This window comes from Patagioenas fasciata, chromosome 25 (genome assembly GCF_037038585.1).
Source record: "Patagioenas fasciata isolate bPatFas1 chromosome 25, bPatFas1.hap1, whole genome shotgun sequence".
Lineage (NCBI taxonomy): Eukaryota > Metazoa > Chordata > Aves > Columbiformes > Columbidae > Patagioenas > Patagioenas fasciata.
The window spans coordinates 602,051-744,292 of record NC_092544.1 but is presented as its reverse complement, the minus strand read 5'-3'; the positions used below and the strand labels follow the sequence as shown (position 1 = coordinate 744,292).

Genomic DNA, 142,242 nt, shown 5'->3' with positions numbered 1-142,242 from the left:
GAAACAACTGCAGCGTGAAGTTGTGCGCAAACAGGGTGCTGGTGGGAGGCAAAGGCTGCCCAGGTTGGGGTGTCACCCCCGTGCGAGCCCTTGGTGCTGCGGTCACAGCCACGAACACCCGCATCCCAAAGAGCTTTACAAACACCAGCGGCTCCATTATCCCCTCAGCTACCACTGGTGTTCATGGAGGTGCAGGCACACAACTGACAAAAACTATCATGTCTTGCTTAATTGCGCTTCTCACTGTCCTTGTGGAGGAGGTAGGAGATAATTGCTGCTCTCGACTGAAGGAGGGGTTTGAGCCAAAGTGGGCAAACCTGATGTTGAATGTTCTGCATTTAAATTCCTAATTTTGCATCATTAAAGGTGGAGAGGAGAATAAATCTGTACGGACTCCCTCCATCCCAGCGGGAGATCTTTGTGCCCCGCTCCCCACAGAGACCAGGCCAAACGCTTCGTGGTCTGCAGTTGTGTCCTCCAAAGCTGAACCCTTAGCTTGGAGAACTTGAGATTTTCACAAGCAGGTCAGCAGCAGAGAAAGACGAGGTGATGGATGAACGGATGGGACCCCTTGGGTGACCAGTTCCCCCAGTCCTGGGTTGCAGGTTACAGGTGTTTTGTCCAAAATAGCTCATGGGAGCCTTGTTTTCCAGCCCCGCTCTGGAGCTGAGCACCAGGCAGGGCAGAGCCAGGGCCGGCATCCGTTGAGGGAGGACAGGATTAGCTCGTTCCCCGGTGCTTCACTGATCCCCGAGCTGTCGGAGGTGCTGAGATCTTCACCCAGGAAAAGTGTTTTTCAATTAGTGTCTTGCAGAACTTACACCAGCAGCCCTGGAAGGCTGCTGCTTCCCACCGGCATTCACATGCAGAGCAGCACTCCCGTTATTGCCATCCGCAGCACCAGGCTGTCACCCCTGTCTTTAATTGCTAATTATGTTTTCATTATATTTACAGCATTAAATTTTTTTAGTGATTACTGGCCAGAGCTGATTTGCACGGGCATTTGGATGAATTATTTTATCAGAAATCAACACGCGCTGCCAGAGCGCTTGCTCATGCCTGTATTTTCCTCAAAGAAAGGAGTAGAAGCGACTAATTGTTCTCAATCCATCAGCCTTGGAAACTGTTGCTTTGTGCAGACGAAGGCAGCAGCGCTTGGCCGATAGACGCGTACCGAGCCGCTCTGGCTGCGGTTCGCTGTGGAGCCTAAAGCGTCGCAGGGACGTGCAGAGGGACACGTGTAGGTAGGGTTAGAGTGATTATCTGATGATATTGATGTTGCACAGCCCCGGGTGACCACAAAAACCATAAAAAAGGATCAACCCTGCTTTTGGACCAACAGACTCGTTCCAGCATCAGCTACTGAGCACCGTGATGCAGTGGTCCTGTTCCTTTCGCCCTACAAGCACCTGGGGTTTTTGGAATATCCGTAGTGGCTCGGTCAATTCATCACCGACACCTTTTTTGTACCAGAGGAAAAGTGCGTTTCCATCAGGACTAAAAAGGAGACGATTTCCAGCAAAGCAGAGCAGTTAAGCTGGCCGTGTCTGTCTCCACGTGTTCTGTCACCTGCTGGCAGCCTGCTGCTGCACAGCGGGAGGGTAACAGCATTTCCCCAAGGGCTTTTCATTATTTGTGCAAATACAAGTGTATGAGCAGCTACATCAGAGGTGGAGGGTGGAGACGGAGAGGGGTTTAACTGACGATAATTTCACCTGTTGTTTCACATTCGGCCTTCAGAACTGTCACGCTGGGAGGAGAAAAGCAAACCACTGTGAGCCAGGAGCGGGCTGCAAACCCGGGGAAACGCGTGTGGCTGGAGGCAGAGCTGGGCTTTGGGGACAGGGGACAAACTGTCCCCCATCTCCAGGCTTGGGAGTGTCTTCCTGCAGAAGGTGCTTTGGAGTGAGCTGAATGTGAAACAAAGAGATTTTTAACCGTCAAAGTAAAAAGCCATAAAGTTGGCCCTGGGAGCCCCTCCTGTCCCATGCCAGGGGGTTTTTCTGCCCCTTTCCTACAAAACCCTCCCTTTGAGGGCTCTGCTGGTGGGACCACGACCTTCGTGCAGGTCCCATCTGGTGGGGCCAACAGTGGGACCATTGCCCGTCCAGGCAGCATCTCGTGCCAGCTTCAGGAAAGAGCAGATCTGCGCTGGGGAGAGGTGGGGCATGCTCAGCATTGCCGCCTGCACCCCCGGGAAAGCTCTGTTCTCTTGGGAAGCCCAGGGGAGCTGCGAGGTTTGCAAAACCCCAGTTTGCAGGGAACGCCCCACTGTGGTCGCGATGCAGCAGCTTGGGAGAGCGGCCACGCTCCTTCGAGTCCCTTGGCAAACCCGCTGGACAAGTCAATTAGGTTTTCTCCTTTTCTCTCAATTTGGCTCCTGAGCTGTGTTTGCCAGCTGATTAGTGTCACTTTCTCTCAGTGCCTGGCAGCTCCAGTGAAGCAGCTTCTAGCTGGAAGTGCACTCTCCAGGTTTTGCAGGATGCGATGCTCATCTGCATAGACACCAGTTAACGTATAACGCAGGATAAGGCGATGCCTCCCCTGTGGGAGGATGCTCCACTGGCACGGAGTTAGTTCCAGCCTAGAATAGCGTTTCCCATTAGAAATGGGATTAGTTGTGTTAAAAACATTCCCTGCTTCTCTGTCCTGGTCATGTTCTCTGTTCTGGCCCTGCACACTTGAACACCAGTAAATGCATCTTCCCTGACAGAGGGATTTTCTTTCTGGTGTTTATTTACACAACAGATTGGACTCGCTGTAGTGCTGAACCCAGCACAGGCCTCTGTGCCCCATCCCGTATGTAGCTGCTGTAGCTCTGACACCAAAACCTGATCTGGATGTTGGGGCAGAGAGCCCGGAGCAGTTGCTCTCCATGCCAGGTGGCAGCTCCCACTGCAGGTCCCTCTCCCTGTCACCCTCACAGCCCTGGGGACGGTCAAGCTCATTGTCAAAGGCAAGTTTTTGACCATCTGAATGGCTCACCCATGGGTTTATGCTCCCTGCTTTACCTTCCTGCCATCCCACCCCACACCAGCACCAGCAGGTCCCTTTCCCCCAGGGGCTGCATGCACAGCTGGTTCAGTGTTTGCAGGGGCGTCCCGCAGCGCTCTGCTCCTGTCTCCTCTGCAGAGCTCAGGGTTCGGTCTGTCCTCTCCAACCCTCGCGCTGCTCTTCGCTCTCACATCAGCTCATCTGCTTCTTTCTGGCTTGCAGATTTGGGCAGCTGGAGCTCTGCCGATGTTGTGCAGAGACCCCGCTCTGCTCACGAGCCGAGCTGTGTGCTGGGTGCACCCGCAGCCCTGCTCCTGATCGGGGACCAGAGCCCCGGGTTGGGTTGGCAGCCTGGGTCCCCAAGCGGGGGACACCGTGGTCCTGAGCCCCGGGCAGACCCTCGCGCCCCGGGGGCTCTGCCAGCGCCAGGTCCCCTCCTTCCCATCAGTGGAAGAATTACCCTGCCACAGAGTCAGCTGGGTATTTTTTTTGGCGTTGCTTTTTGGCTCCCAGGATTGGACTGCAGGTTTCCTTTGTTCCTGTGTTGTTTTTTTCACCTTCCACCTTCTTGGATAGCTAAAAATAACACATTTCCTTCTCGTTAGCAGCCAGCAGCTCTACCTCCATTGTTCTTAGAGGTCTGCCTGCGTATCTCTGCTGGTTTCATAAACCTCGGTGTCGGAGTTGAGCACTGTTTTTTCTCTCCTTAATTGTAAGGCAACAAGAAGCCACAGCTCTGCCAAAAGGTTTTATTAAAGAATAAAAACAGCCAGCAAGCAATCTACACGAGCCAATAAAATGGCAGCCCATATCCCCAAGCTAGCAAGCACATGGAATGGCTCTTAAACTGATATTTTACTTGGAAAAGAAATCAACCTTGACCCACTGCAGTCTATAAAATTAATCAGGCACGGTATGCCCCATGCAGATTTGCAGTCCTTACAGTGCAGGAGTCGAAGGAAAGTCATCACAGGAGGCACTTCAGCCCCCCATAGCACATCAGTGGGACGCATCCCGCAGAACAGCAAAGGCACTAGCGACAGGCTGCTCGTTACCATCCCCACGTGTGGCACGGCTGCGGGTGCTCGACATCTTCAATCTTCTGTGTGTCCCATGGGCTGGGGTGCATTCTGCAAAAGGGTTTGTGTCCAAGTGGCTCCTCCTGTGATGCTCGAGTACAAGTACGAAGTTTGTGGGCATCTCCAGTATGCACATCAGCCTGAACGGCCCTTTGAGTGGTGCCACGGTGAGCTGTGATTGTTCAGGTAAATTCCTCTGCAGCAATCTCTCATCTAAATATTTTAACCAAGCTGGCTGGCAAATGTGATTCTGCTCCCCGACGGATAACAGAGCACACGCAGACAGCGTTCGCAGCTCCAAGTGCTGCCGTTGATGATGGGGCCGCTGTTTGTGTGAACGCTGCGCACATGATTTAATTGCTTTAATACAGGCAGTTTATAGGGCTTGCTTGAGTGGAACAAGATGAGAGTTGCCAACGTAAGAAATGACTTGGGATATCAGTCCGGGCATATCTGTGGACAAAAACAAAGGATGGCAATAACTGTCAGCGTTACATCACTTGGCTGTTTCCCTGTCACAAAATTACTCTTCACAATACATTTCCTAACATGCTGCTGAATCTTGTTTTGACATTAACACCCCTCCAAGGCTTTCATTTATTGTTTTCCACAAGTGGATTTCCCAGGTCTTTATCAGTCTTACTATACTGCAGATGGGGAAACCGAGTCATGGGGACACATTCTAATTCAATTCAAGGCACGCAGTGACACAGACAGGAGCAGAGCCCCCTCCCAGACACACGGCCTGCCGTCTGTCCTGCCTGCGGGGTCTCCCCACGCTCCTGGGCAGGACCAGTGTGTCCACACGGGGGTCGCTGCCTCCATGCAGCAGCACGGGTGGGATGAGAAGGGCTGAGCGGCCTCTGGGAAGGACGTGAGGGGGCTGTGGGAAGGGGACATGCTGGGGGGCATCGGGGCTGGTACGTGTCCTTGCACTGGGAAAGGAGGGACAGTAATGAAAATAATTGAGCAGGAAGTTTAAGTTAATGACCAGTTAATTCCTTCTGCATAATTAGAATCTCTATAGCCTCATTTGCATTGTTTTGCATATCTGCAGATAATAATCTGCCATCAGGAAAGGGAAGGTATGGCAGAGCTGCATGGGCTGTTCGCTTGAGAGTGGATGGTGCCATGGGCGGCTTTGGAAGAACCGTGGGGAACGTGCCCTTTCCCTCTCCCCCAGGCTCTGGGTCCCGTTTCCTGCTCTTGGCTTCTTACTCCAGCATTGCTGCCTTTGCTTTTCAATTAAGAAACTCTCCCGAATCCTCGTGGTTAATTTAGGTTGTTGGCTTGCCCTCTCATGCTAATGAGGAGGTGGGCTGCATGCAGGCATATGTGCCGTACATAGGTCTGAGCATCAGACGCACGCTGCTCACCTTTGCAAGAAGCTTTTCTGCACAGAGGTTGGGTCTCATATCCAAAACCATGACCTCTCTACCCGCTGTGGACACCATTTGATGGACACAGTCTGACCTGCGACTCCACTCAACCCTCACGCTCTGGCCAAGCTCTGTCAGCCCCAGCATTGCCTGAAGACCCCCAGATGCCTTCATCCACCACTGACCGAAAAAGCATAAGGGTGACCCAGCTCCATGGCCCAGTGTGACTGCAAGTTTCTGTTGACACCATGGGCAAAACAGAGCTTTCCTTTCTCTGCCATGTTGGGCAGTCTGGTGAGTACAGAGATTCCTTGTGATCTTAAACCCAACATATCTGCTTCTGCATAGCCTTGTGCTGACGTTGTGCTCGGTTTTAGCACAGGGATGGGTAAACGGCCTGCATTGCAACCTTGGTTAGACCTTCTTTGCCATTCCCAGCCCATCATCTGTCTTGTTTACTCAGACTGTGGGTTCTCAGAGGCAGGGACCATTACTTATGTGTGTACTGTACTTAGCGCAAGGGGTTTCAGGCTTGGCTGGGTTCTCTAATAGCAATGAATATTCAATTTAAAAACCCCCAAACTACTTGATTAAAAGAAATCTATTTAGACTGCAAAGGCAAAGTACGGCCAATTTAATAGTTATCCCTCCAACCTTCAATCTGCCTCTAAAACTTTTCCAAATGAATAAAATTAGAAGATGTGCCATGTTTTCACCTCATCTAACTCCTACTACAAGTTAAAAAGACAAGGGGCATGACTCTTGCGGCAGGAGCTCCTCCGCTGGGATGCGAAGTGTCCTGGAAGGATGGAGAGGTTGACGTTTCTCCAAAGGCTGCAGGAAACATTGACAATGGTGTCGGGCAGAGCAGTGCAAAGGTTCCTCATGGGTTTCCTTCCAAAAAATAAAGTGCTTATTTCTCACCTCTGCAGAAATGAGTAAAATTTGGAGACATTTCTGGTATTTCCACCCCTTCCTGCTGAGGTTAAACAGGTTTTAGACTGTCCCTAAATCTCCTGCCAGCTCCCCAGGAACCAGTGGCGGAGAGCCGGGATGTGTCGCTGTCCCAGCCGCCTCCACAGCCATCTTTATTTGACCTTTCTTTCTTGCCTTTTATGCTGCTTTTATCAGACATCTGCAGCACGATTGCTCTTTTCCTGGATTTAGCAGCACTCCAGGCCTCCCACTCCTGGTTTTATGGAGCGTTCAGTGATCAGCAGGCCCGGATTTGTACAACTTTGTGAACAACACAGAGTAAAGGCAAACCCAGCACTGATGTGTTTTACTCAGCCGCACTGCTAAGCCATCTCCTTCCAGCCCAGCCTCCCGAGTGTGACGGTGCTTTAGAAGGGCTCACTCAGAGCTTAGTGTGTGTGTGCAGCTGATTTAAAGTCCCTGCTGATAGCAGAGGTTCTGTGTCCAGATCTGAGCCTGGATCAGGGTTTGATGCTGCTGGGGAGGGCACAGGTCTTCTGCTTTTTGAAAAAAACCCAAAAAACCAAACCCAACCCTCCTTGTGATACCTCCAGGTTCCTTTGAAGTTCTGATCCAGCTCAGATCCCAGCCCACAGAGCAGCTCCAGACTGGATGCTTTGCTGGTGTAAATCAGCTGAACTCTGCCAAACCCAGGGGAGCAGAGACAGTTTCCACCTCTTTGGTTGTGCTACTTGTCTGTTCTTCCTTCCCATTAGACCTCAGGCACCTCAACGTGTTCATCTCCACAGTACCCGGACACCTGGTAGCGGTGATGTGACAGCACAGGGAGGGGAGGCAGGAGCCTCACAAGTTGCTATATGTTTGCAGTTGTAGGTAAACGAGGATTATCGTGGCCTTATTGCAGCCTTTCTGTGCTTAAAAGGGACCTGTAAGAAAGATGGGGACAGACTTTTGAGCAGGGCCTGTTGTGACAGGAAAAGGGGTGATGGTTTAAGCTAAAGGAGGGAGATTCAGGCCGGACATGAGGAAGGAATTGTGGCCCTGAGGGTGGTGAGAGCCTGGCCCAGGTTCCCAGAGAGGTGGTGGATGAACCATCCCTGAGACATCCCAGGCCAGGCTGGACGGGGCTCTGAGCACCCTGAGCTGGTGAAGATGTCCCTGTCATGGCAGGGGGGGCACTGGGGGGCTGGCAAGGTCCCTCCAACTGCCAAGGATCCACAGGAGCGAGATCCCTATCAGCATTGGGGACCTTCAGAAATGACACAAGGTCTTTCGTAAGTTGCCAAGTGCTTCCTTGAAACCTCTGGGCTGGTGCTGAAGGGGCAACGGTGGTGAGTGACACCCACTGCATGCTCATAGCCCCCAGCCCAACTACGGGCACATCTAATGCACATTCCACCCAGCTCGTGGACTTCCCTGGAGCTCCTGGAGGTCCTGAGCACAGATCCCAGCCCCCTCACATGCCTGTGGAAAACCCCTGCCCCTGAAGTTCCTAGGAACCTACTTTCTGTCTGAGCCTATATTTACTTTTCCATATGAAACCCGGAGCATTAAATAAGTTTTATAGAGTGTCCTGATAGCAGAACAGACTGGTATCTCCCTTTTTTGACTCAACATAAGCTGTCTTTAGTCATTAAACACAACCAACAGCATGAACATTTCATGAGCAGATAGTTAAATTTTAATTTCCCCATTGAATTCATTAAGGTGTGATCATGCATCTGAATCGAATTTAGCAACCTGGCAAGGAACCAAATTAAACATGACATAGTGACAAGGTTTCCTTTTCATTGTACTTGATCACCCTCCTCTACCCTTGCCCTATTAAAATAAGTGTTGTTTCTTTCCCTCTTGAACATTTCTTAATCAAAGTCTTTGCTAAAATGAAGGAAGACCGTCCTGCCTTAAGCACCAGTCGGAGACATACGCAGTGCACTAAAGAGAGGTCTGACAGGATTTATGTTTATGTTGGTAGATGGAGTAATTGCAACAGAGGCAAAAACCCCAGGTGTTTCGCAGAGGAACGTGGTGGTCTCTGTTATAATGCTCAGTTTATGATATCAAATAGATTGCATGCCGGCAGAGTTTGCAGCAGATGTGCTTTCTGTCCTGCAGGCCTCCCTCCAGCCCTTCCATCTCCCCGTTCGTGGTTCCTGGTGGGGAGGAAGGGTTTTCTGAATGCAGGAGGCTGCTGCTGCAGAGGAGCAGAAATCCAAGGCTCAGCAGGGTGGATCCTCTCCCTTCTTTGCTGTCTGCTTTCGTTCTTTGGGAACAGGAGTGACCAAAACCAGCTGACTCTGGGGGACACACAGGGCTTTACTCAGAAGAAACTCTAATAAGACAACACACCAAGGAGGAACCAGGAGAACCTGTGTGCAGTTCCCTCAACACATCACCCCATCCCAGGTCTCTTCTCCTCTCCCATCTCTTTCTTGGAGAGCTTGGCCCTTTCCTAATATCTTGCTGGGTTTGGAGGGCTGAAGTTCCGCCCCACTTCTCCCATGTCTCTCAGTCCCAGGTCTTCAGGTCCTCCTTGCCCAGGGGACAGGCCAAGGGCTCCTGGTGCTTGGTGGTGTGGTAGGAGAAGGAGCAGTGTGGCCCTTCCACTCAGCTCCGGGAGATTCCCTGCACCCTGTGTTTGCCTGCAAAGAGATCGCTCATCAGGGACGAGGACAGGTCCCATATCCTCATGGGAGACCCTGGCAGAATATTCCAGATGAGACTTCCACTGTGTGCCCAGACACTGTGTTATAATTGTGGGCAAGAATTGGGAAAAATCACTCATTACCAGGCTGCCATCTGCATTTCTGAGCGTGGTGTGTGGTCTATGCAAGACGCTGGTAACGAGCCAGAATGTGCTTTTGAGACGTCTGTGTACCTGATGTCTCATATAATATTTAGTGTGGGCAACTTAGCAACCCATGATAAAACAACCATCCAGCTGGGTGGGTGGCAGTCACACCAGCAAGCCAGCTAGAAACAAAGTGGGAACTGCTCTTAAAACACTCACTGCTCGGTCCAAGAGTCACCACGAGCACTGGAGCTGCTGATGAGACAGGGTATGAGTACGAGCATCTTCTAAGGGCCCAGGAGAGCTGGGTCCACACAGGGCAGACAAGGACAGTTATATCCGCGTATGAAACAAACCTCCAAGGAGATGCAGCTGGGGTTTGGTGGAGGAGGGAAGCCTTTGGAGATGAGGATAATAGCAAGAAGATGGATTGTTGCTGTGAGAGCTTATTGCCAGCTCTGAGATGGGAGTCGTGTCAGGGGAGGTAAATGCTTGTTAAACCTCAGCTCCGTTTCTGGTTTGTATTTGTTTTACTTCTCACCTTTGCTTCCAATCTTGTACCTACAAATCTGACCTTAAATCTTAGAAGACTGCTCTCTCCTCGGTGTTCCTGTGAAATGTGGCGGGTATTTAGGGCACAGTGAAATACGGTGGAAGGGATGAACTGAGAATGCCTGGAAGCGGCAGATCTTAACCGTGTCTGGGCCGCTCGGGGGAGTCCTGCTGTCCTGCCAAACGCACAGGGGGAAGATTTGTTGCCACACATGAGTTTTTGGGCAGGAATTCCTGTAATCCCCACTCTGAGCCCACCCCCAGCAAAGGGAGCGGCGGGGTGCTCCGCGGCGCGAGCGGAGCCCTTGGTCTCAGCTCTGCTGGAAGATGGACAAACTGATTTCCAGGGCTGAAGCAGCTGGGAATGGTATTTCACATAACCAGCCGGTGCGCTGAGTGCTGACACAATGTTCTCCGAAAATGACCACAATTTGTCTCGGTGGCTGATCAGCCCCGCTGTTACACAAGTGTGCCGCCTCTCTCATTTACATGTGTCTGGCTCTAACTTTCAGACATTAGGTCTTCGTTCTGTTGTTCCCTGCAAGATTAAAGAGCCCTTTAGTCCTCGGTATTTTTCCCTGCAATGGTTCTTACGCACTGTAATCAAGTTACCTCTTGATCTTCCTCAGATGAGCTGGGAACACCGAGCGTGCTGTCTCTGGGAGACAGTTCTGCCATTTCCAACAGTATTTGGGAGGACTTGACTGCCTGTGCCCCTTCCCCTCTAATTTTTAATAACCTTTCTGAAATGTCAGCGCAGAAGCTGAGGACAATCTTCCAGCCCTGAGCACACGGAAAGTCAGCTCCGAACTCCCACTCATTAATTCCCCTTCTACTATTTCCCAGCGCCACGCAAACCCATTTCCAGCGCTGCCACCACGGGGCTCCCGCCCGCTGCCCCCCAGGGGTGTTCCCTCCCACGGCCCTGCTGGAAGCGGGGCTTCCACAAATAGTTTCTGGTTTGGAGGCCTGACCTTCATTTGCTTTTTCTTCAATAACTGACCTTGAATTTGTTGTTATTCAAATTACGCATTGTTTGAATGGATCTGATTTATTAAGGAAGTCGGGCGACTCGGACTGCACTGTCTTCGCTGTTGTTAATTGCTCTGCCAATCTTTGTGACATCTGTAATTATCAATGGTGATTTCCTTCCAGATCATTGCTAAAAATATTGAATAACTTGGCCTGGAAGTGCTCTTGGCAGAACGCACTTTAACGTCCCTGTTCAGCAGCGTCTCCCGCCGCTAACCGCCTTTTGAAAGCTGTCAGCTAACCCACCCTCAGCCATTTAACATGCACTCTGCTAATTTGGCACAGAGTTCATTATAAATCTATCACAATGTTGTGCAAGGGGAGACCCAAAGCTTAGCAGAAATCAATTTTTCTTTTTACAAGGCTGATTTCTGGGCAAAACAAAGGAAAAGAAGAAAACAGCAAAACTGATCAGCTGATGTTAATCACATCCTCATCGTTTGCTCTCCATCGAGTCCTGGACCAGTCTCTCATTTAGTTTGCAGGGACCAGCATAAAGTTAAGGGAGCAGTAAACATCCGAATGGTTTAGACTATGTCTGAGCACACAGCGGTGGCATTCATCCCATTTCCTGCAGGTATCCCAGTAATCCAAGATCATGAAAAATTAGCACAACTGGGCCAGAGCTCACCTTCGCCGATTATTTTAGGACTCCTGGGTGAAGCTCATCATGGTCTGCTGCTTTAAAACTTTCCACACTCAAAATAGTGACTGTAAGTAGCTGGAAATTACTGAAACTACTAAATGCCAGAAAAAAGTAGAACTTGAAATGGTTACGAGTGGTCTGGAAAGTTGTGCTGGAGCCCTATATACGGAGAGAACAAAGAGCTCTTTCAGCCAGTTTTCAGAGCTGGTCTCTTTGTTTCGCTGCGCTGGAGAGGCTGGAGAAGATTTACAGCAGGATGCCCTGGCGATTAAAGGCAAGGGTGCCCGCCCGGAGCAGGGAGACGTGCTGGATTCGTCCTGAAAGGAAGAGTTGTGGTCACAGGAAAACAAAAGATGACTGAATATGACCTGCAAAAATGCAGAAAGCGTTTTATGAGGCATGACTTGCAAAATATCACAATGCTAGTTTATAGCTCAAAGCCAACTGCATTCCTAAGAGGAAAAAAGTGAACATGGGTCGGGAAAATACCACCTGGAGGATCATCCCTCTGCAAGGTGGTGTGAGATGGGCAGGTGGGTGTTTTCTGCCAGAAGCAGTTCCTAAATCGGCAGTAAGAGGTTCACTGTGCTCCCAAAGACAGGGTGCGACCAGATCATGCCCACGCTCCTGGGGATGGTAAATCATTCATCCAGAGTGGAAATCGGCAAGAGAGACTGAGCATCTGCACAGCCCAGCACTGGGACCCTCTACCCCTCACGTGGCTCCTCCAGCACCTGGGCAAGGAGGTAGAAGGAGAACCCCATATCCATCAGTTCTTCAACACCCCCTTCCCCTTCACACCATAATTATTCTCCTTCCAAAACCATTTCCTGAGGTCCAGTTTACTTAAAAATCCCCTTCTGCCAAGAGCGGTCTCAGTTGAAACTGCCTCCTTTTGCACAGTTTGAGGTTCATTTATCCCGTGATGTAACCGATGTTGTTTCATGGAAGGCGATGAAGACACCTGAGGCCACGTGCAGCATTGCCGCAGTCTCAGAGCTCGGACCAATGTGTTATCCCCAATTAATAGGCAGAGATTTGGGCCCAGGGCGAGCGGCCCCGTGTCTGACACAGCAGCTTCCCAAGCATGGAGCCCAAACCCCTGGGGGCGGTGGCCATCACACTCTTTAATAGGTGAGCAAACCACAACAGGATGCTGTGAACGAGAGGGCATCCGCACAAAACCTGACATGAACAGCAGCAGAAGAAAAGGCCTGAATCGTTCTCCTGTGAAATGTTAAGCTTAAGTGCTATTCCCCTGTCACTGGCTTCTCATTCTCCTGATTTTTAATGCATCTTTTTTCATTTCCTTCCTCTTTATTTTTCTTGCTCCTCTGGATGGCCTGGCCTGCTTGTTTGCGATAGATTTATGACTGTTTGTATTTTGTGTGATTAATAAATTCTGCTGTGATTTATGTTCCAGGAGGCTTTAGCGATTCTGCTTCATTTTCCACCGCACGGTCTCTCCCCGAGGTGGGCGTTTTCACGCTATTGGAAGTGATGGGGTGTCTGAGCGTCACTCTGGGAGTTCATCAGCCTTAATTCTTTACTTAGGCAGATTTTGCTTTTGCATGACTTATTGCTTTCTAAAAGCGAACCGATGGCAGTGATGGGCTTTGTGTGTGCGTGTGTGTGGAGGGAAGGTAAGGGGAAGGGGAAGGGGAAGGGGAAGGGGAAGGGGAAGGGGAAGGGGAAGGGGAAGGGGAAGGGGAAGGGGAAGGGGAAGGGGAAGGGGAAGGGGAGGTGAGGGGGAAGGGGAAGGGGAGGGGAGGGGGAAGGGGAAGGGGAAGGGGAGGGGGAAGGGGAAGGGGAAGGGGAGGGAAGGGGAAGGGGAGGGAAGGGGAGGGGAGGGGAGGGGAGGGAAGGGAAGGGAAGGGAAGGGAAGGGAAGGGAAGGGAAGGGAAGGGAAGGGAAGGGAAGGGAAGGGAAGGGAAGGGAAGGGAAGGGAAGGGAAGGGAAGGGAAGGGAAGGGTATTCTTAATGGGACTGAGCTAACAGCTGTGTTCAGCCACTGCTGCCTCAGGAAATTCGCTTAATACATTAAAGGAAGGTTGAAAGTCAGTAATTTGCAGAACATAAAGTTTTATACCAAAATACGTTTTTTGTCGTTTATAAAGCGATTGAAGGCCTGGAAGCAAAGGTGCATCAGCGGGATCGGAGGCTCCGTGTGCCGACCTGCAGCTTTCCGCTCGCCTCGCAACCATTTCCCACCTATGTGGAACAAACCTGCTCAACACACTGCGTTCTGTTATTTCCTTTATTTCGGTGTAAATTCCATCCCCTTGAGAGCAGCGCGTTCCAGTTATTGTTTTTCACAGCTCACCAGCGTTATTCAACCTTGATTTCTTCCCTGAAAACAAAGCCCAATTCAGCTGGGCACGCAGATCTGGTACGGATATTTGATTTCCCTGGGCTCTGAGGGTGCTTTGAGCAGCCTCAGCTGAGATCCAGGACTAGACTATACAAAACTTGGCACTAAACCTCTACGAAGGGACTCTTGATCATAATTCCTGCTTCAAGCTTGTTTTTCCCTGCAGAACAGAGGCACAAATAGGGTGTGAGGCTGTTTGATCGTTATGGCCCTCCCTGAAAACACTTGGCATCATTTAGGAGGCAGCAGGGACCAGGGGCTGCTCCAGGTGGGTGGGATGGACGAGGGCGCTTTGGGGAGTGTGGGAAAGGGGTTTTACCTGCACACTTCAGTTACAGAGATCAATATAAATGAGGCCAGGTTGTGTCCTGGCTACCAAGTTATGGTGTTGATGATGCCTGGCCAGATATCTTCCGGAAGAGCTGATTTCTGTCCCATAAACAGGGAATTCCAGGAGCTTCTGACATGGAGCTGCTGAAGCTGGTGGGTACCTGGTGCCCAGCCTGGGTGGGTAGACACACCAGGCTGTGCTTTAAGCACTTCTCTGAAGCTCTGTAAATGCTCACTTTCAGCTCAAACGCCTGAAAGTTGGTGAAGTTATGAGCAATTGAAAACGGTGGGTAGCAATACAGAGGAGAGGTGTGTCACAGCTGAGGGTGTCATCAGCAATTGTAGGACATCTTTCAAATTTCCCCTCAGTAAGGATGTATAAAGATGTTGATACTTATGCTGCTGGCAATGTTCCTCCCCCCGGAGCTGTGATTGAGCTGGGCGAGGGAGCTGCAGCTGATCTGGGGAGGGTTTCCACCGCAGCAGGAATTTGTACGTTCTGTAAATCATGCAAATGTCATCTCCCCGCTCAGCAATCATCTCTGTAACGTGGCCAAGCAGAGAGCAGCGGTCTCCGCTACCCCACTCCGAGAGCCTCAGGTTATGTGATATTCATGGGAAAACCTGCTTAAAACACTAACAAGCCAGTTAGTGATCAGCTGCAGCATTAGATACGACGAAAGGGGGTGGGGGTGTGGAGAGGGCTCATCAGGGGATATGTGAAGGCTTTATTTTTCATCTCTTGTATTTTAAATAAAGCTATTGCCTTTGGAGCATGCATAACACACATTCCTTACAGAAATATTTGATTTGTGGGGATGAATTTAGCTCAAACCAGGGAGAACAACAACTGGGCTTCTCCCTGTGGCAGATGCAGTTTATACCCTGCACAAGCACCTCCAAAACAGTTTGGAGAGCTGGTTTGGGACTCGAGAAACCCCGATGCCCCCAGGGTTGTTCGCTCGGCTGAGCAGGGACGTGGCCGTGGCTCAGCAGGACCCTGGGTTTGGCGATGACCTGTAGACTGTGCTGAGATGGAAATAATAACCACATCATTACAGGCAACGGTGCTTGGAAGACCGAGGGCTTCAGGCAGCTCCTGCTGTGTGTATTTGCCCTCAGAGGCAGGGCAAAGTTAACAAGGGTATAAAAAAGGGGGGGGAGCTGTGACTAATCCAGTTATTTGCACACACACAAAACAGCAATTAATTTGCCTTGCGGGTTGGTGAGCCCTTGGGGCTTGACCAAGCAAAGGGAGGACACCTATAGCACAGGGCTCTGTGGCCGAGTGAGGGCTGTGGGAAGCCCCTCTCTTGTCAGTCAAATCCGCTAATTTATATAATTTCTAGGCAGCACCTTGGGGCAGTGTCAAGCGCAGTGTAATTACTGCTGCAATTGGTGGTGCTGACTTTGGTGGTTAAATGTTAATGCAACATATTAAGCTATGTTTGCCTACAGGCGAAGTCCTGCCCACCTGGTATCTCCTTGACTTTGCTCTCTGGGATTGTTTTTCAAAGTGTTTAGTGACTGGGAGCTCTGGAGGACTTGGAGGCGGTATTGGGTGCGCTGGGGACAAGAATGAGGGTGGTAAAGCTGTCACCTCCACCAAATCCCAGGCGAAGAAGGGTGGATGCCATGCAGCAGGGTGAACCCAGGGAAAGGGACAAACACAGGGACTGGGCACTTCGGCAGGAATTGGCCACTCCTGCAGGGTCGGTGCACTTCGCACTTCGCCTCCATCCTTTGTGTCACTGGGTTCCTGCTGCAGTGCCCTCTGGGCTGAAAGCAAATGCTCCTTTTAATTAACTTCCTCGCTCCCTTTCTTTAGAATTCAAAACCCTTTTTTGTGCGGTAGATTGAGAACCAGTCAAGAGCCATTTGATTCTTCCAGCCTGTGTTCAAGTGGGTAAAACACCAGCCAGAGAGGCCAAGAAACTCCTGCATGAGCACACTGTGTCTCTATTGCTCGCATTGCCAGACCTCCAGGGGACCAGTTCGTGCCTGCACCGTTGCACATAGAGATGCTCGGATCTCACGGGGGGACCCTGAGTGCAGTTTTAACAGTTCTGAAATTCAGATTTTCCACCTGAAATAAAGGTTTTCAGAGCTGCTGTGCCCTCTCCGGAGCTGGTTCAATGGGCTCAGTGAGGGCGCCTGGTCCAGCACCCATATCCCCTCCGGGTTTTGGGGTCACCGCTGCGATCTGTGAGCAGACAAGGGATGTCCTGGGCAATCCCCTCTGGAAATACGCTCGGAAGCCCGGCTGGGGTGGCGCTGGCCGCCTCGCTGTGCCCAGGGGGTACAAGCAGCCCATCATTTCCAGGACAGGAGGGGTTTTGCTGCTTCCCCTGTTCCGCAGATCAATGCGCAGCGGTGTGACCTGCGGTTTTCCTGGCACTACATTCATTTAATTTTTAACCTTTTCTGAATGTGTATCACATACCTGGAGCTGAGAAAGTTGTTTTGCTGGAGAAACCTGGTGCTTGACTGTGCAAAGCAAACACCATGGGAGCGATTTTCCCTTCGAGTGTCTGAATATATTGAAAGCAGAAAGGAAAAAGGGTGTGAATTTAAATGAAGGGAAGGAAAATTAACCCACCAGTCACTACAGAATCTGCCGGCTTCTCAGCTGCTCATCCATCTCATCCATCCCGAGCTGTCGGACCAACAGGTGCCCCATTTTAAAAATTGCCCAGTGTTTCTCCAGCAGACACAACACAGCTAAATAAATACAGCAGTGGGATGGCGATAGCTCTTCTGCAGCCTAGCAGTACTCTAATGCAATTGTAGAGGCTGGCAGGTATGGCTTGAACATAGTTTTGATGGGAGGAGGAGAAAAATCCATTATACAGTGCCTTATATATATTCCTCAGGCTGGAAAGACCTTGATTGCGCAGACAGCAAAGCTCCGCTCCTGCAGACAATGACATGCAGGACAATTTGTGCCTTCGCTGGCAGCTCTGAATGCTGTCTGCATGGGCCGGGTGATCTATCTAGATAAACTATCCATTTTCTTCTATAGCTTCAGCATTGCAGCGTATGAACAGCCATTAACAATGACAATAATAATTTCATTTTAAATTCCAGCAGGCCTGTAGTTATGTCAGAGACTGGTGTTTCCAGCACTGTACAAAGATGGCTAGATAGGCAGATGGGGTGATGGATATTCAATTATGGTCAAATAAAGCTGGTATGTAATATTTATTTCTCACAGAGCAATTCTATAAAGAGTTGATTGAAACAGGAGGGAGAGTCTTGCCACCTAGAAAAGCCATCCTCTCTCCTCGAAATGCAGAAATTACTTCTCTTTCTTCCCCCTAAAAAACCCAATTTTGAAAGTTCAGTACAGCTGGGTGTGAGAACGGCTCTTGGTGAGGCTGTTCCCTAACGACACCGGTTCTTCAGGGAAACAGCGCAATAGTGCATTCAGGGAAGACAGGGATCTTCTCCAGTTTTAGCCATGGAAACACCTACTCAAACCACAGCCGCGGGCCAGATGCCTCCCCTTCTGCATCCCGGACACCTCCGATCCACCTCCTCCCGCTGCCACCTGCGCAGCACGGAAACTGCTGACATCGCACGGAGACGTGGTTTGGGTGAGGGTGGGAGGACCTGACCGCTCTTCACCACCACATTTCGGATCTCTCCTTTAGGTGACTCCTTCCTTTCTCTGCTGCTCCTTCCCCCTCTGCTGGTGACTGCGCTGCAGACAAAACTCGCTGCACAGGCAGGGACTCTGCCTGAAAGGTGGGGAAGTGCACCCACCCGAGCCCAAACCTGACCGAGGGACCCTGCCCAAGCGGAACCTCTGCAGTGGAACCCACAGCTCCCAGGGGAGCAGCTTTCGGTCAAAGCAAGACCAGTGGAAACCCTGGTGCTTGCAGGAGCCAGGCAGCAGGTGGAAACTGAGGGAACTAGTATTTCAAGTGCCTGGTTGGTAATTTTGTCAGTTAATTAACCATTGCCTTTAATAGGCTTGTTGTGTCACCGCTTGACTTACACAAATTGTCTCAGTGACATTACCGGGTCTGGCTGCACGGTGTGCTGGTCCTTGTGTGGATTCGGCCTTATCAAGTGTGGCTCCAGGCTGTAATTCTTCTTCTTCCTTACAAATACAGGTCCCTGCAGTATTGCCAAGGCTCATTAGGGCATGTGGATAATGGGATATTTTTATCCACGATAATTAAGTAATTATCACATGCAATATAGAGAGGGGTCAGTTGTACCCAGCCTGCTTCCATTTACATTGTCATAAGGAAAAAGGAACTACTTCTGTGTATTTTCTTTTCTTGAGAGGCAGGTCCATTCCAATCTCATTTATTATTTGTTGCTTTCTTTGTCACTTTGGTGCAAAATTAACATTATTAATGTCAAGATCTCAGGAAAGAAAATGCATGGTAAGTGTGATTTTATTCCGAGGTCCCGTCATCAGGAGGGAAGGATCGGCTTTAATCCTGATGCTGCGTGTGCGCTGGGACCGGGGTGACCCGGAGCGGGGGCGCTGGGGCGCTGGGGTCAGCCGGGGGTCCCCGCTCCCATCCAAACCTCAGGAGCCTCCGGGGTGCGTTCGGCAGCTTCGATCTCCCCCTTGTGGCCGAAGAGCAGGGACACGGGTGCGCAGCCCGGACCTGCACCTCAGCGCCTCGGGGGACGTGGGCGGGGAGCTGCGAGGGCTCCCCCTCATCGGCCAAATCTCCCGAGAAAGGGGCTTTTAAGCTTAATTCCAAGGTAAGAACACACAACTTATCAATTCCTTCACCCCACTGAGAACTTGTGGGAAAGTCTTTCACTGGGATTTGTGGATTCGAAGCCCCTCTTCAGAGCAGGCTGTTTGTATTTATGCAGGAAAGGTTTCTGGCGTGCTATGAGAAGTAAATAACTTCCCTGGCACCGTGTCCTTTTCCGTGGACACAAAGAGAAACAATATGTGTTTGCACAACATCTATTTACAGCCTGGGGGACCTTTTATTTCGGTTTTAGGAAGCACACACAAGTGACGTTTCCACGGAGGGGGGCAGAGGACACGCGCGGGGGCACTTGGCTGTAACGCTCGGATTTTAAATGCCTAAATTAGAGACATTTCAGTAGCTAAATCATCCGAGCTGGCTCCCTGAGCTCCTCGAGCGGGGAGCAGAGCACAGGCGGCCCCAGGGAGTGATTCGTCACATCCCGAGACAGATGTCAAACACGGGGCAGATGGATCGTGTTCTCGCAGCACTTTCCTCAGCAAGACAACACGTAGAATTCCCAGATTAGGGAAAATGAATCCTATGGGTACCAAAGTGAGGAGCTTTTAGTGCAAATAAACCAGCCCCAGGCACGTTTGGGGATGCAGGATAAAGAAGTGAGGGTGGCAAACTCCATTTTCCATTCAACACCCTCACTGCTCTTATATTTGCTGAATATTAAATGACTGAGATATTTATTTCTTTTCCCTTTTCCCAACAGTTGTCCAGCAGAGCAGGCGTCTATGATAATGAACTTAGCCTTCTGCTAATGGGCTTTTTATCCCCTCATAGCAGAGCACTCTGTCATTTTTATTGGTAGAGCAAAGCGCCAAACCCACCACCAAGCACAAGAAAATATACAGGCTTCTGTGTAGTTCTTTTCCCATAAATGAGACAAAAAACATTGCAAATAGGTGGTAGCACTAGCAAGTGAGCTGTTTCCATCCCTGGCATTGCTTGGATCCTCCTGACTACGGGGAAACTGCAGGTTAAAGCACACAAGGGTTTGCTGCAGATGTGTGTAAGAGCTGGGTTGTCTTTCAGCTGCAAAGAGACCTCTGGGACATGAGGAAGGACTCGTTGGCCCTGAGGGTGGTGAGAGCCTGGCCCAGGTACCCAGAGAGGTGGTGGATGAACCATCCCTGGGACATCCCAGGCCAGGCTGGACAGGCTCTGAGCAACCTGAGCTGGTGACGATGTCCCTGCTCATGGCAGGGGGGCACTGAGATGGTCCCTCCAACCCGAACCATTCCATGATACTGTGATTGCAGCACTTGATTTCTGCTTGGTATGTTCTGAGCAGCTGGAGCTGCCTTGCAATTACTGATTAGTAATACTCTCCACCTGACACCAAAGGGACCCCTCCCAGTGTGCCGGCTGCAGGGGCATTAACAGCCACAAAATGCCTCAGCATATAAACAAGTGCTAGGCTATAAAAGCAAGTGCCAGATATCTAAGATAAGCATAAGCTGAGTCTTGCAGAGGCTGAATGTAGCTGGCCTGGAAGCACATAAGGAGCTCCCAAGGATTCTGGCTGTAACCCCTGGCTTACCTGCAACAGGACCACGTTCAGTGGTGGTGTGAAGGTCTCACTGTGGCAATTCAAGAGCTGAATTTGTCCCCAAGGCAGCAATTTCCTGCAATGAGTGAGTCTCCGTGCTTTCGTTTCCCTGGTGGCCCTGCTGACCTCTCACTCTCTCCAGGATTTCGTTCTGCAGAGACACAGGTATAATCATAACTCTGTCATCTCTCTCAATAACAGCCTTGAACGGGTCTAGCGCTGGCTCGTCCCTGCCTGGCTGGTGACATTTCCATGAGTCTTGAGTGTACCTAAGCTGGAAATACGACCTCCCTCCCACACGTTCATAAGCTCTCGCTGAGTTTTGCTATCTAGCTATGGTGTGTAGACCAGAAATTATCCAGTCCATTATAAAACCTTTAAAATGTTATACTAGAGGTACAGCAGCTGAAAGGTCTCGCTGTGTTCCTGGACTGCGTGCTCCGGCTTATCCGGAGTCGCTCCCTGCTCTGACCATCAGGCTAAGCGAGGAGGACAGAGATTAGGAGAGGAAACAAGAAGCCAAGCGATCTGTCTTTGGGGAGGAATTTCAGAGGAAAGGTGGGAGGACAGCCCCGCACAGGCAGGTGGGACAAGCGACCACAGTTTATTTGAATCACTAAGGCAAGAAGGTGAGGGACAGGTCAGAAAAAGACAAAGTCTTCAAGGTGGCCTCTCATGAGTGAACTCCAGCAGATGAGGAGGGATAAAGCTAATTGGGTGGCTGTTTAAGAAGCTTCTCTTGCCCCTCTTGCTTGCAAAGAAATTGCATTAATTTGTTAAAGCATCTTTGCCATGCAGGCTGCTATTAAGCTGCATTTTGCTCTGCAACCTGATCTGCTGCAGAGGCACGAAGGGCAATGGGCCCTGCAGCTGCGGCCTGGGGACGCGGAGGTGCCAGAGTCACAGGCTGTGCAAGCTGAGCAGGGAGGGCTCCGAAACGAACCCCGCGGGACAGTCAGGCGCTGTGTGAGCCTTGGGTGCTGTCAGGGCTTGCACTTCCCCTCCTGCACAGCAGCACTCCTGTGCCAAACTGGATCTTATCCCTCTGGGTCCTGTGATGCGGTGATCATGGGTTTCTTCTTTCTAAATCATTATTTTAAGCATCGTGATCCCAAAGCTACCTGTTTCCTTGTAAGGGATGTGTGGTTCTTACAGATACATGACATCCAGGCAGTCTGGACTCAAATAATTGGATCTTTTGATGGGCTTGATGAGAAATGCTACCTCCTGTTCAATGATGGAGATGAAGGTGGTGGTGCTGCAGTCAGCCCTGTTTTCAGGGTGGTGCCCGGTTGGCCGTGTCCTGGCCCAGGCTCTGTCTGTACTGTGACAATATTGGGTCTTTGCTGTGTTTTAGCTACAAGGAGTATCTCCAGCTTCCTCCTTTTCTGATTTCCAGGCAGGGGCACGTGCTACCCCATTTTAATTTCTCCGTTTAATTTGCACCTCAAGGGTTTCCGTTGTAGTTGTTTCCAGTTGATGCCTTTATTATTTCAGTCACGTGCAGGTTATTAGTTTTGAACGGGTCAGAAATCTGACAGAAATGAAAATGTCTTTATTTGTGAGCGTGGTACAAGCCATACGACACAAACCCTTCCTTTGATTGCTTTCCATGGCTGTTGTGGGGCTGCTCGGCAGCTCGGAGGATTAGAAGATGGCATCAGAACTCATTCAGATATAAATGACTTTAATATGCTTTGACACGCACCTCGGTAAATAAGCCTGGTGTGTTGCCAAGGTGATGCTCCTTTGTTGCTATGACTATATCAAATAGCCATGGTTACTTCGTACCGGTTCCACTTGGAGAGACCTATTTTTGAAATGTCCTTTTAATAACTTGTGACACTAATAGAGTGATAGGAATTCTGGACGTGAATAGGATTTGTGTGGTACACGCCATGAGCTGTTGCCATTAACATATGCTGAAGGCTTTTCTGTAGGACAAACTACTCGGGCCCCGGGATCGCTCTGCTCGTCACCTCTGCCGATGGCTCTTGAGTCCCACCATGATGGATTTGGCCCTTGTCACCTACTGCTTCCTTTCAGCCATATCCAGACTAGATATACCTTGGCTATTCTTTTACCTAATTTTGATCTAGTTGTGCAATGAAAGGCATGCTTGCTTTTTTTTAGTGTATTTTTGATTTCCAAGGGTTGTGCACATTCAGAGACATAAGTCAGAGCAGCTATTTTGCATGTAAAGTCACTTCCTTTCTTACATTAGCAGACAAAGGTAGTAATTGGCATAATATCCCCAGTAGGTGGAAGTTAATAAAGCCTGGCTGACTTCAAAATGTGGTTTTATCTGAGGTCGTTTTGCCTGAACTCTGCAGTTCTGGTGAAATGTGTGGTCAGAAAGCAGTTGACATGGTTTTTTTCTTTGCAGTTGTGACTCACACAACATTGCAACTGAATTATCTTCTTCAATTGAGTCCAGACTTTTATATTCTAATACTTATGGAGTATTTATATGGTACATCAGAACACAACTTGGACATCCATAGGATCACACCAGCCTTTCTCGTGGCCATTTCCAGGATCTCGGAGCCAACCCCTGATTGCTGAGCACACTCTGGGATTTTCCTCCTTGCTCAGCTCTGGCTTAGGGTAGAAATTCCAGTTCTCTGCCTCCTTTATGCTGTTAAATTGCATTCCATTTCTATTACTGCATCTTTCAAAGCCACCTGATGTATTTCTAATCCCAAGAAGCAGCCGTAGGCCTCATTTTCTTGCTGTCCGTGGGTCTGAATTAGGCCGTTGGAGGGAACCAGTTCTGAAACACAGCTGGGTAAGATCACTTGTATTTGGTGCTGTCACCGTGGTCTCTTTACAGTGTAAATGATGAAATGCATGTTGGAATGAGGGAGCGCGAGTTTGTCTGTGCTCCACAAAGTAACGGCGTATGGCTACAGTGACATCAGCCAGTTTGTGTCTGTAAAAGATTGATTTTAAATTGATTCATTCCTATCACAATACTTGTTTCTTTTTGAAATGTAGAAGAGCCTTTGTGTGTCTAACTGTCCCTGAACTGAAATAGCTTGAGGGATTGCGTTCAAATCACCCATTAAAAACAATCTCCTGGCAGAGACCAAGCATGAAAAATTCAGCCCAAAAGATGAAAGGTTCAGAAAATGTTAGGAGTGCATGGAAAGAAGGGATTTTTAAGGGTTTGCAACCTATACTGGAGTTGCCATAAGCAATATGTACCCTAACACATATAGGGCCAAAGCTCCCATCAGCTTTAAAGGAAACTGGATTAAAGTTTTCAGCCCAAAGCCTCGTGACTAATCGTCCATGCGAGTAACCCAGGAGGCCAAGGATCCTTCGAGTGGCTTTTCTTCAGAGAGAGCTGCTGCTGGAAGCGCGCTGGGTTAATGCTCAGCTCGGGGGGCAGAAACGGGAGCCCTGAATGGGAAAGAGCTGGTGTTCCATCCCACGGAAAATCCAGCTGGAGAAGAGCTGCCTTTCCCTGTCATGGGAGCGAGCGGCGCTGGGGAAGGTGCTGTACTGAGTTTAATCTGCACCCCTACCAGGGGTCCTGCTGGATGGTGGGCAGGGTGGAGAGCGGCTTCCAGAAACCCAGCTGTCAAGAAAGAGGTTACAACCATTAATAAATGTTATTTATAAAGCACTTCCCCCACCAAGAGCCTTTTGGGAGCAGCATGAACCATCAAAATAAAATCCAATTATAAAAGCCAATCACAATTAAATTGTTCATATCCCTCCGCGGGAGCCCTGTCTCAATCAGTCGCTCCGTCTCTCTCCTATGGCCACGCTGCAGAGGAGGTTCTACTCATTTGTTTGTGGCATCAACAAGAGAATCCTCATTATCTGCATATTATAAAGCTGTATGGGCTAAAGTATTGAGATTAATATGAAATAATTAGCTCTGATGAAAGTTATACCTCACTCAGAACAGCTGGGACTTGAATAGGATGCAACTGAGACTTGATTACTGTGTCATTACAGTATTAGTGTTGTGTACAGTCATTGTCATACAACTCCAAAATGCCTTTGATATGATTACATTTTAATTGAGCACTAGCCATGCTCGGGCTCGATGGCAATGCAGCACTGGGGGTGGTAACTTTATTGTTGTGGTTTTCTGAGCAGAGCAAACTCCTTAGCCTTTAAAAAGCAATCCCCAAAGGGACACTTTCCTCCTGAGGAAGCTCTAAAACGCGTATTGGTGTTGTCTGCTCAGGTTTACACCAGAAAACGGCAGGACCAGGATTGTGATAAATTCATACCCCGTCACTGGGCTGGGTGCTGTAGTCACATGGAAATTCACAGTGACAGGTGGGACAGAGAAGGTCCAGCTGTGGCCACACCAGGATCTCAAAGGCTTGTCCCAAAGGGAAGTGTCCATCAAATCACTGCCGTGCAGTGGTCAGCTCTCCCGTCCCATGGACAAACCCCAATGGGGAGGCGATGCTTTGCTGTTCCACCCACAGGTCAAAACACCTTCAGAGTTGCTAACAGAAAAGGAGACCTTAAAGTCATTACAATCAGATTTCCATTTTATAACAATTAGTGTCAGATGGTTTAAAAAATACGTTCATTAGGAATTACCCATCTGAACGTCTGACCGACCGAGGCCTGAAGGTTTAAGGTTAACTCCGAGTTGGATATATTTCATCCCCTAGTGCTGTTTGGAGGACAATGGTTAAGGTTATGTTCTCACTGATGTATGCAACTGTGCTCTGATTTGCATATAGAAGTCAAATTTAATTTAACTTTTATTCTTTGGTAGCATTTTCTAGCAGAATGGAATTATACAGATAGCGTTTAAGGGTGAGAGACTGTGCCTGATTTAAACCAGAAAGGAGATGGACCTACGTCAGCATGTCCTGGCACTGCAGATTTAGCTCCCAGCACACACATCCAGAGCTGGGGGGTGTGTGGGTTTACAAGGGTGTGTTAAGAAGTGATGAGCTGCCGAAACGCAGATTTGCAGCCTCCGTGTTGACAGACGCGGGACTGTGCCCACAGCTTGGAGCCAGCTCCCCTGAGCTCAGGGGCTTTGGGTTCCAGATCTGGCTTTGAACTGGAGAGCTGGCTCTGTGCAATAACCCAGCCTAAACTCCTGCCTCAGACACCCCATAGTAATGTGAGGGTGTTCTACTCAGTGCTCCAAAGATTTGCCCCATCTTGTTCTCTCAATATGAGTCATCAGAAAGTGTAACTGCCATGTAAAATTACATTGTTTTGTTCCTAGCGGAGTCAATAGAGCTGTTCCTATAAGAATGGCTGGTCCTTTCCAGAGAGGGAACAAAACATGACATTATCAACCCAATTTTAGAGATCAAATAATTTAATTTGAGTTCAAATTAATCTTAAACAGGCATAGCTGTTGCTGCCAGTGAGCTGAATAATAGAATCCAGCCACAGTGCTGCTCTCCTGCCCCTTGCTCACCCAGCACGTGAGACCACAGCTTCTTTCTACATGGCCCGTGCCAGTCCCACAGAAGGTGTGTACGTACACACGCGTGTGCCATCCTACGTGTGTGATGGTGAGGAGGGTGCGGGGCTCTGCTCCAGGGAACAAGAATTCAGTTGGTTTATAACATCCCATTACTATTTTTGAAATTGGGTCAAAATAAATACCTAGAGATAACTCAGGAATGAACTATTGGGTCTTCTACAGACAAGCATGAGTTATGAGTAAAATTTACTGCTTGGCTGGAACATTTCTGAATGCTGACAGTGCTACACAGCCGGAGAAGGCAGACCACATACGCTGGTTTATTAGCTTAAAAATGAATGTCTAGGCTTTCTGCACTCACCAAACGCAGCCCAGAGGAAGATCAAGCTCTTCAGCTTTCTAAACATAACTCGACTGGTAGCTGGGTGCAAACCCACAGAACCTTCCAGTGCAGAGCACCTTGCCCAAAACTTCATTTAGCTCATTCACCCCTGGATATATTGACTTCAGTGATTTTACTGTAGACGTAGCAAATGATTCTGTATCATATCAAAAAACCATTCTCTGGAGCATCAGCGCAGAGTTACTTGATGCAGTCGGCAGAGGGAATACTCTCCCCAGCAGTAATAAAGCAGAGAGGCCAGCAGGAGAGGGGGACGATGGGCTCATGGAACAGGAGAGCCGCGTGGAGCCAGAGTTATCGCAGCTCTGGAGTTTGCCCTCCGCTCCACTGCTGCACCGGGACCCGAGCGGTTGGGTGCACTGGACACCCCGAGCCCGGGGAGGCAGGGCCAGGGGCTGCAGACAGTGCTGGTGTGGAAGTGAACAGCTGTTCTGCTCATAAATGCCTCTAGAAAGCACCCACGGAGATTTCTGCTCCCTCCTGCACATGCAAAGCCAGAGATGCTTGGCCCTGTGGCAGAGCTGTGGTCGTAAGGAAACAGACTCAAAGATTTGGGGGATTTCACTTAATTTATTTCTTGGCTTTTCCAAAGTCAGGCCCTGGTAATGGACGTGGGTTTTGCAAGAGCCGGCTCCCAAGGCAGACAGACCTGGCACGAAGGGAGAGGAAGGGAGAGGAATGACCGAAGTAAAGCGCTGCAAATGCTGGGGGTTGCATTGACTGAAAGGTATTAACCGTTGCCTGACCAGCAGCAGGGGGGCAAACCAGCCTGGAGTAATAAGACAAGGATTGGATGCATCAGAACTGTTTTCCTGCAGAAAACAGGGATTTTGAAACTTTGCTTCCACAGTCACTTATATGGAGCGTTTCCATTTCTGTCACCAACGGGAAACACATTTTTAACCGTTTGGTTTCACATCGAATGTTTGACAACAAAATTGGAAACCTGAAGCTGCAGCCCTGGAAGCTCCTTTTACATACGACTTCGATGTTTTATCTGGAGTCCAAAAGAGATGCAACAAAAACCAGCGTTTCCCCCACAGGTAGAAAATACACTCATTCTCTGCTCAGTTAACACACTTACTGATTAATCAGTTTTGCTATAGCATTTTTAGGGAAACATATGCACTGCTTCTCTTAGGATAGATGTGCAGCCATGAGCTATTTAGCCTTGATCTCACCCAACAGACGCCCCCCTGTGCTCTCTCACTGTGCAAAATTACACCTCAAGAAACGTTTTGGAGGTTCCTGTATCCTCGGCTCCGAGACTGCAGCGTGATGCTCACGGAGCGAATTCTCATGAGGCCAGATGCTGCAGAATGTATAAATGGAAATGTACGGAGCCGGCGTGGCCTCGTGTTACGGGGGGGCTGAGCCCAAAAAAAGCTGCCAGGCTGCAGAATGACTGCAGAGCCATGCCTGGGGGCTCTTCCTGCCCAAAGGCTTTAGGAAGGGGGGGGCTGGAAAGCATCTGGAAAGCTGTCACCACGGGGTCAGAGATTTGAAGGGGACAAAACAGGTCCATCTACGCAGAGAGATGAAGAGAATCAGCTTAAGCACATGGGACTCATTTGCTTGGATAAGAATCATCTGCAGATTAAGGTGATTTAATGTCTATGGCTCCATATGCGCTGAGTGTCCATCCTCCCATCAGAGTCAACAGAGATCTTGGGCCATTTGGAATGCCCTGAGGGCACCCAGGACATGTAGAGTGGCCTGGAAACTTGGCACAGGGTCTCAGAACAGTTCTCTGGAGGGACACGAGGAGGCCACGCGAGATGCCTCAGGGCAATTAAATTGCACTTAGATGTCTATACCTGAGCAGCCACATTGAGCTTCTCACCAGTGGAGATCTGGAGACCTTTCTGCTACGAAAGTGCACCCTGAGACTCTCCTTTTCCTGCGCCCTGGACACGTCCTTGTGAGCAGGACACTGGGGCTGAGACGGGGGGTGAACCTGGAGATGGACGTGGAGATGGACATGGAGACAGGCCAGACCAACCTTCCCCCAGGAAACGTGGGGACGAAATCCAGACACAAGTCCCTCTGAAGTGACAAACCCAGAGGCATCTCACAGCACTGTGCCCCAGCTACAGACCCGAGAGGGGTCTGGCTCTTCAGAGACGTAATCCAGATGCAGCTGGAACCAAAATCCCTCACTTTGGGCGCAGTAAACAGCGAACAAGAGATGCTTTCTTTCAAGCTGAACAGCTGGATCATCTTTGCATTCATTACCTTGGAGGGGTGGTTCATTTAGGACCTGAGATGGAAAGACAAGACCTGTCCCGTATCTGCCACCCAGCCTCACCGTGTCCCCCATGCCAATGAAGGGCCGCTATGGAAGCCCACGCTGGGGAAGGCGGTGGGGGCCGCCAGGACTCTTCCTCCCAAAGATTTTGCTTCACTCGTGAAAAAAGAAACAGCCCAGAGACAGTTTGTTCTGCTGATCGGAATCCAGGTGCCGTATTTACATTTTGTCTGAAATTAATTCAGTCAGATCTTTAAAATGTAAATAGCCAGGAAAGAAATAGCACTGGATTATCGGGGAAAATACATATATATATATTTTTGCCTTGATGAAATAATGCAGGCAATTGCTTGTGTTAGGGAGAAGCAGATTTCTAAACAATCCGAAGTATTACATTTACAGGTTAGTGAGAGGTACAAATGTTTTCTTCTCCTCTTTAACAAATATTGAAAACTGACATTGGCCAAAGCTACTAAATCTGCTGATAAAAGCAGATGCTTGCTCTCATTTCTATTTTTCCTGGTTAGCTTCTGATTAAAAAAATATGCGCAGGACAGAAGTAATCACGCATCCCAGTGTGTTCGCACGACACACCAAAATAGGCAGGACCTGCCTCTTCGTGCTTTGCCGTCACAGGGGGACCGGTTGTGTGTGCCTGGCTGTTCCGCTGCAGCCCGTACTTGAGGCACAGCGGCGTGTGTTCTCTTTCCACGTGGATGTGGTGTTTTGTGACATTCGCGTGGAGCAGCAGCTCCGAGTGCGTTGGACAGGAGATCATCTGCTGTGCTCCCACTTCGGGGAAACTGAGGCACGGGAAAGGGAAATGAGCTGCTCCTGGCCACGGGGTTTGGAAGCGTCGCTGCTGGTGGGCGAATCTCCCACCTCTGTTCCTGCTGCCTCTTTTAAACAGAATCATTTTTTCACCTTCGTTCTCCTAACACCTCCATAAGCACAGCAGGTTGTTTCTGTCTGGATGTGCTTCACTAAGCAGATGCCTCTTCACCCAGCGCACCTGTAATCTTTGGCAACCAAACAAGTCCCATGTTCCTCAGTGTAACCAGATCATTAGTGGGAACAGGTGCCTTGTACCTGGCCGCTTTGGGGACATTTCAGGGCATGTAAAGCTCCTTGTACTTGGGAATACCTGGTGCATTTGGCAGAGAAACAAACCTGTCCCACCTTGTGATGATGAGGAAACATGGCAGCAAATGAGGTTCTGCCGACTGGAGGGGGTAGCAGAGCAAAAAGTGGTAAAAGGTGCAGTGGGTTGAGCTCCTGGATTCCTCAGGTGTTCCCAGGGCTGCAAAGCGCGATTCAGCGGCCTCGGCGTGGTGGGGCCGGTGCTTGGCTTGGGTCAACCCAGAGCCAGAGCCAGGCTGTCCAGATCGCTGCTCAGAAAATGAAAACCAAGAACTTTTTTAACATGTCTGTTAAAAATGAAACCATTTCCATTTTCCACCCACCCGCAGCTCTGCAGGAGTTCTGGTTTGATCTGACACAGCTTCGTGTCTTTGCTCTTCCTTTTGAACAAAACGTTCTGCAACGTTCTGCCATCTTTGGTATCTAAGATTTTGAAAATGAAACCCCATTGCTTTCACTTCAGAGAGAGCAGGAAAAGATGTTCCATCACATCTGAATTCTTCTCCCATTTGTTTTTCTGAGCTGATGAATACAGCTCAGGTCGGCAAATGTTCCATGTCGGCTACTGGTCACTTTCATCGGCAAATAGATTAATCATGTGAGATAATTTGCCAAGTCTGTTTGGGAATCCTAACTTGTTACCTCTACCCTGATGATGAACAGCAGCCGTGCCAACGTGCCCTGACCTTCAGGGAAAGGTAAGAGGATTTTCCTATCACCACGGCTGAAGGTGAAACCAATGCGTTGCATTTTTCTTGGAACAAGGCTAGAAAGGAAAAGGAAAATATGAATCCTGCCAGGGCCTTGATGATTTCACTCCGTGCCAGCAAGGACCTGAATTCCTCAGAGCTCACTCACCACGCAGCCATTAATACCCAGTGGCAAATTAGAAGTCCCAGGAGTGCAGGGTTATTCTTATAAATGAGGTTTCTGTGGAAGCTGCTGGCTCGCTCGGCTCTGCGAGGTGCTGGGGAGGGAGGGAGCGGGGCTGGCCAAAGAGACCAACTTCTAAACAAGCCATTTAAAAAACATCTGGTTAATTTAGTTGGTGGACAAGAAATAAACATTTTGGTTTGGCCAGAGGCTCAGCGATGTCCCATCAGATCTGTCCTAGACTGGAAACCTGTGATGGGGACGCAGTCTTCCTCTTCAATTAAATTAATAGCAATTTGTGGCTTGGTTTTGTCTCTAGATGATGAACACAAGCCTCCTCGCGTTCCTCCAAGTGAGGATTTCTCTCTTCTCCCACCCAGGAGATCCTCATGATGTCAACGAATTTCTGTGGATTAGCAGAGAGAAGAACCTATCCCCAAACCATCTCCTGCGTTTTGGGAGGCTGTGGAGACACTGTGAGTATCAGCGCGGTGTGACACAGCGTCCACGGCCATCAGAGACAGCTCAGGGCCACCCTGCTCCGGCGGCACAGAAGCGCCCTGTGTCACATTTCCCAGCCCCACGCAGACACCTGAGCATCTGAAATGTCCCCTGTGTTCTCCCTTGTGGTGTTGGTGTAGAGGTCTGGAATTGGTGCGTTAACACTGGGCTTACAGTGGTACGAATGGGAACAGCATAGTTAGGCCAAATCTTTTAAAGGGACGTTTGCGTTGTGATGTGTCCAGGGTGTGATACCTGCCTTGGAGAACATATCAAACTTTCAGACGGGTTAAATAAGGTGCGATGAGCCCTATAACCAGTATTTCTGAATGGGATCCTTTGGGATCAAGATGTGAGTCTTTATGATCTCATTATGACTTTTGCTCCGCTTCCAGTATCATTTCAGTATCTCTGACTTCTGCCAACATCCTGTGCTTATGAAAATCTTTTCATTATCTGCTCATTTTACAGATATTAAGAGTGTGTGGCCTCACTCCATGTCTCAACCTTTACATCAGATAGACTTCATTGGCTTCAAAGCAAAATCAGGCACCCTGCTAATTTCATAATGACTCTGAGACAGCTGAGTGCTATAGGGCCCTTTCTGCTGTCAGGGCCAATTAGGAAGGGATCGGACTACGTCAGGTCTGGAACTGAAATGAAAAGCCCGAGGTTTCCAAACCTGAGCTATGTTGCAATATTCAAAATAATCATCTAAATTTAACCACTGCTGAGACTGCTTCGTGGATGGGAGAGGCAGCCAGGAGCCTAAAACTGCTAAAATACAGGAATGTCAAGTGAATCTGATATGGTGCTGGTGTAAGTCTGGTTCTTTGGCAAAAACAAAACAAAACATAAAACAGGACATCAAACCAAAAACAAACAAAAAAGACCCCCACATGCAACCTCAGACACTACTTGATGTCTTCAAAATGGATCTTCAGCAACATTCTCACATTTGGGGTTTGGGTAGGACCTTCCAAGCTTGCTCTCTGCACACCTCAGCATAGAGGGAATCTCAGTCTATATCGAACCTCTTGCTTCTCCCTGGTAGCTGCACACAGGGCCTTGGGGCTTTTTCAGTGTTCAGTTCAAAACCGTGTGCTGGGGGAGAAGGGCTAGAGCTGAAGTTCAGAACAGGAAGCAAAATATTCATGTATGCTCATGGGAAAAGAAACCGTCACATTACTCATGCTCTTGATTACTCGTTCTTCTGAGGACAGAACTCAAACACGGCAGAGTGCTTAAAATATCCCACCTGCTCTATGGCGTGTTCCGTCTTTCCAGTCAAGTGCGTTGAAGAGAAATGCGGCGAAAAAATGGTCTATCTGAGGATAGCTCAAGGATAGGGCTTCACCTGTGCATTGGAAGCCTCTCTTCTGTGATAAGACAAATTTCAGGTGGGTTGAAGGTCTTGTGCATAGTCACAAACTCATCAGAATTTCAAGGCCTTTCTTAGACCCACTCTTTGCACTACAGGAGTTCATCCTTCCAGTTCATTGGGTCTCCAAGGACATTTTAACTGGGGAAGAACTTCATCTGGCCAAGAAATGGGCATCTCCAGGGGCAATGAGTAGTTCTGCGTGAGAAAGAGTGAAGCGTGTGACCTCCACATACCTTGGAATATTTGTCATGCAATTCGGATATTGCTCATTATGCCGTGCTCAGGCGCTCACAAGGAGGTTTGTGTCCCTTGCTGCGTCGGTCCATGGGCTGGCGAGAACAAGTGTCTGTCCAGCCACGTCTGTCAGGGACCAGAACCCCTTTCCTAGGAAAGAGCACAGGAACAGAACACAGCATTTTCCAATATCCATCCATTTTCAGCGGAGGGATTTGGTTCATATAATGTAGTTTTAATAACTCTCTACGAATTTCTTTTCTCTGAACTCATCCATCCTTCCCTTACAAACTCTCAGCGTCCCACTGCTACACTGATTTGATGATGTCTGCCTCTCATTTTGTATTAGACCCTAAATGATCGATTCTCATACGCCTTCTCCATGCATCTCAGGAGTCCTTCAGCACCAGTGCTGAGCTGTCCCGAAGTGAAGGGGCTCTGATGTGTGCCAACAACGCCATCATGCCAGACAGTCCTGAAAGGGCGTAAGGATCATCGTAGATGCAGAGAGAATCAGGGCTGGAAGAGTCCTTGAGACTTCATATAATGCCTGCAGTTGTGGACAGACCATGAAGAATGCGCTCCTCTTGCACCAGGCAGGTGTGAGAAGGTGTTAATTCTTTCTGTAAACAGGTTTATTACGATAACAAGATGTCCGAAAGCCCCTTCCAAGCATGCACAGGACTGATACAAAATCCCCTTTGTGTGACCGTGGGTTGGTTTTCAAAAACATCATCCTCATGCACGTAAGGAGACCATATCCCCAGGAGATGCATGTTCCTGGACCAGGGTTTGCATTTCTAGGACATTTTTCTATTCCCACAAATCCCTGAGAGGGCACAGATGTGATCTGTTGGGATCCACACAGCCTGGAGCGTTAGAGGCTCCAGTCCTATGAAGGGAAAAAACAAACGGCCCCTCTCTGAGGTTTCATTCATCCGGCTCCAGGCGCCTGTGGATGTGCGAGCGGCTCTGAGGGAAGGGCTGTTGTCTTCCTTTGATAAATATTGGCAGCTGCTCCCCAGGTCTGAGCCAGTAAACAGTTTGTACCTATGGTCACGATGCGCCCAACCTTTGGGATTTGAAGGCAAAGGCTTACGGGAAAGCACAGCACCATTTCTCAGGTGCTTGGAAAGGCAGGGTGAGCTCCAAACTGCACTCGTTTGATGAAAAGGGCAGGAACCCCAGGTCAATGCAACACTCAGATGCCTGGGACATGTTAGGATCAGTTTCTCATCGCTTTGGATTTGCATCACGTAAAGTATTTTAATGCAAGGAATGGACAAGCATAAGCATGACGTGTTCAATGCCCTCGGAGGAGTAGGAACCTCCAACCCTGTCTTGGGCATCCTGGGTAGAAAATTCTTTTCCCTAATGTTATATTTTTGACTCTGGGCTTCTAATCTCAGTCACCCGTTTATTGTCCACAGAGATGCCTCTGGAGGCAGATACAGCTCAATGTTTGTTCTAACCTATCTGCAGGACATCTCATTTGAGTTACTTTTGGAAGGTTCCAGAAGGAGGAATGGCCGTGGGAGCTTTGTCTCACACCGTTCTCATTTACATTTCCTTGACTGGAGGTGATGTGCTGCTGCTCTCATCTATTTGCAGTTTATGCAGAGTTTTCCTCCTTAATGAAAGGAGTCTAGACATAATATTTAGTGTCACTTAATGCCTGCTGTATGTTAATATACATCTCTTTCTAAGCCATAAACTTAAACACTAGTGCAATGTGTTCATTATTACATTGATCTAGATGTTACTTTTAGGACAACTCTCTCATAATCTTACAAATAATTTACTTAAGTTTGGTTGCAATCCTTGATTTCTTACTTTGTCACACCGAATGCCCAGACACTGCAAAAAGAAGAGGAAAATGCATTACTAGTGCTCCATAACAAAATTCTACATCCTGTGAGAGAACACAATTCACAGATTGTTTTAATCTTGGTGGTTCTGAAAACAAATTGATGAGGTGTTATAAGCCAGTTCTAATTTATTCCAAAGGACCAAACGAACCCTGAAGTCTTTCTGAAGCGCAGAGATCCCTTTGTGACCATAGATCTTTGTGGGCTCCTGAAAAGCATAGAGCACTGACTCAAAGTACATCTAGAATAGAATCATCTATACATCATATTTCAAACATAACTGAGTCCCCTGTGCATGAATTACTGGATCGGAAAACCTCTGCTTTGCATCACTGGAGATGGTAGAGCCTGGAATAATAACAGAGCATCGAGGCCAGAAAGCGCTTGAGCCTCCTGTAAGGGCTGTTGGGATTTTGGCTGTTCAGGTCAGGGCGGTAGCTCCAGCACAAATAAAACCTGAGTATTGCTGTGTCAGTCTAACGTTCTGTTTGCACGGAGTCCGGCTTTGATCAGTGGTGCTGATGTCAGTGGAATGAATCACGGTACAACCCAGGGCGAGCGAGATCAGAAGTGAAAAGCAAGGCAAAACCAAGCACTCGAGTCAGTTCAGGACGATCTGCCTCATTTCTGACCACGATTAGCCCGCGAACAGGCTCCTGCAGAATTGCCGTGGTTCAGTCAGCGCTATACGTGTGCACACAGGGTTAACTCCCATGTTTTTGTATCGCCGCTGCATCCTGGGAATGCAAGATGATGAATTTCCAGCTCGAGATGCAGGGGCAATAAAAGCTGTGAGAATTCACGGAGAGGCCAAGAGCCGACTCCGAAGCCTCATCACTCCAGCCCTGTCAGTCCCTCCAAACGCCCCGGGAGAGCCGCAGCCAGGCTTCTCACCTCACCTACTTGCAAAACATCATTTCAGCATGAAAATGAGATGGGTTTGGTGAAATGTCTGAGTGTGTCTGTAAACCCGCATACTTCACTGTAAATAAAGCGCTTTGCTGCTCTCTCTCTAGCGCATTCATCGTAAGTTTTTCCCAGCACGGGAGCGCCGCACACCTATAGGATGCCAAGTCACACCTCGGGGGTGATGGAAGGAAATGTGATGGGGGAGGCAAACCAAAAACCCATGAAAAAATGGTTAAAATATGGAGTGTCTAAATATTTCCTTCAGGCTTCCAGCTTCTTCAGAATCATCATACGAGGCAACCGTTCTCCATCGGTCCCGTTTCTCGTGCCTGGCTCTGGTGACATGGTGACCTTGAAGTTTGCTTTTACTGCATCGCACTCCTAGCTTTTCATTAAATTATCTCCATGGCTCCCTCTGCCAAAAACGCTTCACCTGGCTTGCTATACATGAGCTCCCACTGCTGAATCCAGGCCTGTTCTCTTTAATTAAATCAAAACTCGCCTTTTTTCCTCGTCTGTCCCTCATGTTTGTTCCTGGAGCCTTTCCCTTCGGCAATGTCAGCCCTTGCAGGTCCGTGGCTCTGCCCGGCTGCTCCCCGCGGCGTTTTCCTTGGGCAGGTGCTGCGGGCACATCACTGCTGCCGCTGCCTGGGTTCCATTTGCCGGGGAAGTTTCTGATGCATCATTTTTCTACTTCTAGCAGCTCCCTTCGCTCCTTCAACACTTTGCTTAGAGTCTGGAGATTGGGCCATCTGGTCTGTCTTAATCCTGAATTCTGAACAGTCCCCTTTCTTGACCAGCTATTTGGCAAGATCTCTGTCACACATTTCTGCCTTCAGAAAACTATCACGTTTTTTCTTTTTATAGCACGTAAGCCCCACAATTCCGTGGCATGGGACATTTGAGAACAGATAGCACTGTGGACCAGGCATGGTCCGGCTTGGGCCACCAGAATTACATTCACTTCAGCTACCTGAAAGTCAACGTCTGGGGCTTTCAGCTCTTGGGGATCCATTTCGCAGCTTACGTGGACGTTTAGCCTTGTTTTCCCTCTAGGAACAGGCAGATTTGGGAGCGCAGGGTGTGTAGGTGGGGGTATTTTCGAGCCCAGCCCACAAAGCCTTTGTTCAAGAGTAGGTTTTTATGTGCTTTCTACTCACCCATCGCAGCTGTGAGCAGCACGAGTGCCCGGACACAGGTGGCTCTATGGAGCTGCTATTTCTGGAGCTGGTGCAGTTTGGGTTTCTGGGCAGCCCAAAGCCCTTTTGTGCCGGCGCTGCCCCCGCTGATGGCACCGAGTCCCCAATCCAGAGGATGACAGCTCCCTGGATATTTTTAATACTGCCTTGTTTAAACAAACACAGATCTGCATGGAGGGATGGGAAGGTTGAAGTGATTACAATCTACTGAATAGTCATGAAAGCTATATCCAGACATAGCAGCTCCTCAGAGTGCAAATTGCATGAATATATATGAAGAGACTTATTTAAAAACACTAGCCTGTAATGCCGGCACTTCTTCAGTTCATTTTACGCAGAAATAGAAGTGGAGTCTTAAGGTGAAAATCCATTCTCTTTCACGCTGCCATAGATCAAGATAGTTCATTCAGAACAGTGTCCAAGTCGGCCCCTGGGGTTGTGATTCACCTGGGTTCTGCTGGGAAGAATAAAAGGGGGTGTGAAAACACAGGGGTTTCTTTTGTGGAAAAGGAGCCAGGAGTAAATCATAATCAGGAGGATTTTCTGGATCACTCCCGTCCTCAAAACATTTTCCTCCCTTTCCACTGCTAGAGAAGAAACACCCAGTCAGTTCTCTGGTGGGGAAGAAAAAATAAAATACAAATAAAATAGATACTTTTTCTAAAGAAAAAAAAGAGAAAAAAAATGAATGCAAAGCACACAAACGTGCCTTATAAGGGTGTCTCTATTTCAGTGGCTGGGGCAAGGGGGCTGGAGTCGCTTTCTGAGGATGCAGAATTCAGCGGGGAGGCTGCGTGAAGGCTCAGCCGTCCCCAGCACAACAGCAGGGTCTGTGTTTCCCGGCCCGCGCGAGCGCCTCGAGAAGAGGGATCTGTTTCCAGAGGTGTGCGGCGGGATTTATGGCGTTCCGGCATTTAGGATGGAATGAAACGGAGCTCGTGTTTTCCCGGTTAAAGCCGGAGAGGAGGCCCGTGGGCTGCGAGTGACACAGCACTGTGCTCGTGTGGGGTTTGCAAGATACTTTCTGCTTCGAGAAAAAAAATAAAACAATCATTGAATTTAACAACTGAGTGCCAAAAGCTGCTTTGTGTGACAGGGTGCACGAGTGCAGACGGCGCTCCCGAGGGCCCTGCTTCCACCTGCCTTTCTTTGCAGGGACTTTCTTTGCAGCACTTACCATGGCGAGCACCGTTCCTGCTGCTGCAGCTCCTAATTCCTGGTTTCAGGGTAGTGCAATTAGCTTGGGATACTGACTGAATGGGACAGTGCACAGATCGCAGGAGCGCTGGTTCTGGCTCGTGCTGCCAGGTTCACGGTGCCCGATGCGTTGGTTGCGGGCGGCACCGCGGCCGCTTGCGCTGCAGATCCGAGTTCTGAGCTGAAAACTGGCGCCGGTGCACAGGGACGACAGCGCTTCTCACCGGCTGCCCGCTGGAGATGTGAAAATGGGTGAGAGCGCAGGAGCGGTGACGGCAGATTGAGAGATGACAGGGAACAGAAGGTGGGGAAGCAGCCGTCGTGCCGCTGGCTCGTTACCTCCACAGCTCAAGAAAATCTGGAGCTAAAACTCTGCACCCCTCCTCCATGGCCTCAATTTTTGGAGGCAGAACCTACCTGGAGTTGCAGAGGTGTAAATGGGACGTAACTCCACCAAAGCCAGCAGGATGGCCTCATGCACGCAACAACGTGAGGCTGCAATCTATATAGTTATAATGTAAACATGACCACAGTTCGGTCCCAGATGCTTTTATCACAGACATGCAAACTCTATATTCAGTCTTCCCATACTTCCCGATGCCCCGATGTCACTGGTTTGAAGATGACGTGTGTCTGGCGCAGCTGGGCTTGCAGAGCTGCGTTATCCTCTGGTGCCTCGCAGCACAAATCCGGCGCCTCGGAAGCAGCCGGGTGTCTGTTCCACACAAAACACAGCGAGGAGCCTGCGCTGCCCCGCTCGGCCTCGCCATGGAGAAACCCCCCAAAGCCCAGCGCCCAGCACGCGGTCACGGCCTTGTCTGGAGAAAGGGATGGACCTGGAATAGCTCTTTTAAAAGTGATGGTGACAAAGGGATATGTGTTAAACAACGGAAATCTTAATTGACCTAAGCAAAGCATTTGCTGAATTCCTTAGCAGATGTAGCAATATATATAGACTAGAAATAAGTACACTATGCTTATTGTAACATAAGAAAATGAATATTGTGGAGTAATGAAAGCAATTAATCTTGTAAATTTAGAGTGTGCAGAGAGGAGATAATACACAGTTCTAGCATCAAGTGTCCTTATGAGGCGTTAGTGAGTGAGGCTGTGATGAACCAGGCATTCTGCTCTGTATTTGTGAATTCTGAAAGTGATGCGTATGGGGGTCTTAACGCTGCCGTCAAGGTCAAAGCGATATGAATGTAATCTTAACCAGCAGAATGAGGTCTCGCTCAGTGCATCGTACGGGATGCAAGACTGCCTAGGTAATAAATTAGTATGTAAATTGGGGTAGTTTTCGGAGATAAAAGGGCATATTTGAGGGGTGTGCTCTGAGAGCTGTTCTCCCAAGACAAGGTCACCAACAGCTGCCATGGTCCTCCTGCTGTCGAATCTGCGTGTAACAGAAGTTACCGAAGATTTTGCTCTCTGAGAATGTTTCTGTGCTCCAGAGTACAGCAGGTACTGAACTCCTGGCCTGTCTGCCCTTTCCTTATTGCTTTTCTTCCAACAGATCTAATTTTCATGTGACTATTGAGAAAAAGTGGTATTTAACTGGCCTGTGTTTTCCACCCACCAACAACGGAGCAGGTTGCGCTCCAAAACCGAACCACACGCTCCTATTCAGGGATTTTCATAACGTCCCATTTCTTCGGTCAAAACAGCGCTCTAAGGATAACAATAAAATCCCCCACCTTCCTTCCTGAAGAGCCTGGTTTATTGCATCGCCTTTGCTACCTCCTGCAGAACGTGCTGTCTGCAAATGGAAGCCCAAACCTAGCGTTAGGGTTAGGGACAGGGGTTAGGGATAGGGGTTAGGGGTTAGGGTTGGGATTAGGCAAACCCCAGAGCTCCAAACACTCTATTCAGAAGCAATTCAAAATCCCATTCAAGACCTCATTAACTCAGTGGGAGCCTGTTCTGATCAAGAATTTTAAGCCTAGACCCTTAACAAGGACCGTCACAAGGCAACAGAGACAGCAGGATATATTCCATTTGTTTCTAACCAGGATGAAATTAATCTCTATGCAGAAAATCAGCTTAAGGACTCTACCCTACTTAAATTCCTGCAAGGCCTTCGTACTTCACTTGAGTAATCATTGATTGGATTCTTAAAAGATACCGGGAAGCTCTAGGTAATTACGGTCCATCTGTGAATAACTGCATTTCTAGTCCTTGGACAGTTATGAAATTTGTAAGGAAGAAAAAAAATCAACCTGAAAATTCAAAAATGCGGCATCTTGAAAAATAAGACTGTCCAAATCTGGTCAAGCGCATTTTTATTCGATTGCTACAGGGTTTTTTTACCATATATAACACTGAAACATACTTCGAGGTCAAATGTTTCCTCAACCTGAGAAGATGAAACGTTTCATTTTGGAAACGGTAAAACAAAATGTCCCAATTTTTTTTATTACAATTTGTGGGTGGAAGATTTTTTTAAAACAGTCTGCAAAGTTTTAATACATCTGCACAGGGTACCGGCTCATCCTCATCTGTGTAGGGTACCAGCTGAGCCTTAGCTACATAGGGTACCGGCTGATCCTCATCTGAGTTTTGGGGTTCAAAAGTTTGGGTCAGGCTTCGATTTTTTTGTGCCCAGGACGCAGAGCCCTCCTCCCGTGCTAAAGCTGCAGACAAAGCGCCTGCACGAGTGGGGCTGTCTCTATATTATAGGGGACAAATACAGAGAAAATGGATTGTTCTCATTTTGGCAGAAAAGACGAATGTTTATGTGATCTAAGCACACAAACTGCAGCAATATTTTAAGATCAATGGTACTGAGGACAGTCACAAGAAAAGACCATTTGCAACCCCGTAAGATTGATGCTGCCTTTTAGGAATGGGTGAAAAACACTGGAAAGATTTCTCTCTACTGCCTTCAGAATGCTCCCAGCCTGATCCAAAGCCACCCGAGCCAACAAGCTGATCAGCTGTACTACGGTGACATCAAGAGGCCGCTGCTGTTCCGCAGAGCTGGTGGCCCCTGGGAGCAGGGGGTGAGAGCAGTGACTTGCTCGGGGACGTCTCTGTGCTCAGGGCAGCGCTGTGACCCCGACTCGCCGGATCCCAACCCCGAACTGCCCCGCACGCCGCTTTGCCGCCGTCTGAGGCCGAGTTTTGAGGCTGCACAACAGCTTTATGGTCCACGGTTGCCCTTCTTTCCTACAGCTCCATCAGTGTGATGGACTCCTAGAAGCTCTCTGCCCTCCTGGGCTCAGTTCAGACTTCAGCTGACTGTCACGGTGCTGAGGAGGCGTCACTCTGCTGCCCAAAACAGCCATGTTTTCCTACATTTCTTGGCTATTGTTGTTGGCCATGGCTGGTTTGTTAAAAAAACATCTTCAGCATTTCTGCTGCAAGTGAATTTGGGTGGAAAGCTTGAGAGTGGGTGAAGGAGAAGCAGCAGCCTCCATACAGACTCCTATGGACGAGTAAATATTTGAAAGGTCATTCAGTTATTCATACAGTATGTTCTGCCAAGCTTTGTGCAGAAAAAACTCACCTTTTTCTGGTGTCTCCTAATAAATCTTCTGGGGTTTGTAAATGCAGAAGCAGGCTCTTCCCTTTAGCCGCTAAATAATCCATTGTTTGCTTGTTTATTTGTTTCCTGAGCAAATCAGGCCTAGGAAAAAAACTATCATTAATGGGAGGTCACTGCAGATGCTTACACCGAGCAACAAGGGCAGGTTCTGGACAAACCCGGGGATGGAAAAGGCAAAAGATTTTTATCTGATGACTAAGTTCCAGAAATATGATGTTTGCTCTTGTGGCAAGCAGCAAGCCACTGGCTGGGCAAACCTCCCGTGGTTTGCAATGGGCAGGGTCCAGGTCTGCGCCGTGAACAGGGCTCTCCTTTGCACTCACAGAAGGTGCATTTGGCTCTGGCTGTGAACCACTCTTGTGGAGCGTGGCCCCGTCCCCCGGCCTGACCTGGTCCCGGCTTGGCCCCTGTGCTGGACGCGGACCAGCGCTTCCCAGCACCCTCAGTCCTTTGGAGTCCAATGGACATTCCCAAATACGTGTGCTGATGTTGCAAGAGTCTGGAGACGTCTTGTTCCAGCCGCATGTAGGTGGGTCCCCCTGTCTCAGCCACCTCTCGGGCACAGACTCCCAAAGCCACAGGAGCTCCAAGGCAGAGGCTTCGTAGGACACACCTCGAAGTCTTTGTGTGCCCCAATTGTCCTTTCCATTTTGGAGGTGATCTGGGTCATGGTTTCCTCAATGATGCGGAGGCAGCTCCAGCTGCCATTGCAAAAGGGATTCACCTTTGCTAATGAGCTATTTATGAGTAAAGTACCTAACCCAAGTTGCTCATCCAGCTCCTACATTCGGGAGAGAGAATCGTCCCATGTGTCTCAGATTGGACACCCAGGGTGGGATTTAGCTCCAGGCTAAGGAGCGTCATTTGGTGTCAGACGGGGATATCTCTGCGTGCTGCTGGGGGAGGCTCTTAGGAGAATCAATGGAGATGTGGCCCTCGGAGCCAAGAGGGGGATGCAGTGTCTGCTCTAAGGTGACCTAAACAGCTTCCAGCTTCCACCATTGGGCCAGGTCTTCATTAAATGTATTGGCAATTTAGTTACCTGGCACACAAGTGGACACCTATATTGAAGTGTCCTAATGGGGTGTTGAATCCCATATTTAATTTCATAAGGCTAGGTCAAGGTGGAAGGGATCTCTCCAAACAGAAGTAGTGGTTTATTAATTTCTCCTTGTTGGATAACGCTCTAGAAGAAACTGCTGCCTTATATAAAACCAAGGGATGGTCTTGTTCTTGCATAGCTTTGTGAGTAAAAGCCTCCTCTATCCAGTGGAGTTAAAACAATAGCCTTTTACCTCTGTGAGCACTTAAATATACTCAAGATTATTATTTTTTATGTCTCAGTAAAGCAGAAGGCACGTAAAGTAATGTATAAAATATACTAAGGTATGTCTAGAGGGAGGCTGTATGGACATCAAGCATAGCAAACCTGATATAAAATACAATGAAAGACTAAAGCAGGTAACAGGGCAGATATAAATCCTGGTGCAATGAATAACGCATGTCACATAATGGCAATGAAAAACGTAGCAAATGGCAAAACACACATCAGCATAGACATAAAGCATAATGAACTGATGGATGAAAGTCACATTAATGGCGAGATTGCTCTTGTCACTCAGGATAAGCAAAACGATCATTTTGTCTCCTGAGGCCTCAGAGAGCTTCTGGCTACACAGGACTATGGGGAGGGTTTTCTGTTTTTCTTACTCAGAAACTAATGATATCCGACACTTGCAAATACCTTTGGCTGAATATCATCGTCAGGGCTTGACGGCTGTCAGGTGGAAAACCTTGGCTGCTGAGCGATAACCCCATCCATGGCCACGTCTGCAGGGCACGCACTTGTGCGAACACTTTTGCCCCAAATATCCCCGATGAAAGAGAGTCTGCTCCATAGGTGCGGGTAGACAGGCATAGAGGAGTTAACTTCCCCTGGGATATTGTTTTTCACCTTTGTTAAAAACATATTTGAAAGGTTGGGGTTTTTTAAATCATGGTGATGTAATTCTGTAACTGTTTCTGAATGCAGGGTTTCACCTTTTCACCGCCGTTTGGAAACAAAAAGCTTTACAGGGGGAACAGAGGAACACAGGTAATTGTCCCCAGAGAGCAGGAAACATCTCCCCGCAAGAGCAGAGCTGCACTGGGGTTCAGCTGGACAGACTCGGCAGAGATGTTAAACCATCACAGCCCTTTAAACTCACCGATTGTGGAGTATTTTTGCCTGGGAGCAGATCCCCAGTCCAGGGCAGGAGCCCATGACACAGAGCTCTGGTCACAGCTCACAAGCAGGTGCAAATTTTGATGACCCTCTGACTTTTGGAGAAAGCCCCACGTGTGCCCCCACCTCCCTCCGTGCTTCCATCTGCGATCTGTCAGGAGGCATCGATCACTTGGCGACCGCAACCTCGCCGCTGCTGCGTCCTTCACTAGTTGCATCTTTACAAACCTTTTGCAAACAGATTCGAAAGGAAAGTGCATTTAGTTTAATTAGGAGACTCTTCAAGCAGAAGCCATTTGTCAGCCACTTAACCAAAGTCTCCCTTTTTCCTGGCAGCAGCAGATGCCTGCGCCCGCCTGGTTTGCAGCAGGAATTTGCGGCAGCAGAGCCAACGCCAGCCTCTGCCGCGATTTACTGCTCTGCTGGCACGCAGCACCTCTCTCATTAAGGCCCCCACATTGTTGTTTGGCTTCTAAAGTGCAAATACACGAAGCGCTGCTGTGGAGGAAGCCAATTAGGAGGGACAGGAGAAACATTTCCCAGCGGCTGGGGCCAGGCCCAGGACTAAGCAGGACCAGGGCTGCATGGAAACTGGGAGCCGGTTACAGGGAGGGTGTTGGAGGTTTGTGTGCAGGAAGCTTAAGTACAAGTTGTAGCCTGGTTGTTTCTCTGGGAAAAGCTGCTTAATTTCCTTGTACCTTGTTTCCTCACCTGTGAAGTCAGCACTGGCCTTCCAGACTAAAAGCTTTGACCTCTTGCTTTCAGGATTCGCACTTCTTCCATAATTGTCCTTATGTAGAACAGTGCATGCCTGAAATATGTTTGAATCAGGCATAAAGATTTAGACAGGGAACATGCAGCTGAATTAACACCATTCTGAGCAACACAGGCAGCTCTGATTTACCCCTGGTGGCGGTCCCACGCAAACCAGAGGTACCACCTGGGATTGCTTCGAGACAGGAGTCAGCATCAAGGCTCTGCAAACCATATAAAATAGATGTCCGTAACCCCATAGAAAAGCCAGGGCTGTGTTCCCTAGAGCAGGCTGATCTCCAGCACCGGCCTGGGTGTCTGCAGAGGCTGCTGTGCAGACCACTGAAAGGGGCCACTCACCATAATGCGTTGGCCAAATACGCAGTGACCATTGGAAGCCAACGGCCCAGCCTGGGCCACATTTTCTATTTGTTTTTACACGTTGTGAGCTAAGTTTGGGTATGGTATGCTCCAACGCACAAGCAAGCCTCTGTCTGCCTCTAAAAGGACGGGGGGATTGGAAGGGGAAAGTACACTTTTCAAGCAAAGTCAGGTTCAAATTATGAACCGGCTTTTCATATTAGCAGGAAATACTTGATCCTCCTGCACCTTCATTCAGCTGGGCCCACAACATGGCTTTGAGGGGAGGCAACCCCGAAGGAAAACATATTTCATGTGGAGGAGGTAAAGCGAAGCCTGTATTTGGAACTGATTTGTAAATGAAAGAGGCATAAACAGATCAAGTTTTAAACCCAAATGTAATTTTTAACCCTATCTCTCCAAAGATGCTCCAGCCATTGTTGTGGCTCCATGTAGCTCTGGCTGTGTGTCCTTCAGCCCTGCTCTCTGGGCTTTCCCTGCTTATGAAGATGTTTCAGTTCCACGTTGTACTGTGGATCCACCAGCGAACCTCTGCAGCTGGATTATGTTTAATAGCAGTTAGAGGCTATGCCGAAAAATGTGCTACAACACCCTCATTTTTAGCCTGAAAAGCACACACCGAAACAGTGACAACCAACAGCGAGGTCAGAATTTACCAGTCATTAGTCATACGAGTCCATCTTCTTCCACAGCTTGTAATGATATTGGCTACAATGCAGCATGGTCACCAAACAGTGCAAAAAAGGGAAAGAGAGAAGCATGTGACTTCAAAACCTGGGGCTTAAGTAATAAACTGTCAGACTTGGTGAGATTCCAAAGAAAACGATGGGAATACGCAGCGGGACCCAGCTGCTCCGACCCTGCCCCGCAGCGCCCTAGTGCTGCAGGGATCGCTGGCTCTGGAGAGGGACCCTGCACATACAGGCATGGTCAGTCCCCCAGGGACCACCCGATTTAAGCTATAGACTGACCCTGTCTCAGATACAGTGTTCCCAGGGTCATTCAGCTACTTATATTTCATACCATCACTGCCCAAAACTCCTGAATTTCTCCAAAAACACATCGCTGTGGAACTCCCACGGCCTTTGGGAACATCCACTCAGCCAGACGGAAGCTCTCCAGCACACCTCCCATCATATAGCGGGCTCTGTAGCACCCTGTACAGACCTGGAGGGCTACAGAACAGCTATTTCCTGGCATTGAGGTGGAATTTGTGCATTTAGTTTCGTAAGAACAATCAAGAAAATCCTCTGCTTAAGCATTGTAGGGCCTGATGTTGCTGGCTAGGAACACTCCTGGACACACAGAACAATAAACTCATGGGATGCTGAAACCAGGCATGCTGGCACATAACTCCTACGAGAGTGTGCTGAGCCTGCCCAACTCTCTCATTAATTTCATTTTTTAATACTTGCATTTCCCTGCTGGAGAGCTGTCACCCTGCTGCGGCACACCAGACCTTGCCCAGGAAACCAGAAACGCAGGTCAATCCATTCCACACAAGGTCCAAAGCGTGATTTTTCTGTCCTGAGGGGTGGGAAGGGGAAAAGAAAAAGATGGTTTTTTAGGAGAATGGTAATACATATATAGCAAAGAGTAGAACTTCAGTGGTGAAGTCACCAGGCTCAGATCTCTCCCTTGCTTTTTTTCCCATCAGCTGTCCCAGCACCCAGCAGCAGATCTGCAGATGTCCCAGCCAACAACCCTGGCCCTTGGGGTCCCACCACCCTCCTGGTCCCAGCGGCCGGGCTGCTCAAGCATCGGCTCCCAGGAGCACTTCCAGGGAACGGTGACTTTGCTGGCAAGGAACGAGCCACTTCAAACGCAGGAATTTGGATGCCTCGCTGCAAAAACAGCGGGTCAAGCTTAAGGTGAAATTCTTGGCCCCCTGCTTTTGTTTCTGATGATTTTTGTAGGACAAAGCTGCACCCTGCTCCAGAACCCTCCTCTCCCCGTCCATCTCACCCACCCGACGCCACCTGCCCGGAGCAGCAGTTGTGCTTACGTTTGCCATCCGGGACGTGCAGGCTGCGAAAGATCTGTTAGAAAAGCAACACAATTTTGCTCGCTTTATTATTGAGAAATCAAAGACCTCATGTGACTTTGTAGATGACTTAACACATTTATAGACCAGGAAGGAAGTGGAGCTGCGCTGCTCGCTTCGCTTTTCAGCGAGGCGGTTGCTGCAAATTCGACCTCATTAACTCACGGCTGTGCAGAGGGACCAGAAAATGACGGTCCAAGCGGCCACCGAGCCCCCCAGATGCTGCTGCTTCAACATCACGACAGCAGCAGTCGCTCTGGGGATCTTCCACATGGTAAGTTACGGGATGGAAAGGGGACAGGGAGACAAGGAGAAGCAGAGGTGTCATCTTTGCAGAAGGTGTAATCATTGCAGATCGCAAGGTTTCCTGACTGTTGGCTTTTCTGTGTTGCAAAAAGAGACAAACCAATGATTTAAGAGGGAAGGACGAAAGAGGAGAAGGTGGCCAGGAAGAAATTGATTGTTCTGGGAGGGTTTTTTAAGTAGTTTTTCCCTGGCTCTACCAATCAGAGCTTATGGAAACTCGCTCTGCTTCCTGCTTTTCCCTCACAGCTTCGTGCAGGAGCTCTTACCGTGCAGGGTGCGAGCTCGGCCAGGGCTCAGCGCTGCTCCCTGCACCCATCGGTCAGAAATTGGGCAGCACAGCAGCAATGGAAACCGTGGGAGAGCTGAAATGCTGGGTCACTGGGGGGAGCGGGGATTTAGGTCCCAGGCAGCCAAGACGGGGTGGGCAAAGCTGCCTGGTTTCTCTCTCTACGACCCGTTGGGCACTGTATTCATCGCTTTGGTTTCTGTGTTGACCTGTGGCTGCGTTCAGCTGCTGTAACGTCCCCGGGGTGGTCACGGATGGCAGTGAGCAGAGGCAGCAGAGCCTGCAGGGACATTTCTTCCCCACCACTGGGTTGCACAGAGATGCTTTTAGGTAGCTTGAAGTCACACTGAGGATGTGGTTTCTCGCACGGCAGAGGCACTTAAAATAATCCTGTCTGTTGCACTGGGTGTGCATGGTCACAGGTTGGGAGCCTGTGGGTGATAAAGGTTAACGGGCACCCTTCACCCATAGAAGCGGAGTGAGGGGAGCTATAGCCAAGATCTGGAGAGGAGCTGGCAGAATCAAAGGTCTGTGCAAAGGTGGGAAACAAGACAGAACCACAACACCGAACAGCAACCATTCTTTCCCCTACTTTTTCTGAAACTTTTGATGATGCAGCTGCAGCTGGGCAGAGGGAGGGAAAATGAAAAGCGGATTTATACCTCGGCAGTGACTGGGATGATTTGCTACATCAATACTGTTGGTTTGTACCAGCATAAATTATTGCTGTGGGTCCCAGTGATGAATCATAGTGATGCTGGGTGATAGTAATGCCATCAAACACAAGCTCTCAGGCTTTGTGGAGATGTCTTGTCCTCCTGTAAATTGGATTTGTCTCACCACTGATCTCTCCATAGACAGTTGAAATAAATCGTGGGCATTCTCAAGCAAACAGGACAGAAGGAGGAGGGGAACGAGGAGGGGACGGAGCTGTGTGATTAGCAAAGATTCACTGGGTGCTGTGGGGCGCACTGGCAGGTGACTTCCAAAGAAAGCACGGAGGAATTTGTCCTGCTTGTTGCTCCTTCCAGGCATGAAGAAGGTCGAGTTATTTGACATTTTCTTCAAGAACAAGGCTGGAAAGTTGCAGCATGGGCAGAAAACCTGCCATTCATTTGCTACCAGCCTTTGATTAGAGCCAAAGGAGGCCTCGGAAGGCAGGATGTCAGCAGCTTGACCTGGCCCCTGTGGCAGCCCAGCTCTTCTCTTTGGCAGCTCTTTAACCCAAGGAGCAAAGCCCCACCTGTGGGACTCCCCCCAGGCCTGGTCCTCACCCGCGGACACACTCGTGTTGGTGCGGAGCTGTGGTTCCCTGTGCCTTCACCAGCCTGAGCCGGGATGTCCAGCAGTCGCTGGCTGCTCCTCGTCCTCACACAAACCAGATGGGGAGAGGAGGCAGCAGGCAGGAAGAACATGGAATGTTTTGAAAGGAAACCAAATGGGAGCTAAGAGCTCCTCACTTCATCCTACCCTGACACAACAACCGCTTCTACATTAAAACAAGAAAAGGCAAAGCACTGAAAGTATGGCATTTATACATGGTGTTATTTGTCTTCAAAGTGCTGGGTGTCACCCGCCTGCACACCCCGCTGTCAGAAACCTTCTAAGCATCCAATGCCCTGTCAGAGCAGCACGTCACTGCCCCCAGCGACCCCTGTTCATTATGGCTTCGAGCTCTTATTGCAGAAACATTCAGCATGAATTAAAAAAGGAACAGCTATCAGACTCTAGACAGATTTAAACCCAGAGGGCAGGCTGGTGGTGGGACACAGTCCCCGCTGCAGTGAGACTGTGGCTTGGTGGACACTCATTCTAGAAGCAAAGGGCTCTGGGGATGTGCTACAGCTCATCTGGAAGCTGTACCTGCAGCTTGTGGCACAGAAAGCTGATGAATTGGGTTTGGAAGGTAGTTTTGAGGTCTCCTGCAGCTGACGCAGACAGTCTGCATTCGGTTCCTGTCTGTGCTGCCGCCATCCCTCCCGGCCTGGCTTCCCCATTTCGGGGAAACGCGGCACCTTTCTTCCCACGCCTCCCCATTGTGTCTGCTCGCAGCGTCAGCTCGAGCACAGCAGGCACCTGACTGCACGTTACTGTTATCTGAACGCGGCCCAGCTCTCGCGTGGCACCTCCAGCCACCGCTCTACAGAGGACACACGCTGTTCTCCCTTCTGCTCCCTTAGAGGTTTGCCTCATCTCGCAGCTGCTTTTGTGCTGTTTCCCATATATGAGGTTTGCAAACACGAGCGCAGACCACAAGAGCTGCGGTTCCTCCTTGCCTGTGTCACTTCTCTAACCGCACGTTGAAACCAAAGGCTGCTGTAGCTATTGTGGAAAAGGTCTTCCAGCTGTAGAGTACCTGAATTGCTGTTGATCTTAGTGGCAGATAAAAACTTTCTTCCTGCATCGCTGTGGGGTTCTGATAACTCAGAGTCCAGATAAAATGGTTTTTCTCATTTACCCGTTCCCAACAAGCTCTTTTTGCTGATGGTACCTTTGTCGCTGGCTCCTGTCCCTGGAGAACAGTCTGCAGAACGAGTGCACCCAGTGCTGTTGGTGGGGTGAGATGGAGAATCACATTGGCACGGGTTTCTCCATTTCTTGAACAACACCGTTTGGGCTCAGTGTAAAACAACGCACACTTGCAGCTTTTTCTCAAATAAATAAAAGAAGGAACATGATATTTTTGTCAAGGGAGTAGTATAGCTGGTCTTACAGAGAGATCTGTTTTTCTTCTTGTGTTCCATTTTACACTTCAAAACACTACTGCTGCATTCGGCTCAGTTCTGAAGCAAAACGCAGTTTCAAAATGTGAAGCCAGGACTTGGAGACCCATCCTGCATTTAGGACCGCGGCCATCGCGTGCTCCCTGGGAACAGATCTGTTGATAGGACCTTGGCCCAAGCCCCTCTGGATTGTGTTTTGCTTTTGTTCTCTAGGTGATGAGCGTTCTGCTGCTGATCGAGTACTCCCTGGAGGTGGCCAGTGGGAAAGGCTTCTGCAAAGACCTGGACAAGGATTACTACAGGATTGGTAGGTCAGCGGGATGCTGGGACGCAGCAGAGGTCTGTGGGGTTGAGAAGCCCAAGGTCCTGCACTGGCCCCTCTTTCATCAAAGAAGACTGGAAACTGACATTCAGAGCAGATGGGCCAAGAGCTCAGAGCCAGCCCCGTCCCTTGGTCCCCATCTCCACATCTCCCCAGCCCCGGGTGTTTTTGCAGAACGTTGTTGTCTGGAAGCAGCAGCGGGGCTGAGACAGACATTTCAGATCATTCCCATACCAAACCGTTCTATGCTTTCTAAGCAAGACGTGCATTTCTGCAGATCCGGAGGGTTGTCTTTAAGAACAGAACTGTTCCAAGTGAAATTGGCCTGGTTTTAAACAGCCCTCCCTCTTCCCACACAATCAAAATGACAGGGCTTCCCCCTCCCCCCTCTTCCACAGCCTCCCACACAAAAAGGAACATTTTATAATGAAATCCCCAGCACTTCCACTTGGCTCCTCTTCCCAAGCATTTCAAAGGGCTCTGCTTGGGAGACTGTGAGTGTTTTCTGATTGCAGTTGGAATGAACACAGCGCAACCCTTCTATTTCCAGAAACAAGCGGGGAAGCGATACAGTAAAGCCATACAAAAAGTTCAGTTTGACTTCAAAACCCAGATGGAAGAGTTGGAGAACAATTTGGGGAGAGGTTCGCTCAATGCCCTCAGCATCTGCTGCTCTATTTGTAGATCCTGCCAGATTAAAGCACGTCTCAGAATATAGAATGCTAACACTATAGTCATAGCCCAAGAATATAAACAAGGCAAGGTTTATGGGAAAATGCTTTTCACATGGTACAGTAGGAAAAAATACACATAGGAGTTGAAGCAGTACGTTTTGCTACCCTAAAAAGAGGGGATGGGATGAGCTGCCTTTGTCTTTGGGAGCCTGGAAGGTGATTTTCCCAGCCCTAGCAGGGTCAATGCCAGGACACTGGCTAATTATAAGCAGGTCTAAATGTGCTACCTAACTAATATTTAAGAAATAACTCAAGATTAATTTGGTGAGGTGGAGGGAACAGGCGGCAAACTTTGCTGCGTGGTGATTTGGGGCATTCAGCTGCCATTTGGCAGGATCAGGTTCACATCTCTGTTCTCTGTCTCGCAGCACAAGTGGGTATGTGCGTTTCCCATGCAGCCGGTCCATTAGAAACCTCAGCCCGGAGCTGAGCAGCTCTCCTAGCACAAGTCTCCTTGGCCGAGCTCCACTCCTGCAAGCACACGAGCTTTGGCAGACCAGCTATTCCTGCTGGAAAAATAAACCCAAAACATCTCCATTAAACCCCCCTTACCAGTTCTAAGGCAGTAACATGGATGGTATTCTGCCTCGAAAAGGTCACACCTCACCGCTTGCCATAGGGCAGATCTTTAGGATGTCTCCAATTCATGCCGGTGTCCAGTCTGAGCGTTAATCACTTTTACTTTTCAGTAATGACTATAAAAACTGTCACTGTGGACAAAGTACAACGGGTGAAGTTGTTTCAATTTCTGTCCAGTCAGCCAAGAAAAATACCTCAGTTATACCCAAAGACCTCTGTGCACAGCACATACCATATCCTATGCATACCATAGCCTATGCAGAAAATACTCCCTCACTCTCTGATGGAAAGCAGACCAGGCTAAGGGGACAGGGACATTTCTTTCCCTTGCTGGTCCTGCCCGTCCTTTGGATGCAGCTGCCCAGAAACAACTCCCAGCACCATATCAGACACTACCGTCCTTGACAATCCAGGAATGCAACTGCTAAACCACAGCTTTATGAGCCATGGTTGTATTTCCCGTGCCAGTTTATTTGGCCATTAAATAGAAAGGGGTTTCTCTGCATTCATGAGGAACATTAGGAGTCATTCAATGTCCCTCCTGGCTACATTCAGGGCACAAACTCCAGTGGGAAGTTAATAAAAAAAAAAAAATAAAAAAAAAAAAGACATTTGGCAAATAAATGCTGTCTATTCCTGTTATTCTCTGAATACTCTGGTAGTTTTTAAGGTAACACAGATGAAAACAGCTTATTCCTGAGATAGGCACCCAAATGAACATGCAGGAGGAACAGAGGGGAAAACCATTAACTGATGCCCCTGTGTTTGAGATGATACAGGTCCAGCGGCTTGGTTCAAGATCCCTACATTTGGCCCTTTTCTGATAAGTTATTTTGTTAGAGTAAAACCTTTGATTACTGAGATCAAATCTGTTGGTGCTAAACACCCCGGAACAGAGAGATCTGCTGCCCACAGAAAGGGCGACTGTGTTTGCTGCGAACAAATAGGAGGCAGACAGTGCACGGGAAGTTGTTTTGTCTTGGTTTTCCTTTTCTTTCCAACCCTTTGTGTCCGTAGGTTTGCAGGCTTTTTGTTTCTTTGTTATTTTGTTTAGTTTTTTTTTTTTTTAAATGTCTGTTCTACTTGGAAAATTTAGCTGGGTTCTGCTGTTAATTATCTTGCAGAAGCAACGGTCAGTTGCCCAATTAATTAGTGAGCTTGCTGAGAGCGCTGGAGCAGGAGACAATGCAGAAAGAGGCAGGAAAATACAGTTGTCTTGAATCCGAGGAAACACCTCAGATAAATCCTAAAGAGATAAATCCTCTCTGGGCAAAACTTCTGACTGATGGTTCAGAGAAAATGGCTTCAGGCAGTCTGGGATTTAATGAGACTTCTCTTTTTATTGCTGTTCCTACCAGGGCTGGGTCTGCCTTTGTTAAGCTCTTGTTTAGCTGGAGTTTATGCTATCCTCACCTTAATCTCTGTTTTTCTGCACACCAAATCACAGCCCTGTCTGTGCTCTCCTGCTTCTGAGAGGTGGGTTTGGTTTCTGCATTGAAGTTTCGGTTCTCCCCATGACCCCCCAAGCAGCTTCTCCTGCAGTAAAGCCCTTTCTCCATTGCCCTCTCCCTTCTCATTGGGGTTTGCTGGATTTGAGTTGTCTGTCTTTGCTGCTTCCTAAGCCTTCTTCCTCTTCTGTGTTTCAATTCTCATTACTTTGTGGTAAGCAGATCCTGCAGTTGGGTTTTTTGGTGGGTGGTTGTAGCTCACACTTCGCGTCTGCCTGAGAGGCTGGCAGATCCTCCACCAGATTTCACTCGTGGTTACTCTATCTGTCTTCAAGTCTCAAAACAATTTCCAACTCAGACTTACTAATCATTAGCAGAAAGCACCCTGCCTTTTTTCCCTTCATTTTACCCTAATATTGTAGCCCAGGATACTTAAAACTTCAGTTAAGGCAAGAAAGGTTTTTGTCTCGCATGTGATTATGTTGACAGCCTATTCTACCTGGTGGCTAAAGAAACAGAAGCTTCAAATATAAATGAAAAAGTGGGTGTAGAAAAGGACAAAGGAGTTTACCTTCCAGCAGCGTGGCATTCATTCGCCCACACAATTCTTTCTTCTAGGCTATCACATCTTATCTCTTCCTCAGAGGTGTGATCAAGTGGGGACGGGAGGCTCCAGCTTTTGTAATGCTGTAATTACTGTTATCACTTTCAGCTGATGTCATCACCAGTTTCCTGTTGATCCTCATGCTGTTTGTCATCAGCTTCAACCTCCTCCTCGGTGTGGTGAAGGTGCGTTCTCCACTGATGACGTCCTGCTGCCGGGGCCTCTGCAGTCAGGATGTGTTAGAGGGGACTGGGCTGTGCTCTCTGAAAATGCTGAGGTTTGATCAGAAAAGCAGATAAATATCTCGGCTCTCTGACAGAAGGGGAAGGCGGCTGGTTTGCAGCCTCAGGCTCATCTGCAAGGCCACTGACTGCTGGATTTACCAAAGCTGGGCCCTATTTCCATCAAGACTATTTTTTGTGTTAAGGAATGGAAGTGCTGTGATTTGGAAACGTTGTTTTATTGCCCCATTTCCTTGTTCTTTCGCAAGTCAGATCCCGGAGGGGAACTGTAACTCCCCTAATGCACTGGGCATTCATTTCCCATTTCAGGAGAAGAAATGACCACGCATTGGTGTGAGAACCCAGCTTTCACTATAGTGGTAACCTTGGGGACAGGCAAATGACAGCCCTGATGGGGTCAAGTGCCAATGTTACATAGCGAAAATTCACAGAAACTTTCCAAGAGGGTGAAAAAAAATCAATATTGATGCCCTTCATTGTTCCTGAATCAATTGTCACCACAGTATGTGGAATTAGATACAGAAAGTCCAGGAAAGTATTTATTCTTGGAGTACCTTAATATACGTCCTTTCAGGTATTGACAGCTGGTCTCCTCCTCCCATTCAGAACAGGAATAACTGGCCTTGGTTTTCTTTCTCAGAGGAGGGAACGTCTCCTGATCCCGTTCCTTGCTCTACAAGTCCTGGACTTCCTCCTCAGCCTCCTGACGATGTTCAGTTCCTACGTTCAAGTCCCAGCGATCATTTCCGTGTCCTCGCTTCGCCACACAGTAGGTGACAGCTCACTTTTGGGGTGGTCGTCTCTGTTCTCTATACGATGGAGACTGAAGTGTGATGTATAAAGGATCTTTATCTCGGGCCATAGTTCTTCATGGTGAGGTGGGTTCTGTCCTGGCTGGAGATGGGATTAAATCCTTGGGGGCTGGAGGGTGCAAAGGAAAACCAGTGACAGCTGGGATGCTGTTTAGTTTCCCACGTCTGGGAATCTTCCTGTTGGTTTTATTTTCCGTCTCCTGGCCCTGGGGAGGTCATTATGGGTGTGCCTATGCTAGGAAGGGTTTGCTGGAGATAAGCTGGGAATATCACTGTGGAGCTTGTGTAAATCAGCCCAACAAGATGGTTTGCTCCTCATTGTGGGTACTATAAGTGAATTAAATAGCTTAGGCTGTCCATGTGGACAAACACAGGCCCTGTGAAAATGTGGAAAATCTATAGAAGCGATGCAAACCTGTAGCTATAACCACGTTCCTGTTCCCCTCTCGCAGCAGGGCCACTCCAAGATCCCTTTCCTGGCTCTGCAGCTGCTGGATTTCTGCCTGAGCATCCTCACCCTCTGCAGCTCTTACATGGAGGTCCCCACCTACCTCAGCCTCAAGTCTTCAGACAACGGGGTAGGTGGTGAGCAAGCTGGCTGATTCTCCTGCCGTGAGCCCCTACGAAGTTCTTTCAGTGGCTGTTAAGACAGAGTAAAGGTTCTCTGATCCCTGTGGTGTACCCAGAACTGCTCTGTTTGATGGCAAAAGAGGATTTTCCATGTGTTCTCACCAGCACGGTGTTCTTGACTGGCAGCTTGCTTATGCATGTGTTTCTTAAAAGTACGCCCTGCTTTTCTTGTAAGAATTTTATGGATGCAAATTGCAGAGCGACATGATTTGGATCGAGCCTGCCTGCATGCATTGAACATGCATCAACTTTTCATCTTTATTAAACAGTCATGCCTTCAGTTCTCATTTAAATAGTCTTCTGAACATCTTTGCCAAAGGTGTGTAAACAGGAGGAGGAACAAAATCTCCCTGTGATCTCTCTGATGAGGACAGGAAGGTGGCCTGGCCCACCTGCGAGGCAGACGGAGGAGTTGGCCGGGGTCTCCACCGCCTTGTGTGACCCTGGTAGAGGAACAAGCGTTCACGACTGAGACCCTCTCCCTCTTTCCACAGGGCTTTTTGCCAACCCTGGAGAAGTTACCAACAGAGGAATATGCCAAAGTGATGATCACCTTCACCATTGCATTCGTTGCTGTCCTCTTCCTGAAGGTAAACGGCTGCAGGGTCTGGTGAGGCTGAAAGGAAGCTTTCTTGCCTGAGGGATTGGATCAATTGGTTTTACTTCTCTCTCAGATCTGCCAGGGCACTGGGGAGAGCTGTTGGTCCCTCCTCAGGTGTGAGCATAGTGTCTGAGGCAGGTCTAACATTAAAACAACCGTGGTTTTGCTTCTGCACATGAGTTAGAAAGCAAAAGGTCTCTGCCACCTAGAAACTATCGCTTCCCATTCATCTCTAGAAGATGCTGAAAAACAAATGTAGGAAACTCTTCTGCTATTGTGTGCCAAAAGAAATTAGATCATTAAGCAGGAGGTTAGATCTTCCACTTGGGTAAGTCACTGTATCCACACTGATGTAAGCAGAATTATGCACACTGATACCCTGAAATTTAATTAAAACCTGTGAGCTGCTAAATCTTGCTTACACCTCAGGAAACTCCACTGTGAGATCATTTCTATTCTTCTTACTTCAATGGATGAGAGAGCAGGTTTTCCACCGAGGGGTTTCAGAGCAGCTAAGCAAACCAGATCATTCCGGGTACTTGAGCAGATTCTGTCACAGTGAAAAATGCTACTTGTTAGTTGGAAAGCGTTTGTCATTCAGACTCGTCCCAGGTGGCCAGACAAGGCAGCGTGGAGCGGAGCGTCTTGTGAGATTGCACTGCAGACACGACTTGAGGATATCTTTAATATTTGCATAAACTGAGCCATAGGAGAGGAGATAGCCCTGAAACGCAGCTGGCAGCGTGGGTCTGCAGCAGAAACCTCACTGACCTGGCAAATAGGTTGATTTGCATTTTCCACAGGGTTGGCTACAAGACTGCTTGACTTGCAATGAGTTTGTAGGAGGAGGATAATTTTAAAAACTGGACAGGCACAAGCACTCCTTCGTCTACTAAACTCCCCAAGTAAGTCATTAGGAAGCCCATCCTTTAAACTTAGTGACAATCCCTTTCCTTTTCCATGTGCAGTGAAGCCATTGTCATGAGTGTCCCTTCCAAGTGATAAAGATCCAATGAGGAGCAACATGAAGCATTTTAGAGTTAAAAGGGCCATTTGGCCAGTTCAGAGCCAATTGGTTTCAATTCACCAAATACACACACTGAGGTGGCATCTAAATACCTTGGACTTGCTCAGGATCTTTCACATAAATGGACTTGCTTAATGACCCATTGCAAGCATTTATTGCTCTTACACTAAAATGTTTCTGTGGATCTGGTGCTGTTTTCCTGCCAAATTGCAATTACTGTCCCCAATTAGTTATTTGCATCCCACATCAAAGCATAACTCAGATAGAGTTTTGTTTGTGGGATGAAGAGATGGGGCACCTGCCACGTTCGCGCCTCTGCCAGTGACCTCACACAAGACCTGCAAGGCTTTGCTCACCCCTTTAGCAGGAAAGATTTCTCTGGCCATGTTATGGAGATGGTATATTTATTTGTAGAGCCCCAACAGTGATACCGTCAGCTGTTCGAGTCTAAGCTTCTCGACTATGCAAAGTGTTCATAGAGCAAAGTGAGTGGAGGGGTGATGGTCACCCAGCACCATTAGTGCCATCTCCCTTGTCGGTCTGTATCCACAAGTAATCTTCATCTCGCCTCCATATCATCAAATCACTCCACGACCCTGATGATAAGAACGCAGAAAGCAATGGGACTCAATATTGCTGATGGGAAATGAAAGAAAAGGTTTAACCATTGAATCTGGTGCAGATTTCGAGCGGACTGCAGTGAACTCTGCCAGAATTAGAATCAAAGAAAGTATTTTTTGTTGTATGGTATTTTTTTAATGTATTGGGGTTTTTCAGGGATCAGTGGTGTTTTATGTACAGTTTCTATGATGGCTTCAGTGTCTTGCATGTTTGCTCTCTGTATGAAGAGGCTTTTGGAAGCGGGAAGGTATCTGCAGTATTCCCTAAAGGTGGTCAGAGTCTGGATTTACCTCCTCATCTCTGGAAGTCGGTTTGAGAGGCAGATTCCTCCAACTCGGATACTTCGTTCCTTGCTCTCGTTCTTTGTCTTGGCTTTGTGTCAAGACAAACAGGCCTTATTGTTCTAGGAAATCCTAAGCTCCATGGCTTGTTCTTGGGACATATAACTCCCTATGTTCCTTTGAAAATGCCAACTGTTTTTAACATAGAGTCTTATGCCAATAAAAATAGGAGGCACACGACTTTGCTTCGCTGCACAGAGCAGGGAAAATATTTATTTAATATGGTATGTTTCACAGGCCTTGCTTATTTTCTTGTACCACAATCCATCAATCGATCCATTTTGCTCAGAAAAGCTCCCTATTTATTGCATCTTGCAACGCTGTGAGGTGCAAAGCAGCCTTGCCATCACAGTGTACCTATTGCTAGTACAGGAAATTTCTTGACCTCTCAGGTCAGTCCTAGTTGACCAGGGAGCCTCGGATCTCTGGGAGCTGGATGTTGTGCCCAAGGTGATTTTCTGAGACATCCAAACTTTGTAGCCTGCTACAAAAAATAACATGAAAGACATGCTTTCCTTCCCTACCTGACAGCATTGCACTCTCAGGGGTCCTAAGTATGTGCTTTATATTTAATAGTGTTACTAATCCCATTGACTTCCCCCAAAAGACTGATTTAAGGCCTTGGGACACGTGGTTCCAGAGAAGAGAGGAGGACAACAACAGTAAAAATGCTCTTGTTGACTTGCAATTCAACGGCAGACTTCCCTTTCCCTTTCCTTTGCAGGCCTATATGTTCAAATGTGTCCTGAGCTGCTTTAAGTTTATTAAAGCCAGCAAGAGAGAGGAGGTGAAAGTTGACCCACAAGCAGTTGAAAAGGTGAGTAAAGACTGCTTCGGATTTACACCGTGAAAGCTCATGGGTTATAGTGATGAGATGCATGATAGTTCTTCCTTTTGGGTCTTTAATGAGAGATAGTTCAACCCTTCAAATGTGCAGTAACAGGTGCCAATAAACAGTTTCCAATTATATTACATTCCTTTAAGTTTTCTTTTGTATAAAAAGTCAATGGTATCTGTAAGGAACCTGGAACTCAGGCTTCAGGCAAAGCAGGTAAATGGGAATATATAACTTCTATTCTCTGATCCAGAGATCTGGTTTTAATTTCAGTTGAACTTTGGTTTCTGTGCCTAATAGTGCTACCCATGCTTAAAATTAAGTTTATCCTCACCTTTCACTGGGTCAACACCTGAGAGATTTTGTGCATTGCCCTTCATTTTAACAGTTTGCTAAATAATGAATATCAATGTCCTTACTTAGATTACTCACGATCTCTTTAATAGTAACATCCAGCTGCTCTGACACAACGGAAAGATATTGAAGACCTTCCAAAAATAAGAGATACTATAAAGATGGATGAGAAGGAAAGAGGAAGAATGTGGAATGCTAAGTGTAGGCATTTGTCTTGTTGAAACTTGGCAAATATGATGAGCCGTGCCTTGCCAGCAGTGTGTGCCGCTGCTGTGCACACATCATGGGCCTCTGCAATGATCTCAGCTTTGCTTCTTTGCTTAGGTAATGAGGCATTAAAGAGCCTTGGTCCATTTATTGCAGCCATGCTTCGAGAGAAGGAGGTGGGACTGGCATCAGCGTGGTTATAAAGTGCTGCTGACCTCTAACTCTTCTGGATTTCTGCCCTTTATCTCTTACAGCCCATGTGGTTCTCTCACTCTACTTTGAACTAGGCAGGGAAACACATATGAGATTAAATCCACTGGAAACCTCTGTGTGACCCCCAGAGCGTAACCAACGGTCTTCTCTTCCAGGCCGTGCTGCCATCGTATGATGAAGCCTTAGAGCTGACTTCCAAGGATTCCCCACCGCCCTACATCACAATCTGAGCTCCACTCATGGAGAGGAGACACCTCTGTTGCTGCTGGTGCCTCTTCCCCCTCCTGTCAGATAGTCAGCCTCGTTGACAAGCCCTAACTTTATAGCAGTATCATGCTTATTCCAATCACCTCACTTTATGAGCCTACAAAGAGTGATGGTGAACCCCTGGAGCTGGTGCCTTGCCCTACACTGGCAGTTTTGACTAGGTATGATACTATCAAGCTGCAATGCTAATTTTAATTAACCTGGCACCAGGCACCACGGAGGTTCCCATCACTGGCCTCTGACATCTGGCTAATGTGAGACGTAGGCACTGGCCTGAATCCCTTGTCAGGCTTGCTTTATGCCAGCAAGATGCTGTTCCTCATCTGTCTCACATCTAACTCAGCAGCTGAGACATTTAGGAAGCAGAATGGGGGGCAAAAAAGGCAAGAACCTTTTCACGGAGATATTGCAACCCTGCAGCTACGCTACCCAGCTTCTTTGAATGAGGACCCTGTGGGAAAGGGACCAGCCAAAGAAGGAAGATCTCAACCAAACGACGATGCAGCTCTCATCCCGTCTGCTTACGATGATGATTAATAGTGCGTACTCCAGAATATGCAACATGCAGGAATTGTCACAGTATTGCTCTGCCGTTTTAGACCGGAGTGTTTGCATTATTTGTTTTGCTTTCAGTGTGACTTGAGAGATGAGTTTCAATAAAAGAAAAAGTTAATGGCTTCAATACTTCGCTGTCTGATTTCTGAACGATGCTGTCCCAGTACGTCACAAGGAAGCAATAGTTTGCTTCCTAAAAAAATTAGCTAGCAGAAATGGTTATTTGGCTGTAGACCTATGTTATCTCACGTGTGTGCTGCTCGCACACCAACCTGGCAGCTTGAACGCCCCCGCTACCCGCGCACCTCGGCTGCGCCCTCAAAGCCGCCTCTCCCAGAGATGGGGTTTGTTTCAACACGTCTGGGAGCCAAGTCTTTGGGTACACACCTGATCTTCTAAAGGAGCCCGATGTTTCATGGCTCCTGGCAAGCCAAACCATCCCTCTGCTCAGTGCAGTGCTGTCTCTCCAGCGCTCAGAATAGCTCCCCATGAAAGACTGGGTAAAAAAACATTAAAAAATGCAGAAATCTGATAAAACATATAGATTTATTGTGAGCTTCCAGCCAGGTCAGGGTCTGAGCTCTAGACAGGAAGTGGTTTTGGTTTTCTGAGATGTTGGATGATTGGCCAACACAAACTGAACACCAGCTGTCCCGAGCCTGAAGTCAGACGATGGTGCTATCAATGCTGTTTTTTTAAATCTGATAAAAGACTCCCTTTAATATGCTACTGTTGTACTGTTTGTTCTTCTCTAAACTGATTTACTGATGTGAGTCTCTCCAACACAGGCTGAGAACCAATTCACACAAATATGCTTAATGCTGCTCCACACATTGCTTTTCAATTTCCAATTCAGAGGAGAAACGAGCAGCAATTCTTTGATGTAGAGTGTAGATCGAGCTCATGACCTCAGCACTAGCTGAACAGATATGTAAGAGGGATGGGACCACCTTTAGAAGCAGCAGCACCTCATGGAGGTGGAGCTGCTCCAGGACACCAAAGATATCCATTAAATTACCTGGCTGACCTTGGTTATTTCCGTTCATCCGATCTGGAGCAAAATCTCCACGGGGCTTTTTGCTCTGAGTGTCTGTGTATTTCACGTTGCTTTGAGTGCTTCTGCTTTGTTCAGTTTCCTGTTCTCCAGGCATTCTGGTGCCAGTGCCTTCAGGTGCAGGAGGTGTCTCAGAGCCTCTCCCTCGGCTCCAAAAAACCAACCAAACACACTTCACTGGAACGGCTCCCATGCAACGTTCACAGCCTGTTAGTCCACCACGCCATGAACCTCTCACTGGTGGGAGACGTTTTCTGGGGCAGGTGACCAGTGCAGGTTGCTCCAGCAATGCAGGACACACCTTTTGTAAGAGACTCTTTGACAGGGAAACTCAGTAAAACTTCAGATTCCACAGATCCTCCTGGGGGTTTCACAGTGCCAAAGCTGGCAGAAAACACAGTGTCAGTGAAGCCTGGGGGGGATCAGAAACATTCTTCTGGTGCTGCCTTCTATCAGGCTTTGAAATGGCATCTGGAAACACGATGGAGCTCCCAGCAACTTGGCAAAAATGCTGCATAATGCAATAGGAACAACAGTGCTGAAAACCAGGCAGATGGAGTCATAGCGTCCGCTGTGATGGAAAGGCCTCTCCTATCCCAAGGGCATTCTGATGTTCGTAAGTGGGTATAAATAGACCTTGAAGAGGGCAAAGACAGCGAGCTGGCAGCGTTCCCTGGCATCTCCTGGCGCTGACGGGAGCCCACGTGCGCTGGCCCTGCGGGGGGAATCCCGGGCGACGGGTGCGCGGCGCTCCTGCAGCAGCCTCTGCTGCCCTTCTCGCTCTCCTTGCTGCCCTGGCTCCTACTGACTTGAATGACAATGTAAACCTTCCAGGATTTGGAGCGTGGGACAGGCGCCGTTATAATTGCATAAATCAAACACCATAAAAAAAGACAAGCTTTACTTTAGCTTTCCTGGAGACAGTTCGTTAAGATAATTACTCATAGCAGTTGAACGAAGTCAATGCAACTGCTGTCCCCAGTGGTGGGCCCAGAATGACTGACATTGGAAAAGTAGGATGCCAAATTAAAACAAAGCACGTCTGCATTATTGAAACCAAAATGGCATTTTTCTTGTTTTTTCCCATCTGATTTATATTCCTGTGAAATGTCGTGCATATAGTGATAAAGAATCTGCATTTATGTAGTTTATGCCATCAGGCTTTGTTATCTTAGGACAAATGCGAAGTTCCCCACTCTGGCAGTTGTAATACTGCCTGTATGAGTATGTGCTCGCTTTTTACGGCTTTTACTACTTATTCTTAAACTGACCTTTGCTCCTTCCTGGCCCATCCCAAGGCTGGCACGTGTTGTCTTGCACTGTCACCTTTTTTGACTTAATACAAAGCATCAAGGTGCCTTTTCTCCTCCACCTGCACTCAGATGATAATACAACAGGACCATGGGTTTGGGTTAAAATCTCCCTGGCTGTACACAACAACTTCCCACCAGTCTGAAGCTTTTGATTTGAGCAGGAGCGAGGTGGGACCGGGAGTTTCCGCAGTGGAAGGAAAGCGGGGAACTGGTATTTACAACCAGCACGTTTTCAGTAAGGGGACACGGGCTGGGATGTGTCTGAGGGAGGGGCAGAACGGTCTGCAGCAGCCGCTGTGCGGAACGGCAGGGCCGCGCGGGCCAGCACGAGCCCTTCATGGTTTGTCTGTTTACACTGCAGCCAGGCTCAGGAAGAGCTTTAAATGCATATTTTCCTCTTGAAATATTGAACGCAGTGTTTTCATTTTCAGAGGCCTGGGGAAAAATTATGTTTCATATTTTAAAAATAAACACTGCTTTTACAGGGGTACAAATGCAGACCTATAGTACCCAGCACACCTTTGCCTCTCGCCTCATTTTCAAAGCTTTAATGTTGCTTGTGTGCCACAACCTCTACTAGTGAAAATATTCACCTGAAATGTATTTATCTTCCTTTGCTAATTAACAGCAAAATGACACAGAGAAACTTTATATTTTCCTCAACAAGAGCAGCCATAGAGACTTCATTTACAGAGGGCTCTGAATGATCCCTATTCATGGCGGGCAGGTACTGTCTGCACCAAGAGATCCTTGTGCGCACAGCACAGCAACGGGAGAAACCCCATCTTAGACAGAGCTGGAGGCAAAATCTCCCAGATTTTATGCTTTTATTTCACTTTGTTCCCTAATAAATGTAGGAGTGTAGCTGTTCTGTGCATTTGGGGAGCAAACGTATCTGTGTGCATACACCCAAGGGTATCAGTTAGCAGTATTTATACATATGAGCACTCATCTGAGTCCATGACGTGTCAATAAGGCTGTCCTCACTGGCAGCTTTAAAATAACAAAGGCCTGGGAGTGGAGGGGGAGTTGTGTGTCTGCATGTATGTGCACATGTGCATATTTAAATACATGAACATGTATGTGCACGCATACATATTTATATACATAAACACACACATGCAATCATGTTTATATACATGTATGGTCACGTGTAAGTATTTATGCATTCATCCACAGGCATAAGCATTTATTCGTGAAGTTTTTATAACAGGCTCCTTGTGCTCGCACATGTATACGTGAAGATCTGCATGTGTTTTCTAGACTAGATGGTAATCTGCAGTGTTCACATCCTGCACGGTGACCCTTTTAATCCTAGGGGCTCTGAAATAACTAGCAAATAAAATAAGATGCCACCAAGCTTGGAAAAGGGCCCCAGTGATAGAAAGAGGTGAAATGAGAGCATTTAATCCTTATGGGTAAAAATTTCTGGCTCGCTCCAGAGACGGTGCAAAGCCTGCGTGTACCTGGGGAGACAGCAGTGGGACAATCCATGCTGGTTTTGCATGAGAACATAGCCATCTTTTAATATTTTAATTAACATTTTAATGTTGGAAGAGTTAAGAATACCCTGGCAACTTCACTAAGGACGGGCCCTTTTTTGCTAATCAAAGAGCCGTTCTCCACAGGCGCGCTCAGCCCCTGCCGAAGCACGTTTGAGTGAAGAGTGACTGGAGAAGGGCAGAGAAACTGGGCTTTGAATTAAAGGCAGTTTGCCATGGCCCTGCGCTAGCACAACGCAGATCAAATGGACGAGCGCTCCAAGGGTGCGTGGCTGCAGAGGTGTGCAAAGACTAATCCGTCACAGAAGGGCTTTAATCAACTGACAGTAATGTAATACAGGAGTTAAAAAATAAAATAGATGCACTGCTTTGTGATGAACCCATCATTAAATTCATCTTGCTCTAGTACCAAATCTCCCTGCTGTTCTTCCATAAAGAAAACACTGGATTTCTGCTCACTTGCAGCATCATCAGTCTTATCTGTTGATTTAGATTATTGGCTTTTTGTGGCAGGAGCTATATGTCCCTCGTGTGTACGGACCTGAACGTTACGCTGTAAATAATAAATCAAGCTTCTAATCTGTCTGTCTATCCCGAGTTTCTTGTCTATTTATCTAGTTTAGGCTACCGAGTTCGCTCTTTCCGTCCCTGCTCTCCTGCACAGGGGCACAGCCTCATAGAAAAGTGACAGTTTCCCGCAGGAAGACATTTGGTTTGCATCGTACAGCTCAGCCCGTGCCCCCCCAGACCTCGCTCTCCTCTTCCTCTGAGCACTCGTCTGCAAATTAAGCCAAAGCAGCAGAGCCCCCCGGTCCCACAGGTTGGTTTCCAGCCCCATGCTTGGCAAACGTGGGACTGAGAGGTGATTTGTGTGACCTTATTGCCGTGTCCCCCCCGCTCCCCGGGCTTTGCCAGAGGAAGGACACGAGCCTGACGCACCGCAGACCGTTTGCTTAATGTGGCAAAGCCCAGGATTTGTAGACGGGAGCTGGTGATTGGCAGGTTAAGCCCAGTTCCCCAGGGCTGGCTTCACTGGTCCCACTGTTACGGTCCTGGATTCCCCACATACCAAACCCTCGCAGGTCTCTTTACAGCTTGGCGGAGCAATGAGGCCATTGTGGAGGGGCCGGGGGCCGGCAGGGCTGGACATCCTCCCTCTCCCCACCTTCGTGCAATATTTTCTCCTCGTCCTTCTCGTCCCTCTCCCCTCGGTGCCCCCCCAACACGTGGCAGGGGCTGGCCCCATGCCTCCCCGAGCAAGGGCAGGTTAATACCTCCGGGCCAAGGCTCTCGCTTGCCACTCTGCATCCAGGCTCCAGCTCCTCCGCAGCCATGGACAGGATTTTCTCTGCCTTGCTGCTCTCTTTGCTGCTCCTCCTGCAGAGCTACGGAGTTTGCGGGGCACCTCCGCAGCCCAGAGGTAAGCGGGGAGCTCAGCGCTGGGACGCGCGGTGTCCGTCCTCTGTCCCCTTGCCACCAGCTCGCTTCTGGACTGGGAAGGAGACGAAGGAAAAAGAAATACCCAGCATCAGTCAGGAAGCAAAGGAGCTTTCTCAAATGTTTTCCCAAGGCAGTAAAGCCTGGTGATGTGTTCACATCTGCCTGTTGCTTTGCTTTAGAGAAGTACTGGGAGGTCTGTACAGCAAAGGTGGCACCAGGTCAGCCCCGGCTCCCGGTGCAGCACCAGCCTGGGCTCGCTGCTCTCGGCAGGAGGTGGCCGGGCAGAAGGGCTCTTCTCCTCCACCTTCGCCTGCCCACAGCTCTGCAGAGGACTGGTTTTGCTGGGAGCTCCAGGAGGAGCTGGCCAGACCCCCCAAGCTCTGGTTAACCTCACAGAGCAGGAACCTCTGGCCAGGCTGCTGAGGATGGGCCTTTCCCAGGTTTTACGTTACCCATACCTGAGCAACATCCTGCTGCGTGTCTTTCCAAGGGGTGATGATCCGATGAGGGACGATCTGCCTGCTCTCTGAGGTTGCAGAGTCCTTTGTCTGCAATCAGTGTCAGCGAGGAAGCATCTCTGCTGTGCCGGGGCAGGATGCTGCTGGAGAGGCGACCAAGGCAAAAATTACTGATGGGTTTTAGAAGCGCTTGAAGGACCTTATGATGATGCATAATCCACATACCTGGGCAGGCTGACAGTTGTACAACAGGTGTGACAGTGACTGCAGCCCGAGCGGCTGATGTGAAGGGCAGTTTTCTGCTATACTGCCCGGTTTCTCCTCAGCAGTTTGGAGAGCTACAACTGCTGTAGAACTGCTGAGCGCTGCTGAAGTCAGGAAACCAAACAGATCGTTGTTCAGCTCAGCTCTACCGTGAGTGATCGCTGCTTCTAAAATAAACACCTTTTAATTCTGGGTTATGAGACAGGTTTCCTGTTCTTTTAATGAACATGCCAAAGATGCCCTAAGAGAGATTTTCCGCTAAATCAGTGCATGAAATTCAGCTATTTCTGAATAACTTCAAGTGCAGACATTTTTAAAAAACAGAGGGGGAATTTATTTCTGGTTTAATTCAACGTTAAAATAAACTACACTGAGTGAAGGCGCCATTCAAGCCCTGAGTGTCCCCTGCCGGAGTCACCGAGGCCTGTCCAGTGGCTGCAATCCCAAAGCTCCGATCTGATATCGCATCTTTTCTCTTTATTTCTATGGAATATACTTTGTTGTCATAAAAAGAGGTTAAAAATGTTAGCTAGGGCAAAATCACTGAGCTTCCATGCAAGAACAACAAATATATATACATATATATATATATCTGTACTTAAAACCACTACTGGATCCAACTGTTCCTAGGGAAAAAATACCAAAAAAAACCTGTTCCTTGATTTGTCACTGAGAACAGAGGGGACGCTTTAGCCACAATGGCAAAGAGGAATCTGGACTTTATTTCTGGAGGAACTGATTGCAAGAATCTGAGCCTTTCTCTACACTGTCATTTCTCACCTGTCAAATGGGCACAGCCACCCCGGTAAAGGGGTGAATGGACAGCCAGCTCTGGTTTTCCTTCCTGTGCGCTGAGTTATTGGTGGCACAGCAACAGTCACCCCCATGGGACAAGGTCACATTGCGCGTTAGTGGAAAATGAGCGTGTTGGGCAGAGCAAGCGCTGCCTGCTGCCCCCCCAGCAGCTCCACACAGACCTTCCCAGGGCCAGAAGCAAATTCAGCGTTAGTGTCTCTCAGACAACCAACCTGGTTATTTACCTCATGGATATATCACAGGGTGTTTGTTTTCATGCGCCTGAAAGATTGATCGCTTCCTTAGATTTCACACTGAGGACCGGCTATAGTATTTATATCATCATTTGGAACAGATTTGTTGGCCCAAAAGCTCCCATTTAAAAATCTGTCCACAGAAATCTCCTTTATAATATAACCTATATTGTCCCTCTCTGCAGAAATCAAACATTAACAGAGCACTTGATGCCCCTACAGAGACAGCCTAAATGATAGAAAAAAATTAACATAAGAGAATGCTATAGATCTGGTGGGGAAAACGGGACGATTCATTTAGAAAATAATAAAAAATATCAGTCCTTTTTATGCTTTGCCACAGCTGAAAATCAGGATGGAAAACAGCATGCAAATGAGAAATAAAACCCAAATCTCTCAGCTCTTTTTATTGCTGATGCTTCCTGTTTATACCATTTACTTTTTACAGTGGATATTCATGTCTTACTGTGGGGTTGCAGAGATTAACTCTCAATTACGGGGTTCTGCACCTCTCTGTTGTATTCTCCCTCACCAGCCCACAGAAACAAAGCAGCACTCATCTTTGCCGTGCTATAGTATTTCATTACTAGCGTCACTAGCTGGAAAACACAAGAGTGGTTCATGTTATGTTGGTTCGTTAATCTGAGCATTTTGATTCACAACTGAACCTCTGAGTTTCATGCCTGCTTCTGGTCATGCATGATGAAGATATAATCTCATTAATGAATCTCCACGTGGATTGCTTATCAGTGTCTGAATGCAATAGCTCCTTTTGAGACCTTGTTTGATGCAGAAGTGCATGCACCAGCTTTGGTTCTCAGCTCTGTTCCTCCCTCCACGCTGCTGTAAGCGCACCAAGTTTCATGTAGGCATTAGCAACAGCCTGGGGTTACAAGTGGGTAACCTGTTCCTGAAGCGCAGCGCTTGTATCCCATCCGCTCCTTCAGCAGCACATGTCACCCGGGAACTGTGCTTTTCTTACAGACACCTTCCTACGAAAGGAAAAAGAACATTTAGAACCATCAGGTTAAAGCGGTGTCACTGGGCTGCTGAGCCAGGCAGTGAAAGGATTGGAGCCTGCAGGTCCTCCACCTCCAGCTGCTGCTCTAAGACCATCCTCTCCCTCCTAGCACACGTTTCTTTTACTTTTATCCTCCCTCCTTGTCCTTTCCAGGCACGCTGTGTAGAACCAAACCCACCGACCTGGTGTTCGTCATCGACAGCTCTCGAAGTGTGCGCCCACATGAGTTTGAGAAAGTCAAAGTCTTCATGTCGCGGGTGATCGAGGGGTTGGACGTGGGCCCCAACTCCACGCGGGTGGGTGTGATCAATTATGCCAGCGCCGTCAAGAACGAGTTCTCCCTCAAGACCCACCAAACCAAAGCGGGGCTCCTGCAGGCGGTCCAGAAGATAGAGCCGCTCTCCACTGGGACCATGACCGGCCTGGCCATCCAGTTTGCCATTAGCCGGGTTTTTAATGACTCAGAAGGGGCCAGGGTGAGGTCTCCCAACTTTAATAAGGTAAGGAAATCATCCATTTAATCTGTGCTCCCTTCTTTCATGTGATTCATCATGAAGTGGTTGGAAAAATCCAAAAAGGAGGAATGATGATTTTGTCTTTGCTTTGAGTGTGGTGAAGCTTCCAGAATCACTGGACACGGTCCTCGCTCCTTCACACAGCAGAAATCCAGCAAGACCTTGTGAAAAATCTGGGCTGTGGTTGTCGACCGCATGGGACACTGGTCAAAGCATCACAAGATCCTTCGGTCTGGCTGTGCTCTGTGCAGCCAATGTCACCCCAGGACAGGGAGCAGCACTATTTGTTGCTGCAGCAGCTCAGGGAAAGGTCTGTTTATACCTTTACCGAGAACTACAGGGGTGCCCAATTACTTTTATCTTTCTTTTAAGAGAAACAACAACTACATTGTTAAATTACTGAGAAAATCAAGGGCTTATTCAACTTTGGACCCAATTCCCCTTTCAGTGCTGCTACAACATTCAGGTTGCACACTGCATAATGAGACATGGCTCCCTCGTTAGCTGCTGCATTGCCTACACACGGCAACCCTGAAATGTGAGCACCCAGGGATGCCTGCGAATACTCCTGTGTCTTAGTTAACCAAGAATAAATTGTGTCACGAGAACATGGGGGACTTCTATATGACAAAAGTAACACAAGGAAGTTGGGCATTCACAGGAAAATTAAATGTGGTGCTTGACCTTGAAAAGCAAAAGTTTGTGAGTTTTCTCAGGGCAAAACTGGAGGCCCTGCTTGGCTACTGGAGACAGCAGAAGCCTTCATCTTTTCTCAATTCGTGTCCCATGGCCGGGTCCAGCGCAGCCCGCGCTGCAGAGCGGGGTCAGCACCCCCTCTCCAGGCTGCCTCTGCCCTCTGCCAAGCCAGGCACTCACCAGGGCTCTCCGCGTTCTAAACGAGACCCGGCCATAGCACAGAGAACCACGGGGACCCCGTGACTGCAAATCGTTTGGAGGTACGTTTAAAGGATGGGTTTTTCATGCTGGAGGTCCCTGCATCAGCCTGACAGGGAGGGCAAAAGGCTGGAGGGGGAGTCCTAAGAAAAATCAGAATCTCCTAATTATCAAGATAATTACATATGAGAGCAAGATTACCTGACACTTGTTGTATTTTCACACTCTTTTTGTAGGGGCCTGGTCCAGGTCACAGACGCACTCTGGCTGGTGGGTGCTTGGTCTGACTCACCGTTAACGTCCATTTTAGCCATGGGTTCACTGATTAATTCCCGATTTCTGATCCAGATTCTTTGTACCCGAAAGTTCTGTTTTCTCCAAGAGCAGGTCAGAAAGCACCATGAATTCTGAGTGCTCTAGAGCAGATTTTCACACAGATGCATTGTGAAGATCTTTCCCATCAGATCCAGATGTGGATCCTGGGTTGTATCTGAGCCTCAGGCCTATGTGAGGATGACACAAAGAACCAAAGGAACTGATTAAACTTGGAGAATCACTATATTTAGACAGAGAAATGTCAGGAGAACATGCAACACCTCCATCCTGTGACAAACGCTGCAAGGAAGATCCGCAGCTACTGACAGAAACCTGTTCGTAGGGTGGTGTTGCTCGCGGAAGCTGCTTGATAGTACAGCGTGTCTGCTGACAGGCGGGCTCTCGATAAGCTCTAATTGGCAGCCGGTGCCGGAGCCGCGGGAGGACGCGGAGCCGCGAGGCTGCAGCGCGCCGAGCCGAGGGCTCTCTCTCCTGGCGGAACGCACGCTTGCACGGCTGCCTCTGCCCCGCGGGATCCTTCAGTTTGTAGCCCTTAGGAAGCGCAGGCAAACGTCTGAACCCACAGACCTTCGCCAGGTTGAAAAGCTCTACGTTTTTCCAGGTTTGCGCATCCTTTGCATAGAAGGAAAGCTCTGGATGGGCAGCAGGTTTAGTATTGCAGTGTTATCCCTCACTGAAGGGTGGGTAGAGGGGGAAGGACCCACTTTATCTGCATGGCCAAGGCCCCTTGGACACATGGAGCAGGGAACCCAACCACTGACCTTACCTGCGATGGCATTTTCTCCACCTGAGGATGTCAAGCAGCCACCACTCTGTCCTAACTGAGCAGCTGGTGCTTCTGGTTTTATCTTCAGAAAGTTGGAGAGCATGTAAGACATAGAGGAGAGTAGCAAATGATGCCTTAACGACCACATCAAACTCATTCAAACTCACTGTTGCTGCCAGGTGGATTTTTTTCTGCCTTTTTTTTTGATGTTTCTCTACTTTCTGTATTACTAAGGGCATCTGCCTGCGTTGTGTTCTGTTTAACAGCTCACCCATTCCTGTCGATTATATTTCTCCATCCTGCATTACATCCCAATCAGTGGCTTTGGAGTTGACAGCGGCGTCACAAGAAAACAGTTGTAAGAAAAAGTGGCAGGAGTTGAGCTGGCAAAGAACAAAAATGAAGGTTTTGTGAGAAGGTCACTTATCAGAAGAAAAATAAAGTGGAAAATGGACAGTCTAGCAAGAGGAGCAGGACTCTTGGAGGCTTTCAACTAGTTCAGGCTCCATCTAAACCAGGGTGAAATCCAGTTTCCACTTAAGCCAGTTGTCATTTTAATGCTGGTGTTGGCAGGGTTGGGATTTCAGCTCTGCTGTTTATTGTGGAGCAGGGAATCGGAAATCACGGCAGGCACGGGCACACAGGCAGGCACAGCTTCCCCGCTCTCTGCTTCAGCTTCTTCATCCATAAAATGGGGAACAGTGTTCATGTTATGACGTTTCCATGACACCTCCTGAGATTTTCGAAGTCTCATACTGAGTCAGAGTTGTCCTTAGTGTCATGAAGATAGTTTGGTTTGAGCATTAGTTTGCATACGAAGAACACAACCTCTACTTTGGTTTCCTGAGGGGTGAGATGCACCAATTGTCCCTTAATTAAATCAGTCAGGTCCCTGGCAATTTAACCTTTCTGGCTCAGAAATAAACAAATCTCACCTAAAAGAATGTCCTGCGTGATCTCAGGAAGAATGGGAAGAGAGAGGAAGGGGTGGCATTTCCTTTTCTTTAATTTTAGAAAACATGAAGCCTTCTATACTAATCCAGGCTGTTCCATTAGCAATAGCGATATTAATGCCCATTGAAGCACACACCTCGTCTCTGCCCTCCTCTATGCAGGTGGCGATCGTTGTGACCGACGGACGTCCCCAGGACGGAGTGCAGGACGTGTCAGCCAGGGCCAGAGCGGCCGGCATCGAGATCTTTGCCATCGGGGTTGGCCGGGTGGACATGCACACGCTGCGGCAAATGGCCAGCCAGCCCCTGGACGAGCACGTGGACTACGTGGAGAGCTACAGCGTCATCGAGAAGCTGACCCACAAGTTCCAAGAAGCTTTCTGCGGTAAGTGCTCGCCACAGCCCCCGGGCTCCCAGCCACGAGCTGCAGGTGGCGGTTGTACGTGTGATCGCCCTTCATCCATCTGCTCCCTTGCTCCAAGGACCCGGTCTGCAGGAGCACACAGCAGAGTGGAAGAGAGATGCTCTTTGAAGTTGCCTTTCACGAATTTCAGGTTTCAGTTAAAAAGTCTCCAGACTTCATTGGCACGGAAGAGTTTGCAAACATGACCCACGTGCTCCCTGAGTCATTGAAACAGAACAGAGAAAACATGATTTTTATACAGCTAAAATCAGTCTCCTTCTGTTTAAGCCTATCTGGGCAGTTCTGAGAATTTGTCTTGTAATTTTCCCCACCAGTATTGTCTTCTGAATCCCCAGCTGAGCAAGACACGGTCTCATTTCCCCTCTGGAGGCTGAACCGCTTCTGCCTGACTCCGCTGTTGTTTTCGCAAGCCTTGTGAGGCAGAAAACTCACCTGGCTGGGGCAGTATCTAATGCCTTTCTATGCAGTATATAAAGAGAACCTGACTACCCTACAAACACATACCCACTCCTACACAAAGTGGTGAATGGAGTGAGAAAGCTTTATTACTTTCAAATGTACCCACAAGACAGCAGGAGGTGGTCTATAAATACCCACTTTATGTGTCAGCAAGAGAGGCCTGGGGGCTTTGCACGCCCATCCCATCAAAGAACATACGTGTGGCAACACTTCTTAAACGGTGTGACACCCCACGGTGCCTATGGCAAGGGCTGCAAACACGTACACACACGGACCCGTAAAACTCCCCGAGACCAATTTCTTCAAGAGGTGTAAAATTTCATGCTTCAGCTTTCAGGTTGAAAATGATGGGGCTGAGCAGCTTTTTGTCAAGGAAAATTTCTTCCTCTGTAGGAAGGAGGAAAATTTTGAATTTAAAGTGAGTCATGTATTACAATCAGGTGTCACTGCACCTAAAGCTCATGAAAGAGGGGAATAAATACTTCATACTAAAGGGGGGATAGAGACAAAATTTGAGGAGGTGGAATCCAGGCCATGAATATTTGTAGAAGCTGTGTTGGCTGCCCTGGCGTCAGGAGTCAGCCAGAGATGGAGAGGCCTCAAAATGTGTTTTGAAGTCCTGGCGCTGGTGTCATTCAAAAGATAAAGAGAACAAAATCCTTTCTGTGCCTTGCTTTTCAAATTTGTAACATGCACATAACCAAGTTCTCCCCGTGGTAAAAACCCTCAGAGATGCATGGGAGGGAAGCGCTGTGCTAGGGACCAATATCACCAACAGAGGACAGCACCAGATTAACTGCCAAGTGGGCTGTTACCGCGCTACGCGAGCAGCTGCACGAACCCGCCCTCGGAGCCGTGCCCAACCACCTGCTGGTGCGGGCTCGGTTGGTGGGTTCTGACAGCGGGAAGACCCGTGCAGCACTGGCCAAGCTGCTCCCCATCACGCTCAACAAACACATGGGGAAAAGGGGACCCCAGTAGACTTCAGAGAACTCAGCCTGAGAGCCCAGTGTTACAGCCATCTGCATGGTTGGTAATATTCCTAATTATAGGAGCTACATATCTGCTGGAAAGATCTAGCAGTGCTGGCACCATATGCAGACACGTGAATTGGGAAGGCCAGCAGAAGTACAAAACACAAGCAGAGCAGAACACAACTTGAAATAACCAGTTTGAAAGACTTTGCGCCACCTCCCATCATTACAACAGAACCAGAAATGCTGTTTTCTCCACACACTTCCCTGGTATTTGTAAATGAAGCGCGTCAGCCGGATCTGTTTGCTTTTGAGTTTGTTTTCCATCACCATTGCTGTAGCTGTGACAGCGCTGGCAGGCACCGAACGCTGCTGGCTCAGCCTGCTGCAATTTAGCTTCTGTTTGCTCAGCATCTCAGGAGTCAGGCCCAGGCTAAGATCAGCAGGCAGAAATGATTGTAGATTGAGATTCTGAAAGCTGCACGTGCGAGGGTAGCGCTGAAGTGAATTCCAAGTATGTTTGCACATGAATCCCATCCAGAAAAGACAACTGTACATGGGGCTGAGCTCACTAATCATAATTGTACTACATGGCTGGAGAAGATGGGTATAGGCCAGCCCAGATGGTAGGTTGGAAACCCAATCTCAAGCAGTAGCTTTGGAGAGTGAAGTATATTGTGATATGCTCAACAGCCAGATGGGTTTTGCCCTACTTACAGAGACGATTTCTAGTCCTGGCTGTGCCTTGGAGTCTGGAGACTCGTGAAAATTTCTCCTTGCCTCTTCTATTTCAGTCACTATCCAAGAGTGATGACTTTGTCTTGCTGCTGTGTGGCTTGAGTTATTGAGTTTATGGGACAAATATGTTTGTGGATGAGCCCGGTGGGCTCTGGGTTGAGAGGCCTTGACACGGTCTCTGGTTTTAATCTGCTCCTTCGCTTACAGTGGTGTCGGACCTGTGTGCCACTGGAGACCACGACTGCGAGCAGATCTGCGTCAGCACCCCGGGAGCCTACAAGTGTGCTTGCAAAGAGGGATTCACGCTGAACAACGACGGCAAGACCTGCAGCGGTGTGTAATGATTCCCATTTGCACTGAGCCGAGCTGTGATCTGCAGTGGTGTGGTGGAGATAGTACTGAGAAAGCGTGGATGTGTCCTGTTCAGAAAATAACGTGCATTTATAACCACGAAATATTTTGAAAACAGTGTGAAGCGTTGTTGAGGATTGATTGAAGCTATTTCATTAGCAATAAAATGAAATTAAGGCGTTATTTTCCTATATGATTAATTGAGGTCTCAGTTGCTGTCTCCTTTCACCTTCTTCTCATATTTTGCTTCAGCTTGCAGTGGTGGGTCAGGATCTGCCCTGGATCTTGTTTTCCTGATCGATGGCTCCAAGAGTGTGCGGCCCGAGAACTTTGAGCTGGTGAAGAAATTCATTAACCAAATAGTGGACTCCCTAGAGGTGTCAGAGAAACAGGCCCAGGTTGGCCTGGTTCAGTACTCCAGTTCTGTCAGACAAGAGTTTCCACTGGGGCAGTTCAAGAACAAGAAGGACATCAAAGCAGCAGTCAAGAAGATGGCCTACATGGAGAAAGGAACCATGACAGGCCAGGCTCTGAAGTACCTCATTGACAACTCCTTTGCCGTCATCAATGGAGCTAGACCTGGGGTGCCCAAGGTGGGCATAGTCTTCACTGATGGACGGTCACAAGATTACATCACTGATGCTGCGAAGAAAGCCAAAGACTTAGGTAGGTCTCCTGAATTCTCACTGGCTTGTTTCTCCCTTGGACCAGGTACTGCGCCTACTGTCAACCTAGGTATGGTTCTTTTCCCAGAGATGTCTCTTACCTAGGATAGAAACAGCTTCCCGTAGAGTGATTTTGTTGAGATGTTGCCTGACTATCCCTGCACACTCACAGAGAACTTGGAGCAACTCTGGCTGGGGTCCAGATGAATATTTGTTTGCCTGCAGCTGGTTTTTGCTCCCACAGCCCCTCCAAGTCTTTGATCTGAGTCTGCTGGAGGTCTCTCTGCTGGGTGGGATGGAGTTTCACATGTTTGGTACGGGATGCACAGTGCTCTAGCACGGTTCACATGAATGTGAAGGGAACCGCAGGGAGAAGCTGAGGATCTGTCTGCTGTTGGTAATGGAAGGCAGGTCAACATCCGTGGCTCTCAGGGTGAGGCAAAGACGACCAACAGAGAGCCCCTTGGAGGAAAATGGGAGTTGTAGGGTCAAAAGTGGGGCTTGTCTGTGTTGGCCTTAAGGCCTGGAAGAGGAAAAGAAGAAACAAAACAACAAACAAAGCAGGAACACAGACTAAGGGAGTTACTGTGGACTCCCTGTCCGAATCCCAGACATACCCAGACACACTAATAAGAAACTTTCTTCGGCTTCTACCGGAATATTAAAAGCGCGCGGTGGCTACATGTTGATAAATGTATATGTCTAAACATTGTGAAGCATAAACATCTTGAGATCTGCCCCTGTGCTGACCCGCTGAACGAGTCCCCGGTCTCCTGACATCTCTGTTAAATGGATGCAGCCCATGTGAATTCACTCATGAATTGCTGAATTCTTTACTGCCTTTTAACTTCAGTCTCGGCCGCTAGATGGGACCGAGGGCTGGCACAAAACAACAAAGGTCAGCTAGGAGCTCTTGAAAAGCTGATGTTTACAAAGCAAGCTGCCATGTTGTGTGGATATTCTGCTCTTATGAAACAAAAGGGCTTTATAAGATGTATCCATAGAATTTATTACTCTGCGATAACGATAATTTACACCTTGTTTCTTCCTCCTCTTGTCCCACCAGAGAAATCTCCAATGTCTGCTCATAAGTTATTTCACTGGGATAAATAACAAGGTGTTGTAACTCCAAACGTGTTCCTTGAGTTGAACTTTGGAAAAAAAAAAAAATTAAAAATAAGAAATAAAATGGACACATGCAGAGGTAGAAAGACAGATGAGGCAAGAAGGGAGGAGGGGAAAGCACTACCAGTGTCTGAACACAGACAAGCAGAGACAACTATTTTAAAACAGGGGTTACCTAGCACTACCACTCAAGTCAATGTGAAAACTGCAGCTCAGTTCAATAGAAACAGGTTTAAGCCAGAGGTGGCCGATCAATCTCTTGGCAGAGAAACACAGACCCTGGACGCGTTCTTAAAGCACAGTGCGGGTTGCCCTTGACAGACTATGAGCTGTAATTTTAGAAAGAGATTCAGCTACAATTTTGCTGAACCACAGATGTCCCCTGTACAGGGGACTTTGCCACCACATCGGCTGATGAATGCAGGTTCTTCTGAAAACTTCCTGTTTCCTTTTGCTGCATTATCACTTCACTATGAGTTGGATGCATGGTCCTGTCACGGTGTTATGGTCATCTGTCCTTTCTTGTATCTCCAAAACATTCTTGTGCAGATGGTTGTAATTGTCTGGATAATTCTAGTAAGACTTTCCCTGAAAAAAATATTTTGGAGCCCTGGTTGACCTGGTTGGAATAAATCTCTAATAGTAGTTGGTAAAGGGGCTGATTTCCCAGTTACCGTCTGCTGTGCGGAGACCGTGGGTTGAGGAGGTGAGCGAGGACGTACAGACAGACGGGGGTTGGTACCAAGCTGCAGATGCTCCACGCTTGTCCAGCTGACAGGTTCCTGTTGCCCGCAGGTTTTAGGATGTTTGCTGTGGGTGTCGGCAACGCAGTGGAGGATGAGCTGAGGGAAATCGCTTCCGAACCGGTAGCAGAGCACTACTTCTACACGGCTGACTTCAGGACCATCAGCAAGATCGGGAAGAAGCTGCAGATGAAAATCTGCATTGGTGAGAGCGGGGGATCGGGGAGAAGGGGGGATTTAGTCACAGAATCTGAAGGCTGGAAGCAGGAGGACAAAAATGCGTCTTCAAATGGAGGTTGTGAACAGCGCTCTGGGGTACTTGGAAGGATCAGGAGACATCAACCTTTCGGGTGGTTTCCTGAACCACAACCACCCCTACTCCTCATCCATCTCCCCTCTCACTAACTGCCTTCTCCTTCTGTCTTCCTCCTCCCTTTCTCTTCCTGTAAATAACACGAGTCTAAAAATTACATCTAGATATTAAAAAAAGTCACCACAGTTATTTTAGATTTTCGTTTTGAAGGAATCACATACCTCCAATGAAATATTGGCCCTTTCCAATGCACCTGAAGAAAATAAGAATTGCTTTGTTTCACTTGTCTCACTGATTTTGATTTAATCCTCCTTTTTTTTTTTTGTGTGTGCCACTTAACTCATTTTCCTGATGCTCTGATCCACAGAGGAAGATCCATGTGAATGTAAATCTATCGTGAACTTCCAGACAAAAGTAGAAGACCTCATAAATTCACTGCAGCAGAAATATATCCTTCGGGTGTCTTTGTTCAGAGCTCAGCGGGTTGGGTTGTGCGTTCTGGAGGGGACACCAGGGAAAGTCCACATGTGGGGAAGGAGGTTGGGTAGGTGCTCAGGAAGCTGGGAAACGAGACAACTTCCATGGAATTGCTCGCTGCAAATAACTCTGGGGAGCCAGATCCCACCTGAGCTGAGCTTGTAGGATCACATCCTGCCATGCTGGGTCCTGCCGTATTGCACTGAGGTGTGAGCGAGATTCACACTTTGCATGGGGAGAGAAATCAGTGAAACCTTGGGGTGGCTCACTCAGGGTTAGGGAGGTTTTTCATTACTGAGAATAAGGGAGAATAGATTTTTAAAAGCTTTAACTATGTCAGTTGCACAGTTTATTTTCTACTCTTTAACTCAAATTGATTAAAATCCATGACTTATGCTATGCAAAAGGTCAGAGTAAATCAGTAGTTCTCACCCAGTGGGTTGCTGCTCCCAGGCACATCATGAAACGCAATTAGTGAGAAGAGTAGAAAATTGCGACACACCATGTAACTCTAGGAAAAGCTCTTCATGCAGCCCGTGCTGCTCAAGGTCAGCAATTCCCTGTCAGCCACTCAAAGCACACTCCAATCATTCCCACAATTTTTCCTCTTCCTTTAACAGTAAATGTATAGATGCCCGTGAGTATGTGTGCATGAGTATTTTCTACCTTTGATAAAAGTTCTGAAACCCGAGCAGTTCTGGAAACGCCAGGGCAGACAATGAGACCCTTCCTGCGCTACCCGCTCCCAGCGAGGTGGCTCCATCGCCAGCTGCTCTGCAAGCCGGGGGGGGCTTGAGCCACGAATCATTTACGTGTCGTTTTTCACCCTTAACTCTTGCTCACTGGAAGCTGTGGCTAAAAGGATCGAAGCCCTGGAGAACAAGATCATCTAAGATCCGAAAACAAAATGATTTCCCTCGCTAACGTAACCAAACTAGAACTCCTTCACTGGTAATGGAGGGCGGCTCGGTCGCAGTGCTATGGCCAGCTTGCATTTCTATTAAGAGTCTAGTCTACCTGCATTTGTTTAAAAGGGAAGAATTATAACAGTAGAGCAGACATTGTATAATGGGCAGAGCACCGTGTGTGACTGAGACCATGCTAATGTTTGTTGCATCGTATAGAGTGCATATATTAAAAAAAAAATTGAAATATTTGGTTTTTATGTAAAGCTTAATATATATATGTTAATAAGTACTTGATTATGAGTTCTGTGAATCCTCACTGTATTCTTCTGCATCTTTTGTTTCTATGCACGAGATAATTTAATTTAAAAGTCAAAGTGACTTAAAATCAACTCAGATGCTGAGTGTAAAACGTCAAAGCCACCAATCAGGTTATTATTGTAAGCATGATGCATTTCTCAGTAAGTAGGTGAAATCTAGTAATGATCTCTTGAGTGTGCAGTGCAGGCGACATAGGATAGGATGCTGCTGCTAGCTGGGTTTATCTATAGCTGCTGTACAGTATAAAAAGGGAAAAGCTCGGCTTTCCTAGCCAGTGAACGCTCTCACAACGTCTCGGTGAACAGCGCCTGAGCAGACCCGTGCTGGGTAAGTCCTGACAATGCGCAATGAGCCAGCGGCCGTGCTCCATACACCGCAAGGCTGTGACCTCCTGCTCCTCAGCTCTGCGCTCTCCACATCCTCAACCCAACCCACAAAACATCCTTAGAACCTCAAATACACGGAACTGCTGCTGGAGCTGCCGCCAATGGAAGCGGTGCCTCCATCACCTCCGTGACCAGGGTTCACCAGCTCCTTCCTCATCCCACATCTCGAAGCACCTTCAAAGCCAGAAAGCTCATCTCAGCACCTCTGGGACTCTTCTGCTGTTCCTGGATTCCCAGCACATGCAAGACAAAGCGCGAGGTGGGCCGGGAGCATCCCACGCCGTCCCCACAGCTGGAGCCGGAGCCGAGGCCGCGTCCACCGCGGCACCACGCACCGGTGGACGGGAGCACAGGGTCTCGAGTCTGCAGGGGCTTCTTATTGTCAATTTTTTTGTATCAAAATATTTATACTTGAGACAATGTGGAAAGCTTTTCAGAATAACTTGGCCTATTCAGAGATGTCACCATAGCAGATGTGTTTCTGGTGAATATTAAAAGTTTGCTGAAAATTTTAAAAGGGAACTTAATTTATTTGTGTAAGCTTTGGGGTAGCTGCCTGACATCATCACCTCTTCATAGTCTTTTTAGTGGGTAGGAAACCCTCCATCTCATGTCACAACCTTTTATTTCAATGGAAGAGTTCCACAGAGAAACTGAGACCCTTCTCAAAACAAAAAGCTTCTTTTATGGTGAAAAATGAATTAGCACAGTCTTGGTCTTGTAGGAGTGAGTCAACACATCTCCAAGCATTAGCTCATGGACTACAGACAGTTCCTGATAGCAAAACCTCATCCTCTCAGTCAAATCTCATATGTTCCAGATCCCAGCGTAACCCCCACCAACTCCTGAATTTCAAGGGATAAGATTTCTGGTGTCTAATTTTACACATGTAAATCCAGACCTCTAAGCTTGAGCTTGTAATTTTTTTCTCAATAGAAATAGCCACCACAGGTCATCCTTGTCAGGATTATCATCTTCTTATCCACCTTGCAGTAAGACAAAGCAGCACCCGAACCTGTTTCTCTTTATAGAGCATAACGACTCCTTCAGACTCGCACAACTGCCTCCTCCACGAGAAGACGGTCCCCCTCACTCACTGAGAACCGGGGTCCAAGCCGACCCCCTGCGTCACCAGCTCTACCTCACATCGCAAAATCCTCCTCAAGGAACACAGAACAGGATCGAGCCATAAACTGCAGGTGTAAACAGAAAAGAACGCTTTGCCAGCGCTCTGCAATGGCGGGAGGGTCAAGATGTATTATCAGGCACAGAATTGCTTCTGTAACTGATATTTTGTTTTGTGCAACAGATAAAGGAGAACTAAACTAATTAACAATTATTTTTCCTCCCTTCTGCTTCTCCTGGCTTAAAACAACAAAAAGAGCTCTCCCATCTCCAAAGTCAATTAGTCACTGGGCTAGAACATAGGCTTTTGACATTGTAATTAGACTTCATTAATGGATTGCCAACGGCGGCAAGATGGAAACCTACTCGATGAGCCTCTCTTTGCATTTTATTTCAGCTAATTACATGCTTATCTTGGAAACAAAAGATGCTGCACACAACTAAAAAAACCACTTCTGTGTCTCAAAATGTGGAGGGAGGTGCTTATGGCAAAATCCTTCTTGCTGCGGGCTATAAAATGATCCTGCTGCAGACATGGAACTTCTTTCCTATCTCTTTGCTGCTGTGTCCTACAAATGACTGGTCCTTCTCTCCACGTTGCCACCAAGTCCCATGTTCCTTTAGGTCTTTTGGCAACGTGATTTATGCAATGCTGTCCTTCGGGTATGGAAATCTCCTTGACCGGTTTTCCTCCGCTCCCCTTGGGTGTCGAGCGTGCCCTCAGAAGCCTCCACGGCTCCCGAAGCGGGGACGCTTTGCCTTCCAGCAGAGCGACTTTGCCAACAAGATCCCTCTGGGGCTGCAATTTTCTCACGCAGGTCATGGATATTATAACACAGGACCATTAGTAATCAAATAAAAAAGTGTTTTCAATTAAACCGAGGGCTTCTAGCTTGGTAACATCTCTCAATAGCAATTTGTAACACTAGTATAGTGTAATTGCTGCTAATGAATGGGTAGGTAGCAGACCAGTTATTATTATTATTTTTCTCCAGCAGCACGCGGCAGTGAAACCTGTCTCGCTCCGTACGAATCTACTGCTCTTTGTGAAAAGCAGCGAGTTTCCTCCCAGTCCTCTGCAGTAGTTCAATCAACAGAGAGTTTAAGGTGCTAGTAAATTTATGTTGTGCAAATTATTACTTGTCATTTTATGTTCAACTTGGGAAGAGGCTTCAACAAGGCAGAGCACAGCACCCTGCGTAGCACCTTTAATGATGAACTCGCTAAGGATCGGATCTCCGGCACTAAATTGTCAGTGGCTTTATACTTCAGATAGTCATTTGGATTTAATTATTTTTTAACTGCCAAGCATGGCAGGAACTGGTTTGTGAATCTGACAATTGTTGTGGCCTATTCCCACTATCATATACCGCATAGATTAGACTAGGGGTCACAAATCCTGAGCAGTTCTCGGTCCTCAGGCGGTGCTCTGGTCTTCGATCAGACTGCTGTCCTAGGGAACCCTAGTGAGGCAGAGCAGGCAGCACCATAAAGCCATGGGCAACGTCCTCAGACACACCGTGTCTCACCAGCTCGTAGAAGAAAGTAATCACCGGTGCCACCGCTAGAGCCGATAGCAAGAGCTACTTTGGGAAATAAAGGATTAATTTCACATATATACGCAGGAGACCCTGGTAGCAGCAGGTGTAAGTGGAAAAGAAAATTTAAGGTAGACAAATGTGAGGAGATACAACAGTCAAAGTATATTTGGAACTGAAGTGTGATATTTTCAGCATGTAGGACAGCAATGGAAATTTCTCAAACCTAAAGGTTGTTTTCTTTCAGTATTAACCGAACAAAGTGAGAAAACTCAGAGAGAGAAGGTAGTGATGGAAAGATGGGGTTTTCATGTCTCAGGGGCCTGTTCAGAAAAATAAAAGTGAATTAGGGTGATAGATGCAAGTGTGAAAGGATCCTCGCTTCAAAATGCATACGGCTTCCTGGCCTGGATGAGACTGTCAGTCTGTCTGCACGCAGGGACAGCCCCTGTCACCGAGCACCCAGGAGCATCCTCGGGAGGATGCCCCATTGCAGCAGCAGGTGAAGGTGACGGGGGGAACCAGCATCATCGATGCAAAATTTGCTTTCCGGGAGGGCCGGGGCTGCAGACCGAGCTTCCCAGCTCCCTCCCAGCGCCGGTCGCTCGAGCCCTGCAGTACGTCACCGCGGCCACTAGATGTCCCCGTCTGAACACAAATGACAGCCTGCCAAACCCCGACACCAGACCCACACCCCCGCAGCACCACCCGCTTGTTCTCCCTGACACTGACAGTAATTAAAGATAACACCACTTAGCCTTCTGTCATTTGCACTGAATCAGTAATGTTTGATTTGTTTAACCTTTGCATCAAAAAAAAAGTAAATAAACAAGCGGCTCTGCAGGGTGTGCGGCACTAAACGGAACCGGCAGCAGCGGTGATACCGTGGGGCTCCAGGGAGGTGGCACTGAGGTCGCGCTTATTCCTTACCCCCATTTCAGTGCACCCTCTTCGCCTCCTGCGTCCCCTGTAAAGCTCCACTCCAACGGGACCCTTCCCCTGTGCAGCTTCTCATCCCTGTCACTGGGGGGAGCAGAAAGGACAAGGTGCTGGTTCCTCCCGAAATGATGCTGCGCTGAGCCAGAACTGGCCATAACGATGGTTTCCATCTCACTTGTAATGCTGGGAGCATTAATTAACCCCGAGGTTGATCTGCGAGCTCCCCTCATCTCCCTTTCTGCATCCCTTACTGCAGAGCATGAGCAAGACCCCACGGAGAGGGGCTGGATGTATTGCTGGACACACCACAGGGGCTGCCCCGTCCCTGATCTTGTACTCTGGGGACAGTCAGGACACCATTGCCCATGGCAGGCTGGTTGCAGACAGGGATGGCCATTCTGGGCTGCTCTGCTAAGCTGTCCCCTGCTGCTCACGCTCTTTTTTTCCACCTCCTCTGTCTTATTTTACCTGGCTGATTATCTCCGACTTAATGTTTCCAGGTCATTTAAGCTGCTTTATTTCCTTAAGGAGAGGCAAGTGGAGATGGTAACCAGAGTTGATAAATCCTTAGACTTTGACCTCAACATTTATCTGCTTAGGCTGGTGCTCTCCATTTCTCCAGGCTGTGCAGGGGAGGACAAGCAGCTCCATTCCCCTTGCAGACAGGTTTTCATTTAAAGGCAGAGCATGACTCCTTGGCAGACCTTCCCACCCGCACTCTGCAATGCCCTGGTGATATCTAGGCTGGGCTTTATTCAGCCTGGGATCAGCTATTTCCTCTTCACTGGCCTGGTTTTGTCACGCTCGCCCACTACGTCCCAGGGAAACATCTTTGTTCTTTCTCTCTCAAAAGAGAGATCAGAGGACTGACCGGGCTGTGTGACAAGGCTGATCCCATAATATGTCCAGGAACTGCAAGACATCATTTCTCACATCACAGGAAAATGGCCCACAGCCATCAAAAGGAAAAAAGAGGCTCTAATAGCCAGCCATTATCTGATGACAATGGCTCTGTTAACACACGCTAACCCTTCCAATGTGCTTAGAAATCTGAGAAATGAAAGGTGCTGCCGCTAAGGAGAGCTTGTAGTTGGTGGTTCTGCCCAGGTGGAGAAATGGGAAGTGGAATTGGAGGCAGCAGTCCTGCAGGCTTAGGGAAATAGATTGAAAAATGCATTTGGAGAGCGGAAACAGCATAAAACATGTTGCAGCTTGGCTCATTTGGGATTCCAGTCATACGGGCAGCGACACTGGAGGATTTAGCTTGCCAATCAACATCTTATTTATTTCCTCTGAACAGGATATCTTCATTCCGTGGCCATCTCTTCCTCCGACATCTATAGAGATTGCAAACTCCAGCAGCTCGACTCATTTGTTGTTGCTGGTTTTGTTTTGTCCGGAGCAGCAGGAGAAGCAGGAAAACACGGATGCTGAAGAGAGCTCCTTGGGATGGCTGCAGACTCATTCACCCCCAGGTCACCCGGCTGAGTCTGGCTCAGCTGGACGGATTACATGGTGCTGAGGCTTGAGCTCAGCCTGCCAGGGATCAGCTGCCTGGCCTGGGTAGAAATATCTGCTTAAGTGCCTTAGGCTACGCTGGATGAGGAGAGGAGTGAAGCAATTTAGAGGAGGACAAAGACTGGGAAAGAAAATCCAGCCTCCCTGCCTTCCATGCTCTCAGCACTTCAAGCAGGGGCCCAGATGCACAGGTCACGTCTGGTGGCCTGTGTGACATGAGAAGTGGCCCAGAGCAGCTCCCAGCTGACTGCACCAGAGGAAAAACCTGCAAAAGGCTCAGGGGATGGACCAAAAGCCTGGGGGGTGTTTAAAGCCCAAAGGCTCCCCAGCAGCAAGAGCACAAGTGTGATGGGAGCGGCTGAGGGATCTGGGGGGTTCAGCTGGAGAGCAGGAGCTGAGGGGAGACCTTCTGATCTCTGAACTGCCTGAAAGGAGCTTGGAGCCAGGGGGGTCGGGCTCTGCTCCCCAGGAACAAGCGCCAGGAGCAGAGGAAACGGCCTCAAGTTGTGCCAGGGGAGATTGAGGTTGGATTTAGGAACAATTTCTTCCCCAAAGGGCTGTGGGGCATTGGAACAGGCTGCCCAGGGCAGTGCTGGAGTCACCATCCCTGGAGGGCTGGATACGGAGATGAGATTCTCAGGACATGGGGCCTTTTGCAACCAAAATGATTCTAAGGACTGTGGAACCCAAGGGACTGACACAGACCAGCACTCCCAGGGTGTCCAACCTCTCTGAGCCACTACAAGAAGGTCCCTTTACTCCCCTGCAGGACCTCTCAGACGGCTCCAGCTTCCTGGGCCAGCCCCGTGGCTTCCCCAGGTTTGTGGAGCTCCCAGCAGTGTTTTGTAACCACGAGGAGTGGCCAGCGCGCCGCGCAACCTGAGCCTCGGGGTTGTTTCAGGGGGGAACAAAACGGAGCGTTTCAAACAGAAACAGCTCTTTGCTCTTAGCTCTTGTTTTGTTTTTCTAAAGCTTTTCCAGAACTCCCAGGGTAGGAGAAAGCATTCAAATTCTCATTTTCGCTCTGCTCAAAGAGAAAACCTTTTCCTGCAGTTGGTCCCTCAAAACAGAATTTTTTTTTCCACTAACCCTCCTTGAATCAATTAAAGAAAAAGGGTTATTCGAATGAAAGCCAGTGCTCAGAAGGTTTAATACATTAAATTAGATGCAGTGAAATAAAAGCACACTGGACCTGTTTCTTCATTGAATTACTTTGATAACAGATCTCCCTATTAAAAATGAATCTCTGCCATTGTTTTTCCCTGAAGATATTTGAAGTCTACTGCAAAACAAAGCAAAAACTTTCCTAAGAGAACCATCAGAAAATAACTCTGGATTCAAATAAATGTAACGTTATGCTTTGTTTGGGATTTCGGAACTGGAAAAACAGACTTTTTGCAGACAAAACCACAGCAAATGCAAGAGCGTGCGGGTGAAGGCAGCGTGCCACAACATCAGCACGGAAATAGGGGGTTTGCTGTAATAAACTTTGAAACATCAAGGTTCATAAATTAGGTCTAAAAGAAACAATATCACTTCAATGTGTTGAAACAGCCAACTGGTTTTGGTTTGGGGGTTCTTTGGGTTGTTGTTTTTTTCTTCCCCAAAGTTTCGTGTTCCTCCCACTTAAAAAATATTAACAAAATAATCCCCCTCACTTGAAATGCTTCTCACCAAAGGTTTTCCTACCTCATTTTCCACGGGAAGGTGCTGGTTTCCTGAGGAGCTCCATGGTGCTCAGCAGACCTTTGCCTTCCACATCCCCAGCAACATAGAGGAAACATCCAGCAGAAAGGTCTCACACAGGCCCCACAGGGCACCTGAGATCAGCACCAGCAGTTTCTGCTACATTAAAGGTCTTATGCTGCAGGCCCCCTGAAATGCAGATTATCTTCAATCCCCCATACCCATTCACAGCTTCAGCCATCGCTCCAGAGCTGCAGGCAGCACCAGCTCTGCATAGACCCCTAAACATTTTACACTGCAGCATCCCTTCCTCACGTATGGAGGACTGAGAGTCAAATCACTCACACACCTCAGTGACGGGCAGGGCTGACAACAAAGCCTCAGATCCCAGCTGTACGAGGTCACCTCAAATGGGCTGAGCCCCTGCGTGGGTGGGTCAGCCACTCAGGACCAAACTGAGCTCAGGTGTGGATGCCCTGGGACAGAGAGAGGCTCTGTGCGCGGGACACTGATCAAACACAGCTGTGTGGTGAAAGGACCACACAGCCGAAATGTTATCAACCTGCCACGGGCTTCCCTTGTTAAAAAGGAACAGTCCACAAGGCTGCTGTAGCCTTCAGGGGAGCACTGAACCCAGCAGAAGTTTCTGAAGGAAAAAAGTGTTTTATGCTTTGATTCAGGAGGTGAAAGCACAGGGCACGTCACAGTGAAAGCCCAAGGACTGCATTGATGTACAGATACTGTCCAGCAAAGCTGGTGTCTCGGCTTCGGTGTCACCCAGATTCATTCATCTCCTCTGCATGGGAGTCACTCCCACCCAGAGTGGGTACTTCTGCTTGCTTTTCCTCACTCCTTCATTTCATCCTCTGGAAAAGGAGAAAAAAAGCTAGAACATCAGTCCTTTTTTAGCGTGGGGCACAAGGGAAGGAATCTTATTGATAACAGTAAGTGCTGATGAAGAGGAAGCACATCTGCGGAGGATACTTTCCAATGGATTATTGTCTGCTGGGTGTCGCCAGCCCATTTCCTCCAAATCTGAATTCTGCTGGTGGAAGCACTCCCGAGAGACACAGCTTCACATCTGTACACAGCACCAGAGCTCGGAAGAAATGTGAATCCAGCTTTCAAATGCCAGTAATGAGAGGAGAGCGGGGGAGTAAGAATTGCTTCTTTTATTAATCAAATTCCCCCCTCCCATCCGCACCGCCTGCTATCATCCATTGTGAGAGCATCATCCCCAGGGCACGCCTGCCTGTTTCTTGTGGAGTCTGTTGGTAGGGGAGCCCCAGGTACCACACGCACAGTTTTGACGGTGCTCCCACCAGCAGGGCTCTGGCAGCTAATGGAGAATGTTCTGAGCTGCCTGGAGGGACGATCCATCACACAGGGTTCAGGCCTGACTGCAGATGGAGGACGCCCGGCTCGTGAGAGCGAGAGCAAGCGGGGTATCGGGTAAGGACAAGGAAAAGGAAGGTTCGTGCTGATCTGTTTAGTCAGCAGTGATTCCTAATCCATCACCTCGCAGGTGCCCGAGGGGAGAATGCAGCCTGGGGCAGGAGCAGAATCATAAAGAGGAACCTGTCAGGCAATGCAAGGGAAGAACAAATCATCCTGGCACGGGCAAGGTCAGAAATCAAAGCTCTCCTAATGTTCCCTGGCAGAGGAAGGAAATCGGCTCCAGTTTACTGCAAGCAAAATGGATAAAATGACGTTTTCTTTGCGGGGGAAATCACAGGAGCTGGGTTTCCAGGGACGCTCCTCTTGCTGACACCAGGGATCGGTCACTCCAGGCATTCAGCCAATGCAGCCATTAATCCCTCATGGAGCAGAGTTGCCCACCTGGTACCAGTAAGAACCAGTTTCAGATTTTCAAATTCTTGTCACAGCCAAAGGAACTGAGAGGGTGTTGGGCTGGGAGTCCAGCCCAGGCTCTCAGGCACTGCTGGCCCACAGAGCACGAGCCAAGGGCAGCAGAGTGTGTCCGGACTCCTGGGCTGGTTTTACACGATGCTTCTGCTGACAAACACAAACCAAAACCTTGTCAGCACCAAAGTGAAGGTGTGTTTGCTTCAGATTGCAGCTCAAGGCTCTCAGCACAGCCATTTCATTGCCACGGGCAATGTCATCGCGTGAGTCTGCAGACGGTGCTGGCTCCCCAGGGACTGGGGTAAGTGATGTCTGGGACACAGGGCAGTGTCCACCTGCAACACCCCTGGTGACCCCACGTCATCAGCTCATTTTGCGGGTGTCAGTGCTGCCCAGCAGCAGCTGCTGCTCGCTCCCCGGCCAGCAGGACTCCTGATTCCAACACTTTTCATTTTTCCTTCCCTCCTTTTTTTTTTTTGTTTGCGATTTCTTTGACAAGCCCCTGGACTCAGCTGCAAAGCATCAGCTTCTCCTCAGCCTACCAGAGATATCATTTACACCCTCAGAAAGGAAGCAGCTGTGAGCCGATCCAAGTATCGGAATGGGAATATCACCCCTGCAGAACAGGAGCAGCATATTCACAGCTGATACCAGGAGCATCCAGGGACGGGAGAACACGTGCACTGCCCTGCGCTTTTTGCTCTCTCTCCAATGCTTTTCTTTAGGGGCCTACGAACTCCCGGAAGCAAATTTAGGGCTCACATACATCATGGCATTTTTCCTCCGTGTGGTACAGGTCTGTGGAAAGCCCTGTTGCTGGTTCTGAGATGGAAACTTAATCTGGGCATCAGCACGACTGGCAGAGCTTCCGTTCAGGGCGCTGCACAACAGTGGTGTCAGGCCTGAGAAACTGTACCTGTGCCCTAGTCTGTGCTGTAAAACGCCAAAGGGTGCAGGTCCTGCTTGCCCTTGGAGGGTGGGCATGCTGGAAAGACCCAGGTCTGCACTAGGTACGATTCAAATTGCTTGCAAGAGCTGACTCCTGTTGCTAAGAGTATGAAGAAATCAGAGTCAGGAAAAAGGGTTTTTTTCCCTGCTTTTACAGGTAAAAAACCTGCAATGCAAAGGATAAATGACTCCCCCTAAATCACCATGCGCCTCTTCAGCAGAGTAATCTCTCCAACGTACTGCAAGATCCTCTTTAGACCAGGGCACTGTCTGATAGATGCACTTTATTATTCTGGACGAAGCCATTTCCAACTTGACTCGAGGGTAAAAGGATTTGTGTAACTTTCCGTGGCCCTGTTGCCAGCGGGAATGTGTGGTTTCCATCAGCATCAGCAGAAGTGATGAACCTGCCCCTGTGAGGAAAAGCAAAAATTGCACCCCCCCAGATAAAAGTGACCCCATGTAAAGGATAACACGTTTGAAGCTTTTCATCAATCCCATTAGGGAGAAGTGGTATCTACTCTCCTGTAATCAAAATCCTACCTGCACACTGCCAGTCTGGCTTAGACAAGCTTGTTTCTCCTGCAGCCTTTTTCAGATCTAGAGATTGGCTTGTGCTGAGGTGATATTGAATTGATTCAAAACAAATTTTAAGATGTTTCAGGCATTAAAGTTCTTTGGGAAGGTCACTGGTTATACGATACAAGTGGCTCCTTTTCAATCTACCCTTTAGTTTCAATTTACAGTTCTGCAGAGAAACACGGAGTGCTCTGATTCCTGGTTTAGAAGAAAATAAAACAAACTCGCACGGTGAGCACGGGCAGAAGCCTCTGCATTTGATTGCAGCGACTCCTCTGCTTGTGTCAGTAGTTGGACCTTGGATTTCACGTCTAAAAGCACATTTTTTGCTGGTATGAGGTTAAAGAAAAGTGCAAAACCAAAGAAATGTTGCTGCACATGGGTGTCCTTGGTGTAGAAACTGCAGCACTTACCTGTGGGGCTGTGACAGCACAGACCTGGTGAAATCCAGGGGGGTGCGGGGGGCAAGTCAGAGACCGCGGGTTTGGGAGCGGGCTCCTGTGTGCGCTGTTGTGAAAAGGTCACACGTCTGACTCTTGTCATGGGCTGTTGAGGAGAGAAATGTGGTGGGGAATGGTACACGGTGTGAGGCTGCAGCCGGTGGGGGGCAGGTGTGCAGAGGGTGGTCAGACCTGTCCTGGAGACCATGGGGGTGATGGAGGGGCTAATGAGGCAGATGTGCAAGAGGGGAGAACCACAGCGGTGCTCCGGCCACGATGGTCTGAGGATTCCATGGAGACAAGGTTTGCAGGGAGAGGTAATAGCTTCTATTAGAACAACTGGTATCATCGAGGGGAAAAAACGGCCGGCTTTTGAGCACCCAGTCATTGCAGCGCTATGAAAAGGAAATTTGGGTGAAGGATTACAGAAAATGCAGTGAGAGAGAACCTGACAAACTCATTTAAACAGCTGGTGGCTGGCTGGTAGATCCCTGTTGTCTGATGCTCTTTTGGGGCATTTCCAATCAAGCAGGCAGGGTGTAAAATGCCTCTGAATCAGAGCGGAATGACTCACATTTCCCTTGTTCTCATGTTTACTTATGTAAATGATAACAGTAAGCGCAGGACAGATGGAGCTGGATCCTTGCTGCTCTCACACAATGTACATTTTTCCTTCAGTGGCCGGAAGTACTGCTCTGTATTATTATGCACTGCAGCCAGGGATACGTTGGTGCAGCGAGCCACACAGGAGATGTATAGACAGTATGAATCAAACCAATTATCCTCAGGGTGAAAGCCGGTGTTGTCTATTTATGGGGAAATGGAAAATTCACATACTGGCAAATAGCAAGTCGGAGGCATTTTTCATTGCCGGGACAGCTACTAGAGGGAGACATCACCACACACTAAGCGAGGGCCACCTAATTTGTGGCAATATGGCTATAATATCTCTCAAATAATGAGCAAGACGAATGTGTTAGTACCAAAGCCGGGTGAGAGGACCGCTGACGGAGCTGGGCCACCTCGCGCAGGTTGTCCCCCGCTCCTTCCACGGCTCCAGGAGCTGTGGATTATTCTGAGAAATCTGATGTCTTGTCATTTCTCCAGTGTTGAAACCCAGCCGTTCATTCCTGCTGCCGCCTTTCTCCTTTCTCAGGAAGGTCCTTCCTGTTCCTTTCAGCAGAGGGGACCCTGCGGTTGTTTGTTTGCTTCCCTTTGATCTCCTTGCTGTTCTGCTTTCCAACTTTTCAAGCTTGTTTGCAAACTGAATTGCTCCTTTTATTCCTGAGAAGGGCTAATGACCTCTCTTAGGGCAGCTCCGAGTGTAGCTTGTCCGCAGGTTATTCAGCATTTTAATGCCAGCACACAGTGTAAAACAGCACCAGTACTCTTTTATTCACTAGCAGTCATTAAGCCAGCTTGATTGGTTTAGAGGGCTTTTTTCCTTTATTATTGCTAACATGAGAAATTTTAACTTATTATTTACCCTTTGATAAAGACAGGTCAACCGAGACAAAATATTATTGCAAGTTTCCCCAAAACAATGTCGCAATTGCTGAGTGGATTTCCCACTTTTCTGAGCACCTGTGGCTGGGTTTAGATGGTCACAGGAACTGTTGGTCCTCTCTTCATTAGGGCAGAAAGGAAGAGCAAATTTGATGGAAATTCTTGAGACCTGAGAGCAGAAACAGACAATTCCGTCCGCCTCACTGTCTCTAGAGAAAGCAGGAGCCATGAATCAGATGGAAATTGCTATAATCTCGCTATGTATTAATAATACTCAATTTCATTTATTGTGAGCGAGAGGAATACAGACCTCCCCTGCCTCCTGCTATGTTCATAATTTATCCCCAGCCAATTAACTTCTTCTGCTGCAGAATTAATAAACTATTCTATTATTGATGCCAAGAAGTGGGTATGGCATTCTCTGTCTTTCTGACAGCGTTGTGAAAAGTTACGCGTATCATGGCGACAGGAAGGGGAGCTTTCGGAACTCCCTTTGGTACCAGGCGTGGGAGGGACACTGCGTGGGAATCGGCTCTCAGCCCATCACTAACCCTGCGCTCACCCTCACCCGACTTTTCTCAAACCATGGAAACCTATTGATGCCCCTCAAAATTTCCAGAGTCAATAGTATTGCTGAGGTCAATTAATGAGGTCAAATGGTGGATTTTCCATGTTTGCCTCATCACTAAGATGCATAGTCACTTCAGATATAAAAAAACTGAAGGTAGCACTTCAGTTTGGGATGAGACTCATCTCGCTGAGCTACCAGTCAGCGCAGTGTGCCGCCACGCTGAAGCAAACCCTGCAGCCTCCTTTCAAAGGCACTGAAGAGAGACAGTTGCTGCGAGGAGCAATCCTTCTAACCGCTGTAGACATCTATTTCGAGACAACATGAAACACACTGCAGGCAGCACCGACTCCGACAGCCAACCGGGTCTGTATCAGGGAGGCCTGCACTGCAAATACCTGTTTGTAACTGGAGAAACCCCTTCGTTCCCTTGCTGAGCAACCTGAATACTTTCAGAGGGTCACCCGTGCCACCTGCTCCAGAGGAGGGTGACGTGTGGAAGCGAAGGGAGGTTGCATGACCAGCTTGCCCTGGTGCCAGCCTTTTAGACAGGCAAGTTTTGGAAAGATGAGTCTCAGGACCTTGGTTTGTGAACCCACGGAGGGGTACGGATGTGGGGATGCAGCCTCTGACGATGGTGGTGAGGATCCCAAGATGCCTTTTGTAAAATACCACAGGTCCCGAGTGGCATCTTCAATTCCCCTCATGATGACCTGCACGATGGTTGAGGGGATCTGGCTCTAAGTGCCACCACTGTTTGCACCCCTTGTACAATACAAAAGGATTTTTAGTGCAGGAAAAGTAAGGTATTTCTACCCAAAAAAGCCATTCTGCAGTGCAGCTTTTACATTGCCTCAGATTCGCATATGCCCTGCCCTCATAGGAAGCTCCAAAGCAGTGGGTACTGTTGGACAAAGCCATGGTTTGCCAAGCACGTTCTTGTTCAGAAATGGGGGTTTGCTCAAACCTATGCCATTTGAGGGAATGTACCTTTTCCGGGAGCAAAATTTCTCAGACCTACAATACCTCTTCCATTTTGGCCAGAAACATTAAATAGGGCCTGACTGCCCCATAACAAAAGACCAGGTTGTTTTCTTTGGGCCACAATTGAAGTCAAAAGGCTGAGAGGCGCCTAAGCCAGCTGTAATGTTTGCACTGGAAGCTGTATCTCCTGTGCTCCAGGAAAAAGCACATGTCGCCAGCCTGTCACCTGCTCTGGATGCTGATGCACTTCTCTTGGAGCTTTTCCATCTCTACAAGTGAACCTTGCGGCACAGACTGTCTCTGCTGCACACCAAACCGTTACTCGCTTCCCACACACAACTCTCAGCTCCTCTGGTCTCTGAATAGGAAAAAAACAAACCTCATAAAACAAATAACTCACTATCTAGCTAACCAAGCAACTCACCCTGCCTCCCAAAATATTGTTGTTTCAGTGCAATACGAAATAGAGAAACAAAGGCTGAAATATTTGTCTAGCTTCTGCAGGGACAGAATCCTCCCTGCTCTGCAGAGGGCTGAAGGCTCCATTTCTGGCTCATGTGAAGTTTTATTTAAAAACCAAAAAGTCCATGTAAACAAAGTCGAAGTGCTATTGTTTCTAAAGACAGCTCTGGGCTTTTCTCTATGGTAACCTCGCAGAAGGTAATTAGGGAGCCATAGCAACAGCTACCCCTCCCAGCACACTGTCTGCTCCCTCCCAAATACTGTGCAAGCTCCAAAACCTACAGGCAAGCATCCTGGGGATGCTGGACTGATTTACATTATGTAAGAGGCAATCTGATGTTGCCCAACATCACTTGGGGCTTTGTTTTTGACAATGTTCTATTTATTTCTGCTCCAGTGTGTGAACAGGAGACAGTGGCCAAAAGCTGTGATGGTGTGTCCTTGCGGTATGTGTGGCAGTGCATCTGCCTCTCTAATTGTGAATTATGCCGTGCTGTGCTTGGATCCACATCCTGCAGCCATTTCTGCAGTGGGGTAGATGCTTTGTATCTGGGGGGAAATCGTGGCCTCGGTCTTCTGCCCTCCCCAGGTCTGAGCTCTGTGCTTTGGAGTTCTTGGGACTTTGCTCCATTGCTGACGGGGGTTAAATGAACTCTGGAGGTATCTGATTTGTCCTGTTCCCTGGTGGGTATCTCCAGCACTGGTACCCGCTCCGCCCCAGCGAGTCCCTCTCGTCCTCATTATAAAACTGATGCTCTGTGAAGCCCAAAAATGCAGCTTGGCAAAAATCCCCGAGCAGGGATGGAGCAGCAGTGTGGCTTTGTGCTTGATCTGACATCCAAACACCCAAAACAGTGATCTCGCCCAGCTTTCCGCAGGTGTCCTCTTCGGAAAGTGGGCCAACAACATCACTCTGCTTATGAAATTCTCACAAGAGACATTCAAAAGCTCTGACATTCAAAAGCTCTTTTGTTACATGAGGGCAGAAGAAATGACAAGGTGACAGTTTCCGTCCCGCCCTTACAGAGCAGCTCGATGTAAAATGCAATGGAAGGCGGAATATTGAAAGCAAGGCAAGGCAACCATGTAGATTGGGCATTGCCCTCCTCTCACGCGCAATGGCACAGGACACAGGCACAAGTGTCCTGAATGAACCTTGGAGCAGGAGTACTCCTGAGGCTCAACCATCGCAGCACTCCTGCCACCTTCTACGTACAACTTCTGCCTGGCCCCAGACACTAGGACAGAAGCAGCAATTTCTGCTGAAAAGAGCAATGATTTGGAGCGTGCTTAAGCCTATCCACCCACTTAAGCAAGGTATTTAGACGCAACAGGTCTCTGGCTTGGAGCTGACAGGCGTTTACTCTATGAAGACACGAAAGCTGTAATTTCCCATAATGAATAGCAACTGCTTATTAGCTGATCTCTCCTTCCCTAATTTTGTTTTATGTGCGATCTTGGCAGAAGTGCAGCCGCTCAGCTGCAGGTGGGAGATAGGAAGTATATTTAAATATGCAGGAATGAAGAAAGAGTATAGTAGAAATACGCAGTAAGATACATCTAAAAATTTTGCAGAAAGGGATCAAGGAAAGTGGGTTCAGGAAACATTTTCCTCTCTGGACAAGCGTTTCAGTCTGACTTACCTGCAGGTGGGAGCACAGTGGTTTTCAGTCTCCTCTCCACAGCACCTTGTATCTGATCTTGTTGAATTTGGCTTTCAAGATCAGGACTGGATGCACCATTTTACTTTCTCCTCCTCAGGCTGTGGCTGTTAAAAAATACAGAGTTGATTTAGTTCAAGGATCTGACTGGTACCCAGTGATTCTGTCAGCTTCTCCTCCATTTTAAAGGCCTCTCTGCCTGCCTGGTTTTGCCCTCTGATTTCTATCTGTGATATCTCTCAGCTCAGCTCCAGCTCTGTTTCCCTGAATGGTCCCATAAATGAACACGATTTGAGTGTTTTGTGACCTCTATCTTGTTGCAAGGAATGGCTTTTTCTATCTCCCAAGAGTCGAACGGGTCACGCAGGACTGTAATTACCACTGAACGATCCAGGTGGGAGCGAGACAGGTAGGGCTGAAGATAAAGGACAAGCAGCCACACCACAGTCATCACAAGCACTAGAGCCGAACTGGGGCTGTCTCGGTGGGAAGGATGGTCTTGAATGGGCTGTGGAGAGAAAATAACACTCTGCTGCACCCTTGGCAGTCCCATTAGTGTTGTCAAGAGACCGGCAGAGCAAGGCAAGGGGTCGAGCTGTCATTTTCTATCCTGCAATCACTCTGCAAGGGCAGCAGCATCTTCCAGGTTGTCCGTCAGGGAATAAAATTCCTCCTCCAAGAAAAGAAGAGCAGAGAAATGTCTTGATGAGAATTGATAACATACGAATGTAGACACTCTGAGTCCTTATTCGGCTGTTTTCCCATCCTAAGAAAGTTCTGTTTATTTTAAACTCTTTGTTTCCCTGTTTGCAAGACATAACACAGACTTGGTTCTTTCTTTGGTCTTTGGATGGGGTTACTGAAGGAGATGTGGACACAGGGGTTCTAATTGGACCCAATCCTTTTAACTACCAACAGCACACACACCAGTGATTTTTACAGCAAAGGCAACGCAGACTGGAGTGATCAGCCTTAGAAGGGGTGATGAGGGTCCAGAAACTACTGCCAGACATTAGACCTTAATTTTTTACCTTCTAGTTTTGTCTACGTGGGCAAACCCAGAAGTCCAAGAGTGTTCCAAATACATGAATCAAAGGAGCAAAGAAGTTTGTAGAGGGATAACAACCGGCGCCTGCTCCACGTCCAAGAGCTGACAGCCCAGGGCAGAGGAAGGACTGTGCGGGGTGGGGGACACAGCAACAGCCCCACGCATCCTCCATGGCAGCTGCAGCCAAAACAGGTTTTGCTTAATTTAATTTCTTGCCAGTTAACACCAACTTCTGAGTCTATAGGTCTGTATGCAATGAGGGCTGATACTGCTCTGGTGTGGGTCACCCACAGGGTACAGACCTGGCGTGACTCAAACCCTGTGATTTACACCCGATCCGGAGCAGAGAGGGGCGACCCAGCCCTGTGCAACCTCGACAGAGGTTTCAGCATCCCCCAGTGGATCTCTGAAACAGAGGTCACCAGATTAATGTACATCCTGCTGTCACTTCATTGAAACAACCACGGACTGATTGCTCTGAGCGCCCTGTCAGCTATTCATTAAACGCTTGATTGAGGACTGTCACCGATGCCTTTTCTCTTTTAATTAAGCCAGGTGCTCCTGCAGGCAGGCTGGGAGCGCCGGGGCCGGCTCGGCTCTGCTGCCGGGCTGGGGGCACCAGGAGGTCCCTTCCCCCTGTCTCCTCTCTCCGCTCTGATCCTGAATTTGAAGAGAGCGTTAATTAAAAACTGTTTCACGGATTCATCTGCTGAGGCTCCTTTCTTAATTAGCACACCCTATTAGCAGTAAAACTGTGCAAGGCAAACAAGGTTTTACATATCTTCCCATTTTCTTCCCCTACACTTGCTGGGCGATAACGGAAGATGGATGATCCGTGGGTGTTTCAGCTGATTAGGAGCCAAAGTTTTGTTTTCTCTGTCCCTTTCTGTTACAAATGTCCGGATGCGGGAGATTTCATCTGTGTGAACGACCCTGGAAAGCAGTTAGCGCACAGCGAGCGTGTTAACATGGTGAAGACCAGCTCCCAGAGGAGCCTCAAAAGACCAAAAACAGCAACAGCAAAGAATAAATACATTCAGTCAGAAAAAAAGGGTTTTGTTGGTGCTGAAATACACGATCTCGAGTCTTTCCACTTCCTTTACAGGGGACAGCGTTAACCCTTCTGGGAACTGAGGAACGTCATCCAGAGGTTTCACCGAGGGCTTGGAGCCACAGCCGTCGGGTTCTGCTCCGCTCTGTGAGGCTGTGGCTGGGCTGTGTGGAGCTGCAGCTGAGCGGTCCCTCTGCCCGGGGGTCCCCTCCGCAGCACCTGGCCCGGCACAACCCCTGTTGCTCTGGAACCCCTCACCTTGGCTGGCGGCTCCGGTCCTGCCACTGCTGTTTACCACAAAGCCACACGCCCAGCTTGGAGTGAAGAAGGGTGGTGATTTCTGAATTCTTCAGAGGAATACAAAGCCCAAATATTATATTCAAATATAGAGTCTCCTAAACCCCTATTAACAAGCTTCTCTTCATTATTCCTTTGATTTGCATAGTGCTGTCTTAATGCAGACTAAATGTAATTATTTCTCATTGCTGTTTTGCCTGCATTAGTAAAAACCAATGCCACAGGGCCTTGTTCAAAAACGGCCTGTATAAATATTGTTAAAAATAAATGCATAACATTAATTCTTCATCGTTCATGTCACTGTTTATTTAATGCTCTAAAAAGCTAATTACCACTAATTTTATTCTACATCTTCTTCAGGTCTTACAGTCTCGGCACTATAAGATAAAAGAATTAATTGTTAATTAGCATACCTTTTTTGGAGAACACTTTTTCTTTATCAAAGATTACAAGAGGAGGAAGCGAGGGGGAAGGGGAAGCAATGAAGCTCTCAATATTTCTGCCAGCTATGGTGCCAAAACGGCCTTTTTCTTAAACAACAACACAAACTTTTATCTGGCTCTGGGGAGGAGAAGTACAAGCTATGGTGTGTGAAGCCAATAAAAGCACCAGTATTATTATTAGTTTTCCTTGCACTGGATGTCTGAACACATTGTACCTGACTGCGTCTGCAGCCTGATGGATTTGTAGAACGGGAAGTGCTGTTGCTGGAATTTGAGACTTCCACAACCAAAAGCCAGGTGTCCTTCGCTGTGAAATGACCTGGGAGGCAGCGTGAACATTCATTCTGAATGTCACCTCTGGACATGAGCAGGGGGAATTGTGTTTGAAGGAGCATTGATGGGGATCCAGCACTGCCGTGCACGTTCCTGGGCATCCAGGGGAAGCCAGAGAGGGTTTCACAAATTCCTCCAGAGCCTGATTAGCACAAACTGTGCTGCTCTGCAGGTGGTGAGAGCCTGGCCCAGGTACCCAGAGGGGTGGTGGATGAACCATCCCTGAGACATCCCAGGCCAGGCTGGACGGGGCTCTGAGCACCCTGAGCTGGTGAAGATGTCCCTGCTCATGGCAGGGGGGCACTGGGGGGCTGGGACGGTCCCAACCCAAACTGTTCTGTGATTTTCTGGTTCTCTGATTCTACCCTCTGGGCTCGCCCCCACACACGGGGCCTTTCCTCCATGCCGGGCACAGGTTCCTGTATGGAGGGACCACAGGGCAAAGGAGGCTTTTCCATCTTTCTGCCCTTTTCTGGGACCTCCCTCGTCCAGACCAGGTGGGATTTCAAGGAAGGGAGCTCCTGTGGGAAGGCAGTGGTCCTATTCCTGCCCTCATTTCAGGATTCCAGCCACCACCCACATTTCTTTGCTTCGAGGCAGTTGCCGTGTCACTCCTACGTGTCTTGGGCAGAGATGTTTACAGTGAGTTGAGCCTGACAGCAGCAGCTTTGCAGGTCACAGGAAAGGGCATTTCATCAACTCCGTCTTGCAGAAGCCAGGACCCTGTCGAACATCACCGTGCTGATGTACTAAACCTACTCCTCTCCCCAGCTTATTAAGCCTGAGATCAGCCAAGAGGAGCAACACTGAGTTGGGTTTAGCCCCAATGGTAGTTTCTTTGCCCTTGTGCTCAAATTTTCAGCCGTCACCTGCCACAAATTCTCTGTTACCTCCCCAGGGCCATGGGCCACCATGCCATGGACCCACGTCGGAGCCTCGCCGTCCGGTGTCGCGATGGGAGCGTGCGGTTTATGCCAGAGCAGACTTGCTGGCTTTGTGATGTATTTATAGTCACATCGGTTTTCTCTCCAGCTAATTGGAAATGTCAGGGAACTTTTAATTTGTAACAATGAAGTGAAACGCGTCCGCCTCCGTATTTACATAAATTAGGGGGAGTTTGCACACATACATTTCCAGGAAGAAAAGACTAAAAAGAAACAAATTCAGGATGAGTTTCCCGCTTGAAATATTCATGAAGCCAGGCGTAAAAAGATAGCAATGACTAGACAGACTTGTCAAAGGAGAAAATTAAGGACAGAGCCATGGGGACATGTCCTGGGAGGCTTCTTGCCCTTCCCACTCACTTGGGGCTGGACTCTGCCCTCGTTAGCGCAGGTCAGGACCCACCGCACAGAAGTCAACAAGAGCTCTGCTCCAGCTGGCAACCCAGGCCTGGGCCCGGCTTTAGCAAGTCTCTGCTTTGAGCTGCTCTGATGGGGATTTGTGGGATGCTGGCTTTTTGCTAAAAGACTGGGGGTTTTATTGGCTGCTGCTTTGCAGAAGTTCATGCAGCCTTAATGAGATGCCCTGGTGAGGAGCTACAAACTGGTGCCTTGGCCCTGGACGGGCTGAAGGAAACAGAGGATTCGCGTGTAGAAAACGAGCATTTATTCAACACAGCAACTGGTGGATTCTGTTGCTTCTCAGCAGGAAGGGAGAGTCAGAAAAATTCAGTGCTTATGGCTTGTCCTGGCTCCATCTAAGCATCTGTCCACATCCATGACCTATTAGCTCTTCCCAGTAAATATTTAAATCTCAGACAGCTTAGCACTTTTTGGCTATTTTTATTGCACCTGCAGTCAGAGCACAGCAAGGGTCAGTGATTCATCTGCTGGCATAATTCATGCACAGTATTCTCCAGCATTATCCTCTGAATCTGCTATTAACCTGCATTATTCCATTAATTCAATATTTATCTCTGGTGCTGTTAATGGAGTATTTGATTTAACAGTACATGAATATTGCATCCTGCAGTAGTAAGAAAAAAGGTGAAATTAGAATTTAAAACCAGAACAGGATAATTGCTAATCTAATATACTTGCAAAATTGTTAAACACAAATTCTGCTAGGCTTACCCCAACCACGGGGTTGACATTTCAATCCATTTAGCACAGATGGAGCATTTTGTAATTTGTAGAAAGGGACGTATTCCGTGAAGGATGCTGGAACCCTGATAAGTTCACATCTGTTAGATGTTTCATACGGTTTGCTGCAGCTACGCAAAAACTCAAATCCAACGGTAAAACTGTGTCTTGGAGGAGCAATAACAGCTTGATTGAGTCTTGACGTTTTGTCATTGCTGCTGCGATGGCACGAGGACACAGCCTAGAGCACAGGTCTGGGCCCCACATGAACAGCCCATATGGAGGAACTGGGCCTGGAGAACTATGGCTTGATTCCCTTAATCATATGTTCTTGTGTCTTCAAAATGGCTCAGAAAGTCTTGCTTGCAGACCTTGTAAGTTCCCAGGCAGACTGAAATCAAGCAGTGACAGTAAGATAAGCTTTGGAATAAGCTGATCTCTTGAGTAGCTCTATTTTGGGCCAAGTGACGGACACCGGACAGATGCTTGTCCAACATCTTCCAGATAATTGCCGCATTTTCATTTGAAACTGCCAAAGATGGAGAACCTTCCACTGTTTGTTTTAGTGGTTGATCATTTATACTGCTAGTGTGCTATGGTTTATTTCTCATCTCTCTTATGGTTTCTTTCTCATCTCTCTCACTATAGTTTCCAAATACTGGGGTTTGTTGTTCTTTCCTCCAGACCACTTTGAAAGAGTCTACGATCAATTCACCTCTAGGTTTCTACATTTAAAAGCCTGTTTAGGTCTTAGCGCTGGTCTGAGAGGTTTGCAGAAAAATCAGCGTCTGGAAAAACCAGGAAGTGAGAGGCGGTGCCACCAGCCCGAGGCCCGATTCACGGCTTGGACCCCAAGCCTGCACAGCAGCTCCGCGCTGCCGCCTGGGCCCCTTGCTGAGCCTGTTCCACCAGGTGAAACCTCCTCCGTCCTGAAATTTCCCCTCCTGCACGACAGACAAGGACTTTGCACAGAAGTTGACAGCTAGTCCCACATCTCTTACTCCATTCCGAATGCAAACCCTCCCATGGGAAGGTTGGGACATCTCTGTTTCCTTTCATTTGAAATGCTCTCGCAGATTCCTGATCAGGGCTTTAAAGAAACAAAGGTGCTGTCTGCAGACAATCCCCTTTGAGTTTTATCTTGATATCACTGCATGCTGGGAGAGGGGGTTTGAAGCTTTTACCAGGGCTTTGTGGTTATGCAGGCAGTACAGATCGATAAAGCTTGTTGATACACAGCTCATTATCCTGTCTCTGACTCCAGAAGCTCCTGTTCACCCAGGTCATCAGAGAATACCTTTAAGTAGGTCATTTTGGGGGAGGAGGGGACATCTACCCACTCTCCCTGTTCAGTATTCAAAATTTGCACTGAATTTCCCATCTCTCATGGGGTGCTGAGTGTTAATTACACGGGTGATGAGAAGCGAGGGAGGGAGAAGGCAGCATCAATCTCGCCCTTCTGCTGCTTGCCAGAATATTCATGCAGAGCCTTTTCTTGTTCCCGGATCTGCTCAAGCGTGTAATGATGAGAGCTTTTTTTCATTATTTTCTGTGGAAGTTCAGACTTCCCATCCAGCGAGAGCCTCCTGCTCTGACGCGATGTTTCCAGAACCGCACTCCTGCAGCTTGGGGAAAGGAAAGGAAAGGAAAGGAAAGGACCGTCTCTCTCTTGCAGAATACAGAGACCGTTTTCAAGTCGTCGGTGCTTCTCCCTGTCTCCTTTGAGCATTTGAAGGTGTTAGCAAGCAAAGCTTTTATGGGGAGTATAACAGACCGATGCTGAAAAGAGAGAGCTGTTATCTGGTAAGCGCAGGCAGTGATGAAAGGAAATCAGGGTCAAGGATCAGGGAGTTTGTATGGGGCAGATGGATCAGACACGCAGTGTATTAAATTGATGAGATAGCTCTCCCCCAGCTATTTACAATATCAGGGCCTTGCTGGAAGAGCAGTACAAAGGCAGGTTTGTTCAGGTTTCCTTGCTGCGGTGTAGTCAGCCATGTCAATACGCCACAATTACTGCCACGTGTAGAGGACCAAACTCCTCCTCGTCTTCACCACAGAGTCTGATCCAGGAAGAGATTTGGACAAAGTGCTGAATAACAGCTTTCTTAGTGATGCTGCATGATTAAAACTGAGTCTGGGCTTTGGTGCTGGACCTAGTCCAAAATAACGCCTTAGTTTTGCTTGAAAGGTCCTGCCAAATCACTGCAATATGACAGTGCGGCTGAGCTGGTTCAGCACCTTCCACGAGCACCTCACCGCTCCTCAGCACCGGTTGCTTGGGGCTTTGTGCATGGGCTTAGTCCATCTGCTGATTTTATTCTTCTTTTTGCAAACAAAAAATAGAGTAAGAAATCTGAGTATTAGTGAGAACGCATTTTCAAGTAAACATTTCCATCTGGCTCCACTAATTAGCTTTAATGGGTTTGTCTGATTACCTGTAGCTAAAGGGAAACCAGCACCAGTTCCAATTAATGCTCTCTCTCTATCCAGTTTTCCTTTTATCACTCTCTAGAAAATCACTAACGATGTCAAATTCAGGGTTAAGAGGATTTTATGCTTTTTATTATTGTAGCATTCCTCTGATCCAGGAGATTGAGCTGAGACAAGCAGGACCTGCACCCAGCCCTTCACCCTTCGCACACGTAAGCTGGTAATTCCACACAGACACAACGTTCCTGTGCCAGACAAACCCTGGCCTTCCGCCACCTCCTGTTCCTGTCCCAAGAAGAAAATCATTAAAGAAATTACTGATTGAAATGTTAGTTAAGGTGTCAGCCAGCAAAAGAGGCGGAATCAGCCACGAGCTGCCAGTCTGTGCTCAGTTGGTCATCGTCACCCTCCTGGGAGCCCACGGGCAGGAACGAGAACTCACACAGACAATTCTCCTTCCACATGGTCTGCAGATGGATCGGTGACTCTGGAAATGTCCTTGTCTTTCTATTCACTACTGGTACAGCTTGAATAATTTAAACAAGGTGCCTGATTTCGGAAAGGTGCAGTTAGTTGCAGTGAATCCCAGCCCCACCCAGCAGAGTGTGGAGAATAACTCATCCTACACACACCAAAAGCTTCAGTTTCATTGTTCACTCTTTGGACAGAATGAGAAGAGAATGTCAAGAACAATCTGGTAGATCAGAGAGTACACTGGGTTCAAACTGAAATGAATCAGCTCAGGTTGGAGGTTTCTGTATCTCTTTAAACCTTTTGAAAAGTTAAATTTAGGTCAGTATCAAAGTAAAACCTCATCTCAGCATGCCATGGCAAAGTATTCGTTTTGCCAGTGTAGAAACTGACTTTTAAATGTTTTATGTATTATTTTCTCTGTTTGTCTCCTCCTTTGGCTTGAAAACATTTGTCAAAGTTGGCTCAGATTCATAAATAATTATTTTTAACCTGGCCAGCAAATGGAAACAGCAGAGCTGAGACCCTCGCGCACCCCAGGCTCCGAGCTGCTCCGAATGAGCATTTGCTATGCACACATCTCTGTGCTTTGAAACAAAAGCAGTACAGAAAAAGGATGACTTGGCATTTTTCCTCCTGTGTCCTCTCTGCAGGGTTTCCAGCTCCAGACACAGCCCGAAGTGCAAGGTGGCGATTGCCTCATGGCAGACAATTCCTATTTACCTGTTCATTTACTCACCTGTTTTAAAAAAGCAGTAAGTGATGATTTCCCACTTGCACATCCCTCACCGCAGTGGTAAATGCAACAGAGCATTGGCCATTTTCTATTAGAAATTAATTCTGATGTATGAATGTGCCAATGTTTATAATTAGCACAGTAATGTATAGGCCCTGCTCTTCATGGCTAATTTTTCATCTCCATTATTATTCACTTGTTGGTGACAGTGAGTGTTTTCCACCTCATAAAGAGACAAGACTCGCATGTCAACACTGTTCAATGCATTAAAGGTTTTTCACATTAAAAAGAACCACAAAACCCAGCTGCACTGTAAACAAGGTAACAGAGCACAGTGTGAGTGGGGCAACTGCCTACAAAGAAGCCTTTCCTACATCAAACCAACCCACAGGAACCCTTGAAGACGTGATAAATACACCTGCCAGGCCCAGGTACCTGGAACACCCTTAGCATCACAGATTTGGTCCTATAACCCCTTTCCCTGGAGGGAAAGCAAATGATCAGCAGTCCCCACAGCAGTCAGCAGTGTCCATTTTCTACCTTCAGTGCCCTCCTTGGCCACGTCAAACAGCTGCAACACCACGAATTTCACTTGACTTATCGCTTTCCCAGGGCTGAATTCAAAATTCCCATGTCTTATTACAAGACAAGCTTTAAAGAGCAGTCATCTCCCAGCCATCGCCCCATCCCTCGGGATGCAGCCTCCAGGCTGTGCAGCGAGGAGGATGTACCCACATTGCTGTAAATGCAGTAATATGCATCGGACATGACCCGGGGGGCCAGGAAAGATATTACACAGCATGGTAATATTTCATTCAATCAGATACAGGCACAAGAGAGGATCGTGTTTTAAAATGAGGGGAAAATTTTATTAGTCAGAAATTGGTTTCAAAAACAGAGTCCCCACTCAATTGCATTTCTTTCTCTCTTGTCCAAACCCTAAAACGTTGAGAGTCAACCCCTTGACTGGTGTAAATTGTGGAAGTTAATGTGGCCATGATGCTTTATGATGAAGTTCCTGCCTGTACTAGTTGTGTGCCAGTCTAAGCCCTCTGAGTGCCAGGAAATTATTCCAGCTTATAATTGAGATCTGTATCTGGCCCCCGAAGAATAACTGCAGTCTATAGCATGCAGCTAATGGTTTTATTAAGAACTTTTCAGTTCTCCTGCTACTTTATGGGAACAGGTTTGCACTAGATGGGCATTTTCTGTCACTAGGAGAAGAGAAAAATACTTGCTAACCTTTCCTGGATGCTGGAATATCTTGGTGCAGGATGTAAGCAAGGAGCAGCAGGATGAGGTGACAGGGCCACGTCCTAATTTGGATCTGGACTGGAAGTGGGGTCATTGGGACCAAGCTGATGAAGATTTGGAACAAGGCCATTGTTAGTGTTCATTAGCAGGGCTTTTAAATATACCTCTAAAGTAAACAGCCGTTCCCCAGGACCAATTTAAATTCTATTTTTACTTCCATCCCTGAGAGTCTGGAAAAGGATTTTGCAGAAAGCTTCTTTCAAAGTCTCTGGTGACTCGACTAATTAAATCAGGGGTCTCATGTGGAAAAAAGCAGAGAGATACACTTTTGTAGCCTCATTTCTTCGTCCCACAATGAAAAAAAAATCTATTTTAGAGCTTTTTTGTTTTGTGCTCTACAAATTCATGAGATTTCAGGAAACCTGCTGTAGCAAATTACTGTCAATAATAGCTTTCTCCTTTATGAAAAGGTGCTCACTAGCCCTGAAACACCACGTAACTTAGGGATGCAGAATACGAAATTGTGATGACTTTGGTCATCTGTGTACTCAGCCTTCATGTCCCCAGCATTCAGCTGCCAGCTCACCCCAGTGTTCCGCAACATTTTACAAAAGACTGGCCAGTGTTGATGCTCTCTCTTGGATACTTTCTTTTCATTATTTATATCTTTTGTCTAAAACACATGTAATTTTGGATTGTAAGTGCATCTGGTTTTCCTCTTTTAAAAAGTAAGTGGGTATTTAGTAATAGCACTTTCCAGTTTTCTAATGGCTCCTCTCAGAGCGATTCGCAGACGCTAATGACTGTGCTCTAACAATACTCTTGAGAACAAGCCCTGTCATAATATTGCCCTCGGATTTAACGGATTGCAAGGTGGAAGCAGCCAGGTGGTGTCTGTGATGGGAACCCACATCACCTCCCAGCACCCACCGGCTGAGCCCGCAGCCCAGTGGGCATCGTTCTCACAGAGTCCATCATGGGAGAGCAGCAGATGGTGTGGGAGGCTCTGAATGACTTCCTGAAATATCTCTCTCCACTGACTGTAAAAGGAGCAAAAGTCAATGAGGACCATAACTTAGACATCTGGTTTTTCATGCTAGCTCTCCCCCGCTCTGCCCCATTGGAAAGAGGTTTACAGGAGGGATGCTCAGGAAAGCAAAGGCAATTTAAAGAAGATCATGAAGGCTGAGTAGGGCTCAGTGGTATGGTAGACACGATGACATTAGAAATAGTCTGGACCATTTCAGCAGTGATACTGATTGACCTCTGGAACAGCTTATAGAGGGCGATGGGAGATTATCACAGAATCCCAGAATGTCAGGGGTTGGAAGGGCCCTGGAAAGCTCATCCAGTGCAATCCCCCATGGAGCAGGAACACCCAGCTGAGGTTCCACAGGAAGGGGTCCAGGCGGGTTTGAATGTCTGCAGAGAAGGAGACTCCACAACCTCCCTGGGCAGCCTGGTCCAGGCTCTGGCACCCGCACCATGAAGAAGTTTCTTCTCATATTTAAGTGGAACCTCCTGTGTTCCAGTTTGCACCCATTGCCCCTTGTCCTGTCACTGGTTGTCACCCAGAAGAGCCTGGCTCCATCCTCCTGACGCTCCCCCTTTCCATATTGATCCCCAGGAATGAGTCCCCCCTCAGTCTCCTCTTCTCCAGCTCCAGAGCCCCAGCTCCCTCAGCCTTTCCTCACACGGGAGATGCTCCACTCCCTTCAGCATCTTGGTGGCTGCGCTGGACTCTCTCCAGCAGTTCTCTGTCCTTCTGAACTGAGGGGAGAACTGGACACAATATTCCAGCTGTGGTCTCCCCAGGGCAGAGTAGAATTTTTTGTAGATGAACAATGATTATTTATTCAGGAAATTTCTCTGATTATCTTGACCAGAAGTTTAGATCGGCTTACCATTGTGGCTCTTCTGGACTTATTATTTCTAACTCTTTATAACATTGATTTAGCATGTTTATCTTGGTCTCCATTCAGTCTTCCTACAAAATTTGCTTTGTCTTCATCACCATTCTCATTATAAAATTGACTTCCAAACTGGAAACTATCAGAACACTTTGCTAAATGATTCCCAGCTATTGATTATGCAATGATATCATCTGTAAGGATGTATAATGGGTATACACTCAAACAGATATACTGTGAACTATATACTGATCATCACAGGAAAACACAAGGAAACAGCATTTTCCTCTCTTGTGAATCCCACCTAAATCATCTCATTCCCCTTCTACAAAATTACCATACACATGGCAGTATCAGTTTGTCATGTGCTCATTTACATGAGCATGTGTACACGTTTAGCATGTACAAACCCTGAATTGCTAATTAATGCCTGTCTAATTACTTGGAGAGACACACTGGGAAGGTTATTACCTACAAGAAGGCTCTGCTCCAGCCGCACTGCGAACGTGCTTTCAGCAATTGTACAATTGCACAAACAAACACGAAGAGGAGGGAAAATAAATAAGAAACAATTTCATGTCTCCACATAACCTGCTTCCTCAGTGCTTCAGATCAGAAGTGAGCCCAGCTCCTGCAGTCACCGCATTAACAGCATCACCTGGGGAAGATCACAATCTCTTTTATGTTTGCCGTGGAAAAAATTGACAAAATATTCCCTTGTTCATGCGTTTCTTCAGTTATTTGGAGAGATCGGAGGGAATCACAAAAAGTACATGCTTGCCTTTTATCCCTCTCCCTCTTCCCAGCCTCCTCCTTATCCACATTGTTATAAACATCAGCGATATAACACGGTGTGTTGTCTCCCGCTGAGCAAACGGAAAAGTGACAAGAGACAAGGTCGAGCTGCCCTCTGCTCCTCCTGATACACTAGCTGTTTCATGTGTCTAAAGCTCTGGTTATAACGGGACTGAAAAAAAATCAAAAGATATTAAAGTTAAGAAAACAAGTCACCAGGAGACTGTAACCTTGGAGTGGTAAAGCAGAAAGATCCGTGTTCGGGGCTTTCCTGGTTGCCGTGCACTTGTTCTAACCCACCAGGCTGTTTTAATGTTCTATTTTATTTCACCCACTCTTGTTTGAAATGTTATAGTTTCAGAATTGAAAGCAATTCTTGTGAATTTACAGTTGGGAGGTGCTGGAAGGTGTATGGTGTACATGCGCATGCCAGCCAAGAAAACCCTTAGTTGTCCCCGCAGAGGGACAATAAATATGACCATAAATGCCAATAAAAACAAAACGCTGAGTTTTTTCTGAAGATTGATTACAGAGAAGACCTCTGTGAAGATAGTGATTATTGGTCCCTCTTGGATATTTTATGCAATTGTACAAGAACATCAGGGTAACACTTGGATTTTTACTCTTGCTGCATTCAAAAGATAGCAGCAATAGATAAATAAATACATGCATTTTCATAGTCTTTGTTTTGTCCACAGTAAATGCAGACCTGCAAAGCAAATCTATTGGTTTTTACTTTATTGCTGCCTTTTCAAATATCTAGTAGATTTGAATGGGGACATATATCTAGAGAGTGATGTGCTTTACTCTGTCAAAGGTTTCAAAGGTAAATAAACAAGTTTTATTGGTTGCTCTTACATCTCGGTGTAATATTTAATAGATATATTAAACAGTGATACAGCTGCCAGATATTCCAAGGAAATATTGTGCATATCACAGCCAAGACTTACAATGTCATAACAAATCTATATTTCACTAATGGAAGCAAGGCTTTCTCACATAACTGCTCGGAGCTCTGGAAGCTCATTTGCTGCCACAGTCATTTCTCCTGTGCTCTCCCAGGTGTTTTGCAATTATCCCCAACTGCTGCTGCAAACAGGACTGTGCCATACAAATGACCTTCGCTTCCTAATGCTTGTGGTGACACGTGGAGGCAGGAAATGAGATGTAAACTCGAGGTGGAGTAAGGCTGAAACGATGCAAAGAGAAGGACCCTTTAATGGACCGTGGCAGCTCTTCAAGCACAAAGGATGCGCAAGTACCAGATCAAAACCAAGACTTAAGCAACTAAAGCAGGACCCACAAAGATGAAGCGTCGATGCCTAAATACAGAACTAAAAAGAGACAGAGCCCCTCCATATTCACCACATCTCTGGGGCGGACAGGTTGTTTTCTTAGAAACAGTCAGTTTTAATCTTTTCAGGAAGCAGAGAGGATCAGTCCCGAGCCCCCTACATCTCCGGGCTATTATTGCTATTTATAGCCCTTAGTATAAACGGCTCTGTGCACTGGAGCTGCATTTGAAGTAAGCTCTTTCAAAAGAAGAATAAATGTCAGCTTTTCTCTTTCTTCTTCTCTTTAGGCAACTGCAGGGGCACCTGCCCTGTGGGGAAAGTTTCAGGTCACGAGTCCTGAGTGCTTCAAGTTTCGGAGCTGGCCTTGTTAGACCTAGCTAAATTAATCCCAGAGGATGTACCTACAGCAACGATGTGACCTGAGTGCTCAACCTCTTTTTCCTTCTCCCCACAGAGCTCCAGCGACTGCTGACAACCAGCCATGGGTTGTGCAGGGCGCTTGCTCTTGCAGCCATGTGGGTCTTCTGCAGGGCAAAGCCAGAGGGGCTGGATGAAGGTCATCAGATGATCAGACTCATTAACAATGTTATTTGAGCATAAATCACAGAATCACAGAATGTCATGAATTGGAAGGGACCTGGAAAGCTCATCCAGTACAATCCCCCGCCGGAGCAGGAACACCCAGATGAGGTTACACAGGAAGGTGTCCCAGGTACCATTGGCCTTCCTGGCCACAAGGGCACAGAGCTCAACCTTTACCGCTTCAACCAGACCCTCCTTGTTAGGGAGGATGAGGTCCAGCAGTGCACCTCTTCTAGTCGGCTCCTCCACCCTTTGCATCAGACTGGCCATTAGTTTGAGATGTCTTCTCTGACTCTTATAATTGACACTAACCAGACACCAATCCTAAATCCCAAAACGTTTTCTGTTCCTTCCTGGGAATCTTGAGGAGAAATGGCAGATGGTAGGTGAGTTCTTCTGAAACTGATCTGAACTCTCTGACACCATGGGTTTTCTTTACTGTTATTTTCTTCTTACTCACACAACCAGTCTCTGAAACGGCCATGGGGCTTCAGGATGGATGAATTCGGTCTCTCACAGAAATGTAGTTCAAGGCACACGCACTGTCCAAGTCCCACAGAACCTGCTGGTTGGCTGTGGAATGGATAAGGCTAAGACATTTAAACACCTCTGCATCAAATCCGCAGTGGGAACCCCAAGTTTTTGAGACCATGCCCACAGAGGAAATTTTTGGAAAAGAGACAGAAGGGCAAAGTCCAGTGAAGACAGAGGACGAAAAATGTTTCAGACATCAAGAAGAGCTGAACAGATGACAGAAAAACTAAAAATGAGGAGCAAAGGGAGGATCTGAAGAAAATTCTTTCTGATATAGCACTCAGTAATAAATAAAATATGTACTACCACAATATGCTACAGCAACCTGGCTCTGGGCTGTTCCTTCTATATCTGATACAAACGAAGTTCCCACTGCTTATTAAATTCATCACAGCCATGCCTCTTCTGCCTGGAGCTACTTGCTCTCCTCAAATACTTGCATTACAAAACTGCTTCAGGGATTTCATTTCTAGTTGTTATCAGGATCCGCTTTCATCAGGATTTCAGACCAAATCTAATCACCATGCTAATGAAATGCTATCTTGACTGTACACCGTATGCTTTGCTCATAGCCGCTATTTATTTTCTCCTAAAAAAAATAATGTCCGTGAGAACAGTTTTCCAGATGCAGGGAAGAAATATCACCATTACCAAGGCCAGCAGATCTTTCCATCAGTGTTGGGTAACTGTGAGTCCTCTGCTCATGGGTACACTGTTAATCACATCGTAACATCTCAAGTCCATGCTAAGGATGACTGAGATGGGCTCCCTGCGAGTCTGATACCTGTGTGTAGCTCCAGCCTTGCTCACCTGTGTGCGCTGGTCGCGTTGCACTCAAGCTACGAGCAGCAAAACAGGCAAAGGTGTGTTCATTCCTGTTCTTCCTTCATTGCACAGATGTATTCCCAGCAGCAGATGACATGAACATAGGGCCCAGATAAAACATGGAATGTCCACAGATATTTAGCCACCTTCATAATGGCTCCTCTTTCTATTTCTTGCACTCAAGCCTCCTCCCTACTGTGAGAGACATCAAGTCTCGGCTTTGTCACACTAGAATCATGTGTTTATTGGGTGGACCTGTGAGGGCTGCAGCTTCCCGTGAGCACCACGTTCAGAAAGGGGGCCGTGACCATGCAGTGTGCAGCCCATCCAGGGCTGGGGTCACCTCTTCACCACAGAACTGTCCAGAATAGATTTGTCCAGTTGGCCAGGCAGAGGGCACGTTATCCTTGAGATTCAGTCTGCTATTTAATAGACGCAACAGCCGCTGATCCTTTATTTTTTTTGACATCCCCAGAGCTCACCTGGGCCCTGGAATGGCCCCTCTGATTAATATCCAGGCCTAGATCCCAGTACGACAATATTGCTCCTGTCAAGACTTCTTTGTCTGGGCAGATCTCAGCACTGTGCTGTTCCGGGGACAGCAGCTCATGAACATATGGCTGGATTCACTACTCTCTATCACAGAAATGGGTCCCTCTGGGTGACAGATCTAGTCTGTGAGTGACACAGACCGGACAGAATATTGGCAGGGCTCGGAGACAAAACACCAAGCAAATGGAAAGGACCTGAAGGCGTCAGCAGTGGGGATAAGTGACATTTGCTTATGGCTGTAACAGCACCCAAGGGAAGGCAACTGCACAGCTGTGTTAGAATAAGGACAGCTGCAAAACCAGATGGTCTGTGTTCTTGGTCCAGTATAAAGAGAGGCTAAGATTGACCCTAAATAAAATGGAAGGTGGGGCTCTGGATAAAAACGAGCTGTGCTTTCCACAGGGGAAAAAAGCCTAACGAGGAGGATGAGTCAGTCCAGTGAATGAGTCACAGAGAGGGAACAAAGATTATGTCAATTCCCAGTGACGTACGGCACCATTGGACTCAGACCAGAGCTGCAATGTCCAGACCTACTTTGGGCTTCCTGGTTTTTGATGTTTCTAAACCTTCAGACTGGTAGAGCCAGGAGGAAATAGCAGAGGATGAGGAACGTGGTAACAGATGGAGGGAAACCCATAGTGTAGCCACAGTCCATCCACATTTCACAGCCAGGAACAGGGGCTCATGGGCTCAGCTGAATCTCTGGTTTTAATTCTCTATTGAATCTCTCTGTATTGATAAGAATCGCATTTTCAAGTAAACCAGACATTTTCCTAAAACATTTTTAGTCCTCAAAAAACCAAAACCAAACCAAAACAAAAAACCCATCAACCAATACTTTGCTTTCACTACTCCAAACTTCTTTTTCTTTTTTAGTAGAAAAACTGGTTCAAAACACTAAAATCCACTTTCCCCCTCCAACAAACAAAACCCTTTCTGCCACAAGCACTGTTTCCATTGCTGAAAACACAGACAGGGCTGGGGCTGAGGGAACAAATAGAGAAAACCAACCAACAATAAACCAGCAAAAAAAGCACTTTGGTAACATCACAGCTACAGGCTCCAGCTTCTGTCTCCCACACACGCTGGGGCTTAATGTTCTTCTCACGTGCAGATGTAAATCAGAAACAATTCCACTGAAGATGGTGGAGCTGTTCTGATGAGGAAATTATGTAAGATTGTAGCAGAATCGGGTGTTTTCTAGTTAAAAGAAATGAGATGATAGACTTAGAGTGTATTTTGCAAAATTCAACCACTTTTCTCCCTCCAGATCTTACACTAACCCAGACTCTGCTCAGTCCGTACAGCTTGGCTGAACAGCAGAATCTGAACCAAGACCTTCAAAGATGAAAAGCAGAAGGAAAATTCAATAAAAAATATGATTTCATCCTCAGAAAAAATGCATGAGAAAACTCAGAAACTACGCCAGAGAAAACCCCGTGTTGTCCTGGTGCAGATCCCACATGGCAGCAGTGATGGACTGACCGGGTTCAGGGGCATTTTGTCCTGGGTGGAACAAAAAATCATCAAATCTGCGCTTTGCAATCCGGCTGCTGTGGGAGGCTCAGCGCAGAGGCATCACTGCTGACAACTCACCTACTGGCATGACTTTTTAATGCTAGACAGGATATCAGAATACTCTATTTGCTTCCACACTCTCCCTCCTTGCTCTCCTATATGGAACACTTGTACTTAACTCGCTGTATTCTCATTTGCAGCTGAAAGCAGAAATCAGTTTTGTACTCCCACGGAACTCTCTGAATTCCCAATCAAAATACCCTAGAGCTGATATCCAAGTGCAGAGGGGCTCTGCTGGCAACATTTCTATCGAATATCACTTATATTCCCTCTGAGTTCAATGATGAATCTCTCCCGCCTGAGTGACTGGGGCCGGCACACACCACTACCTTGCTCTAGAAGTCCCTTCCCAGTTGGCCTCAGGAGTAGTTACACAGTTAGCGGTCGCGCTGTTACGAAGCCACACTCGTTTGGATCCTCTCATTTGCCTGCTCAACTATAACAGATTATTTTTTTCCTCTCCCTCTTTCTTTTTCATTTTTTGTTTAAGATTACGCGCAATTGCCGAAAGCGAAGCGATGGCTTTTGTGGGAATGGGCAATTTGAAGCGGGATCTCCGGTACTAGTTATTATTCTGTTTCAGTAATGGCCGTACCTTGAAACGCCAAAGGAAAGCAACAGAGCATAAAAGAGAAGCTCAATGAAGCAGAAAAGGTTTGATACGATATTCAAAGCTCATGTTCTGTTCAGCGCACAGGGTGGGAGACTCTCCTGTCCAAATATCAATGCTAATACACCCTCCTTACGCAGATCTGCAAATCCAACTCCTAAATACTATTTTCTTCTTTCTGAGCCACGAAAATCCAGATTGTGCATTAAGTACCAATGGCTCCTTTGAGCAGAGGAGACCTTGGACTGGCAAGTTCAAGGTCCCAGTACATGAATTCTTGCAGTGCTGTGGTTGACCTGCACCAGTGTGCACGCAAATGTGTCACGGAACACTTCAGATCTTATTTCAGCCACATCTTCTTGTTACCTATTCCATACAGGGACATTTAAACTTCGTTATTCACTCCTCGTTGAGATATTGCTAAGTGTATGTATTAATTTACTATTTCAGCTGTGTATTTTTTTAGTTAATTACGTAGCAACGTAATTTATCTTTTGTCAATTTGTTTCCCTCAATAAATGATCTGCCAACAATACGGTGTTTTTAATTAGCCTGCAGCAAGTGTCTCTGTGAATGTAAATCAAATGCTTATTTGAGCCATTAATTGAAAAGAAAAGATCATTTGGATTCTTATTGTGTTGTTCTTGGGTTGTTCAAGTTTTCGTATTCTGAAAGGATTATGACAGAACACTGCCTGTAGCAAGGAATCGACAACACTCTGATAATCAGAAAGAAACAGAAATGTACAAAAAAAGACATAACCACCTTTTTTAGCACATAATAAATGCCAGGTACATAAAACAAAAAGAGAACTAGAGCTGAAAATTTCACTTCTTGATAACTGGAAAAAACAGAAATCATTCAAACCCGCCTGGACCCCTTCCTGTGTAACCTCGTCTGGGTGTTCCTGCTCCGGGGGGATTGCACTGGATGAGCTTTCCAGGGCCCTTCAACCCCTGACATTCTGGGATTCTGTGACTGGGGACTGGTACCATTCTGCTGCACGCAGGGGTCCGCAGCTGCTGGGGTAAACATCTCCTGGATTCCTGTCCCAGAATATATTCAATAGTTCCACCAAAGCTTGTTCCTCTCTCCTTGAATTTTCCTCCAAGGCACTTACTGATGCCCTACTTAGTCTTTTATGATTCTGGCAAAATCCTTTCCAGTGCTTGACCACTTTCTTTCCTTAGCTTAGTGGAAGAAATCTGTTCCATCTGTTTCTTATTTTACAGTTTTAATTCAGATTGCAGGAGCAATCCTGAAAAAAATATATGCAGTGTCATTTTGGTTTATTTCCTCCGTGGTTAATTACAGCAAGTTTTTCAGGCTTTAGATGTCACCTTAAACAAAACTATTGCTGATCACATCTCAGTCAGAGAGGTGTTTGGGGTTTTTATTGCAGTTCATAATCACACCATTCCCTCTATTTCAAGCAAAGCATCAATGGCCCATCTGGCACATAAACAATGGTTCAAAAGAAAACCATTGTCTAACAATAATGAAGCAGGAAGCATTTTTAACCTTGATGATCTGGGGTGTGTAAGTACTTCCCCATGGAAAGAATGTTTATGGGAAAACCTCTTGGCAGTTCGCATTTTCTGAGGCATTGAGTTCAAGGGTCTCCCAAAGGGACATTATCTTCATAATTATCTCCATTACAGTTTCTTTGTGCCGTGTGTCACCCTATTGCACCGCTCCACCTGAAGTGTCCTTGATCGTTGTGCGGCTGCATGGCCAAAAGTGTCAGGTACAGGTTATTTAGCAGGGTGTTCACTTAATGGGGGTTTCTAATGAAATTTGAAGGAACTGTTGTTTTTGAAACACTCCATCTTGCTGAGCTGAGGGTGTACAACAGCCGCATTTTATCACCCGCTGCTTTCTGCAGTGTCACTGTGGCTTCTGCAAAATGTGATGATCAGTGATTCGATTTCAGATTTACTGTCACTGAATGGACAGCGGTTCTTCATTTCAAAGGGCAGAAGGATTAGGGCCCAAGGAGCAAGTTATGAAAAATGTTAGAAGAAACACTTCATGAAAATGTCATAGAAGTGAAAGACCTGGAGGAGAACTGATGAGGTTCATGTCGGAAGATCCTCTTCCCAGAACAGGAGTGCTCTTTGCCTTTTCCACATCACACATTCCTATGAGATCAGCATCCCCTGAGTCCTGACTGCACCATCTACTAAACAGCAGCTCCTGTTTGAGCGCTAATGGTTCCCTGTGCACCCGCTCCTGAGTGCTCCAGCACGCCGGTAGCTCTCCTGGAGTCACCAGCTCACCGAGGAGATGTCTTCATGGTCTTGGCATTTGACTCATACTCTGTTTCCCCAAAAATAAGACAGGGTCTTACACAATTTTTGCTCCAAAAGATGCTCACTTTTTCACATGTATAGCTGCCTGGACACCATTTAAATTGACTTTTTTGATGAACTGTAACCAGGGCTTATTTTTGCAGTAGGGCTTATATTTCGAGCATCCTCAAAAATCCTGAAAAATTATGCTAGGGCTTTTTTTTGGGGGTAGGTCTTATTTTGGGGGAAACAGGGTACTTACATGCCTACAGATGCAGATTAAACACTCAGCAAATAAGAAAATAATGCCCCTTTAAGTCCAAGGTATAGTTCGGAAATGGCTCTTCTTTTTTCTGCAAGCACAATTTTTAAAAATAAATAAATCTGATTAAAGTTTAATTTTAAGAATGCCCTCTGTTTTCAAATTCTTGATTGAATTACCCTTTAAAAATTAAATTGTAATCCTTTAGGAGTTATTGATTCAGAAGGAAGAAAATGCCAATAGTACCATTTTGGCCTGAAACGCTGCCCATCAAATTGACATAATGCTTTCAATTTGCCTAAATAACTCATTGGATCTGACTTATTCTCATGGCTGGCCCTTCCAGCTCTCAGTATCCACTCAGGAGGGCAGAAAGAAAGATGCAGGGACCTCATCCTCAGTCGTGCAGTGACAAAGGTACCACTTTGGGACCGAACAATTCTGTGGCATCCCTGTCAAAGCATTCTTCTCCCTTTCTCCCTTGTTAAATTACACCTCCAGCAACACTGAAGCCACTACAAAAGAAGAAATACACCTTCCATTATGTTTTGAAGGAGCCTCAGCTCATTTTTGAGCTAAAACACCAACAAGATAAAAAAGTCAGAATGAATAGAGCTACCAAGATACAAACACGGTCGGTTTAATTCAGATTCCCCATGCGAACAAAAGGTTGCAACACTCGAACAGAGGCACCGTTGAGAAAGCTCTTGAAAAAAGGGATGAATCAATTAATGCTTTTGATAGTTTGAATGTCCCACTATCTAAAAAACAAGCATTGCTTTAATAGTGAGATAATTCAGTTTACTGAATTCAATTACATGTAATTGGCTTTTTTCCTTTTTTTCCCCTCCTTTTTTAATTGCTGTTGGAACGAGGGTTCTGATGCACTTCTGCTGGCTCTGCCAGATGTTTCTGTTATTGGTGTTCAGAGGGCATGCTAGGGATCAGAGGATTCAATTAACATCAGAGGTGCAGCCTTCAGCCTGAACGGCCACAAACACATCAGACACTTGTAATTTTTGTAGCCCTGGATAAAAAAGTGCTGATGAAACCCAGCCAAAAAAACACTTATGAAAGTTCCCAAAGAGGCGAAATATCGGTTACACTTTCCATTTCTTCTCTGGTCAAGCAAGCCTCTTTGCTTTGGTATGATGCTCGTGTTCTGGGACATGAGGTTTTCAATCCATCTCACAGAAAAATGCTGTGGCAGCCAAAGGCCTTGCAGGCCGGGTGAGCCTAAGGAGCTGTGTGGAACCTTTTTGGTCTTTGCCCGGGATCTCTGCTCAGCAGATTGTGCCGCTGACCAGCATTAGAAGTGTAAGGATACACCAGCTTGGCCCCCAAAAACTAGAGGCAAACATTCTGGCTTTCTGGGTGCCCCCACAGGCCCCGCTGCTGGCTCTGGTGATGCTTCCCTTCATACACGTCACCCCACTTGGACAACACGCAGGCGAGGGCACACTCCTTGTTAACATGCTCCTTGTTAATGAGGGTGCTCTATGGGAGATACCGAGGTGGGGCCATGTAAGAAAATATATGCATCTATGTAAGAAAAACGGGTCAGAGGCACATGAACTGCAACTCTTCTGGGACACTGCAGAAGCATTTTCAAGATGAAACAAGGAACAACTATTTGAAACCTATTTTCTTAATAAGTTGATGAAAAAATTTCACCCTGGTTTGTTCATCTACAACCCTCTCCTCCACGCTCATTCTTTACCGCGTGACATTTGACCAGACCCCCGTCAAGTGAACTGCAGCTGTAATTAGCATCACGCTGATTGACAAGACGACTCACACAAGCGGATGTCACACAGGCGGATGTTGCTGGCGAAGGATTGTCAGATGCCCAGGGATGAAAGGTGCTCCAAGCATGCTGAGTGCTGCTCCGAATTAGCATCAGCATCTAGCAGTCAGGGCACAACGCTGTGTGCAGACTCACAAATACTAACGTTATGGCTAAAGAACCAATCTGGTACAAGAAAGCACATGCTGGAGGACGGGACAGGTGCTGAATTGCTGTTGGAACAAAATCAATCCCTCCCTCCTGCTCTTTCTTATATTTACACTGTTTTCCCCCTTCTTGTCTTGCAAATTCTGAATGCTGCATGTCACCCCAGGCTCATTACCACTTCAAGTATGCAAGGAGAAATTTGATTTAATTAGCCACTAATAGAGAGTTAAGGAATTTAGCCTGGGAACTGATGCGTCCATGCAGTCACGGCAGGTGGCTCATCTGTATTCAGTTCAACTGAATTTGTGCCTGAATTTCTTAACGATTTGAGCCCAGGGGACGTGGAGGGGTAGGAATAACATCAACCGAGAGTCCTGTCCTTCCCAAGAGACAGCACCTTTTGCATCATGCCTGGCAGAAACACTGCCCCATCATTTGGCTGGTCCTCTACATCTTGCTGTTGGATGCAGAAGGAAAGGGAGAAGGGGCCTCTCTTTCCACAGACCCTTAATCCCCTAATCTGGCTGCAGAGTTGGTCATCGCCAGCAGTCGAAATGTAAATGCAGATATCGTGTTTTCCAGGCATGTGCTTCAGCACTGCTCTTTAGAAGCATGAGAAACACAAACGGGAAAAGACGATCTAAACCTCTTCACCCTTCAATCCTCCAAAAGAACTGAGCTTCAGGTCAGTTTGAATGTGGGGGGAAGAGTTTGGGTCATTTCCTCAGCAAGTCTAATGGGGTCATCCACTTTAAGATTTGAGAAGAAATGTAGAACATTGTGAACCAGTTGGGAATCCAACTTAAAGCTCCTTCCAAACTCCTCCATTAGTTTTTTAGACAGATTCTTTGCAGGACAAGTACTAGCCATGGGGTTAGAAGCTATAAATACAGCCTGCAAGACCTCCAGGCTGCTTTGCAGTTGAAGGCAGATGCTTTTGTACTAGCTGCAAAGAATTCCTCCAAAGTTATATTGAAAGAAAAAAGTTCCTTTCTTACCTGGGCTGTCAAGAATCTTCTTTTCACAGAACATTTCTTTGACATTGTCCAGCTCAGGTGATTTGTCCCCTGCCCTGTGTTATGGCAGTGTATTGCTTTCTGTGCTATCTGTGACCACCCTGAAGAGTCTCCAGGTCTCCTCTTGCCCTGTTCTTTATCCCATTTCATACTGATTTACCTGCTGCAACCCTCAGGGTCCCCAACATACCGACCCCTCCATACGTAACTATGCAAGTGTCCCTCTCAGTGCAACATCTTTTCCCCAGCAGAGGTAACAGAACATTTAACAGCAACTTTCAGTGCTCACCCACCTTTTGGCTGCTGCTGTCTGGGCTGAGCTCTGCAGGCCAGGGGATCCACAGGTTGCTCTGAAAGGCTTTTCAGAGGTAATTAGGAGCATCATCCTACAGGCAGCAAGCTCGGGTCCACTGGTCAGGGGCTTGTAAATGCAAATGGTGAGAGATCCACAAAACAAAGAGCTGGAAGGTTCCTGAGGAGCAGCCATGTTCCCTCCTGGGGACTGCAATGTTTCTTCATTTAGTTTTTTTTAAGCCACATTTCTCAAAGGCGCCGTTCATGCAGTAACACCCTTTTCCAAGATATGACACTGGATCTCATTGTCTTTTGAAGTCTTCAGGGTGGAGATTATTATGTCACAGAGTATAAATGCAGATAGTATCTGGTACATAACAGCTTTGATCATGGCTGGGCCTTCATATGCTACTATGTAATGACAATTATAATAAAATATAGCATATGTTTGGATCCAGAATCTGGATCTGGCTGCTCACCCACAGCCCCTCAGGACAGGACAAAGCTGCCCTGAGCTGCCTGTGTTCACAGAGATGCTCAGGAGCAAGAAGGATGAACGTTCCTGTGCTGGAGCGGGTCCAGGCCCAGCAGCGGGCAGGCGCTGGGGCGCACGCGGCTCCTCACTCATCCGCAATGTTTAGGCTGCAGTCTGGCACAGCGCTGCCGGGGAGATGAATTGCCATAAGTCATCCCAGCCAAAAGAAAACAGTTAAAGGAAACTGAAATGGACAGCTTTTTCTTTAAAAAACCATATTTTTTTCTTTGCATCTTGCAGTTTCGCAGCGCTGGGCAGTGTTAGGAGCTCTGAGAGCCCTGGGTGGCAGCAGAGCCCTGCAGCTTTCAGGGCACATTCAGCACTTGCAGGGGTTTTTGCAGCACTGTGCAAACTGCACGGCTCCCTTGTTCTGGTTGTGGACAGTACTGGTGGCTCCATGGGCAAACTATAGCAAATTAGGGAAGGTGGTTTACTGAGTAACTCAGTATAAACCACCCCAAAACATTTCACCGGTGTTTGTTCATTCTTATATGATGATCAGTCTCCACCAGAAACAGGACTGTCCAGAAAATGGATTTTCTGATCCATGAAAAATTCTGCTCTTTCCCCTCCAAAACAAGGAAAATAATCCCCCTGGAATAATCCACTCTTCTGAAAAGTTCCAGGAAATTTAACAAGGACGGGGAACAACTAATTCCAGAATTTTTGTTTTCCAAAAGTTAATGTCAGTTGTGAACATCTTTACCTAAAAACATGTGAATTGAGGCAATTTCCAGACCCAACCAGACAAGGGCCTGAACAACACGGTCCCAAGCGGGTGGCTGTGAGCAGGACTTGGGAGCAGACGGCGCCCTGAGACCCCGTCCCACTGCACTTTCCCTCCCTTCCACCACGACGCTCCGACCCCACCTCGAGGCAGCGCCATCTTGTGGGAGCAAATGACGCGGCATTTTCTGCAACCTGGGTCCCACACAAGAGGCACCCAAACCGCTTAAGTGCCTTTAATGCCTTCAGATTTTAGTTTTTCTGCCTGTACATCTTCTGTCCCCCTCCCTGCACCCCGCAGCGTTTACATTTGTCAGCGCAGCGCTTTGCACCTGAATTACAGAAGTGTGCACACTGCCCCTGCGCCTCGGACTATCTCGTCTAGATGAAGCCCTTTTGACCTCTTTCTCTTAATTGGCTCTGTCAGAAAAACGCTCATCCTTCCCACCCTTCTGTTGATCACTAGTAGCAGAATCAACAGAGAAAATAAAATAATAATAAAAAGCCCAGAGGCCTTCTGTAGCAGCACCCACCTTCCTCAGGCCTGTGTGTGTGAAACGGCGGCTGAACGACCCCCGGCGCCGCTGTGGTGACCGCCGCCCAGGGGCGGGCCCGGGACCAGAGCTGCAGCCCCGCTGAGGGGTCGGGACCGGATCCGGCCGGTCCGGGACCACCTGAGGGGAAGACGAGGCGGCTCTTCCAGGAGAGGGCGCTGAGGGGACGGCGGGAACCGGGCCGCGCCACCTGCGGGCGATCCACGCCGGGCAGGGACACCCCGAGGGGCTGCAGCCCGCAGTGACCCCCACGGCCCCCGCCGCGGGAGCCGGCATGAGGGAGCGGGGCCAGCCCTGAGAGCCGCGGGGAGAACACGGTGAGAAACGCGTCCCGGGCACCGCCGGGCCCTGCGCCGCCGTGCGCCCCGGGAAGGGCCCGTGCGAGGCAAAGTGGCTGTGAAGGAGAGCTGGAGGCCGGGGGAGGGCGGGAAGGGTGCTCCCCTGAGCGCTTCAGTATGTGTGTTCTCTTCGCCGCGCGGGTCGGTCATCAGAATTTGGCGCTAATTGGCAATGAATTAGATTAAGTAAAAATTTCCTCCAGTTGAGAGCGTTCTGACGGTGACACCTCGTTAACCTGGCCGCTTCGTTAGCACGCAGAGGGGAATTTGTTTTATTGTTCTGACGAATAACTATCACTGTGAGAAGCTCAGCTGTGTTTCCTCAGCTGGGCACGAGGGCCGCGCTGACCTCAGTGTAGCGATGGTAATTTGCACTCCCTGAGGGTCTGACGTGGTGTCTTCATGGGGTCTAAGATAAGTTTCCTACCTGTACGGTGAGCTAGGTGGTGGAAAGGTGGGAATGGCTGTAAGCATCGAGTAGGTTTTGTGGAATTTTGCATTAACACAGCATGGTTTGCTCTCACGGTCTCACCCAGAACTGCACGGCTGTCCTTGCAATGAAGGTGCAACTGGTTGTTGCCCCTGGGGCAACTGAGCAAAGTGAAGCTGCTTCTGTGTGAAGTGGTAGGGCAAGGATGGGGACGGAGGGTGTTTATTTCAGTGAAGACAGCAGAAATCTTGGCTTTGTTTGGAGAGCAGCACTTGTGCAAGAATGAACACCATAGTCTGCAATTTTGTGCTGGTCAAGTGGGGAAATACACTATGGGGTGCAGTTATTGTTTGTCTCGGCTGGGTGTTATTTCTACCGAGTCCTCTGCTTGAGGGGGGACACTGGTGCAGTCAGGCTGGGGCCACTAGATGGTCCCCAGCAGCCTTGGAAGCTCAGGCCGTGGCCTCCCTGGGAGCTGCAGCAGGTAAGGATGTGCAACGAGGCCAGTGGAGGCTTGATGTGTCAGAGAGAGAAACCGGAGATCCTCACTGGCTCTGCTGGCCCCTCAGTGCAAGAGAAAGGCATTTCTGAGGTGACTCTGAGTAACGCTCTGGTGGGATCTGCCCTTTCTGGAGGAACCTCTCTGTGAGGGGTGGCTGGACTCTGTTCCTTTCAGCCTTGAAATCTTCAATGAGATCTCGCCCCATCTCTCTCCTCTCATCCTTGCTCTTGGAACATCTGCATTACCATGTGCTCTGCGGGGATATTTGGGATCCTGGGTCAATCCAGCTCACTTGGTTTGTTTACACTGAGAAGGATATTTGAGCTTAACTCCCTGAGTCACCTTCTGTGGGCAGCAAAAATGTGAGCACTGAAACGTCAGTGCTGGAGACTGAAGTCACATATGACCTTAAGTAAAAGGTGTAAATAGCCTTTCTTCCCACTCCTTGTGTCAATAGCAACAGAAACCAGGACTCCCACTCTCTAGAAGAATTTGAAACCTCTCAAAACCTCAAGCTTGTGACTCTGACTCTGTTTCTGTGTATGTTTTTAAGCCCTCTTGGTGTCCTGGCACCTATCCTACTGTCTCTGCCATTTTGGGGGCAAGCTGCTGCCTGTGAACCCCTGTGTTTCACCCTGGAAAGCAGCCGCTGCATGCCAGGTCCTGAACAAACAGATGAGCTGTATCTCTGTGTGCAGGGGTTTGGCTGCAGCATTTGTAGTGCTTAAGCTCAGTTGTATTTGGGGTATGAATAGTGGGGTGGTCACAGCAGGCTCTGTGAGCCACCTGAGGCCCTGGGGTGAACTGGGGTCAGTAACAATGGGAAATCCATGATGAAGCAGGACCCTTGCTGCTGGTTTGTGAATTAATGCTAGATTAAGGGTAAAGATACTCTAAAGGTGGATTAAAGCTAGTATGGGTCTGTCCTTGTGCCACAGTGACCACAGAGCAAGGCTGTCCCTGGCTCAAGAAGAAAATATGTTTCTTGCAATGGTCTTTGTGAAAGTCATGTCAGCATTTTGTCCTGTAGCTGTAAAGGAAGATTTTTGTTAGTTCTGTTCTGTTAGGGAACACAAAGCTGGGCTGGGGCAGGGCAAGAACGTTTTATTTGAAGCATTCTGCTGCTTTTCTGTAGTGTTTCTAAGTCAGAGCATCTTCTGAAATGCCTGGATTCCTGCTACAGATTAAAAGTACATGGAGATGGAGGATAAAAGGGGCGTTAGCAATTAGCTCTGGTGATAAGTTTAGCTGCTAGAAAAGTTGGACTGGCGAAGAAGAACTATTAATTGAAATCCCCAGTTAATACAGAACTGTCAATAATGAATGCATAATGGAGAAAGTCCATTTAATTTTTAATTATCACCAGCTCCTTCCAAACAAATACAGTGTGTTAAATCTCCCTGTCACCTTCACCCGTGCAAAGGGTGTTTGATGGAAGTCTTCATTAACCCCAGGGCTGCTCGTGGCGCCCGGCCAGGCCATTAGCCAGTTCGTTACAACAGCCAGGATCGGCACTTGGCAAGAGGAAGCCCAGGCAGCCAGTGCCAGGTCCAGGACGTGGACAGAATTAACTCTGCGGGGTCATTGCAGGAAGAGGCTGAAATCCCTTGGCTGAGCTTGCTGATGTGGTGGGGTCTGGAGCTTCTCATGCGTCTGATGTGGATTTGGGTTAATGTGGGAGACAATCCTGATCAAGTCACAATTCCCAGCTGAAATCACTGTTGGTTTGGGGGTCCCCTCTGTAGAATGACCTCCAGGGCAGTCGCAACAGGTCAGCCAAATACGTGATAGTACAATTTGTCTTCTATAAATGGAAGAGTATGGATATATGTATTTTCAGACTTGATGAACTGCTTCAGTCTTGAATGAGAACGTTCACACAGGGGCCTGAACAAATTTCAGCCCGTGCTGGGAAGTCTCTGTGTGAACCGCATTAATGACCCCATTTAGCATTTAACTAGAAATCTTCTGCTGGAAGCCAACTTGGGAAGAAACTCCCATGGGCTTCTGGTGAATCACAGCTGGCCTGGGCTTTTAGTTTCCTCCAACGAACATCTCCAGCCAGCCAGCGCTTACTGGGCACCTTAACCCAGATGGAGTATTCATGGTAATGATGTGGGACCCTGAGTTCTGCCTTTCTGCTGATACAAATCCGAACTGATTTTCCCCAGTTTGGTAGTATTAACAATATGAAACCAATGGAAACTGGGCCAGAATCAGTCTGTGATTCTCTGTTGGAAGTGTGGATAGAGGCCAGCAAGGGGTCCTGACTTTGCAGGAGCGCTGACTCACAGAGAGTTGGCAGCACTTTCTGCTTGGGTTGGGTGTGAGGGTAGGGTTTATAGCTCTGAAAAGTCACCTTCTCTTAGCACTTGTCCCAAACGTGTCCCAACACTTACTATTTTTATAGTCTTGCCCTCAAATGGGTTTGCCTAGGGACAGCCTTCTGGGGATTCAATTAAACTCTGGAATAAAATAAACACTATCCCTTAGCAAGGTCTTGAATGCTAAGCAGAGTCATTATTTGAACAAAGTACGGCTGTAAGTGTCAGTGTTTAAATGTCCTCTATTTTCATCAGCTTGGGGTCAGAGACAAGTGAAGATGGGAAAGCCCTGTTCATTAACTCAGCTCATCCACTTCCGTGGCCTTTCCATTGCTGCTCTGAAGTGATCGCAACACCTGCAGGGCATTTCCTTTGGAAACACTTCTACATTTTAGCAACTGAATTTGAAGGCGCCGAAACAGCTCCAACTGTGTTTGTATGGGCAATGCAGTAACACAGGGACCTGCGCTGCAGTGCTATTCGTCTGTTGAGTGCCCTTAGGCAAGCTCATGTCTGTTTTTCCTCTAATTAAATATTTGCTTGGTGCAATGTGATCCAATGGTGTCTTAGAGGCTTCTATCCAGATTTGTGGTGGTTTTTTTGCTGAACAAGGCCAGTGATGGTCCCAGCACATGTAGGGATTGAGTGAGCTACTGCAATAGAGCAATACTCCAAAAGTGGAGGAATCCTAAAATTCACATCTCACCCCAGAGATAGTGTTTGGAGCACCAGATTTAGACTTGGGGGAAAAAAGTATTCCATAAGATGTGTTTGACAATGTCCAGCGCAGTGCACTTTACGTGAAGTCTTTCTGGCACAATTTCTGGATGGTTCAGATTCGCCTGAAGCTGGATTTGCAGCTGCTTGGTAGGTGCTAATACAGGCCAAACACATCTGCAGGTCTCCAAAGGCTTCTACTATCAGCCTAAACCAGGGTGCAGCTTGCAAGGTGTGTGGAATCTGCTCTGTTAAGCACTGGGAGGCTCCAGCTCAGTGTTGTGTCCAGTTTGGGACACTGAACTTCCAGAGTGATGGAGACCAATTAACTGAGGAAACTGCAGAGGAGACTGATAAAATGATCAAGAGGTCTGGAAAACTGTGGCCGATGGAGTAGAGAGAAATAATTGGATTGTGCAGCTTAGAGAAAACTAAGTGATAATGGCCTTAGCACACGAAAGGCGGGTGCAAGAAGGGGAATGATGCCTTCTTCACATCTGCCGCGGGTACGAAATCACAGGCACTGTCTGCAACAAGCAAGATCCAAGTGAAACATCAAGCAAACTTCAGTAGAAGACATGATAAAAGCCCTGGAAAAAAGGAGGAGGAGCGAGTGAAGTCTGCAGTTTGAACTATTATCTGCCGGAATGGTGTGCAGAGCGCTTGCTGCCCTGGGACAGGAGGATTAACTTAATAACACAAGTAATTCCCATTTTTCACAGCCCCCCGCTACACATATGCACATTGAAACATTCACAAACATACACGGCTGGCTGTACACATGCATGCACACAAACGGCTTTAGAAAACAGGGATCTATCTTCAGTTATCTCCCTGTCACATTCTTCTAGGTGACTTGGCCTCATTAATTGTAATACTTATTGTAATAGTGTAACTGTCTTAGAACAGATTTTCTCCAGAGCCAATTCACACCATGCAGTCAAGTAGCAGTCTTAGCAGCTCTCTTTTGTTGAGTGCTACTTTGTATTTATGTCTCTCTTAGTCTAAAATAAGCTAAAATAAAAATTGCCAAGATTTTTAATCCAGCTTTGCTGTCTCCTGCTGCTGCAACTACACAAAACCTTGGGTGCGTCCGTTCCTCCAGATGACAACTAATCCTTTTCTCCTCATCGTTGAAGCAAAAGCAGCTTAGCAAGGTTTGGAGTTAGAGAGGAAGTGCCATTGTTTGATGATGTCCCCAAAATACAGAGGACCTGTGGACTTCCCTCGCTTCTCGGGCTGAGAAAACTGCCCTTTTTTGCACTGCGGTCAGTTAACATCCGTGTTTTCCATGGAATTCTGGAAAAACTGCACTGGAAGGATTTCTTTGGTCTTGGTCCAGTCTGTACAAACCAAGCTCTTGACCTTAGATTGACTAATAGATTGCTATTTGTTTGTTATTTCAAAGCTCTATCCTGTTATTATATCCTGAGAAAGCTGGATCTTAGGTACTTCTTTCTTGTAGAATGGAGACGGGGCAGGTCAGTGTCATTTTGACATCTGGGCAGGGATGGGACTAAGCAGGTACTGAGTCTGTCCTTGTGGCTTTTCTAAGTGTCAATATTGGTTGTGTCTTCCATCCCCTCCTTCTTTGCCATGTGCTCATTTGAGTCCCTAAAGACAAGTATTTTCCTTTTTCACAGAGGCTTCCCCTAGTTCTGAATCCTCCCAACTTGTAGCATGGGTTGATTTATGAAATTGCAGCATTTGGTTTAAGAAATTGCAGCATTTTCTGCAGGATTTAACATCCTTTCCTCTCCTAACACTGTTGGGTTTGTTTTGTTTTTTGTTTTAATTACTGTGCTCCAGAAATACCCGAGAGATGCAGCGATGGGTGGGAGAGTTGATGCGCTGGAATCACACTGGAACCAGCAGTGCCCATTCAAGGTTACAACTGATTGGACAAGATCAGGATTTAGCTCCCAGGCTTTTGTTTTACTCACCCTATTACTTTAATTTATATTTCCAGTTTTAGGGCTGACTGAAATCCCAGAGCACCGTACTGACTAGGAATTGGAGTAGGCCTCTGATTTTTATTCTGGTTTCCATGTTTCTGGTTTTCAGAGGTCTGGGTGACACAGCATGCTGTGAACATGTTGTGTATAGAAATAAAGCAAATACTAAATAATGGATCACCTTTTTTTTTTGTTGCACTCTTGCATTATTAATTCTTTGTGACACACAAGTTATGATTGGACTCGATCCTGGGGGTCTCTTTCAACTGAAATGATTTTATGATCTTTTACACTACAACTGCTTCGCTACCCCCAGGAAGGAGCAAGTGTCGGTCCTTGCACCTGTACTGGTGTTTCCCTGCCAGCCCCGCGTTGTGGCCTCTGAAACTCGCTGTCCTGAGTTCGGTGTCCCGGTTCCCTCACCAGTGTAATGAGTTGGTCCAGACTATGCTGGGTGTCAGGGACTGAACATCTGCTTGGCAGGGGAGGCTGGAGCAAAACACAAACCCACCAGTTTGATAGCGTAGATGTGCCCACCGGTGTGCAGACTATACGCTATAAGAGACTATATGATGTAAGTGTATATATATGTATATATATATATAAGCTCTAAGAGACTACATGCTACAAGAGAGCAGTTGGTTTTAAGGTGGAATGCATCTGACTGCTTCAGTATCTAAAAGACAAATAAAAAACATGAACCACTCTCTCCAGACCTTTTTTATATTCAGCAGAGAAAAACAAGGTCCTCAAGGGTGATTCACTGAACCTGGCTTTGCAGGATGTTTTGGGAAGAGATGACTCACTTTTCTCTCCCTTGACTGTAAAGGGGGCACGGAGTGAGTAGATCAGTCTTGGACATGTAACTTCCTGACATCTGAAGTCAAGTCTTCTTGCCCTTTTAAAGAATGTGAAGTCTTTACTTCCAGGCAAAGACCCACCCTGGGGCTGAAGATGTCCACGGGCAGTTTACTGCAGGATCCCTCGCTCTCCTTGTGAAAAACAACGTTTCCCAACTTCACAGAGAATTTAGATGCAATGGGAAGCTTCATCTCTCTCCATGTGCCTGTTTCAGTCCCTTCCTCTCCTTTGCCAGAAGCAGGCTGTTAGCTGAGACCCCTGCGGAGCTCCACTGGCTCTGTTCCGTCAGGAGCTGACTGAGTCGCTGTTCTGCTCCTTAGCAAAGGTGTCCCCATGAATTTACAGGCTTTATGCTGTTAATTTTTTCCAAGCCTGCTCAAAGAGTTAGGAGATTCATAGGTGACTCCTTGTCCCTGGAGTGCAGAGATTTGCTGTGTTTCCACTTTGGTTACTACTGTGGGTCCTGAACAGAAGTGCTGTCTGTACCGCAGAGCTTGCAGGAGAGCACGGAGAGAGGACGCGGGGCCAGCGTGGTGATGGCAGATGGGCAGCAGGGGTGGCCACGAGCAGCAGGAGCTGGAGATGCGGTGTCGGAGCCCAGCCCGGCTCAGGTTGTGCTTTGTAACACAGAAAGGAAATCTCCCGTGCCACCAAGTACCTGGCCTGGGATGTTGGTACCCTGTTGTTAGCACCGCCACTTAGTGATTTTCTTGCCCTTTCATCATCTTTTGTTTGAAGTGTCTGAATATTACAGTGCTACAGAAAATGGTCAAGGGAGAAGACGACTCTCCAGCCCTCCAAAACAGGAGGGGCAGCACTATCTCACCATAAAAGCACAATATTGGAGACAACAACAGGGAATTCTGAGCCTGTGTTGACTGTAGCCATATAAAAAACTAAAAAGGGAGAACAAATAAATGAAATATGCTTGAAGGATTGTACTTAAAGACTGGTATTGGAGTTAATATGAACACAGTAGGTGCATCATTTAATTCTCTAGCAAAAAGGTGCTGTTAGTGCCCCCTCCCTTGCACTGCTGCCCACTTTAGTTCAGAAATGCCGAGGCTTGCTGGAGCTCACGGGGCAGAGCTGGGACTGCATTTCACAAGTATTAGGTGCCATTTGATGTCTCTTCTGTCTGTCTGGAGATGTAGATACAGTTCACTTACGCCAGACAGCGAGCAAAGATCAGCACGCGGCTCAAATCCCTGCTCTGCAGTGTGCCCTCTGTTTCTGCCTCTCCTTAATGGGCATAATTAGCCTTTCCTGCTTGCATAAAGCACATAGAAATAACATAAAAGCAGAGCTCCATTTTCAAATTAAATGCTCTTATTAACATCTAGAGTTTGATGGATGATTATGGTGTTACAACAACATAAATACTTCTCAGGGGGCATTTGGCCAGTGATGTCCTAGGATGCTTTGCGGTTCCAACCTGATTAAAAATGAAATTCTGTTACACGTCTCTGAAGAGATTCAAACCATTGAATAGCAATTGGAAGGAGATTCTGCCAACTGTGAGGCATAAATACTGACAGTTCTAGCTACAAATGTTTCCAATTTTATTTTATTTTTTTGGTAGGACAAACTTATAAATTAGAAGGATGTGCCTCAAGAACAGCCTGGGCACATTAAAAGAGAGTAAATGGTAAAGAAGTTCCAGAGCTAGGCTATTACAGCACTGTAGTGTAGGCAAGCAGAAGCTTTTTAAAAATCAATAAGAAATGTCACTGGCAACCAGTGTGGATTTCAGCGCCAGGGTAGGCAGATCAAAGGGGCTGAGAAAAGTGTTGCGAGAGTTTGAGAGAAATGTGGGTGTGCAGAAATAACATCTGCGAGCAGCGGTTTTCCTGGGCGGCTGGAACAGTGCGGTGTAAGGCAACAGGATCCTGCTGTCATCTCAAAGAAGCCTAAGGAACTCATTGCCAAAATCCATTTATTTCAGTAGGGTTTGGTTGCTTGTCTGTTGATTCCTACAAATAAGCCAAATTCCCTAAAATTCTACGCTACATATGAACAGCCTGCACATCACGGAGCCGGAAGGGGTAAAGGAGAGGACTTGATAGTGTGAACTCAACTAGCTCACGCTTCTTCAAAACTATTAATATGTTTCCTGCAGATTAGTCCACAGGTAATCCATGACCCTCAATAACCCCCCCAAAAATCAGAGGAAGCCCAGAAATGACTGGTTATGCAGAATCAGAACAGGAAAGCAGTCACAGAAATGGGAAGCAGGGGAGGGAAGTTTAGGAATGGGGAAGGCACAGGTACAAAAGTGATTTGAGAAAAATATTGTCTGTCTGGGACCTCCCATGCTTCCGTATGTCTGCGTGTATTTATTTTATATTTATGTATGGATACACTCCAGAAAACCCCTGGTTTATAGCCATGGAAATAGAGCGTGTGTGTCGCCGCAGTGCTGGCGAGGGTCACGCGGTGACACCCAGCAGCCCTGGCGGGGAATTGCTGTCACCGCTGCCTGCATCAGGCCGTGCCGAGTGACAGCGTGGGGACAGCTGCCTGAGCTCGGGCACCACCAGCTCTCAACCTGCCTCTGCTCTCCATAAAAGCTCTTGTTTATTTCCCTAATTAGCCTCGGGAGTCTTTATGAAGAGGGAAAGAACTGTGTGCTAAGAGTGGATAAGAGGTTAGTTCATATTCCCAGAGCTGGGATGAGACTGAAACTCCTTACGAGGGCTTGATGCTTTGTGTTCATCTCCAAGAAGGGCCCCTAGACATTAAAAGCACGGCTTTGGTTGTTTTTTTCACACACGGCAGAAAAGTTAAATATATAATGCGGTGATTTAAATACCTCAGATTTTTGGGAAGTTTGAAATTTAGAACTGGGGTTTTAAATGGAACTTTAGCAGTGGTGGGAAATGTTCGTTTTTTTTTTCCCTGGTCGTTTCTCATCTTTATGCAGCTCTGTTCTTGCATCAGACTCAGAAACAGAAATGCCAATAAGGAATCATCTGCTCTTGAGATTTCTACCCCGTTTTTACAGGCCCGCAGAGCCTCTGCGGTTGGTTATGTCGCCAAGCACCAGTTTGCAGGGCGTTGTTACAGATTCGGGGAGGTCAGCAAACACATGAAACTTCATTTTTCACTGTTTTCCATGACTATGTGTTTCCTGTTTGCTTTATACAATTCAGGCCTCTTTTCTTTAACACACATTTATCATTTTCAAATAAAATCCTGTTGAAATAGAACCTGCGCCTTTAGAGTAAATACGCAGTCCTGAGTCTCTATCTTCAGAAAGTAATAGAACAGAAGAAACACATGAAACTACAGGGATTAGCAGCCACTTTTTAACTCCTGGACTTAGAACATGGATACTGTGAAGTTTCTTCTGTTGTTTGTCTCCAGCACCCTTAAATGTGACTTTATCTCAGATAGCCAGTAGCTGTGAGGTTAAATCAGGAATCAGCTGTTGTCCCAGGGAAAATAGGACACAAGTTATTTATTTGGGGAAAGATTTTTATTAAAAAACCAGCACACATTCTCATTGCTTTTCCTTATTCTGGGGACCATGCAGCCTATTTGCAATTAAATTGAGTCTAGGAACCCTCCAAAGTGAAGGAAGCTGTTCTGAAAATTAGTAGTATGAGTCTATCTACCTTTTGACAAATTATTTTCTAATGGAAAACATCTGCTCAGGCTAAGGAGGTTCACTCATCTTTACTTCCACCTCATGCAAATGGTTTTATTTTGCATATTGCAATAAAGTGCTTTGGTCATAGAGCCAAAAGGGACAAGAAGATATTGATAAACTGCAGCAATGCTGTGAGTGGAATTTCATTCCTTCCCCTGCCTTTAATTATCCTTTTTCTTTATAACAGGTGTAATGAGCACAACACCTGATGGCTAATGATAATCCAGATGGCTTGGAATTGGATCTCCATATGCTGCATGATTTAATGCAGAACAAGGCTGAAGTTAACTCTATGTGGGCTGAAGAAACAAACTCCACTGTTTGTTTTGGAGGTATGTTTTGGCAAACAAGCAAGTGATTGAAAGAGACGCCCAGGGGTGTTTGGTTAATGGGGTGATGTGGAAAGCATCCATTCCACACAGCCCAGATTGCTGCAAGGAAGAGTCTGTTCCTCCAAAGACCATGCAGCTCGGTTTTGCCCAACGACCCCTTCTCCAGAGCTGGGTTTAGTCCCGGCAGGGCTCTGTGCTCCGCCAGCTCTACTTGAAACCCTTTATGCTCCTCTTGGTGAGAAGAGCTGGTTTGCTGCTAGTGTAGTTTGGGTTTGCTGCTAATGTAGCTTTGGTTTGCACTAATGGGACCAGTCGTGATTCACAACATTATAGCGCCTGTTAATGCTCTCTCAACATTGAAGGTTTCTCTTCTAATCTGTTCAGGTTGGATCTGGGAACAATTTCTTCCCCAAAGGGCTGTGGGGCGTTGGAACAGCTGCCCAGGGCAGTGCTGGAGTCACCATCCCTGGAGGGGTTGAAAAATGTATAGATGAGGTTCTTAGGGACATAGGTTAGTGCTAGAGTTGGTTTATGGTTGGACTCGATGATCTTGAGAGTCTCTTCCAACCAAAAGGATTCTGTTTCACTGAACTGGGACCACAATAACACAGAGAAATATTTCTGGAGCTATACCTTTGCTTTTGAAGTGATCACAGCTGGAACCAGGCTAACACGTGTGTTTTCTCCTTAGGGAAAAGTTAATCTGTAAATCCTAAGGATTCTTTACGAAGGGGGATGGCATCCTTGTCTGCATGAGAGGGGAAACTGGAGCAGACCGGCTGCGATTCAGCTGAGCACTAGGGCTCCACGGGACACAGGCACATGCTTTCGTGTTTTGCTGAAGTGGTACCGTGCAGAGACGTCGTGATTTGCCCAAAGTCACACAGCAAGCTGCAAACAGGAATCAGGAGTTCTTTGGACAACCACTGCAGCTCTTTACATTTGACAGGTTTTCTTTCTGTGCTGCCCGGAGGACAAGAAACATTTTTCTTCATAAAACAGAAGCAGAAGTGCTTTGGTAAATATTGTGAAATTCTGGAAAGCAGATTTGTAGTCTGCCGCTGGGAGGTCAGGAGCTGCTTCTCTACATCAACAGCAGCATCTGTCTGCGGGAAGTTTTGGAAGAGTTTTCAACTGAGGTGACGTGTTGGTGGCTGTTGTTCCACCGCACACCTGACACAGGTAACCTGGCACCACTTGGCTTGTCAAGAAGAATTTCTGGTGCATTTCAAGTAGAGATTCCTCTTTCTTTCCTAGGACATGGATGAATTTCTAGGTTGAGAAGGGAAATGGAATCTCCTTTTCATAATATCCCCTCAACTTGGACTGATCCTTGGATCTGGTTTGTAACAGTGACTTGATCAGCAGTGAAAGTGTTCCCTCTCCAACCTGTTCACCTGGCCAGAGGAAATGTCAGCCTTGTTTGTGTGTTTTTGCCGTTCCCTCGGAGCAGGGCCTTGGCCTTGGTAGGAGCCAGTATCACGAGTTTCACACTCATGGCCAGTTTCTTCCCCAGCTGAATCAGTGCCTGGCAGCACGTAGAGAAAAGAAGTGTGGCCTTGGTGATGAGTCTTTGTATTGCTTGAACACGGAATGGTTTCAGTGGATACAGCCCCAGCTATGGAGCAGTAAAATTCACACCTGCAAAGAACCAGAGCCCAGTGCTTTGGTGGGGCGACATCAGTTTTCTTCTATAGGTAGTCAACGAAACAGTAGATGCAGCCGGTCTTCCCTGCTCTCCTCCCGTGGCGCACTATACTTTAAATAGCTCTTGGCCTTGGGATACGAAAGAATTTAATCTTAATTCAGGGCAATGCGTGTTGTGTGGATAAATTGAAGTGGAACTTTTAGATTCCTGTTTCTGCGATTGCCAGGGACTGATTCAGAGGGTCCTTTCTAGTTGTTTCTATTGAAGGATGTAGTAATTTACCTCGAGAAAAAGACACTATGCACATTCTCATTTCATACCTGACAGAAAGCCAGGGCAAGATGAATACCTCCTCCTAATGCTGAAAAAGTAACAAGTAGGTGAAAAAGCTTTTGCTCTTCTCCATCTCATAAGTAGCTGATGATGCTGTTAGAGGACAAATGTTTCTACAGCAGAGGCTTTAATATAGGAGATTATGGATTTGAAGCCTTCTGTTGGCTTGAGGGACCGCTCACCCCGCAGAGCTCTGGATGTCAGGCGCTATGGAGAGGCACAGGCAGCACTATTCAGCATCTACCTTTGCATTCAGCTTTGCAAGTGCTGGGTCAGGTTCCCTGCAGGTCTGCTGGAGTTACAGAGCTGGGGGCTCTGACCCACCCTCCGCAACCTGCCCGCCTGCATGGAGTTATTAGCCCCCTGTTGCCAGAGGACGGATGAATTCCCAAGACGTGGTGCTCTCCTAACAGTCTCTAATGCTTTAAAGCCAGGGAGAAGAGTGAAATGAGGAATCGGAGTGGTATTGCTGTAGAAAAAAAGGAAAGATATCTGAGGACTGTGTTTCGTGCAGGCAGAAAATGGGGGACCCAAGAGAGGAAGCAAAGTGTTTTAACCTTATCCTGTCTACGAGATGAGGGCTGAGAGGGACTTTTGCATCCCTTCACCTTTTTTCCTCCCTGTTAGGGAACATTGTTTGGGACCAGGAGTGTCTTCAGCCTTGGGGTGGCAGCATTCAGCTTCTAGCATGCAGCTTTGCCTACCATGCTGGGAAGCCCAGCACTTGCTCTGCTCCTTCTGGGTGCCTGGATCGCTTTGGAAATCTGGCCTGGAGGGACATGGGCTACGCGATGTAGTTCTCAGCAGGGATACTCAAACTACAAATGGGGATGAAAATGGAATCCCGAGGCCCACCCTCCAGCAGACGCTCCGGAGGCTTTCTGAAGGTAAGTTACACAGCCCAGGCAGGGGTGCTGCTGAGGGAGTGCAGGCAGAACATGAGGCACCCAGGCAATGAGAGAGGGGAAAGAAACTAAACAGAGGTGGAACGGCAGCTGAAGCACAATAAAAATATACACTTAGACACTACCTGTGGTTAATTCAGGTGGAGCTACGGGGGATCTCACTGCACTGCTTTCTCCCCTGCTTCAAGTGCTTATTTACCCAGGTGGAACAGGAACGACATCATCTTCTTTGTGAGAGCAACGAGTAATTTTAAATCTGTTTAAAGAAGTATTAGGGAGGTATTGAGATGATAGGAGGGAGATTAGATGGTCACCAAGTACCGCCAGGAGAACCGGGCCTACGTAAATTTCTCATATCTACAACAGAGCTCTTCAGAACACTTAGAAATAAATATATTTTCAAGCTATATTTTTCGCCTTTCATAGAATTGGATGTTCACAGAAAGAACCAGGTTAGACATTCAGAATAGGCGTTATTCCTCTATTGAAAAACTTGCTGCTGAGCAAAATGCATGGGCAGGCTCGGGGCTGCTGAGTTTTGGAGGAGCAGGACACCGCCTTGTACGTGTGCTGTCCCTGCACCGGGAGCAGGGTTCCACTCATCTCGGAGCACACAACATGTGGAACTTGTTTGTATTGCCTCTGGGAAACTGGGAAGTCGTGTGGCTGGGTGGAAAGACTCAGTAAATGTGGCTGAAAGACAGCAGCACAATGTGGTCTCCTGGGTATCATCACATGGTGTGAACCGTCTGCTGTTTGCAAAGGGCGCCTGAGGTGTCCATCGCTGTAATCCCACAGAGCTGACGGGACCCAGAGATCGAAGGGGTTCAGTCTCACTTTATCCAGCTCACTGGCATCCAGCCTTGCAAAAAAGGCAAGAAGGCACAAGAGATGGGAATAAACCACAACCTTGTTCTGCCTCCAGCTCCTCCCCATGTGCGGGCTGTGCCCGCAGAGCAGTAATCCCTCAGTGTCACCCCAGAGCAGGCACTGCCCTCCCGCCTGGCAGTGCTGAGGCACTGGTTGTTCAGGCCGTAGCGCAGAGCAGTACCACGGCAGGGTCCAACCTGATGGCTTCTAGCTTTCTGTACTGTAAAATAACTTTAGCCGGGGTTATCTTTTAGCAGACACTTGGAGTATGACTCAAACTCGCATGTTTGGACATTGGAAAGAACCCCTTAGCTGCTCTACACCCAGTCCTGTCCTGCTGCATCTCACAGCTCTTGGCTTTTACTGCTGCTGTATTGACAACACGGGCACTTCCAGATTATTTATCCTGCCTGTGCTTTTTCATTTAACATCTCACAAAGTCCATTACCCTCAATGCCACTTCCAATTGGCATTTGAATTTAAGGTGAAATCTAGACCTTGTAAGAAATAGGTTATTTTGTTCTTCTTCAGATGGTTCTGTCTCCTATGCAATGTCACTTGGGCTGATTCATTTACACAACCTGACAAAAATCTCCCAATTTTTCATGAACGACTTCTCTGTGAGTGTCACACTGAATTTGCTCAGTCGAGCGATGTGTATATACCAGTGAACTGGAGAGCAAAACGGTAAAGCTAGATGGGGAAACCATCCTAAGATGATGTTTCCTTTCCTACCTACCTCCGAAAAGGCGGCTTTTCCCCTGTTATTTCTGTTTCTGATGTCCTGTTTGTGCGTATTCCTACATTGCGGTCTCCTTACACCCCTGCCTTAGGCTGATACCACATTGACCTCAGCTGGCTGTGTGGGACGGGCCTTCTGTCCATCTTATGTCCCCAGCATGTTAAATTTTCATTAAATGTTAGTTGCGACATACGAAAAGAAGGATTAACTCTTCTGGCTATCAGCGTGAATACATTTTACACATCGATTTGATTGCAGTGGGGAAGAACCTCTGTGCATCTCAACAGAGCAATAGGTTGTTGGTGCCTCACTGGCTCAGAGGGCAGGATTTGGTGGCTGTTGGAGAACAGGCGGCAGGATGGACAGACGGTGCGCGGTGTGAGCTGTGGGTGGGCTGTGCTGGGTGGTGAAGATCAGTCCATCTGCGACCAGAGGAATTTCCCAAATTTCCCCGCTGTGCCTTTCCTGTGCAGCCCTGCGATCAGTAGCGCTGTCTCACCGCTGTGTAACCAGCCGCCTCGTTTAGTGCGCAAGATTATTTGTTGTGATACATAATCACATGGGTTGATACTTTAGCCAGCAATTAATTAATCCTAATTGGATGTAAATTAATTAAGAACACAGTTTGTCACATTCAGTTTGCTCTTACCCAGCTCCACTCGCCCTGGAGCCAAATTGCAGCTATTGGCCCCAATCCAGGACAGCCGCACCGTTCAGTGTGAGCGGAGCACTGACCCAGTGCTCGCACAGGGGACAGCGGAGCCTCGAGGTGAACGTTACACCCACTTGTTCTGAAGGAGTTGTAATTCTCCAGTGGTTTTCGAGGGGATGCTTCCCTAGGGTGTGAACAGTGATGCTGGGTGCAGGATTTCTGGCATCGGGCACCCGGGTCTGTTCCAGCTGAGCTGCTGGCCACAGAACATCTCAGACAAAGGGCACATTTTGTTTTCCATTCAAGCAGTGTTGTAAAAGTCTGCCCATATAATGAATTCAAATGTAGGACAAGATTCTGTAAAATAATCTAATATCCCTATATGACAGAGAACCTTTAATAATCTAGTCTTCAAGGGACCGGTTTCACTGATTGCAGAGCCCAGCATTGATTTGACCTTTTCTTACTCTTCATCCAGGAGCTCATCTACAGAGGCTATTCTTGAAGTGGTTAGTAGGTATCTATTCTTATTTAATCTGTCTTCCAGATCAAGGCTTCTCAGAAGAAATTTTCCATGTTAGCTGTGAGATATTAAAAAATAAAGCAAAAAATCCAACTTTAAGAATGTAAATTTTCCAGCCAAGCCTGAAAATCAGCTCCACTTGTGTGCATTTCCAAAATCCATCACTGCAGTGCCAATCATCTAAAGCAGGAGGGGGAAAAATGTCAGCAAAATTCACTAGATGCACAGAGTCATTGAATAGATTCATGGGCAGCCTACTGTAATGGCAAGTTTGCAGGGGCTATCAAAACTCTTTATACATCAAGATAAAAAATGACAAAGAAGATGAAGAGAATGATTTGTGCTCTGAACCAGAGGCTGGTGGGGACCACTCCACCAAAGCAAGGATGTAATCTTATAAAAATATGTAGTTAACCCCACAGACTTTGTCAGACAGGTATGTCTGTAGAGGAGCCACAAATCACCATGGAGAGAATTTGATTGATCTGTAGGACTTTGAAAATGTAAATCTTTTTCATTTAAATCTACGTTGGACCATGGAACCTAGGGACACTTAGGAGAGTAACGAAACTGCCAGATAGAGCTGAAATAAATCCAGATAGCCAAACTCAATTACGAATTGTCAGGTGGAGACAACTCATCCAAATGCATTCCAACACCTGACACGTCCCCGCTGTGGAGCCGGTTTGCACAGCGGAGCGTGGAGCTCTGCGCAGAATACAGGACACGCTGGGAGATGGGGAGCTGCAATCTGGGCATCGCCCCTCGGGATGGTGGGTCCGTGCTGCAGAATGTACTGAAACCTTGAAGAGAGGAGACCGCACACCTCTGCAATCCAAAGGCGTCCCCGCAGAGGTTCAGCGTGGCAGGTGCGGTCGGTGGTGATGAAAGGGAATGTCTCTGGCCAGCACTGCTCGGAGGACAAAGGGTGAGGTGGGTCAAAAGACCAGAAGAGGCCGAAGCCAGTTCCCAGCCTGGCCCAGCCCATGTTAATCCTGGCTTTATGAGTCCCAGACTGTGCATTACTCATGCAGGACTTAAAAGCAGCTTCATATTTTGACCTTCTTCACCTTGGTCCTTTCACTCGTTCCTGTCCTTAGTGACTCAGAGCAGTGAAATGGGAAGAAAAATGAACAACAAATGACTTTTGGCAGGGTTTTTCTATTTTAGTGTCAGGTTGGTCCTTTGACCGTCAAACCACCACTCAGAACTGCCACCCCTTGATCAAATCACACGCTGCCTGTGATTTCACATGAAGGGACGTCTGTCCTCGCTGTGACTCCCCAGCGCTGTGAACCTGCCCTGGAAGGGCCTTCGGCATCGTGCTCGTCAATTCAGAACTGGCAGGATTAATATGAAACCACCGGATCCTAAGCTCCACTTAGGATCATGCCTGGACCGAAGTGAATGACTGCAGGTTTTGGCTGTCAGATTTTGTGCTCTGCAGCCCCATGGTGATCTAAAGTAATCAGGAGGAATGAACTCAAACGAGCCCATCTCACTGCGCGAATCGGTGTCACTGGGAAGGGACAGAGGGCGGGAGGCCGGAGTCGGGTGTGCGAGGTGTGCAGGAGTTCGATAGTCAACGTGAGTTCTTTTTGCCACACAGGGGCTTGTTTCCAAGGTAGTGACACTCTGGAATCATCTCATAGATGAACAAAGCTTTTGCTCATTGATATCTGATTCGCTCTGTGTTTATCAGAACTGAAACGGTAATAAAAATGCTTTCATTTGCACCAGGAGGGGCTTGGGATGTAAACTGTTTCGTGGTTTCAAGGAACCTTTTTCCATTCTTCCCAGTAATTATGCCCAGGAGGGTGAAAAGCATTTGAATTGCGTAGGACATATGCTATTGTACATGACAATTCATATTTTATACAGCATTTCATAACCCCTACAGGAAAATAATGCTCAGTCTGTATTTGTTTAAGTAGGCAAGCTAGCTAAAAGATTCCAAAGGAAGTGAGGTATGGAGTTTCAGGGCAAAACGTGATTCTGTGATTCTGTGTGTTGGTATTTGGTTTTGGAGATCATGGTACCCTGATGTGTCAGGGAGGTGAGGTTCACCAGATTGCTGTTCGCAAATTGCTGCATGGGTGGCCCAGCTGGGACAGACGGGCCCGCACAGAAGCTCCGGTTTGCTGTAACGTCACCATCCCCCTTGGGGACCTTGGTCCAGCTGTGGGGAAGGTGCCGCCAGGCTATCCCCTGGCATCCAGACACACACAGCACCCGTCAGGCCCAGTGCATGTGGAAGCACCTCGCTGCCGGCCGCTCTCCCGCTGGGAAGAAGAGAGTGGATAATGAACAGTCAAAAGTCACTCAGGGAAGGCGCATTAGGAGCTCCCTAGATTAGATCATGAGATGCTCTTGTGTGCTGCCCCTTGCTCCTGGGACACCCTTTCTGTCCTGCTCGCTGTTCTCAGTGACATGAGATCACACAACATGTGGCAGGTTCCAGCCCCATTCCTGACCCGGGTGTCAGCACTGAGCAAACAACTCCACAAAATAAGTAGCTGCTTCGGGTCAGATGTTTTTAAAGGTGTTTCTTTAGGGCTTTTTTTCTTTCTGATTCCGGCTTTTAGTCTTGTCCCGCAGGAGAACAGAAAAATAACCTTCAGATTCATCAGTCTTCCTCTCCCTTCTGCTGGCATTGTGTGTTCTCATCTTCGTTCTGCGCTGACGGTGAAGAGCTCCAGTGCTAAGTGTGCACAGTGTTACAGGAAAAGAACGTGGTTTAGTATTTGGTAGGCTGATATTGTGCAATTAGAGATGGAACAACCATTGTGGCAGGACAAATGGCATAATTCCTGCTGTCTGATCTATGCTCCATAATGAATCAGAACTTTTCCTCTCAGAAACCTACTGTCTTTCAGAAATATTGAAGCAATGAAACTAATCAAAAGAAGATTGCCAAGGTTTACAGAATCCTCCCATATTTCATAGTGCAGAAGTCCTTGGAAATGCTACAGAGACTGTTAAAGTTAAATTTCCGTAGTACTAAAGTACACATCAAAGAGCAGACGCTCAACACGGTGTCAGAAACGGTGCAAGTATTCTGTAAATCACTGCCTGTAATTCGCTTTTTAACAAGGTGCTGCGCGCGCTCTCGGGAGAAGGAGCTGTGAATGGGCTCATTTCTGCCTGAGGAAGGAATCTGTATTGACGTTTGCGCTGGCACTCTGTACCAAGCTGAGGTTTGATGGCGATCTGAATTAGGCAAAAATGAAAAAGAAGCTGTGAAAACGACTTGGGCTGTGAACTTTTGGGGAAAAAGTATGTACTTTTACTGCA

General features: G+C 47.6%; 2 protein-coding genes and 3 long non-coding RNA genes across 8 annotated transcripts; 3 read left to right on the top strand and 2 right to left on the bottom strand.

The window, feature by feature from the left end:
- Positions 1 to 40,073: 40,073 nt before the first annotated feature.
- On the bottom strand, positions 40,074 to 46,764 carry LOC139825595 (uncharacterized). Of its 3 annotated transcripts, none has more exons than XR_011735750.1 (4): positions 46,690 to 46,764; positions 43,071 to 46,211; positions 41,288 to 41,407; positions 40,074 to 41,206 (listed from the first exon to the last, which is right to left on the bottom strand). It is a non-coding gene; the product is annotated as an uncharacterized lncRNA (long non-coding RNA). The 3 variants fall into 3 exon arrangements; XR_011735751.1 differs by having other exon boundaries at positions 43,071 to 43,280; positions 44,262 to 46,723; XR_011735749.1 differs by having other exon boundaries at positions 43,071 to 46,723.
- Positions 46,765 to 46,784: 20 nt separating this feature from the next.
- On the top strand, positions 46,785 to 60,562 carry LAPTM5 (lysosomal protein transmembrane 5). Of its 2 annotated transcripts, none has more exons than XM_065857247.2 (8): positions 46,785 to 47,002; positions 50,257 to 50,350; positions 53,839 to 53,915; positions 54,613 to 54,741; positions 55,240 to 55,362; positions 55,909 to 56,004; positions 58,729 to 58,821; positions 59,769 to 60,562. In XM_065857247.2, the coding sequence occupies exons 1-8, from the start codon at positions 46,916 to 46,918 to the stop codon at positions 59,841 to 59,843; spliced, it is 774 nt and encodes a 257-aa protein (XP_065713319.1). In that variant the 5' UTR covers positions 46,785 to 46,915; the 3' UTR covers positions 59,844 to 60,562. The 2 variants fall into 2 exon arrangements, with proteins under 2 accessions (XP_065713319.1, XP_065713318.1); XM_065857246.2 differs by having other exon boundaries at positions 55,237 to 55,362.
- Positions 60,563 to 65,452: 4,890 nt separating this feature from the next.
- On the top strand, positions 65,453 to 80,398 carry MATN1 (matrilin 1). The gene is made up of 8 exons (XM_065857244.2): positions 65,453 to 65,724; positions 68,690 to 69,036; positions 72,163 to 72,385; positions 74,803 to 74,928; positions 75,199 to 75,612; positions 77,532 to 77,684; positions 78,160 to 78,240; positions 79,113 to 80,398. Exons 1-8 carry the CDS (start codon positions 65,637 to 65,639, stop codon positions 79,160 to 79,162), a joined length of 1,482 nt encoding a protein of 493 aa, XP_065713316.1. The 5' UTR covers positions 65,453 to 65,636; the 3' UTR covers positions 79,163 to 80,398.
- Positions 80,399 to 88,080: 7,682 nt separating this feature from the next.
- Positions 88,081 to 122,271, bottom strand: LOC139825594 (uncharacterized). The gene is made up of 4 exons (XR_011735748.1): positions 122,144 to 122,271; positions 120,349 to 121,009; positions 95,684 to 95,808; positions 88,081 to 89,914 (listed from the first exon to the last, which is right to left on the bottom strand). It is a non-coding gene; the product is annotated as an uncharacterized lncRNA (long non-coding RNA).
- An 84-nt stretch (positions 122,272 to 122,355) lies between these two features.
- LOC139825621 (uncharacterized) lies at positions 122,356 to 141,002 on the top strand. The gene is made up of 3 exons (XR_011735812.1): positions 122,356 to 122,481; positions 133,131 to 133,275; positions 133,967 to 141,002. It is a non-coding gene; the product is annotated as an uncharacterized lncRNA (long non-coding RNA).
- The last annotated feature ends 1,240 nt before the right edge of the window (positions 141,003 to 142,242 follow it).

What these genes read in the sequence shown, in the direction of transcription:
- LAPTM5 (XM_065857246.2), top strand. Translation starts at nt 46,916, where the DNA reads ATGACGGTCCAAGCGGCCACCGAGCCCCCCAGATGCTGCTGCTTCAAC. An exon ending in CAAGGATTACTACAGGATTG is followed by an intron (nt 50,351 to 53,838) that starts GTAGGTCAGCGG and finishes TATCACTTTCAG; the next exon opens with CTGATGTCATCACCAGTTTC. An exon ending in TTGCTGTCCTCTTCCTGAAG is followed by an intron (nt 56,005 to 58,728) that starts GTAAACGGCTGC and finishes TTTCCTTTGCAG; the next exon opens with GCCTATATGTTCAAATGTGT.
- MATN1 (XM_065857244.2), top strand. Translation starts at nt 65,637, where the DNA reads ATGGACAGGATTTTCTCTGCCTTGCTGCTCTCTTTGCTGCTCCTCCTG. An exon ending in CGACGGCAAGACCTGCAGCG is followed by an intron (nt 74,929 to 75,198) that starts GTGTGTAATGAT and finishes ATTTTGCTTCAG; the next exon opens with CTTGCAGTGGTGGGTCAGGA. An exon ending in GAAGAAAGCCAAAGACTTAG is followed by an intron (nt 75,613 to 77,531) that starts GTAGGTCTCCTG and finishes TGTTGCCCGCAG; the next exon opens with GTTTTAGGATGTTTGCTGTG.